We start from the raw sequence: 136,991 nt of genomic DNA on the forward strand, positions 1-136,991 counted from the left end.
TTCAAGATCGTGTGGTACTGACATAAGGACAGACATATAAACCAATGTACTAGAAGAGTCCAGAAACGAGTCCTGACATTTATGGTCAATTGATTTACAACACAGGTGTCCAGACAAGCCAGTGGAGGAAAGAACAGCCTTTCAACCAGTGGTTCTAGGATAACTAGATCTCCACGTGCAAAGAATAAAGTTAGACCCCCTACCTCAGACCATACACAAATTTAAGTCAAATGGATCACAGCCCAAAATATAAGAGTTAAAACTATAAAACTCAGAGGAAAACACAGTGGTAACTTCATAACAATGGATTTGGCAAGGGACTATTAGATATGACACCAAAAACACAAAGAAGAAAATAGATAAACTGTACTTCATCAAAATTAAAAACATTTAAAAAAAAAATTAAAAACATTTGGCGCTTCAAAGAACACTATCACGAAAGTGAAAGGACAACCTACAGAATGGGAAAAAATATTTCCTAATCATATGTCGATAAGGGATTTGTATCTACAATCTTCAATATACAAAAAATGTTTACAACTTACCACCGAAACAATCCAACTGAAATGGGCCAAGGATTTCTATAGACATTTCTGTAAAGAAGATACACAAATGGCCAATAAGCACATAAAAAATGCTCAACATCATTAGCCATTAGGGGAAATCCAAATCAAAAGCACAGTGAGATACCACACCACATCCAACAGAATGGCTATAATCTAAAAGATAGTTAATAACAAGTGTTGGCAAGAATTTGGAGAAACTGGAATCCTCATACACTGCTGATAGGAATGTCAAATGCTAAAGCTGCTACGGAAAACAGTTTGGCAGTTCCTTACCACAGAGTTAACACATGCCCAGCAAATCTACTCCTAGGTACACACCCAAGAGAAATGAAAACGTTACGTCTATACAAACACTGTTCATGAATGTTCATAGCACTATTAGTCATCATAGCCAAAAAAACGAAGCAACTGATAAATGTATAAATAAAACACAGTATATTCATACAATGGAATATCATTCACCCACATAAAGGAATAAAATACCCCCCCAGCAGGAAAAAAAAAAAAAAGTTTACGTAGGCACATCCCAAAAGTGTGTAAACAAAATAATCAAAAAGCATACTGGTGCTTAACATCAACAGTCAACAGGAAAATGCAAATTAAACCACAATAAGACACACTACACACCTACCAGAATGGCTAAAAAGAAAAAGACAAACAATACCAGTGTTAGCAAGGATTTAGAGCAACTGGCGCTTCCCTACACTTGTACTTTGGTACAACCACCTTGGATACGCATGCACATTCCATGTCTCAACACCCCCACTGCTAGGCATATACCCACAAAAACATGCACCTATGTTCACCAAAAGACACATATAAGAAGGTTCACATCACCTTATCTGAATACCCCAAAGCTTGAAACAACTCAAACGTCCATGCATAGTACAATGAATAATGAAACTGTGCTATATCCAGACAATGGAATATTATACAGTAATGAGAATGAACAAACTACCACAGTACACAGCAACGCAGATGAATCCTAGAGACAAAATGTTGATCAGAAGAAGGCAAACCTAAGTACACCCTGCATGATGTCCTTTATACAAAGTTCAGAATCAGGCAAAATGAATCAAGGTAACAGAAGTCGGAATAGCAGTGACCTTTGGGCAAGTGCACGGCGGACTGCAAGGGGCCAGGGGGGCTTCTGTGGTTCTGGTAATGTTCCCTGCTTGATCTAGGGTCTAGAAACATATATGACACTGGACACATAATATGTGCATGTTTCTGTAAGTATGTCATATATTAATACAATTTCCAAAAAAATAGTCTTCATGCTTTGGTTACATGTCTTATTGCTATTGAATCTGGTAAAGATATGGTGACAGATACTACAGAACCATAATGACAGATTCGAGCAGACCATTTCTACAAGAGAAGGAAACAGAAGGGCAGACTGAGCCAGAGGTGGGGGAACTCCTGACCATTCACTGGCCCATATGACAACTGACATTTTGTTTCACCCTAGTGTTCAAGGAGTTCACAGAACACAGGCAAACAGCAAGGATGAGGAAGTAACCAAGACTCTCTAAGCTTAAATGCCAGCCTTGGAATCTGATGGAGAGGAGAGGACCTAGACTCCAAGGAGAGAAATCATCTTAACAACCAGCTTAGCAAACCATTTTCAAACTACACAGGACAGAGAGCTCTCTGGCCTTTCTTAGGCTAGCATTTATTAGGAGGCTACTGGGTGTCAGTCCCTCTATCAGTAGTATCAAGAATCTATACCTCCTGCCCATATGAGTTGTACTTCATGTCACTAAACAGTTTTTCTTTGTATAAGTATTCCAGCTAACGAATAAAGATTTCCATTTTGCAACCCCTAATGAGTTAACGATTCTGAGCAATGAATATCGATGACTGTTAATATCACAAAGCAAGATTTACTGTGCCTAATAAAAAACTTAATACCAGTTATGACATATTCTTGCTAAAATTTTTTAAAAGACAAACCTATTATACATCTGATGGAGCCCCCAGCCCAGAGCTGTCTAACAGAAACATAATGTGAGCCACGTATGTAATTTTTAATTTTCTAGTAACCACATTTAAAACAGGAATTAGACGGACTTTCCTGGTGGTCCAGTGGTTACGACTCCACCTTCTTTTTTTTTTGCTGTACGTGGGCCTCTCACTGTTGTGGCCTCTCCCGTTGCGGAGCACAGGCTCCGGACGCGCAGGCCCAGCGGCCATGGCTCACAGGCCCAGCCGCTCCGCAGCATGTGGGATCCTCCCGGACCGGGGCACGAACCTGTGTCCCCTGCATCAGCAGGCGGACTCTCAACCACTGCGCCACCAGGGAAGCCCACGACTCCACCTTCTAACGCAGGGGGCACGCGTGTGGTCCCTACTTGGGAAACTATGATCCCACATGCCATGCCGTGTTGCAAAAAAAAAAAGAAAAATTAGAAGCACAAATTACTTTTAATAAATGTTATTTAACCTAATACATCCAAAATATATATTTCAACAATATTTTTTAAAGTATTAACATGATACTTCACATTCTCTCTTTCACACTAAGTCTTGCAAATTCTGCATGTATTCTGCACTTACAGCACATCTCAATTCACACTAACCACATCTGGACTGCTGAAGAGCCACATGTAGCGAGTGGATATCATACTGGAAAGCAGTAGCTCTAGATCTTAAATATGAATGGCAGGAAGTAGAGGACAAAGGAACATGTTAAACAACATGGTAAGAATGTCAGCAGCGAAATCAAGGTTATGGGAAACTTTGGGACACATAAACCATTAGCTTCAAAACTTAATTACAGGGACTTCCCTAGTGGCACAGTGGTTAAGAATCCACCTGCCAATGCAGGGGACACAGGTTCGAGCCCTGGTCCAGGAAAATCCCACATGCCGCGGAGCAACTGAGCCCTCGCACCACAACTACTGAGCCTGCGCTCTAGAGCCTGCGCACCACAACTACTGAAGCCCACGCACCTAGAGCCCGTGCTCTGCAACAAGAGAAACCACAGCAATGAGAAGCCCGCGCACTGCAACGAACAGTAGCCCCCGCTCGCCGCAACTAGAGAAAGCCTGCGCGCAGCAACGAAGATCAAACACAGCCAAAAAATTTATTAATTAAAAAAAATTAATTGCAGGACTTCCCTGGTGGTCCAGTGCGCAAGACTCAGCACTCCCAATGCAGGGGGCCCAGGTTCGATCCCTGGTCGGGGAACTAGATCCTGCATGCCGCAACTAAAAAGTCCACATGCCACAACGAAGATCCCTCGTGCCACAATTAAGACCTGGTGCAGCCAAATAAATAAATATTTTTTTAGAAAAAACTTAATTGCAAGAGAAAAATAAAGACATGGAAACCAATATACTGAGAATTAAGAGATACCTATCAAGGGCAATGAACAGACCATATTTTGAAATGAAATGAAAAACCTGAACAGTGGCTGAATATTTATTGACTGAAATACCGATATTAACTGAAATACAGATGAAATATATCGAAGAACTGCTTCAAGACATTTGAGGATGGATTGGGGAGTGGCCATGAGGAGACAACTGTTGACATCGGGGGACAGGAACACAGGGCTCATTCTACCACCACGTCTACTTCTGAGAAGGTATGAAAAAGTTCCACAATAAAAATTCTGAAATATCTACATATGCATCTGTCTGTATACGCTCAATCATTATAATACTGGTAGCCTGCCAAACGGAGAATTGAGTGGTTAGAGGACAAAGAGGCAGATGTTTCAGTTTATAATTTTATACTTTTTGAATTTTGAACCATGTAACTAACTCATCTACTCAAGATAAATTTAAACACATATGCCTTGACTCAATCCACCACAGGGCCCAAGCCTACTCAGTGGTCTCCCTGCTTCCATCATCTTTTTAAAATGTGAATCCTTAAAATAATCCCTCACTGACTGTCTATACTGCTCAGGAGACCATCAACTTGTTACCACAGCGACAAGGCCCTCAATGACCCGACCCCACCTGTCCAGCTTCAGCTCGTGCCCCTTCTGACCCATAATTCCACCGTGTACCAAAGGCTTCAGTGTCACAACCCATAACCAAGGAAGCTGCGACATCTATAAAACAAACACCACGTGGCTACTGAAAATGTTAAAAGACACAGAAGCACGTGAGATGATCCGTGAAAGAAGAGTGCAGACAGCACGCACTCACTGATTACAGCCGATTTTAAGTACGAACGTGCACACTCAGATCAGAAACAAACAGATGACAAATATTTGGCATTCTTAGGTTTCTAGGTTTCAATTTTCTACATTTTCTAAAATGCCTGATTTCTTTTTGAAATGTACAACTACACCTTGCACTTCCATTTCATGTCTTATCTCCTTTAGGACCTGGACTAACTTATTTTCCTCAAGCGGCCTTTCCCAACACAAGTCTGCCTGCAGCAATTAGCGCAACAGCACGGGCCTTTTCTTGTTTACTTTGAACTGATACCATCTCAGTTCCCGCTTGGTACTATTTGCTCTATCACACTCTTTAAATTTTGTGAAATCAGAGACCAATCTCATAAACTTGCATATCCTCTTACACAGTATCTAGAATAGCACCTCATAAAGAGAAGGGGCTCAACAGTGCTTATAGACCGCTCGGAAAGAGCATTTTAAATATACTCTCATCAGAACTTACAAACCTATTAAAAGTGGGATGCAGAAAGCAGTCCAAAAACTTTTCCAAAGTAAAATATCAACTGACAGTGATGTTACGGGGAAAGTGACTTCTGACTTCTTATCTAGAAAGACACCACTTCAAAGGAAACGCCACCTTTGAAGAGTTAAAGGAACCACTTCAGGGACTTCCCTGGTGGTCCACTGGTTAAGACTCCGCGCTCCCGATGCAGGGGGCCCAGGGGGCCCGGGTTCGATCCCTAGTCGGGGAACTAGATCCCACATGCCACAACTAAAAGAGCCCACATGCCGCAACGAAGATCCCACGTGCTACAACTGAGACCCGGTGCAGCCAAATAAATAAATAAATATTTAAAAAAAAAAAAAAAAAACTTCATCTTTTGTGTTTTAAAATCCAAAACCACTGAAGACTTTTTTGTTTTTGTTTTGTTTTAATAAATGAAAATACTAGAAGTTAAATAAAAGTGGGGCAGTAAGTGGGAGGACTTCTCAACTCTGGAACTCATGCCCTCTGTACCACGCTGCGGTGGCCAAAATAACTGGGCTCCAATCACCATTCCCTACGTGATTTGCTGAGCAAGCAATGTAAACTGAAACCCAACTGCCCACCTACCGTAACATAACGGCATCCATCAAACATGCTAAGTCCCATGAAATAGCAAATAACATAAAGTTCCTAAAGGGAAGAGCCCAAAATATGGTTCCCATAAGCTAAATTATCTTCAAAGACAAACTCAGTAAAATGTGGTCAAACATACAGAACCGTTTTGTGATATGGCAGTAAGCAGGGGCTCTGGCCCCCACTGCGGCACGGACCACGTGTCGGACCTCCAACAACTAAGCTACCCACAGATGTCCTTTGGGGCATCAGGGCTGAGGTACATTTACTGCCCTTGCTAACCTGTTATGACTCCAGAACCTTCCCTGGTTATGATCCAGAACCACATACTACATAGTAAGATCTGAGATGGGCAGCCCTTTCCACAGGATAGCTGTGCTTTTAGTGTGGGTGAAAATCTGCTTCTCAAGATTTATAGCAAATGCTTCTGATTTCTGGATGCAGAAAAGACTTTCCACCCCCTTCTCTTATCAAAAGATCAACAAAAGACAAGAACAGGAAAGAGAAACATGCACTCCACCTAGGAAACATTTCAAACCCCTACACAAAACATGAATAGGAAGACGGAGGCTGGAGGAAACCTTGATCACTCCACAGAGCAGAGGAAGGGGAAACCTAACAAGGTAGTCACTGCTGAGGATCAGGCTGACTGGCCCCACAGAACCATGGAAAGTCTCTAAAGCCGGAGGTGATGCCTGAAGCTGAAAAGGGATGTGGTGTAAAACTCCAAGTAAGGAATGTTGGACTCTCAGGTCCCCGGGCCCCTCCTGCACACTCAGACAAGCACTCTTCTATAGCCACAAGCTACCAGAATGTACCACACTTGGGGAGAGCAGCACGAAGAAAGACAGGAGCAGGCACCTCACTGAAAGCAAGGGAATTAGGCAAAGGCTACCCAGTGAACCCTGGGAACACCCTCTCCTTCCCCCTGCCCTTTAACCTAGCTCCAACATCCGTCCCACAAGACAGAGACTGAAGGCTCCCTTTCCAAGGAAACCGAACCAGAGAACAGTAACATTTGGAGGAGAGCCACTAAAAAAAAAAAAAAAAATTAGTCATGACCCTCCAGTGAAAGCAACAAGTAAACAAGCCCCCCAATACACTCAGCTTCCCATTTTTAGTACTTTATTCATAAAGATGAATAAACAGCCAAGGATCACCAGACATTGGAAGAAGGGTTTCCAGCACGAATGAAAGAGACCAAAAGATACAACAGCAAAGAGGAATGCACAGGAAACAGAAAAAGTGCAGGAAACAAAATTTAATTTTATTTTTTTAATCTTCTTAATGTTTTAAAAATTTTAACTGTAACTTTAAAAATTTAACCGAAATTAAGAGATACGCAAAGATACTGTATACATAAAACAAGAAAAAGAGGCATTAAAAAAGGAACAAAGAACAGTAAAGAACATGAAAATATGAAAGAAGTTAAAAATTCAGTAACAAACTGGAAAATTGTCAAACACACTCCCAAAAAGTAGAACAAAAAGATCAAGCCATGACGAGGAGAAAAGATTTTTAAAAATTAGAATATTAAGTACAGGAAGTCCAACATTCAAATAAAGGAACTGGGGGGCTTCCCTGGTGGCTCAGTCGTTAAGAATCCGCCTGCCAATGCAGGGGACACACGTTCAAGCCCTGGTCCAGGAAGATCCCACATGCCGCAGAGCAACTAAGCCCGTGCGCCACAACTACTGAGCCTGCACTCTAGAGCCCTCAAGCCACAGCTACTGAGCCCACGTGCCACAACTACTGAAGCCCGTGCGCCTAAAGCCTGTGCTCTGCAACAAGAGAAGCCACCCCGATGAGAAGCCCGCGCACCGCAACAAAGAGTAGCCCCTGCTCACCTCAATTAGAGAAAGCCCGCGCACAGCAATGAAGACCCAACGCAGCCAAAAAATAAATAAATAAATAAAATAAGTTTATTAAAAACAAAAACAAATAAAGGAATTGGAAAAAGAGAACACAGAGAAAATAGTAGAGAACAAACTATCTCAAATACATAATACAAAAACTCCCTATAAACAAAAGGACATCAATCCCCAGATTTCAGGGCTACTTAGTACCCCGTATGATAAATGAAAAAAGGCTACAGCTAAGGCCTATGAAAATTAGGAAAATCAAGGATGCAAGGATCCTAAAAGTTTGATGTGGGAATAATGCTTACTAAGGATTAAGAATCAAACTGGGGAATTCCCTGGCGGTCCAGTGGTTAGGACTCTGCACTCTCACTGCCGAGGGCCCGGGTTCAATTCCTGGTTGGGGAACTAAAATCCCACAAGCCGTGCGGTGTGGCCAAAAAAAAAAAAAAAAATCGAACTGGACTTCAACAGCAACAACAAATACTAGAAGATACTGGATCAATAACTTCAAAATTACTTGCAACCTGGAACGCCAAGCCCAGCCAAACTTATGCTTTAAGTGCGGTGGTAAAATAAAAACATTTTCAGACATGCAAGTTCAAAAAGTCTGCCTCCCAACAAAGTACTGGGAAGCTACTGGAGACTGAGTTCCACCACCATGAGTGAATGAACACACAGAGTGGAGCATTAGAGGCAGGGAAGGGGCCAGAATCTCCAGGATGGGAACGTGCACAGGCCCAGAAAACAAGCATCCCGTCTGGGCTGGGGTGCTGAGGAGCACTGTGGAACCAGCTGGTGAGCTGACAGGGCTGAGTGGTAAAAACTTAAATTGAGAAACATTTTACAGAATGAAAGGTGCGGGAACATTATTCCGAGGTTCAAGGGGAACCAGGCCAATGAAAAGTAAAGCAATTACTAACTCAAGGGAAGTAAAAAAGTCTGCCCAAGAAAAGAAATCCAATTGTGGTTTACCATCCAGCTCAGCACGGCACAAAAATGACCTGAACAGACTGACGAAGATTCTGATATAGATTTAACCACAACTGTGAGTTACCTACATGAGAGACAGAGGATGAGAGAACTGAAATCGTCATCTACCATTAGTGGAAGCCAACAGATAACGCCTAAGATTGGTCAATGAAGGCGTGACAACACAAGCGTGTTATTTAGAAACATGGGGCAAAGGCTAAGAGTGGCTGCGGCCTCTCCTGAAAAGCAGGAGAGGACGGCAGCTTCTTTACTGCCTTTTAGCACTATGTGACTTTCTAAACTCTGTGCATGTGCGTGCATTATATTAAGAAGCACAAAACAAGGTTAAAGGAAGAGACACGTAGTAGCCACCCTGCTAGAAAAGCACAGAATTTGCCTGGGAAGGCCCTCCCGCTGAAAGGTAACGTCTTGCTGGGTCAAAAGCCTTAGGTGACCCTGAACATACATTAAACCCCAGGAGCCCCCACTTACTAATCCACAAAACAGGGGATGCATTTCATTACCTCAGCAGTTCTTTTCAGTGTGAAAAAGTGGTGACCTCTTTCTAGGTCAAGGAAAAGAAGAAAAAGTAAATATACAGTCAGATAAATTTCAAGTGTCCACTTGCTGGTTTAATCATCTGGCAACTGGGAAACCCTGACCCAGGAACCATTTTGCCGATTTGGTGGCAACAGATGACCTCATGCCTACCCACTGTCCAGGAGGCCCCTCACCTAACGTGCACCTCCATAATAAACACTTAGGATCACGAATCTAAGCCCAGAGTTTTCATTAGCTTAAAGTGACCGCCACAGACACAGCTCAACAGTCTCTGGAGGCAGACCACCTGCATCCATCTTCTCCACCACAAGCTCCGTAACCCGGGGCCACACTGTGCCTGTTTTCCTTCTGTGCAAATGGGGATATAACAGTACCCACCTCAAAAGATCGCCGTCAGGCTTTAATGAGTGAATTCGCGCAGCTTAACGCAGCGCTGGACACAGGTAAGGGCTTAGTAAACAGAAGCTGTCATTGCTGTTGGCTCAGTCAAGCCCTCTATTCAAGGCTGCCTGTGGAATCAGAGACATCTGGGGCGATTTGTTCATCAATTATTAATTAAAAACCTACTATGTGCCAGACACCAAACAACTGCTAATCCTGTAACTGGCTAGGCCAAGTCATTCAATCGCTTCCAAGTCTTGTTTCCCGCATCTGCTAAATAGAAAATAACAGTACCTGCTGCACAGAGCAGAGAAAGCTAAAAGAGAAGACTTACCTAAAGGGCTTGCAGCGCCCGGGACCCGGAAGTTGCTCAATAAACGATATCATAATCACTACACATCTTCTCTCCTACAAGTGACTTGGGGTTATCTAATTCACCTTTTCTGTTTTTCTGAGCCTAATACACTCCTTGAGTGTTGAAGGTGCGAATAAACAGTCCTTGCGTTGAATTTAGGAACTTCCCTGCACCTTCCCAGTTTACCTACGTCCACAGCCCCCAAAACTGCAAGAGAAAATTAAAGAAATGTTAAAAGATTGTGCATTACCTGGATAAAAAGTATACTACGTCTACACACCAGGTTATTGCAAAAGGGCCTTAACACACACCTTAGCTTTCTGATCTTTAGAAGTCCCCGCAGTTATTACACATGGAGTAATTTCACAGAAAAACTGCTAGATCATCACTTTTTTCCAAACTGGTCCCTCGTGTCAGCCCGGAGAGCGCACTGTTTCTGCACTTCCCCGGGCACACCGCCTCCCGCCTGCTTTTCCCTTCTGCGGGAAGCTAGTGGCCCATCTCACAAGAGTTTGCTTTCTCTGCTGCTACAAGCAAGGGAAAAACTATCCTTGAGGACGAGCAAAGGGGAGGCCAGGAACAGTAACAAAAGCATGGGAACTTTTTACATCCAAAGCCCGCGTGAGCGGTTTGCCTGCAAATCAACCGAAGTCGTGCATTCCTGCTCCTGACAGCCACCGGGGCCGGCAGCATTGTCCGGGGAGAAGCGCGCCGGCCCGGCCAACTTTTCCTTCAAGACCGAGCCATCCTCTTCGGAACAAAGTGAAAGGTCAGCGGGCGCAAGAGCGGCGCCGGGAGCGCACAGCCTCGCCTCGCTCGCGCCGCCAACTTGGCCGGCTCGCCCCACTTTCCCTTTTGTCCTCCGCCCCTTCCGCGGGGCTCCCGGCCGCGGCCCGGGGGCGGGGGGCGGGGGGCGCCGGCGGGGCGGGCGTGCGGGCGGGGCGGGCGGCGGCTCTCCTCGCCCGCGCCCCCGCCTCGCCCGCGCCTCGCCGGCGCCTTCACCTCGCCCGCCAGCCCGCACAAAGCGCGCCCCGCGCAGCGCGGCCCGGACGCCCGGCCACCTCGGCCCGGCCTCGGCCTGAAGCGCGGCGGCGGCGGCGAGGAGGCGCCGGCCAGCCCGCCCCCCGCCCGCTCTCGCCCCCGCCCGCGCGCCCGCCCCGCCCGGCCCGCCGGCCCGCGCCCGCCCCCGCCCCCACGCCCGCGCCCGTGCCCGCGCCCGCCGCCGGCCCGCTCCTCACCTCAGCATCGGCGGCGGCCATGGCCCGGGCCCGCAGCGTGGCCCCGCCCCTCCCGCGCGCCATCGCCCCGCCCGCGCCTCGCGGCCCAGGGCGGGGCGGGGCCGGTCGCGCGCGTCTGCGCCTGCGCCCGCCCCCGCGCCTGCGCGCTGCAGCCCGAGAGCGGCGTCCGCGGCGCGGGCCTGCCCCGGCCGGAACCGGAGTGCGACGGCCGGCCGCGGGGGTGGAGCCGGGCGCAGCGGGTTTCCGGGGTCGGCGCGGCGCCGGGCGTCGTCCTCCCGTAGTCCTCCAGTTAGCACTATATTCTCTCACTCTGCGTAGGCACTGTAGCGGACCGGCCGGGGTGGGGAAGGACCCCTGACCTCTAACCCCGGACACACATCGATTCCGTCTGCCTTCACAGAAGGCGGACTTGGACTTGCGTCCTAGGGCGGTGCCCGGGTGGGGCTTGTTCCCGGTTGGGAGGGGTGCCCCGGTTGCGGCTGCATCCGGTTAGGGAGAATGGCCCAGCTCGGGGGCGGGGGTGCTTCGGTTATGAGGTGTGCCTGACGGGGGGCGATGTCCCGACTGAGAAAGCTGCCCTGAGGCGGGAGGGGGGATGTCCCTTTGGGGAGGGTTGCCTGCGTTGGCGGTGCTCCAGTTGGGGGAGGTGCCCCAGTTAGAGTGACTGCCCCAACGCTGGGGTGCTCGGCTGGGAGTATGTCCGGACTGTCGGGGAGGATGCCCTGATTAGGGAAGGTGCCCCGCTAGGAGGCTGTGCCCTGGCTGGGGACAGTGTCCTGGTTGGGAAGTGTGGGTGGGGTGGGGAATGTCCAAGGCGGAGGATTGTCCCTGTTGGGGGGGGGGGCGCTCTGGTTAGGGAAGATGCCAGGCTTGCCGGGGGTGGGGTGCTCCAGTTAGGAGGTGGCCCCAGTTGGGCAGCCTCTCGGGTCACCCCAACCTCCTGCAAGCCCCCCAGTTATGCACAGGGCGAGACCTTTCCTGCATATCAAGCAGCCTTCACTGAACAGCACCACGTAGACTGGCTTAGGCCACCCACTCCCCATAGCCAGACGTGTTTCTGCCATCCCCTGGGAGTTGAGAAAAGAAGCATAGACTGAAATTGGGGTTCTCTGGCCAGTCTTCACAACAGGAACTGGGGAGGCCCTGAGTCAAAGGGTAATCTGGGCCTCACTCCTGTGAGGGTTCAATCTCGTGGAACATGAGACTCCAGGAAAATTCCACTAAGTGCACTGACGGTGCACTCAGCTGCAGAGGAGGCAGTGGACGATCCTAAGTACCAAGGAAGCCTCCCCAGGTTTGGGGGGACAGCCTGAGTCAGCTCCTGACAGGCCGGGAACCCCAAGCTCTGTCTGGAGCCTCAGGACGGGAGGCTCAGGAGCGGTCCTTCTCCACAGCCTGCACAGCTCCACCAGCTTTCACCCGCACCTACTTCTCTGGCACCAGCCTTTCTCTCTCCACTCTTGCCTTGGGCCCTAGTCTGCCCCTACTCTGAAACACTTTTATCTCAGGTATCTGTGTGGCTCACTTCTTGACAATCCTTGGGTCTTAAATACCACCCCTTCAGGGAGATGGCCCCTTGCCCCTATTTAAAAACAATACTGCACCCCAAAACTTCCTTGCTTTCTTTTACTCCATAGCATTCCGTTGCCATGTTGCCTGTCTGCACCACTAGAATGTAAGTCCAAAAGGTAAGGGATTTTTGTTTTGTGTGCCCTAGTACCTAGAACAATGTTTGGCATGCAGGAGACAAAGTATTTGTTGAAGGAATAGATGAGTTAAGATGTGAAAAAAAGTCCTTCATTAGGCAAAGACCGACTGTAAATGAATGTGTCAGAAGTAGGCGATGTTCCCATTCTGCACCATCAGCCCGACCCACCCTATGCTGGTATCACCACCGACCAATGATGTTAGGTGCTCTTCTCGGCACATGATGTGTTACGTGTTGACTCAGTGACCATCAGGTCAGTCCTGGGAGGTGGACGTCGTTTTCATCCACATTCTGTAAGTAAGCAAACCAAAGCAGGGGAGTGCCTTCAAGGCCACACACTGTCGGGAGGCAGAGATGGGATTTGAAACAGGCAGAGTCTCAACTATGAGGCTACAGCTTCTAGTAGATGTTTCACAGGTTAGCCTGCTTGCGGCATGCTTTGTGTTTTTGTCCAATATTCATCCTCTCCTTGTCCCACAAATAGTAAAGTTTTAGGGTACAGGACTGCCTGTACAGTTCCAACTGTAAAGGGTGGCTAGTGGGATGTGTGCAAAAGTGATACAATTTACTTCTCAGCCTGTCCCCAAAAAAGTTGGAGGTTCAAGACCAGTAAGCTGGGTGATGGTGAAAATTGCAACAGCCATCCTCGACCCAGGGGTGGAAACCTCGACTTGACTTGAGAATTACCGCTATGCCACCTCTGGACTGTTAAATGTACAAGAAATAAACTTCTATCATGTGGGACAGGGCGCTCGACCCGTCTCCTCAGTCCTATGAGCTTATTATAGATTAAGGTAACTGACACACGTAGCCAGGGTCCCCCCTTCACCATACGGCAGAGCTGGAATTTGAACCCAGAGTCTTATCTTAACGCCTCCTCCGAGGTTTCCCAAAGCACGCCAGGATCCCGGCCCCGCAAGGCGTTTAAGGGCCCTCTGGAACGTCTGCAGAATGCCTCTTCGGGAAACGCTGCTCTCCCGTACCCTGACATGTTATTTGCTCCCGGGTTCCTTGTGTCCTAGACAACAGTCCTTTGAATTATAGACCTCGGGAGCGGGCTTGTGTGTTCGCACTTGGATGGGAATCGAGAAGCAGCATCCCTCAGAGCCAGACGTGGCAGTGGTGACGACAGGGGTAGGAGACTTGAGGCCAAGGGTAAAGGACTTGGGGAAGCCTGCTCCCTCACCCCGACCGGATTATCGTCTGGCACACGAAGTCTAAACTGCGTTGCCTGGAGTGGCGGGTGCCAGACGGCTAGCCCAAGGCGTGTGCTAACGAAATGGAACAGCGGTGGTCTTCTCCCCCTGTCACAAGGCCACTTAAGTTGATGCTGAGGCTCCAGACACGCAAGCCCGCCTCCGAAGGCAAATTCTGAAGCAGAACCGGGAGGCCAAGCGCCTGCCCCGGCCCTGATTAACCGCCACGGGCGGTTCCCAAAGCTGGTCCTGCTCCCTGCCCGGATCGCTCCCCCACCCACCTTCCGGCCCAAGACGCCCGGAAGGAGAAGGGACCCAGAGCGGAAGCGGGGGGGGGGGGGGCGGAAACGACGGCAAGGGGCGGGACCTAGGGGAGGGGCGCGTCCCGCGGGGAGGAGAGGGACCGATGAGGGGCGTGCCCCGCAGGGAGAGGCGGGGCTGAAAGGGGCGTGCTCCGCAGGGGGCGTGTCCTGCATGGATGGGCTAGGCTAAGACGGGGGTGTCCACGGGGAGAGGAGGGGGCGTGCCCTATAGGGAGGGGAGGGGCTGAGAAGCCCGGGGGCTTGGGCACACCCACAACAGCCACTACCCGAACACGTACACACACCCGGCAGAGGAGGGCGCCTCACAGGCCACTGTGCCCAGCCCTACAAATGAAGCTTTTTATTTACACCAAGTCTCTCTAGGCCCCAACCCCCGGGGCAGAGGCCGACTACAGGGGGGCTGCGGAGGCTGGTCGGGGCAGAGGCTGGTCCGGAGGCAGAGGCCGCAGGGAACGGCGGGCAGCGGCGGGTCCTGAGTGGGCCGGGCTAGGCCGGGAGCGAAGGCACGAGGCCCTGGGAGCCTAGTCCCAGGGCGTAGGTCCGCCCGTCCGGAGAAGGCGACATGGGGTCAGCTCCCTGGGGTCAGGCCAGGGTCCACACCGCCACAGCTCTGCTCATAGGATGGCGGGGCCTCTGCAGGGAGAGAGCCAGGTCTGCATGGGGCCCGTGGCTCCCCCTCCCTGCCAGGCCCCAGGCCCCCACTCACCATAGGGGTAGCCCCACGAGCTATACTCAGGGGGGAGGATCAAGGTACTGGTCGTGGGCACCGGCCCTCCAGAACCCTCTGCAAAGTAGGGCACGGTGGCACCTGTGGAGATGCACAAGGGAGGGGGCAATGGGTGGGGGGCAGGGCTACCATCCTGAGGATGGGGTTCAGGGGCGCCAGGCACAGAGCCGAGGGCTGCAGGCGGCTGCTGCTGCTGTGAGTGGCTCTTGGTGGAGAGGGAGACAGGGTCCGAGAAGAAGTGGGGGCCACCAGCCACAGCCTCCGCCTCCTCCTGGGGTGGCGCTGAGGGCACCACCAGGCCTTGGCCTGGCCGGGGGCTCAGTGGGACATGGTTCACAGCGATGTTGCCGATGAAGACCGGGAGGGTCACGATGGCTTCCGGCGTCTTCAGGGAGACCTGGGGAGGGTACGCGAGTGAGGAGCCAGGCCACCGGCCCCTCCTCCCACCCCACCCCTGTATCCCTGCCACCTGCAGGTAGTAGTCCACGTGGATGAGGCTGCAGCCCGGCAGGGCAGACTGGGGCAGGGCGGGCACCAGGATCTGCTCCTGCCACTGAGCCCGCCTCCAGGCCTTGACGCCGGCACCCTCCACCTCGGCGATGGTCCGCACGTCATAAATCCAGCGCTTGGCCTTGTAGGACACTTTCTGGGGAAGGGCCAGCCTGTGAGCCTGGGCAGGCCAGCCACCTTCCCCTCCTCTGCCCCACGGGGACAGGGCCCAGCAGGCGAGGGGACTCTGACCTGCAGCAGACTGGCCACCACAGGGCTGGTGTCCTTGCCCGACTGGTTCTCAATGTCAGCCTGCAGCCGCAGCACCTGCCCCACCACGTAGCCTCGGAGGTCGGTGCTGGCGGTGAGGACTACGCTGCCTGTCTTCACCAGCTTGTAGGAGAACTTCTTGGTGGTGGAGGCCACATTGGGTTGCTTGGGAGGAGAAGAGGGAGGCGGGTTGGCAAGTGTGGGCAGGCGGGATCCTCGGGGTCAGCTCGGGACAGAGAGGCCGCTGCTCTTCCAGGCCCTGGCCGCCTCACCTGTGCTGGGGACGGCGTCAGGCAAGGGTGGGCCCGGTGGGCCCACCCCACCCAGGAGGCCACTGCCCCAGGCTCACCTCGATGTCTGGGATGCTATTCAGGTTCAGGGGGCTCAAGATGTAGAACACGCGGCTGCACTGGTGATCCTTAGAAAAACGTGGTGTGTCGATGGTGGCCCGTACCTGGTGCACAATCTTCCCAAAAGGGCCCTCAAAGGACGTGGGAGCTGTGGCTGGAGAGAGAGCAGGGACTGGTACCCGGCTGCCCCCCACCCCACCTCCCACCCACCCTCGCCAACAGGCTGGGCTCTCACCAGGAAGCAGGAACTGGAAGGGGAAGCTGTGCTCTCCAGCAGGCAGGCTCCCTGCAGAGACAGAAGGGAGGTAGGGGAGAGGGGACAAGGTGGCCTCACAGGGCCCAGGACAGAAGCAGGCCCTGCAGCCAACCAGCTCACACTGCATCTGGCTGCTGGGCTCCCAGCCTCTGTCTCCAGCACCTCAGCAGCACAGGGCTGTGGCCTGGGCAAAGGATGGGGGATGAGAGCTTGGCTTGAACAGGAGAGGGGGCAGGGCTGTTCCGGGGGCCGGAGCCCATCCAAATCCAGGAGAAGCTGGCCCTCTTCAGCCACCCAGCCCCCATCAGGCGATGCCCTGTGCCTGCCAGGGAGAGAAATCCAGCAAGGTGCACAGTCCTGGGAGAGGGTGGGCTAGCACGGGGATGCCAGAGGCGGATGGGGAAGTCAGGTGGACAGACCCCACTCTCAGTGGGGTGAGGTGAGGGAAGGGTTCCCAGACTCACCCTTGTCGGCCAGGGACAGAGCGCTGTTGAAGTAGCCCTCCTCCACCACCCACGCTGTGTCATTGGCCTTGCTGGAGACCTTGCAGGACCCCGTGCAGGTCACCCGGATAGCTGCAAGGCGGGGACAGCATGAGCCCCAACCAGGCTGGCCTGGGCCCCTCCCTAGCCCCAGCACAGGGATTCAGGCAGGACTGGCAGCACCCAGGACCACCCAGCTAGGCCCTGGGAAGGCCAGCACATGGCCTGCTACCCTCCAGAGGACACCTCCTGTCCGTGCCACATCTTCAGCTGCTCTCAGCGAGCCAGGGTGGCAAAGCACAGAGTTCCACCTGTCGTGCCGTCCAGAACATGAAGGCCCTGACGGTCACCCAGATGACCCCTGGGCAAACCCCCACCCCCAGCCCCCACCCAACCAGACCTGTGAAAACCCAGCTCCCTACAGGGGATGCTTGGGAATCCTTAGGTGAACAGAGGCCTTTGGGGCAGCTGACCTCTGACCCCACCTTCCTGCTGCCTCTCAGGCAAGTCAGTCAGGCTGGGAGGCACCCCTTCAGGCTCCAGGAAGCTACCTATTAGCCCTCATGCTGCAGGAATGTGGTCAGACCCGCCTGAGCAGATAAGGAACCCAACAGTCTGGCACACCAGAGGGTGGGGACACCTTGGCTTCCTGGGCCAGTACTGCCCAGGAGCGCTGATTTCTGCATCGAGATGGCTTGGTCCTCCCCCCCACTCCCCAGGGGAAGCACGCACACCAGGAACCAGGCAGTAGGGTTGCTGCCGCCTTCCGTCCTGTGATCAGGAACTCAAATTCCTCCGTCCAGAGCCCACTGCGGTCAGAAGGCCATGGCTGGACCAGGCCCAGCCGAGGCCGGTCACCAGAGGGGACACCACGGCTGGAGACCCAAACAGGGCAGGGGGTGGGAGCTCAGTGACAGGTAGCCCTGTGGCTCCCTCCATTCCTTCCTCTCCCCGCAGGGCTGAGTCAAGGCCAAAGACTTTAGCCTGCCTGCCCAGCTGCCCGTCCTCCCCTGACCTGATGGATCGGTGAAGGGAAGGTAACTCGGAATCTGACACCCTCCTGACAGAGCCATCAGGCAGGAAGAATGCAGTGTCTCAAGTGCCCAGGGCCGGGGGCAGCCACACCAGGTCTGTCTGTGGTCTCCCCAGGCAGGCCCCACCTTGCTGATGCAGGCCTCCTGTTGGTCCCACAGTGCACTGGGCTGCCCTCCACAAACCCGTGACTCGGCCTCCGCCCCATCGGCACTGCCAGTGACCGGCCCTCAGCCTCCGTGCCAGCCCAGCCTCACCACCCGGACCTCGGCCCTAATTTCTAATCCACGCTCCACCCGTCACCCCGTTCTAGGGCCAGACCTGGAACTGTTCCCACCCTGGAGGTCTGGGACACCAGCAGTGCTCCTACAGACTAACACATCCCAAGAGAGGCACAGCGTGGAACGAGCAGAGAAGGGGAAGCCTGACTGTAAAGCAACTCGAAGACGTCCCGGTGGATTGCAGGCATCACACCGCTGCAAACATTCCTCGTGGAGAGGGTGCGACCCCCCTTGAATCCGGCTGTCCTGGGAATGCTGGGAACAACGGAGTGTGCTGGAAGGGGTGCAATGGTCCCCAGACTGGCCCAGTGACAGCTGAGCACTGTGAAGTAACCCCAGTGGATGGGACACGGAGCTGAAGAATCACCCTGCCAAGCTCTGCCCAAAATCCTAACCCACAACAGCACACGTTATAATAAAATGGTTGCTTTAAACAACTTAGTTTAGGCGTGATTTGTTTACTTAGAGGTGACTTTCACACAGCAGCAGATAACGGAATAGCTGTCTAACCTCACTAGAATTCACGGAAACTCATATGACTTACCATTTAACCCCTCAGATTGGCAAATATTAAACATTCTGATACGTGTTGTAGAGAAGGTAGAAAAACAGACACTTGCTTATAGCAATCAACCTGTCGGCTGATACGACGGAGGCCCTGGAGAAGCAGCAGGCAGATCTGCTGTAATCTTACACACGCGTTCCAGGGGTCCGGCAGATACCCTTAGAATCTCACCCTCTTCACCCTGTTCACCACTGCTCCTAACAGCAAACAATCTAGGCATAGCCTACGCGTCCAAAAGCAGGGCGGCTGAAACAGGCACACACTCAGCCAGGACCCGGCCACACAATTAAGGTGAACAAGCCAGGGTGGCACCTGGCCCCAGAAAAACAAACCGGCCCTTGGTTATCCCAGGCAGGCTGGAACTCTGTGAACTTCCCAACGACTGTGCCAGGGCCCCCTCTGCACACATTCTGTGAGGCCCCTTCGGGGACCCTGCCTGGATGAGCAGCCTCCAATCACCGACTGGAAACAAACTCCCATTCTTGTCCAATCTCTCCTCCGCAGGGGAATAATGGAGGCGCAGGGGGAACTGGAGCTTTGGGGCTGCTCCGGTTCTCTAAGGAGAATCATCATGTGGATCCTGTGCCAGAGTGGCTTCTGGAACTTTCCTCTCGAACCAGCACTCTCACCTCTCCAGCAGCCCTCCTCCTATGTACCACCTGCGGTCTGAACATGAAGACTTCTGCTTGCTCCCCCTCTGGTCCCAAGGGTCTGTCCCAGCCTCCATCAGCTCCCTCAAACCCGGGGCAGCCCAGCCTCTGCCACATCCTTTCACTGCAGCTCTGGCCTGCAAGCCACTTCCCTCTGTCCTGTTTCCAAATCTGTAACACGAGAGGAATGACAACGCCCACCTCCCCGGGTTGCTATGAAGACTGATGGACTGGTCCTTGGGAAATGGGATGGCATCTGGCCCGTGGTGAGAGCCCAGGGAGCCGGCAGAGCTGGGCGCTGGCTGCTACTGTTGTCTGGGCATCAACCTCCCTCGTCGCCCACCTCGAGAGCAGAACACAGGGCAGCCCCGCCTGACCCCCAGCCTCCGGCTGGGCTGGACCCACTCTCCAGCTCCTTCTCCAGCTTTATTCCACATCAGCTCCCAAGGGAGCCGGCGTCCCCAAGGCTGAGTGCAGACCATCACTGACACTCCTCAGTCAAGTGTTTAGAGGCCTGCTGCCCCCCACCCTCCATGTCCTACTGGGGGCCCCCCTATTGCATCAGTGGCTGGTAACAGGAGCTCAACAAGTGTCTTTTGAGGAAAAGGTAAAACAAGAACCATGGTCTTTCCTCTCTCACACCCCGGCAGGGCCGGAGGCCTACAGAGGCCCCAGCACCAGCATCTCCCCTACCCCTGGGGTCAGCCTGAAAATAATACCCTCTCTGGCACGAGGCTAGTCGTTGCTGGACTCTCCAGCCTGTGACCTGACCTGCTCCTCCCCGCCTCAGGGCTCTTACAGTCAGGGACTCCCTGAGGAAGAGGGCCTTACAGCCTCCTGGGGCCCAGCTGTCCATTTACCCACATCCTACCCACCACGTGGAGGCTGCGGGGCTCTAACCAGCCCAGGTTAGTCACACACAGCTCAGGCCACCCCTTCACTGTGGTCAACAACAGCCTGTTCGCCCTGGGCACCCAGCTACAGGGGGTGACAGGGCAGCGAGCCAGGAGGAGAGCTCTGCGTGGGGTCTCTATGGTGTCCGGCTGTCCTCCAGCCACGGCCCACCCCTCCTTCCTGTGCCCTGCCAGCTGCACTCACCTCTCACTTGTGCCCCAGAGCAGAGCTGCACTCTCCCCCCGGTGCCCCTGCCACAAGCACACCTACCCCCACCCAACCCCAAACTCCAACTGGGGAGACAGGAAAGAGGCGACACGTTACGGAGGTGGGCAGTGTCACCGGTCCGGGACGGAGGAGGCAGCTGCCCAGAGAGGACGGTGGCTCTGCATCCTCAGCGGGCACCCCAAGCGCGGAACGGTCAACCACACGGGGGCCTGGAAGGTCAAGGCCCAGAGGGAAGCCCGGCAGCTGTGGTTCTGGCCAAGCACTCCAAGGTAGAGAAGCGCCCCAGGACGGACACACCACACAACCTCACACTCGGGGTCAGGGGAGAGACCCCGCCCGGGCTGCGGTTCGCCCACGGCCCAGAGGGACCAGGTGTGATGTCCCCCGCAGGGCCCGGTTCACACCTCAGGCAGCAGACGAGGCCAGCGCCGGCAGGGAGCCCTAGCTAGGAGCGCCGCAGCAACCGGATCCCCGGTCTCAAAGTCCCAGATGTCTGCGCCAGCAGAGGGACCGGCCAGGAGGGCTCAGGTTCGGCTCCCAGATGCCCGCTACAGCGGGGGCCTACGGCACGCAGGGATTAGCAAGATCCTCCCAGCCCTTAGGGACTAGCCTCGGACTGGGTGTAAGCAGTGCCCTGCAGCCCCCCCGGGGACCCGCACACTCGGCGGGGCTGCCTGGGTGTATGGGAGAGAAAGCCCAGCGCGGGCTGGGCTCCAGGTGAGGGCCCAGCAGCTGCGGGGCGCAGCGGACCGGAGACCCGACAGGGAAGGTCAGAAGCGTCGCGGGTCCAGGTCAGAGTGGCCTTCGGCGAAGTAGACAGGCTCGAAGCCCGCGCCCCGAGTCTGGACGGCCCTTGGCGGAGAGGACAGGAAAGGCAGATGCGGAAGGACTGGGCCACCCGGGCCTCCCTGCTCCGCCCCGACCGCCGCCGGCCTCCCACCCCCGCGGTCCGCCGCCCGGCCGGCCGCCCCGCGGCGCTCCCCGCAGCCGGACGCGCGCCCCCGGCCTCGCGGGTCCCGGGCCTAGCGGCCACGCGCCGCTTAGGAGCCACGCACGGCACGCCGCAGGTGCGGCCCTTCCCGGACCCCGCGCCCACCTCGGAAGGGCAGCGGCGCCGCCAGGCGCACGCGCACGGCCCCCGCCAGCGGCTCCCCCGGGCTGTAGACGACGCGGCCGTGGCTCAGGCGGACCTCGAAGAGCTGCACCCGTCCCATGCCGCGGCCCTGCGGGGCGGCCGCGCGCTGCCGCCCCCGCCGCTGCCGCTGCCGCTGTCGCCGCGCGCCCAGCCCCGCCCTCGCTGCCCCGCCCCGGCCTCCCGCCCGCCCCCCGCCCCGCCCCCGCTCCCGCCTCGCCCGGCCCCCTGCTCCCCCCGCCCCCTCCCTCTCCCCTCTTGTCTCCACCCGTCCCCGCCCCCCTCGGCCCCCCAGCTCCCCAAGCTGGCTCCTGCCCGCCCCCCCCCAGCCCCGCCTCGGTCCGTCCCCCCAACCCGCCCTTCCCCGCCCCGGCCCGGCCCGCAGGGTGGAGCTCGAGCGCAGCCCGCGGGAACCCGGCGCACCTGCGCCCCCTGCTGCCTCACCTGTGGAGGGGGCGGGCCGGGCCGACGCCCCCTCTCAGGCTCCGCCCCGGGGTCTCCACCGTGCCGCGTCTCTACACTGAGGGAAGTCTCCAGGCTGGGCTTGTGTCGGGGCGGGGAGCGCTTGGCCTGCAGCAGCGGGAGGGAGAGGTGAGGGGCGGGGCTCGATACCCAGGGGCGGATTCGAGGGCAAATCCGAGAGCCTAGGAGAGGGAAAGCCGTGCTTGGCTTAGAGAAGGTGCTGGGCGCCTACTGGCAAGTTAAATATGGGGTTGCTTGAAGGAGGGCGTCAAGGTGAGGCCAGGTTTTTGTCCAGAACAGCTGGGCGAATGGGGTGGCATTTTTTTGATGGAGACGACCGGCCTAGATACAAGTTGTTTGGGGGGTGGGGAAGGGGAGAAATCGTGACCGGCAGAGTCAGAGGTGCCTGTTAGGCACCCAAGTGAACTGGCACTTCTAGGCATGAGTCTGCGGGAGACAGAGGACGAACGATTTGTGAGACCCTTGTTTGTAAATGTAACTCTATTCAGGACACTGATGACGTCAGAAGTGGGGGTGAAAGCCACAGAGACCTCGTCTAGCCCTCCAGCAAAAGGAGAGGGCCTTACAGGCTGAGGGGTCCACTGGGCCAGGCTGAGGAAAGGGAGCAGCCAGGGAGGCCCTGAGGGCCAGGGCTATGCAGCAGGCGCCAGGTCCACCTGGTTCACCCGGGATTCTGATGCCTCAGGAGGGAGGGTCTGACTGGCCAGCTTGACACTTTCCTGTCAGGACTGTGCAAACTCCCTGAACAAGGAGTTTGGGGTGCCCATGGGATGGGGGAGGATGGTGGGCAGCCCCCGAAAAACAAGTGTCCATGGCAGAAATCAAAAAGGAAGTGTTTGAGGACGCAGGGAGAGACGCTGTGTTGGCTGCTGCTGAGATGGAGGAGATGGGGGCAGAAAATGGGTGACCTTGCCCCAGGTCACACCTGTTTCCCACAATCGCACCCTATAGGGCTCTGCACATCCTTTCCTCTGACTCCCTCTCCCCTCTAGAAGCTGTGCTGGTGTGCCCTCATGTCCACCATCATCACCACCCTGACTTCGCTCTTCTCTGAACATTCCTTTCCTCATGCTCTCATGGAGCCCGGGCTTCCCCTGGAGGCTCTAAAGTGTAAATGTTTATTTTCGTACAACCCCTGTACCTCTGGGCCTGCAGATAGGGTGGATGCTCTCCTGACTCCTTATGACCACTTCCAGACCATTTTCCCCTTTGCCCTAATAGCTGCCAGCCTTAACTCTCATTTTCTCAGAATAATAATTCATTCTCCCCTCCACTCCTGCTGTTACCTTCAAAGCCGAGGCCCGCCCCCCTTATTCTTTGGGGATTTCAGCTCCTGACTCACTCACTATCATTCTCTCCAGTACCACTTGTGCAGGAATTCTGACTTCAGAATCCATATAGGTTTCCTTCCAACCTCAACCTCCTGGCCTCTGTCTTAACATGAACCCAGGATTTGTTTTAATCAGCTATGGTAAGGTGACAGACACAAAGCCAACTGCCTTGAAAGAAGAGTTTAGAACTTACAGTTTCCAAGTGGGGCACGCCATACCGTGCAGGGCCACACGGGGAAGCACCAGTGCCATCAGGAACAGGAGGGAGAGGAGAGCTCGGCCAGAGCCTTTACCATGTTTTCAGTGGGAAGGAGGCAGGGTACGCAAGTTTGAGCAAGTTTAGGACTGGATAGTTTGAATAATTTCAGTGGCCTCTAGTGGTCCAGTACCTGGCCCTGGATGATTTAGGCAGGAAAATACTGGCCTGGTGTGTTGGTGACAGGAGGTGGTTGGGGTGTGGGTTCTGGATCGGTTGGTTTGCATGTGAAAGGTGTGTTGGTGGGTGAGTTGTTTGCTGTCTCTAGGAATTAGCCAGCCTGGGAAGGGCAGTCTCTCCCCAGCCAGCAAGGCCCTCAAGATGTCAAAGCATCAAAGATCTAGAAAATAAAAAACATGATCAAAGCAGTGCTCATTGCCTTGACTCCTGTCCTCTGAGAACCCCCCCCAGCTGGCCTCAGCAGCCCCTCTTGTGGCTTTAGGTTTGTCTGAACAACGTCACCCAACAACTTCTCTCACCCCTTTCCACTCACGCTGTTACTCCCATCAGCAGGTGGGTTCCACCCCTCCCAGTGAATGGGGCGGCCCCTTGACTTGCTTGAACTGCCAGAGACAGAGATGCCATGCCAGTTTCAGGCTCTAAGAAGGGCTGGCAGCTTTTGTTTTCATTCCCTGACAGTCCTGAGCTGCCATGTGACAATATCTGGCTACTCCTCTGGAGAGATCACCTAGAGAGAAAGGGAAAGCCTGGACGTAAGAGTCTCAGACTTCTCGCCTCACTCACACATCCTGACTGCGGCTCCGTGAGGGACCCTGGCTGTTTCAGCTGTCTATTGTTGCATAACAAACCACCCAAATTTATTACTTACTCTGAAAACTAGGTTGCATTCAACTGGGAGGCTCTTCTACTCTGTGTGGTATCTACCTGGGTTAGAATGTCCAAGATGTCCTTTTTGCTGGTGTCTGGCACCTTGACTCGGGTGGCTGGGACAGCTGGGGGCTGCTCAAGTATCCCTTCCCTGAGGCCTCTCCACATGGTTTGCTTGGGGTTCTGCACAGCATGAGAGTCTCCAGGTAGTAAGACTGATTACCTGTGAGCAGGCCCCCAAGAGGGAGGAAGGTAAAGCTGCCAGTCCTCTGGCCTGGGCTTGGAAGTCCCAGAACTTTCTACCAGATTAAGTGCATCAAAATAGTCACAGGGGGCTTCCCTGGTGGCACAGTGGTTAAGAATCCGCCTGCTAAAAAAAAAAAAAAAAAAAAAAAAAAGAATCCGCCTGCCAATGCAGGGGACATGGGCTCGAGCCCTGGTCCGGGAAGATCCCACATGCCGCGGAGCAACTAAGCCCATGAGCCACAACTACTGAGCCTGCACTCTAGAGCCTGTGAGCTACAACTATTGAGACTGCGTGCCACAACAACTGAAGCCTGCACATCTAAAGCCTGAGCTCCGCAACAAGAGAAGCCACTGCAATGAGACGCCCGCACACTGCAACGAAGAGTAGCTCCCACTCGCCACAAGTAGAGAAAGCCTGCGCACAGCAATGAAGACCCAATGCAGCCAAAAATAAATTAAATAAATAAAATTAAAAACAAAAAACAAAAAACAGTCACAGGAGGGAGATTCCTGGCAGTCCAGTGGTTAGGACTCAGTGCTCTCACTGCCGTGGGCCAGGTTCAACCACTGGTCGGGGAACTAAGATCCCACAAGCTGCGAAGTGTGGCCAAAAAAACCCCCCCAAAACAGTCACAGGACCAGTGAGGATGCAGCATCACACCTGACAGGGAGGGAAGGAATTGATGGTGACAATTTGAGACAAACTACCCACCAGCCAATAGCAGAAAAGTCAACCAGCTGAGCCCAATCTCATCACGGAATAATTAGAAAATCAACACTGTTTTAAGACATTATTATGCAGCAGCACATACCTGGAACAGACACTGACACTTAAAAGTGAGATGCTGTCTCGGAAAATCTACAAACAACAAATGCTGGGGAGGGTGTGGAGAAAAGGGAACCCTCTTGCACTGTTGGTGGGAATGTAAATTGATACAGCCACTATGGAGAACAGTATGGAGGTTCCTTAAAAAACTAAAAATAGAACTACCATATGACCCAGCAATCCCACTACTGGGCATATACCCTGAGAAAACCATAATTCAAAAAGACACATGCACCCCAGTGTTCATTGCAGCACTGTTTACAATAGCCAGGTCATGGAAGCAACCTAAATGTCCGACGACAGACGAATGGATAAAGAAGATGTGGTACATATATACAATGGAATATTACCTCAGCCATAAAAAGGAATGAAATTGGGTCATTTGTAGAAGCGTGGATGGATCTAGAGACTGTCATACAGAGTGAAGTAAGTTAGAAAGAGAAAAACAAATATCGTATATTAACGCATAGATGTGGAACCTAGAAAAATGGTACAGATGAACTGGTTTGCAGGGTAGAAATAGTGACACAGATGTAGAGAACAAACGTATGGACACCAAGGGGGCAAAGTGGCGGGGGGTGGTGGTGGTGATGGGATGAACTGGGAGATTGGGATTGACATATATATGCTGATATGTATAAAATAGAGAACTCACGAGAACCCGCTGTATAAAAAATAAAATTCAAAAATTCAAAAAAAAAAAAAGTGAGATGCTGCCATCACAAAATTCTGAAATGTGGCCCTGACTCTGGAACCAGGCAGCAGGAGGACCTGGCAGGCAGTGAGGACATTGCTGGTGGAGGCCCGAGAAGGGCGGAGCCCAGGCAGGTATTGGTGGAAAAGTGGGACACCATTGCCTGTGGTAACGGGGAAGGCAGAAAATATATCTAAGGATCTGATTTTCCTGGCAGAAAGCGTAAAGGGCCAACTGGCTTCTTTCAGTCATTTATGTTAAAGTGAAATAAAGAAAAGAGAAATGAACTAAAGAAGTAATGTTCCATGTTCCAGCAGAAGTTGGAGGAAGTATTTCAAGCCAGGTCCTGCAGCTGGAAAATAAAAACTATTTCTCAGTCTCAGCCTTTCCAGGCAGCAAAGGTTCTCAAGGTAAGAAATGGCATCGTGGGGAAGATCAAATCCAGGACACTGCAGCAAAACATGACCTCAGGGTTAAAAGAAATCCAAGGGCATGGCATATGACCCCTTGTTAAGACCTCTGACGATTCCCAGGGGACGGGACCCTCATAGATGCTGTCAGCCATACAGAAGCGCCTCCAGGCGTCTTGAGGTCTTTGTGCCACAGCACGTGGCTCAGCGTCCACAGCAGAAAGGAGCCGCTCAAAGATATTTGCAGTGTAGCTTCTGTCTAATAAAATGTGTTATAATTTGATACCTAGAAAATCCACAAAGTTTTTTTTAGGGGTTGTATTTGCTTGAACTACAATATGGACAAAGTTCAAAATAAAAGAGGCCTCTGGGCTCTCAACTGTCTCAAGGCAAGAAGCAGGCTGAGGAAGCTACTCAGCAGCAAACAGGGCCCATTTCCCATGGAAAAGGGAGGATGACCGAGCATGCAGGGCCAAGAGGCAGAGGGAAAAGCCACTGGGAGCCATAAAAAAGGGCGGGTGGGTTAGGGAGCCACTGGCCGGGAGCAGACAAGCCCTTAAAGGTGCACTGTGACAGCTGTCTGCTGGATTTCAACATTGCTGTGCACCCGTGGCTGCAGGGGGCACACCCCCTTTTCCTTTTTGAACCGGGTGTCTATTCACTTATCCTGTGCTTTCCCTTGGAACGTTGGGTCTTGGGGGGCAGACACCTTGCCTCTGGCCTTGTTGCACATCATAAGCCAAGAGCCACGGTAAGGTGGTGGTTCTAGGCTCTTCCCGTGGGAGAAGCATGAATCATTAGGGGTCAGAGGGTGGACGGGTGGGGGGCAGGCTGTTCCACTGGCAGCCCCCACAACGCGCCACACTTTCAGGACTCATGCTCTTGTGCACACCCCTCCCACACGGACTCCAAGCTCACCTGCATGACTTGCTTTGGCCAGCGGGATACTAGCAGGTGTGATTCAATCAGAGGCCCACCGGGACCTGTCACTTACAGCAGAGCCTCCACATGCTAAGCAGTCCAGCTCTCCTGCCTGGATAATGGTACACCACACCCAGGGTCACATGGAAGAAAATGAGGTGCTCCAGGCAAATTCCCAGCTGAGTCCAACCAAAGGAGGTATCTGGCTGACACAGTGTGGAACAGAAGATGCCCAGTCAGTCACAGAATTGTGCAAAATAATAAGTTGATGTGGTTTTAAGCCATGAAGTTTGGGGGGGGGGGGGTTGTCACAGGTCAGCAGGTAACAGAGACACGATCACCCCTAGCACCTGCAGCCCCTTGCAGAAGTCTCTGAAGCACTTCCCGTCCTCGCTCACTGCCTCTATCCGCAATCCTTTGAACCCACCGGGACCTCCACCCTCGGATCTGCCCCCTCTGGTGTCCTCTCTTCTTTACTTGCTGAGCTCAGATGCCCCGGGCAAGCATCCCTGTCTTAGACAGCTCGCTCTCTCCCCCTCACCTCACCGCACTCGCCCAGCATAACCGCAGTCTTGGCTGAATCCAACACTTCTTTCTCCTTGCCTTCTTGGGAGCAGCCTAAATAGGCTGGAGAAAAACACACAGTCACATGGGCTGGTCCCCTTGACACTGCCGGGCCACCCTACTGTCTTTTCCTAGTTCCCTCCTGGTCCTCCTGGTCCTCTCTCCTTGGACCACACTCCCTTCTCACCTTCAGCTGATGGCCTCGTTCTCATCAGAAGAGAACCCCCCAGATTCCTACATCCACATCCACTCACCTCTCAGACTCCTCTTCAAGCTGTGGCTGAGCTGAACCAGCCAGGCTCCTGTCAGAGGGCAGCCCCTGCCCTCCCCTCTCAGGCGATTGCCTCACCTCTTTCTCCTCCATGGGCTCATTCCCACTGGTGGACAACATGCTGCTTCCTTTCCCACTATAAAACCAACACTTTCTCTGGACTTGCCTTTTCTTTCTCGCTTTGGCCGTTTCTCTGCTCCTTTTCAGCCAGAACACCCCAGAAGAGTTATCAGTCTCAAGGTTTCCAAGCCTTGCCTTCCACTCACCCTTAGCCCGTTCAGTTGGGCTTATTCCTCCATCACTTACTTGTCAAGGTGACCAGTGCCCTCGTGCTGTGTGCTCTATTGACTAATTCCCAGTGCCCACTGACCAGGACCTCTCAGCAGCATCAGACAAGGCTGATCCCTCCCACTCACCGTAGCACTGTCTTCACTTGGCTCCTGGCCCACTGCCCTCTCCTGGTTTCCCTCATACCTGACGTCCTCCTGCTGTTTACCAGCTCCTTCTCTTCTCAAATACTCACTTAGTATGAGAGTACCCAGGGCTCAATCTTTTCCCTCTCTTTTTCTCTATTTGCATTTCCTCCCATGGTGAGCTCATCCAGCTGTACGGCTTTAAATACGACAAATATGCTAATGAACGCCAAATCTGTACCCCAGGCTGGACACCTCCCTGAATGCCATATTCACATATTCAACTGCCTTATCACCTTAACGTGCAGCCTGAGGGAGAATTACATTTTTATTTTGCTAAGCTGCTGAGAATTGAGGGATATTTGTTACTGCAGCATAACCAGGGCTATCGTGACTGCTACAGAACACGGCCACCACAGGCGTCCCGACAGCATCGCTTCTTGGGTGGGTGCTTGCGTTAGCTCCCTAAACAGCCTGCCTGCTGCCACTCTTTCCGGCATTGTCTCCATCAGCCAGTGTGATGCACTGAATAGCTATTCCTCTGCTCCAATCCTCCAGTGGCTCACTTTTCTGAGTGTAAAAGTCAGAGTCCTCACGAGAGCCTACATGGTCCCCTTCCCGTCCTCCACGTCTCTGGCCTCGTCCCCTGTTGCTCTCATGCACTCCTTTGCTCACAGTGGCCACCTCCACTTTTCAGACGCACCAAATGTGTTCCCAGTTTATGGCCTTGGCACTGGCTCGTCTCTCTGCTGGAGATGCTCTTCCCCTAGAGCCCACATGGCTCACTCCTCCTCCTCCTCCCAGTTTGTTCAAATTACTTGACAATGAGGCCTACCCCGCCCACCACCTTTCCTGGATCCCCAACTCCCTAATGCTGATTGTTTCCCCACAGCACTGATCACTTTTTAACATGGCATATAACTCACACGTCACGGGCCTTTTCTGCCTCCCTCGCTAGAACAGGGGTTTGCAATTTGTTGGGTGCACCGGTGTAGAGTGGTTTCATCGGGCGCTGGGGGTGAGAGCCCGCTGGAGTGGTTGCCAGGAGACAGGTAAAGCCCCGCCAAAGTCCTCAGCCCTTGGAGTTCCTGTTCAGGAAGGACCTGGCGCAGGCTGTTCAGCGCCCCGGCTCGAAGCCCAGGGAAGGCTGGTGCAGCCCGAGGATGGGCTATAGCGGCGGTCCCAAACCTTTTTGGCACCAGGGACCAGTTTCGTGGAAGACAGTTTTTCCACAGACCGAGGGCGAGGGCGGGGGCGGATGGGGGGGCGCGTTCAGGCGGTAATGCGAGCGATAGGGAGCGGCTGATGAAGCTTCGCTCTCTCGCCCACTGCTCACCTCCTGCTGTGCACTCAGGCCGCGGACTGGTACCGGTCCACAGACTGGGGGTTGGGGACCCCTGGGCTACAGGGTCCTAATCCGGGCCCCTGTGTGGAGACGGCCAGGGAGGAGGAGGGCGGGCCTGTCGGCAGTGGACCCAGCCCCTACGCCACAGTGGCCCCTGGGCTCCGGGTCCCTGTCCCCACTCCGGCCTCCTGCCCGCTGTCCGAGGACGGGGTACGGTTTACTGGCAGCCGCAGCCAGTCCCGCAGGGACCCCGACCTGCAGAGCCCGGAAGGCCCGGGGCGCGGAGCCAGGCCGCCCTCCTCGAGGGGCGGGGGCCGGGTCAGGGTCGCGGGGGCGAGGGCGGAGGCCGGGTCGGTATCGGGGTAGGGGGTCGGGGCCGGGAGCCTGTAGGGTAGCCTCCCGCACAAAGCTTCCCGCGAAACTGACGTGCGCCGGGCGGCCGCGAAGGCACCGCCCCCGACCGCGCCCCTCCCCCGCGCTGGCCCAGCTCCTCAGCGCGCCTGCGCATCCGCTCTCCTGCCATTGGCTGCGTCGTGGCGGCGCGCGCCGGCCGGCGCACTGCGCGTCCCACCATTGGCCGGGCGGCGGCGCGCGGGGGTGTGTCGGCGTCGCGCTCCGCCCCTGGCCTCGCTCGCTGAGGTGCGCGCGGTGGCGGCGGCGGCGGCGCGTGGCAGGTCCGGCGGGCGCCAGGAGGCGGCGGCCCGACCCCGGCCCAGCCTCGTCCCGCCCGCCCGCCCGCCCGGCCCCGATCCTGACCCCGACTCATCCGACTGGCCCGCCCGGCTCGCCGTGGCCCCGCCCCGGCCCCGGCCCCTCCTGAGGGAGAGGCGCCGCCGGCCGAGCGCAGGCCCGGCCATGACCGACTTCAAATTGGGCATCGTGCGGCTCGGCCGGGTGGCCGGGAAGGTGAGCGGCGCGGGGCTGGGGCTAAGGTCGGGCCGGGGGACTGGGGCGCTGGGCCGGGGGCCGGGCCGGCGCTGGGAGTAGGCGGCCGGGGTGCGAGGCAGGGGGCCGGACCGGAGCTGGGGGTGGCGGGCGGGGTCTGGGAGTCGGAGTCGGGGGTGCGAGGCTGGGGGTCGGGGGCGCGGGGCTGGGGGCTGGATCGGGGGCCCGACCCGGGCCGGGGCACGGGCAAGGGCCGGGCAGTTTGCGGGCGGCGGGCCGGCGGCCTGGCTCCCGGGGCAGCCCTCCTCCGGTTGCGGCCCGGGGCTCCGACCATGCGCCGTGGCCGGGGAGCAGGGGGCTGTGGCTGCGCCTGAGGACGCAGGGAGCGCAGGCCCTTACGAGGCGGCGCGCTCGCTCCTCGCCGAGACCTGCGTGTGCGCGCCGCCAGTGCCTGCCGGTCCGTAGTGAGCTTCGGGCAGGGTTCGTGCTGCCAGCGGCAGCCCCGTCTGGCTGAGCCTCAGTGGGCCTCGCCAGAGCAGGGCCTCCCTCTGCTTCTCTCCCTTACCTGGCCCCGCCCTCCGCGTGTTCGAGGCTGGGGCTTCCTGGCACCTGTGGGCATTGAGGCTTGGCTGTTTCCAGGAGCCGGCCGGCCGTGCAGCTGCACCAGCCACGCACCTTACCCTGGATGGGAACCCTGTTCCCATCACCAGCGGCGGAAGCTTCTGGTGGGAGAGAGGAGCAGAGGCAGTCAGATAAAGGTAAAACCGATTCAGGTGCTAGAAAAAAGCTTTCCAAGCGAGAATGACACTGGTCCGTTTTGGGGACCGTTACCTGCCCTTCCTGCAAGGGGACATGACTTTCTAACTATGGAAGGGTGGGCTCCCCATCAGCTCTGAGGTCCCTTCTAACTCAGTGACTGATTGCACTAATGTCATCCCTTAAAACTTTTATTTGGAACATTTTAGACAGACAAAGAGGTAGGAAGAACGATTCAGTGAGCACCTGTGTGAGGACCGCCTGGCTTAATAAATAAAATAAATGTTAACTGAAACCTTCTGGATATTCTGCCTCAATCCCGGCCCCCTCCCTCTACTCCAGTGACGTCATACTCTTGGACTAGGTTTATCAGCACATTAAAATGCACAGCTTAGTACCTGTCCAGTCCTGTGGCACTTCTTTTGGTTCTTCGCGAGCAGATGGGAAGTGAAGCCTGATGCCGCGACTCTGCGCAGTCGTGAGTGGGGAAGGGCCAGGCTTTGGCACCTCTGCCTGCTTTCAGGACAGACGGCCCCTCGCCTGCTGACCTCGCTTAGTCTCAAGGGGCCGCTTCTGCTCATTATCGGTACCTCGTACTAATTCCAAATGTAACGTCTTGAAACGTTAATTTCCAGACCAAGTACACACTGATAGATGAGCAGGACATCCCGCTGGTGGAGGGCTACTCCTTTGAGGTAAGGACGCCGTTCCTTTGCTGGCATGCCCTTAGTCATGCCCAGGAGGGTCACAAGGGGTGGGTTTTCTTCCCTGTGATGTGAGGGCAAGACCTGGTACGCGAGCATCTCCAGCTGTCTGTCACTGCCCCGTGGAGCCCCCTACCGCCTCTGCGATGCTGGTCTTCCCCCACTTCCGCCTGGTTGCAGGCTCTTCCTGAAAGGGAGACAAATTGTGTCATGTTTGTGATTGAGTTCAGTTGTACAAGCTTCTGTGCCCTGGGAGACTCTCCAGGGCTGCCCCCCTTCTCTCGCCCTCCGCTGTTCCTACCTGATGAAGCTGTGCGGGCTCCAGTCCGCACCCGCCCACTCCTCCTCCCACGAGTCTGTGGACCCACTCTTACCTCAGATGTCACCCTTTTACACTTACTTGGTGTAGGGCTTATCTTTTTTTTACTGGGTGGGTTTTTTTTTTTTTAAGGGTAGGAAAATTTATTTCTCTGTGTCCACAGTGTTTTGCAAAGAGTGGCTCATGACCGTGTCTTGCCTCCACAAGAGGAGACTGCTTCTTGGTGCCACGTGTCTGGGAGACTCCGGAGACCCCCAGGGTCCCAGGAATAGGCCTGGGATTGTCCCTCTGGCTTGTTTTTTAGTTTGGAATGTTGTTGATAATCAGAGCCTTTTTAACAGAGCTTTTTCTTGTTTTTTCTCAGGCCCGGATGGAAGTAGACGCAGATGGAAATGGTGCTAAGATATTTGCATACGCCTTTGACAAGAACCGAGGAAGGGGGTCGGGAAGGCTCCTTCATGAGCTGCTGTGGTGGGTGTTCCAAGCTGCTTGTTTCCCCTGTCGGCTTTGCACAAGCCCTGAGGTGCACGGGGCTCATGGAGCCAGCAGACCCCTTGTTGACATGTGGTGCCTTCCCCAGGTCTCCCAGTTAATTCTGTGTCATTGTCACTATCCCGGAGGGGTGGCTGCTTTGCGACCTGTGGCACTGGCAGTGCAGCCAGAGTGTCTGCAGGCTGAGCGCCCTTTCTGCTCGGTGTGTTTGGGACACAGTCTCCTCTGGGGGTGGGTGGGGTCTGGCCCCTCCTCTGGGTTGGGGAAGGGCCTTCCCCTCTTCTGTGTGAACAGCGAGGTTCCAAAGTACTTGGGACCACGCAAGTGGGGTGTTCTCCAGGCTGTGTGTGAGATGGTTTCGGGTTCCCTCCTTGGCTCCCTGCAGCCTAGCTCTTAAATCCAGGGGCTGGGCTGTCCACGTGGCCTGTCCTGGTTGGGCCACAGACTGACATACTTGGGTTCCTCTCCGCAGCCTTGCTCCTGATGGGTCCTGTCGGTGTGACAAGGGACCAGTTCAGGGCACACGGCTGAGGCGTTCAGGAGGGTTGGGAGCCCATCTGGAGCACTGTCTGTTTCCTAGGGAGCGGCACAGGGGGGGCATCGCCCCTGGGTTTCAGGTGGTGCATCTCAACGCTGTCACTGTGGACAATCGCCTGGACAACCTGCAGCTGGTGCCATGGGGTTGGCGGCCCAGAGCCGAGGAGACCTCCAGCAAGCAGAGGTGGGTCTTCTTGGGGCCTGGTGATGTGACCGAGATGCCCCTGAGGGCGGCCCCTCCAAGCTCACTGCCAAGAGGGGCCCGCGTCTACTCTGTGCTCTGAGGCTTCTGTGGGTTTGGTGACCTTGGCCGTTTTCTCTCAGGGTGCGGGGGTCCTCTTTTTCTTCACTGGGGGAGGAGACCGTTTGGATGCTTATCTTTCTGGACTGGTCTTCTGAATTGGCTCTCGTGGGGAGAGGGGTTGTGTGGGCCGGTGCCCTGTAGGTGGGCAGGACGCCCTTGAGATGTAGGAGCCGTCTGCATCTCAGGGATGCCCCTGTGCACACAGATGGGTCTTGCTGTCATGCCCTTTTGTAAACAGTTTGTCTGGTCAGTGGTTTAAAGGAAGCAGGACAGTGTGGCTCGGGGGTTGGCCGCTCGGCCTCCACCTTTCCTTGGTCCTGAGGACTTGGGTGGAGGGGATGCTCCGAGGGCAGTTCCCGTGGCCCCAGGAACAAGCCCCTCTGTGACTTCATGGAGCCCTTAGAAGAGCTGGGGGACCAGCAGGATGGGAGCCAAAATGAGCCAGGGTGTCCCTGGCCACCTGTGCATCATTTAGGGGCTCCCTAGGGCTTCTGTGCATCTCCTCGGGCCCCTGGGCAGCTTTTCCTGACTTTGGCGGTGCTGGTGCTGACTTCCCCTACAAGCAGAAGTTGGTGAGGTCGGTGCAGGGGTGTCAGTGTTTCTTAGGATGGAGACTGGGTGGATCCTTTGCAGTGGTCACCACTGGGGTCTTGGTAGAGCCCCATGCACTGGAGGTAGTAAATGGCGGGATTGCCCGGCCAGCTGGGCTTGCTGGTGGGGGATGGTCCCCAGGTGTAAGAAGGCCACATCCAATCCGATGCTGCTGCAGCTCTGGAGGGGTGTCCGTAACTCTGTACGAGGGGAGGGGGTGGGTCTCCAGGCGTAAGGGGTCTCTACTCTGTTGTTAGAGGCTGATCCTAAGACCCCCCCTCCTGAGGGAGGCTGATCCTCTTGTGGTAGCTGGGTTAGGATTTTCATCTTGCTGGAGGTTATGTGAGTCTAGACTTCTGGTTGCAAGTGACAGAAACTAAGCCCAATTTGGCTGAAGCAAAGATAGGACCCTTAATGGCTCCCCTGCTGAGATGTGGAAAGCCACAAAGCCACTTCCAGGTCTCAGGAGCGGCTGCCAGGGCTGCACACCCGCTTTCCTCAGCAGTGTCTGGCGGCGTGGGGGAGTCAGCTTGTTTTGAGTCACTTCTGTCTCCGTGCTGGGGGCAGGAGGGTTCTTTCATCAACAGAAGGAAGCTTGTGTCATCAGGACAAGTGTAAGGGCGGCTGAGCGGAACACCAGCCTCCGTGGATTTCCCCCAAGTTGTCCAGCACTCACATGGGTTCAGGGCAGGCCTGGGGCTCACCCTCCCTGGCTCCATGCAGGTCTGCTGCTGCCCATTGCAGACACTGGAGGGACACTGCCCACCGTGTCATCCAGTGATGGGTCTGTCTTTCTGGGATCTCAGCATTTGTCCATCTGAGCACCACGTATTGTTGTGAGATGAGGCGATCACGGTTAAGAAGACCTGTTTGGAAAAGGGTCTGTTACACCAAAGGCTGCCCCACCGGTGGTCTTCCCCAGGCCATGGCCCAGCTGCCCCATTCTCCTTCAGACCACTCCCAGGAGGCCCAGGACCACCCCAGGGGCCTCTCCCTGCTGGTTGGCCCAGGAGCAGATGGGTTGGGGTTGGCCTTAGTTTGCCAGCCTGGGGTCGGCCCGCCAGCAGTCCTCCACCTGTCGGGGCAGAGCCAGCCCAAGGGTGGCCTGAACTCCCCGCTGGCCCGGCGTCACATATCCTTCAATCTCACTCAGTGGCCTCCGCATGGCGGCTCTTTGTAGTAATCACCCCATATGTGAGGCGGGCAGTTCGGCAGCACAGCTCCTGCCAGGCATGTACCTTCTGCTCTGCTTTCCTGGCGTCACTTCAGTGGGGCCACGAGGGCGGCCCAGCCGGGTGGAAGGTGCTCTTTGCAAAGGTGCATTTTCCTCCCTTTCTGCCTTCAGAAGCCGGCTGGGACTGAAACTCACCTCTGTCTTCTAGGACTTCATTGAAGGGCTCAGAAAGTAGCCAGTTTTCTCCCACATCCTGACTTTCACCCTTTCCTTCTTTAAAAAAATCTTTTTATTGTGGCAAAATACAGATAAGATTGACTGTTTTAACCATTTTTAAGTGCATGGTTCCGTAGCATTAAGCAAATTCAAATTGTCATGTATCATCACTACCATTGTTTCCAGAACTGTCTCATCTTCCCAAACCGAAGCTCTGTCCCCATTAAACACTAATTCCCCACCCATCTCCTCTGCCAGCCCCTGGTACCTACTGTTCTGTGAATTGACAAGTCCTTGGACCTTATCTGAGTGGATTAATATGGCATTTGTCTTTTTGTGTCTGGCTTATTTCACTTCGCCTCATTTATGTCTTTGAGGCTCATCCACGTCATAACGTGTCAAAATTTCCTTCGTTTTTAAGGTTCAGTAATACTCCATTGAGTGTGTGTGTGTGTGTGTGTGTGTGTGTGTGTGTATGGCACATTTGGTTTATCCATCATCCATCAGTGGGCACTTGGGTTGTCTCCACCCCTCGTCTGTCGTAAATGATGCTGCCGTGAACACAGTTGTACAAAGAGCTCTTCGAGTCCCTGCTTTTGATTCTTCAGAGTGTGTACCCAGAAGTGGGATCACAGGCTCATAGGATAATTCTGTTTACTTTCTGAGGAAGCTCCACACTGTTTTCCACAGCATCTGCGCCATTTTACCTTCCCCCCAGCAGTGCACGGAGGCCCCAGTGTCTCCATACCTTCACTAACACTTGTTTTCTGTTTGTGTGATAGTAGCCATCCCAAGAGTGTGAGGTGGTCTCATTGCGGTTTTGAGTTGCATTTTCCTGATGATCAGTGATGTTAAGCATCTTTTCATGTACTTTTTGGCCATTTGTATATATTCTTTGGAGAAACATCTATTCAGATGCTTTACCCATTTTTAAATTGGGTCGTTTGTTTTTTTGGTTGACTTGTAGAGTTCTTTATATATTCTGGGTACAAATCCCTTATCAGATATATGGTTTGCAAATATTTTCTCCCAGTCTATAGGTTGCCTTTTCATTCTATTGATTGTCTACTGATTGTCTCTTTTTTTTAAAGTTTTTATTTGTTTGTTTGTTTGTTTGTTTATTTAGGCTGCACTGGGTCTTCGTTGCTGTGCGCAGGCTTTCTCTAGTCGCGTTGAGCAGGGGCTACTCTTTATTGCTGTGCGCAGGCTTCTCACTGTGGTGGCTTCTCTTGTTGCAGAGCACGGGCTCTAGCTGTGTGGGCTTCAGTAGTTGCAGCATGTGGGCTCAGTAGTTGTGGCTCTCGGGCTCTAGAGCGCAGGCTCGGTAGTTGTGGCCCACGGGCTTAGTTGCTCCACAGCATGTGGGATCTTCCCGGACCAGGGCTCGAACCTGTGTCCCCTGCATTGGCAGGCGGATTCTTAACCACTGCACCACCAGGAAAGTCCCTGACTGTCTCTTTTGATGCACAAAATAATTGACTTTTCATGGAGTCCAATTTGCCTGTTTCTTCTCTTGTTACTGTGCCTTTGGTGTCATATCCAGGATTAATGCCAAATCCGATGTTGTGAAGCTTTTGTCCTATGTTTTCTCTGAGAGTTTTATTGTTTGGGGTCTTACATTTAGGTCCTTGATCCATTTTGAATTAATTTTTGTCTGTCACATTAGAAGAGGGTGACCCTTCCCTTTTTTTCTTTTTTTTTTTTTTTGCAAGTATAGTTGATTTACAGTACTGTGCCAGACACTTCCCTTTTTTATCCAAGTCCCTCCCGGCCCGGTCTCCAGAGAGGGTGGGTGGGTTGAAGGGGATGGTCCACCCATCTGTTTGCTCTCGAAGTGCGGGAGGTGCCTCCTTTGGAGGCCAGCCCCAGAGCGGGCTGCTCATTGCCTTGTGCTCACCCCACCGCCTATGCCTCTTGTGGGGCAGGTGCGGGCACTTACAAGCTTCTGGGCCCAACCAGCAAGAGAAGTGTTCGGGGGGTGTAGAGCAGCTCACAGCAATTGGGCAGGCAGGCCAACCAGGGGCAGATGTGGGCGCCTCTGGGGCCGCGAGCACGTGATCTCCGTGCCTGTCTTGTGTGCAGCCGTCCCAGGCGTTGAGGAGATTGACGAGCAAGGCAGACAAAGCCCTGCCCTGTGCCTTTTAGTGGGAAGATGAAACAGGCCACATACTGGATGTTACGGAGAGGTGAGCCCAGGCAGTGCGGTGGGCCAAACGACAGTCAAGCTGCAAAACTGGGGGCGGGGCAGCCTGAGAAGAGGAAGCAGCTGGTCCACCCTGGGGTTACTCATTGTCACCTCCATACCTTGACCCTTCCTGGCCAAGGCATCCTGAAGCGCCTGCTTCTCTTTAAGGGAGCAAAGCTTATACTGGCTGGCGATTCAGCAGCTGCCCACGGACCCCATAGAGGAGCAGTTCCCCGTCCTGAATGTGACCCGGTACTACAACGCCAACGGGGACGTGGTGGAGGAGGAGGAGACGTCCTGCACCTACTACGAGTGCCATTACCCGCCCTGCACCATGATCGAGAAGCAGGTGCGCGGCGGGGGAGCCCCGGGCCTCCCCTAGGACTGCCCTCTCGTGGCTTCTCCCCTGCGGTGGCTGTTCCTTTGTCACTGCCTGACCGGGGCCCAGACCCTCCGGCCTCGGTGCACGGGCGGCCAGGTCCTCGCAGGTCTGCCATGTGACCGGAGCGCCGCTCTTCTGTGTCCTTTCAGCTCCGGGAGTTCAACATCTGCGGGCGCTGCCAGGTGGCGCGCTACTGCGGCTCCCAGTGCCAGCAGAAGGACTGGCCGGCCCACAAGAAGCACTGTCGGGAGAAGAGGCGCCCCTTCCAGCACGAGCTTGAGCCGGAGCGATGACCGGGCGGTCACGGGGCTTCTCATCTCCCCGGGCTGCGGGCTCGGCGGGCGGCTGGACCGGGGCCACCAGAGGGGCTGTTCCTGCACCTGCACCTGCTCCGCCACCGGAGGCCCCCCCGCACCCCGTGGAGCAGAGACAGCTGGGAGGCCCCCCGGGACGCTTCTCATTATTTATATGTTAATATGTTTGTAAACTCATGTACAGTTTTTTTGGGGGGGAGGCAGCGGGAGGGTTAGAAAGTACAAATAGGGTCATTTGCTGTAACACTCACTTTCCGGGCGGCTGAGCCGAGGAGGGCGGCCCGCCTGGGTTGGGGCAAAGTAAAGGGTGGGACCGCCCGGCGTCCTGGCTGCTGTCTGCTCTCCGCCTCGGCCGGCATCCGTGGTGTGGGTACGGGTGCGAGGGCTGCCGTCCCCACCCCCAGGCTGCGTGGGAGCGTGAGGGAGACCCAGACCTGTCCCTGTCCTGCAGCAGGAGCTGCTGAGGGTGGTTAGTTGCTCAGCCCCCGTTTCGGCCCCTTTGAGCTCATGCAGTGGGTGCCTGGGAGCTTGGGGTGGGGCGGGGCGGGGCCGGGTGGGGGGGCTTCTCCCAGCAGGACTGCTGAGGTCCACCTGCAACTTGGAGCAGCCCGAGGGGTGAGAACTGCTTTCCTGTGCTCCTTCTGGGAGCTGCAGATCTCAGGGCTGGACAGCATCTTGTACACCTGGCCAAGCCGCCTGGGGGCCACAAGCTGGGTGGTGTGGCTGGGAACTTGCTGGTCTCCGGGGAGAGTGAAGGCTGACATCCGTGTGGGGTCATCCCTGGCCCCACGTTGGTCCTGCAGGCTCCTGCCACGCCCTCCTTCCTGCATTGTTTCTGCAATCTCCCAGGACACCCTGTGTGTACTCTGCTTCCCTGGCTGGGGCTAGCCCCTTTGTGGCCTCTGGTCTGTGAACTGAGCTGAGCTTTCCGTAGCTTCTTTTGCAGAAGTTGGAGGCCTCCTGGGCAGGGCGTCCTGGAGAACAGGACTGGGGAAATGGGTGATAGCAACATGCGGGGAGCAGGAGGGAAGGCTCAGTTCCAACCCCGAGGGAGGGGTTTTCTGCAGGTGAAGGGACTCCATGTGCCCACACGGGTTTTTGCTGAGAAGACCTTGCTACCGCGCAGGTCAGCTGTGGTGCCTCTTCCAGGCTGGGGTTTTTTGCTCCGGGTTCCCCCAGACCCCAGGTTGAGCACCAGTGGGGGCTCAGAAAGCTGTCAGAGAAGAGGCTGTGTGATCCTGAGAGACTGTCCTACCGACCACAGCTGGCCCGAGCCCTCGGGACGTTCCCAGGGCCAGGATAACTCCCAATTCAGAGGCCAGCTCTGGCCAGGCCCATGGGGGTGGGGAATCCGGTGTAGACCAGCGTGTTCAGGTTTGGGTAGTCTTCCAGGCATGGGGCCCTGAGTGTGCTCAGTCTGCTTTTAAAAACAGGCTCCTGGGATGAGGAGGCCCTGGGCTACAGGCTGTGTGTCTTGCCTGTGTCCTTTGGGGAGTGGCCAGGTTGGCCCTCCAGACTTTTTACGTTCCCTGACCAGGACTGTCTTGTGGTCAGCTATTCCTCGGAAAATTACATTAAAAGGGAAGTGTCAGAGTGTCGGCCGACCCATAAGATAACACGCTGGGTCCTGATTCCGGGTGCTTGCCGCTGTGGCTCATGGCTCATCTGGAATAGCCTTGACCTGGGGATGGCTGTCCAACATGGCTGCAGGAGCTGGTGCTGTAGCTGGTGGCTGTCCCCTCCTGATGGTGCTGTGTCTTGTGCTACTTGTTAGAGACTCTGAGTCTGGCCTAGAGCTAAGAGGGTGGTGGCCATGGGGGCCTAGGGTTTGCTCATATCAAGGCTCCTGGAGTGGATGCCCTCGTGAAGCTGCCCCAGGGTCCACACAGTGTTTTTATTCCCCTTTGCCTCCCTTGTTCTTTATTTGATACCCAGCCCCTGGTTTCTTTTCTCTTCTGAAGGCCCCGAACCTCTTGATTTTTGTAGCCACACATCTGAGAGCGTCTGAAAGTTCAACATTCATTCATGGTTAAAACGTGGGCCATGTTTCTTACCTGTTTGGAGCGAGGTGTAGGGGGCTGCTTGGCCTGACTGCCTTTTGTACCAGATCAAATCAAGATGTGTGGCTCAGCCATTTCAGGGTGTCCTGTTGCTTCCTGACCAACCTTTCCTGCTTCTCTCCTTCAGCTGCCATCTGAGCTGCTGACTGGTATCTGTATTTCTCGCGATAGAAACCACTTTAAAAACCACAGGCTAACTACCCAGGTAGCCACGTGGATTTGTCTTGTCCCATTTCCTGGAGCTGCCATAACAAATTATCTCAAGCTGGTGGCTGAAAACAATGTATGGTCTAGGTCCTAGAAGCCAGAATTCTCAAATCAAGGTGTGGGCAGGGCCATGCTCCCTCTCAAGGCTCTAGGGAAGGTTTGTTCCAGGCTCTCCCAGCTTCCAGCAGCCTCAGGTGGTCCTTGCCTCATAGAGACCTACCAGTCTTTACATTGTCTTTCGTTGGTGTCTAACAGACCACATCTCCCCTTCCAAAGGATGCCAGTCATATTGGATTAGGGCCACCCTAATGACCTCATTTTAACTGGATTACTTCTGTTACTAAAGACTCTGTTTCCAAAGGTCACATTCTGTGGTACTGGAGATAAGACTTCAACATATCTTTTTTGGGGACACAATTCAATCCATAACAGTATCAGACACTTGCCTTCCCCAAACCTGTTCTGTAGAGTTCACGGACTTTATGGAATGCTGTCCGGCACATACCTGGTTTACCAACTCAGATCGTGGCTGTGCTGGGTGTCCGCCCCTTCATCCTAAATCTAACTGGCGCAGAGACCCCTGCCCCTGGGGCTCAGACGCTGGCTCTTCTCCATGCCTTCTGTCCACCTTCCCGTCCACCACCCGTGCTCGGGGCCCTGTGGCCGACCCTGTCTCCTGCAGGCAGATGTGCGCCCACCAATGCGCCGCGCTTACTGCCCTATGGGCAGCTCCTTGGGGTGGACATGACCAGGGAGAGAGAGGGCAGCCCAGGCCCAGCCCTTTTGGGTCAGACCCTGGACTCTGCTCCCTGGACGCCCAGGCCCCTTGCACACCCCACCTCCATGCCCTGTTCTCCTCTGCGCCCCCTTAAGAGCCCAGCTCGCCCGTGACTCTGTGCTGGACGCTCGGCTGTCCCTTCCCAGGCCCGCGTCTCGCCGCCACGGCAGGGGGCGCGCCGTGGCACGTGGGGCCAGTCGAGGTCCGCCGGCCGGTACTGAGCGTGGGATCTCGGCCTCACGCCGGCGTCCACGGGGGCCGGAAGTCCCTCCCCGGAAGAAGCCATGGGGACGACGGCGGAAGTGGGAGAAGTACCGCCCCTTGGGCTGTGCACCTTTTTGGCGCCGCGGGCCCGGGCACCCTGCTGTCAGCCTGGCTTCCTCACTTAGCCGCCGCCCGCTGTCCGCCACCCCGGTCGCCGCCGCGTCCTTCTCCGAATGCTGGGAGGCCGGCAGTCGCGTCCGGCTGTTGCAGGCGGTGGACACGGAGCACACCGTGGACTCGGTGGAGTGGTGCCCGCTGGAGGGCTGCAGGCACTTGCTGGCGTGCGGCACCTACCAGCTGCGGAAGCCGGAGGACCAGCCCGCCGACCCGGAGAGCAAGGTGCGCGGGGCCATCGTGGCCTAGGGAGGTCTTCACCGTGGGTTTGCAGGTCTGCGATCTCAGGTGGCATTTCCCGAGCACCTAAAGCCTCAGACTCGAACTCCTCTCTCAAGAAGAGCGAGGAAAGGCTCTTGAGAGGCAGAGCCGACCACAGGCTTTGAGATCTCTGTGATCTGCTGCGGGGGAGGCTGAAAGGGAAAAGTCTTGTGTGGGGTCGTTCAGGAGGTGTGGATGCGACCTTGGCCTTGTGGCCAGAATGTAGGTTAGAGACAGGGCATCCTGAAAGCGGGATGTCGTCTCTCTGCAGGCGTCGTCAAGGTTATGGATGAAGTCTAGAGCAAAGAGAAAATGGGATTTCATAGGAGCTGTACGTAATCTCTTGAAGGCATCTAGCTATGCGGATCCAAACCAGGATACTTTTAAGAGTGAAAAATGGCACCGGAGCAACAGGCCTAAGCTAGGACTCTCCCAGGCAAACTGTCCTGTGGGGACCCTAACTGTAGCTCCTCCCTATTGGCCCATTTAGAAGGAGCATCCCATCCTGGGTCCAGCAGGGTTTATCCACCTACTCATTAATCACGTACAAGAAAAGAGACGTTTCTCCAGCTCGGAAAATCATCGGTGCTGCTTCCAGGCAGAGGTCCGGAGTCTTGGCAAACCTCTTCTTTCCCTCAGTCCCTTTTCCCATCCCTTGGGTTCCTCAGTATTTATTAAGGTAATCAGAGAACACATTTGCATTTTTTGTAGAGTGGACTGGATGTTGATGAGCCTCAAATTCGTTTGGGTCGCCTCTACCTGTATAGTTTCAGTGAGGACAGCTCTCCTTGCCCCCTGGTTGAGGTCCAAAGAAGAGATACTTCGGCGATCCTGGACATGAAATGGTACAACTTTGATAACCGTTCCCCTTGTTTGGAATTTGTCATGAGCACCTGATTGTTTGGTCAGAGGAGCCTGATGCCTGAGAGCATTCAGCAGGGCGGGGGAGTGTCTGAAGTTTGGGTTCGTTTCTCTACTGTGCTGTCCTCCCTGCCTGTTGGCGCTTGGAGGATGCTGTAGCCTCGGGGCTCGTTTCCTTTTTTCAGTTTCCAAGCCCTACAGGTACTGTCAGTCTGGGAAGTGAGGCTAGTTTTCTGCTTCCTAAGCTGAGTGATCTTGGAACGGAACTGTAGGCTCCAACCTGGTTTTAGAGCTGAAATAAATACATTTATTTATTTATGGCCATGCTGCGCAGCTTGTGGGATCTTAGTTCCCCGAACAGGGATCGAACCTGGGCCCTTGGCAGTGAAAGCGCACAGTTCTAACCACTGGATCGCCAGAGAATTCCCTGGAGCTGAAATGTAAACAATGAGTCTCTGGGGCGCATAGTGTTCTCCTGTACTCTGGCACATCCTGTGTTGTGACCGGCACGTGCGTTATCTCCTCAGGTGCCCCATTGCGGTGGCCGGCCATGCACTCTTGGGAGTGGCAGATGCTTCTGGGTCCATAGAGCTACTCCGCTTGGTGCGATCCGAGGTCAGTGACTGGGGCCAGGCTTAGTGGAGGGTGGAAGGAACCTGGATGGAGGGGGTTTGGGAGGGAGGCTGTGCTGATACAAACATTTTTCTAGGATAGTTTTCTGTTCAACAGTGAACTTTACCATAAAACATTCTAAGGTAGCACGTGGTCTATTTTGAGTTATTGGGTCCTGTATCTAACTCCAAGGGGAGGACACCTGTGTGTCAGCAGCAGAGGGGCTGTCAGTGGACCTGAAAGTCCTGTAAGGAAAGCCTGGGCCAGCATCCTGGGTTGATGATGTTGGGGCTAAGAAGAGCAGCGCATTTACTGGGTGAAAGTGGTGTTTCTCATGGATAATTTGGAGAGCACGTGATTCCTACATGTATTTTCCCAAGCATCTGACAGTGATCCTGTACTGTGCATTTGTAAAATGACCACATGTTGGGGGAGGGAGGGGACAGGGAAGGCGTATAGTGGGTTGAAGGAAACAGCCCACAAGACCGTTCCCTGTGTGGGGGGGAACCCACTCTAATGTAGGTGCTGCAAGTGGGATTGGAGCAGAGGTCCAGCTGGCCTCGGGTTCATGGCACCTGAGGGCTTGTACAGCAAGGTCCTTGCTTCAGGCCAGCTGAGAGCAGCAGCCCTGTCTTAGGAAAGAGGGAAGAAATATCTGAGGGGGATATCTAGAACCAGAGCTGGAGGCAGGAACGGGTAAACCCAAGAGAGGATACAGCTGCTGGAACCCTATTGATCGAGTTGAGCACCGTCTAGGTTGCTTAGATAGTAAAACTCAGACCTCAGAAAAGAGAAGCAGCATTTGAATGGCTAGCTGTGGCTTCTGAAAGAGAATCAGAGGAAAGTTCTCCTCGTCTCTGTCCCTGGAGGCCTGGGCAGTGGGGAACCCGCACCAGCGGTGCTCCCTGGAGCCTGCAGTAGTCTCCAGGAGGGCTTGGACAGCGACGAGTCTGAGAAGCAGAGACCTGCTTCCCCTGGGGTCACATGTGTGGGAAAGTCCTCCTTCAGGTGTGAGCGCTTCTGGAGGGCCTGGGCCGTCTGCAGTGTCCTCAGGTTCTTTTTTATTTTATTATTATTATTATTTTATTTTTTGGCTGCATTGGGTCTTCGTTGCTGCGAGCGTGCTTCTCATTGTGGCGGCTTGTCTTTGTTGCAGAGCGAGGGCTCTAGGTGCGCAGGCTCAGTAGTTGTGGCGCACGGGCTTAGTTGCTCCACAGCACATGGGATCTTCCCGGACCAGGGCTTGAACCTGTGTCCCTTGCATTGGCAGGTGGATTCTTAACCACTGTGCCACCAGGGACGTCCCTGTCCTCAGGTTCTGCTGTGAGTGAGTGACTGACACACTTTGTTCGCCGAGTGGATGAGGAAAGCAGGGCGTACCCGAGCCAGGGGAGTAGTCTTCTCAGGGTTCCGGGGCTGCTCCTCTGTGATGGCGTCCTTTTCTCTCCAGCAGAACTCTTACGCACTACAGCCGTTCTCCCGCTTTGCCCTGGAAAAGCAGTGTCTGGCCTTGTCCTTGGACTGGTCCGCTGGGAGAGCCGGAAGGTGAGGGCCAGCGGTGACAGGCCTGGGTCTTGCCTCTGAGGGTCCCTTCCTATTTTCATGCGAGAGAGAAGGAAAGCCACCTTGTGCTAGCCTCGACTGTGGCTCCCCAAGCCTGGGAGTATCACTGCCAATCTTCATCTAAAAAGAGTGTTTTCATCAGGAGAAGCGGACCCTGGTTTATTTTGACAAGCTACTGGTAGCTTTGGTCTCTGCCCAGGCAAGCCTCTTAAGAAGCATGTCCCCGTATCAGGTCCTGGAGAGCCTCTCTGTGACATGTCTTGGGGGCATAAAGGGCCACTGGTTGGGAGCCAGAAGAGGCGATGAGTTTGGGTCAGTGGATATATTTCAGCCAGATCTCCCCACTGCTTCCCTGTGTCTAGGGCCAGTGACCAGCCCTTGAAGATCATTAGCAGCGACTCCAACGGGCAGCTCCATCTCCTGCAGGCGTACCAGGCAGGGCCGGGAATGCAGGCTGTGGGCACGTGGCAGGCCCATCACTTTGAGGCCTGGGCTGCTGCTTTCGATTACTGGCAGACGGAAGTCGTGTATTCAGGTTGGTACTCCTCCGCTGGGCGCCCCTCTATGAAGATTTGCTGAGGAGGTACAGGCCAAGGGCGTGATTCTGGCCACGTTGGGATCTCAAAGACCTTTTCGGAGAGTCTGTTTTCTGGGGCAAAAGCTGTAGTTGGTGTTCACTTAGCTGCTCCTCGGAGACTGAAGTGCAGTTTGCTGCAGGCACTGCAGGGTCTTGGGTGGCAGTGCCCCCAGTGTTGGAGCAGCCCCCTTGGGAGCCGCCGCCCCCCTCCATTGCTCTGAGTGTTGGATGCTTCTGCTCACGCTCGGAAATCCAGTCGGAACTCCTTGCTTTCCACCTGGTACTTTGGGTCCAGTAGTGACTTGTCATGCATTTCAGGCTTGTCTGTTCCCTTTTGGAGTAGTTTATCTTCCTAGGGAAAGGGAAGCGTGAGAGAGAGAGGGTTGACTTTCTGGTATTGAGAGTGGTGTGTATGGAGTGGGATGCTGACGTGGGAACGAGGTAGTTCAGGTCAGCTCCTTTCACGCTCACGGCAGAGGAGGGCATGGGTCTCTGAGAGAAGACAGAAGAGGAGCTGCTGAATTTGCAGAGGCAAGAAACCATCTGCGCCCGTATCCCTTTCTGCGTCCAGTTGCTGGTAGTGTTCTGAGCTCCAGGGCGAGACGGGGAGGCCAGGGCTGCAGGGGTGTTCTGCTGGCCTGTCAGGATGCTGCACAATCTCACTGGGCCCCCAGAAGCTCCTGCTGAGGCCCTGAGGGACAGCTGTGGTGCCCAGTCCAGGAAGCACATCGGCCTCTTCTTGGCCTCTCAGCAGTGTTCACATGCCCGACCCCTCACTCCCCGCACATTCTTTTCCCTGGGTCATCAACGCCATGCCATCTGGACTTTCCCCTTCTTTCTCTGGCTTCTTTTCCGTCTGCTTTGTGGGCTCCTTTCCCTCTGCACCAAAGTGTTCACCATTCTCTGACCTCTGGATCTTCCTCTCGCTTCGCATTGCTGCTCTCCTGACTTCAGTTACTGTGTCTCTTCCACAAACAGTGTGTTTAACCAGACCTTGTGTCCTGAGCTTTTCTGCATTGTCTTGCCAGCACCGCAGCGCTCGTGCAGGGATGCTCCCAGCGCCTCACTCCGCGGGTCTCCAGCTGAGCCCCATGCTCCCTGTGTTGCCCTGTCACACACCTGCGCCTGCCTCATGTCCCGGCCCCAGGACAAGGTCTGCTCACCCAAATCACACATCTCTGTCCGCTCACTGCTCCCCTGAGTCTGTGTCTTGTTGGCTTTCTCTTCTTCTTTTTAAAAGTTAATCAATCAATTGATTAATTTTTTAGGCCACGCTGTGCAGCCTACGGGATCTTAATTCCCTGACCAGGGATCGAACCTGAGCCCGCTGCATTGGAAGCGTGGATTCTTAACCACTGGGCCGCCAGGGAAGTCCCGCTCATCCTGATTATGATTCTGTGTGCTTCTTTTCCCCTGAGAGAGGATCCTTTCTGGAGTTTTTGCTGTCACACCCTTGAACAGACTCAGGGAGAACGATAAAGATTTAATTTTTTGAGCTCTCATTTGTAGATTAGTTTTTCTACCTTGAGGCTTGGCTAATTCAGAGCAAGGGTGTAGTAGCACAGTGATTTAATAATTCAACACCAATTCATTCATCCAACAAACATCTATTGAGCACCTACTACGTGCCAAGCACTGTCCTAGGGGTTCGGGAGGCATCCGTGAGCAAGAGACAACAGTCCCCGCTTTCATTGCACTTTCGTCACTTGGGGGGAGATGGACAGTGAACACTAAGCATAATAGGCACTGTAGGTGACAAGTGCTTTGGAAAGAAGAAAGCTAGAACAGGCTGAAGGCATCAGGTGCTGCAAGCAGGTGCAGGTTGTCCCATTATAGAGCCTGGTGTGTTCAGAGTAGCGAGTGGCCAGTATGGCCAGAATAACATGAGTGAGTGGTAGAATAGAGAAGGCAAGATCAGGAGTCACAGAGACAGGGCACGGGGCCTTGCGGGCCACAGGGGGGCCTTGGGCTTTTGCTCGGAGTAGAACGAAGCCATTGTAGGATATTGAACAGAGGAATGACATTTCCCGACTTACATTTTAAAATTTAAGAGAATCTGGGACTTCCCTGGTTAAGAATCTGCCTGCCAATTCAGGGGACACAGGTTCGAGCCCTGGCCCGGGAAGATCCCACATGCTGCGGAGCAACTAAGCCCGTGCGCCACAACTACTGAGCCTGCATGCCACAACTACTGAGCCCGTGCACCTAGAGCCCATGCTCCGCAACAAGAGAGGTCACCACAATGAGAAGCCTGCGCACCGCAATGAAGAGTAGCCCCTGCTCACCGCAACTAGAGAAAGCCTGTGCACAGCAACGAAGACCCAATGCAGCCAAAAAATAATAATAATAATAATAATAATAATAATAAATAAATTTAAAAAAATTTAAGAGGATCCCTTCAGCTAGTATGTTGAGTATAGATTGCAAGGGGGTGAGGGTGTAGGCTGGAGACCTGCCATGCAGGTGAGGTGTGAGAATGACTCAGGCCAAGGTGGGAGCAGTGGAGAGCAGGAGAAGTGGGAAGACTGCCTTGTGTGAAGGTCGATCAATAGGATTTCCTGGTGGAGCAAATGTGGAGTGTGAGAGAAAGAGGAGAGACCAGTGTGTAAAGAAGCCACACCAGTTCTCTTCACAAACTTGCCACAGAATGGCAGCTTGTATTTGAGGCTCACACACAGGCTCAGTGCCTGGATGGACTGATTCTGCTGATCCACTTTGTCATAGATCACGTTCATCCCATATCCGTTTTGTCTGATATAGGGATCTGTAGTGTGCTCAGTAAGTACCTGAGCACAGTAAGTACCTAAGTGGGTGGGTGGATGGATGGTTTATGGATGGGTGGTGGATGGATGGTTTATGGATAGGTGGTGGATGGATGGGTGAATGGATGGTGGATGGATGGGTGAATGGATGGTGGATGGTGAATGGATGGTGGATGGGTGGGTGGGTGGTGGATGGGTGGGTGGATGGGTCGGTGGGTGGATGGTGGATGGTGAATGGATGGTGGATGGGTGGGTGGTGGATGGATGGTGAATGGATGGTGGATGGGTGGGTGGGTGGGTGGTAGATGAGGGATGGATGGAGTTTCAGGCAGACGTGGTTGTTTTTTTGCTCCTTTTTGTCCTCTCTGTAGGTCTTCCTCTTCAGTGTTTCTTCCCTTCCCTCGAGATACCATGACATTCTATCTTCATGTTGCTTTTCTTCAAAGACTGGTTGTGGGTCAGGGCACCAGCTCCCTTGTTCTTTCTATCCTTTCAGTTTCCCCCAAACAAGCACAGGGCTCTTTTACTGTAAGGTTACAAAGGGCATTTCTCTTTAAAACACATGGCGGTGTGTCCAAGGTTCCAGAACCTTACAAAGCCTCCCCCTCTGATGCCTCCTGCCCGCAGGTCTGTGCGGAGCACTTCGATGGGGCCGCTCTGGTTCCTGGCATCAGGAGCCCGAGGGGTTGGGTCTTGTGTGACCTGGTCCCTCTGCCCCCATAGAAGTCCGCCCTTTTCCTGCGGGTGTAGCCTCTGTCTTTCCCTTCTTCCCTGCAGGTGTCTAAAGACACGGTTACAGCACAGGGGTGACTGTTTCTGGGGCTCCCCTGCCTGTGACAGCCTGAAACCCAAGAAAAGCCACCCATGAGAATTTCCTCACAGACATAAACCCACTCCCTGAGAAACGGCCAGGTCCTGTTGTCAGTGCCCTTCCTCATCAGTGGGTGTTTCTGTTTCCATGCAGGTGGGGACGATGGCCTTCTGAAAGGCTGGGACACCAGGACCCCTGGCACATCCGTGTTCACAAGCAGGAGGTAAGTCACTGAGGGGCCAGTGCTCAGCGTGGGGGGCCAGCCCTTCCCGCCCCCGCCGCGGCCTTCCGCGGGAGAAGCAGCACTGCCGGGCGCTTGCTCAGGCTCATCCCTCGCTCTCAGACACTCCATGGGTGTGTGCAGCATCCAGAGTAGCCCCCACTGCGAGAACATCTTGGCCACGGGAAGGTGAGTCCCCTAGGGTCCGTGCACGTGGGTTCCTCCTGCACCGTCACTTCCTTTCCTCCTGTTGGCCATTGTGATGCTTGACTGGGCCAACTCTCCACCCAGAGTGCGGGCGTCGGGGTTTGGGAAAGGAACCGTGTCCTGGAGGGGAAGTGGGCTGGGTCTTCGGGAGGTGACCCCTGCTGCCCCGGGGCCTTGCTCTCCTGCATGCTCTCTGCGGTCGATGGGTTTTAGCTACGACGAGCACGTTCTTCTCTGGGACACTCGGAGCATGAAGCAGCCGTTGGCGGACGTGCCCGTGCAGGGCGGGGTGTGGAGGCTCAAGTGGCACCCTTTCCACACCCACCTGCTCCTGGCAGCGTGTATGCACGGTGGCTTTACGATCTTCAACTGCCAAAAGGCAATAGGTGAGTGGGGGGCCTGGGCGGGGGCTCCCAGTTTCCCGCCTCCTCGCTTCACCAGGCTCTTCTGCACGCTCCGCGCGTTCCCAGGGTCACCCCCTAGGCCTTGCCATGACTTGCACGTCTGCCGACTTCAGAATCTCGGTTTCAAGCATGCTGCTCTCCAGCCGTGGTTCTTCCCTGACCATCTCAATTATTTTGGTACCTTCTGCATTCAGCAGTCTGCTGGCCCTATTGGGACCTCTCCCCCAGAGGTGTGTTAACCACTGGTCGCTTTCGTAACCGTCCTTGTCCCACCTTTTGCCAAGTCCTCCTGCTTGCGGACGGCGCAGGCTCCGCGGCGTCGTGTTCCAAACATCGTTCAACTCTTCCCCTCGCTCCTTCCTTGTACTCTCTGGGCAGAATCCAGTGCTGGTAAACCCCGGTCTGCTTGTGCCTGAGCCACAGAACGTGGCTGGAGGGAAACAGCCACCTGCGTGATCTCACTTCAAGTTTATGCTATTGTGGGTCCCTTGCCAGGCAAACCTTGACCTTTCTTATCTTTTCGTATTTTGTGGTGGCTTCTCTTGTTGCGTAGCACAGGCTCTAGGCATGCAGGCTTCAGTAGTTGCAGCACACGGGCTCAGCATTTGTGGCACGTGGGCCCTAGGGTGCATGGGCTCAGTAGTTGTGCACCGGCTCAAGAGCACAGGCTCAGTAGTTGTGGCACATGGGCTTAGCTGCTCCACGGCATGTGGGATCTTCCCGGACCAGGGCTCGAACCCGTGTCCCCTGCGCTGGCAGACAGATTCCCAACCACTGCGCCACCAGGGAAGCCCTATTCCTGACCTTGATAGGGTCCCTGCTGGTTCCCATTTGGTTTGATGATATATAAGGACTAATGTGTGTGCTTAGTATTCATCAATCCATGTTTTCATGAGTATTTTTTTAAATCAGGAATTGTTGATTTTTTTGTCAAATGCTTTTATAATATCTATTGAACTGTATTATTTTTCTCCTTAGATATATTAATATGGTAAATTTTGTTTATGGGTTTCCTAATATGGAATATATTCCTGGAGTAAATCCCATTTGGTTATGGTTTTGTTTTGTTTTAGTTATCAAAAACTTTTTTTGAGGTATAGTTGATTTACAGTATTATGTTTTAGGTATACAATATACTGGTTAACAGTTTTTAAAGGTTATATTCTGTTTATAGTTATTATAAAATATTGATTATATTCCCTGTGCTGTGCAATATATCCTTTTCTTGTTTTTGTTTTTGGGTTTTTTTTTTGGCCACGGCATGTGGGATCTTAGTTCCTCAACCAGGGATTGAACCCATGCCCCCTGCAGTAGAAGCACAGAGTCCTACCCACTGGACTGCCGGGGAAGTCCCTGTACAATACATCCTTGTAGTGTATTTATTTTATACATAACAGTTTGTACCTTTTAATCCCCTACCTCTATCTTGCCCCTCCCCCCTCCCTCCCCTTACTGGTAACCACTAGTTTGTGCTCTACATCTGTTTCTTTTTTGTTATATTCACTAGTTGTTTTATAGCTTAGATTCTACATATAAGTGATATCATATAGTATTTGTCTTTCTTTGACCTATTTCACTAAGCATAATACCCTTCAGGTCCATCCATGTTGCAGATGGCAAAATTTCATCCTTTTTTATGGCTGAGTAATATTCCGCTGTATATATACATCACATCTTATTTATCCATTCATTTGTCAATGGACTCTTAGGTTGCTTCCATATCTTGGCAATTGTAAATAATGCTGCTCTGAACATTGGGGTGCATATATCTTTTTGAATTTTTTCATTTTCTTCAGATACATACCCAGCAGTGGAATTGCCAGAGCATACAGTAGTTAGTTCTATTTTCAGTTTTTTGAGGAACCTCCATACTGTTTTCCACAGTGGCTGCACCAATTTACATTCCTACCAACAGTGTAGGAGGGTTCCCTTTTCTCCACATCCTCACTAACATTTGTTATTTGTGGTCTTTTTGATGATGGCCATTCTGACAGGTGTGAGGTTATATCTCATTGTGGTTTTTATTTGCATTTCTCTGATGATTATGTTGAACGTCTTTTCATGTGCCTTTCGGCCATCTGTGTGTCTTTGGAAGGTATGTTATTTTTTTTTAGTGTGGTATTGGACTCTGGTAATACTTTATTTGGGACTTTCATTAATGTTCAAAGGAGACACAGACTTTCTTTTGTGCTATTTAGCAGCATTATGTTTGGTTCATGTGAGAATCAAAACCAAAAGTGTGAAAATTTTTCTTCATTTTCTCTTGAATAATTTATATGCCATTTGGATTATCTTTTCATTCAAGATTTGGTAAAAAAAAAATCTCATATGAGACTATCTGGGCCTGATATATTTTTCAATGATGGTTCTGTGTTAACTTTCTCTATATTTTTCTATGGAAGTTGGTTTGTTTATGCTTTATGTCTCTACTGGGGTCAATTTTGTTCTCTTTTTTCTTTCTTCTTTTTTTTTTTTTGGCCACGCCAGGCGGCATGCAGGATCTTCACGCCCCCTGCAGCGGAAGTGTGAACTCTTAACCACTGGACCACCAGGGAAGGCCTGGGGTCAATTTTGGTGAACTGTATTTTCCTAGACAGCTATTCATTTCATCTACATTTTGAAATTTATTTGCCCAAAGATGTGTAAAGTTACTTTGATTTAAAAAAAGAATTTCTTCTCTAATAGTTATTTCCCCTTTATCATGTTTTACTTTGTATACTTATGCAAGTATACAATATTTTTTATGTCTTTTTCCTTAATTAGGTTAGTTAGTAGCATGTATATTTTACTTCTTTTAAAGAAGCAGGGTTTTACTTTTTTATTATGGTCCTGTGGTTTCTGTTCTCCACCTCATCAACCTCTCCTTTTATCTTTGTTGTTTCTCTCCTTGTGCCTCCTTTGTTCTTTTTCTAGCATTTTGAGTTGGGAATACAATTCACTTATCTTTATTACTTTGCATTAAGTGTTTTTATGTCTGAATTTTTCTCTGATTTAAGCACATTGTTAGGTTCTGATATGTAGTAATTTCACTTTCATTTCTATGAAGAAATTCTATGACTTGAGTTTGTATTTCCCCTTTTACCCAAGTGTGGTTTAGTAGAAGGTTCTAAAATTTCTAGGTGGAAGCAATTTTTCGTATTTTGACCACATTATTTATTTTGTTTTATTGCGTTGTGATCAGAGTGTTGCTTGTACTGTTTCTACTTTATGGAACTTTGCGACTTCTTGTCGCCCAGCGTGGTTGTTCAGTTCACGCTACACCTGCGCCTGAGTAGCGGACGTGCTGTTACTGTGTGGTATTACTGTGTGGTAGGAAGGCTGCTGTGTCCACCTGGGCCACGAGCGGGTACTGCCACTGGTTGGATATATGGCTACAGTGCACCTTTATTGTCCCAGTGACCCTCACCTCCCGGTACCCCAGCGTGCACACCACGGAGCAGGAGGTCTCCTGGGAGCTTCCTTCGGTGGTGGTGCCGGGGCGCCTCTGTGCTCTCAGGGGAAGCTTGGCGTCCAGCTCCTCTCTGGAGCTGCCTCTGCTCAGGCAAAGCCCTGGGTTATGGAGGAGGATCTCCAGGGCCCTGGTTGTATCCTTGGTGTGTTTCCTGATTCCAGCTGCAGCCTTTCCACATCACTGCTCATTCTGGTCGTGATTCAGATTCTGATCACAATTCAGAGTGCAGTGGCATTGATCCCTGCACTTGGGAGGTGGCAGTGGCATCCAGGCTAACTGAAGACTGAATGGCCGGCCACTGGGCCTTCTGGCTGGTGACAGTTTTCTAAGCCCGCATCCCCAGCTCACTGGCCACTAGTTTTCTGAGGCTGCTCTTGCCAGCCTCGGCCTTGCCCTGGACCCTTGACCATCTCAGGTTTGGTGACACCTCATCATTTCTTTTTCTGGTCGCATATTACTTTCACACTTTCTCAGCCGTGTTCTGTCCAGAATAAGGCCGGGCCTTTGCCCGTCCTGCCCTGTGTCTTCAGAGTTGCCATAGCAACTCACCATAAGGAAAGCTGGTCACGCTTCAACTCTTCAGTGAGTTACTCCCTTTCCAAGCTCAAGTCCAAACTCTAATGCAGCACTCCGAGCTCTGCATCACAGGACCTTCTGACGTGTCGCCAGTTCCTGATGACACCTCAGCCACATCCACTCATGTGTGGTTCCTCACACACGCCAGGGTCTTTCCACCTCTGTGCTTCACACGTGCTGTTGGCTTTATTTCTCATACACCCCTCTCCCTCCATTTGGCTCACTCGTTTGTCCTTTGCTTTTAAGTCTTAACGAGGAGCTTCTGCCAGAGTCCTAAGGGTTCAGGTTCGGGTTAGGGTTAGGGTTAGCTCTGTAGGGTTAGGGTTAGGGTTTAGGGTTAGGGTTAGCTCTGTAGGGTTAGGGTACAGGTTAGGGTTAGGGTATGGGTTAGGGTTAGGGTTAGCTCTGTAGGGTTATGGCACAGGTTAGGGTTCGGGTACGGGTTAGGTTATGGGTTAGGGTTAGGGTATGAGTTAGGGTACACGTTAGGGTTAGCTCTGTAGGGTTATGGCACAGGTTAGGGTTAGGGTACAGGTTAGGGTTAGCTCTGTAGGGTTAGGGTACGGGTTAGCTCTGTAGTGCAGACTGACTCCTCTCTCAGGAACACAGAGTGCATTCCCTGCAGGACGATGGTCTGTGCTTCTCTGCTTGTCTGTCCGTGCCTTGATAGTCCTCTGCGTGACACACAGTGGTTGCTCTTGGCACATTGTCTCACTTCAAGGGTGGGTAGGGCCATCGGGTGGGGGTAATGAGATCAACCCTGGGTAAGTTTCCCGTGTCCTCCTGTCTCTCGCTCCAGAGGAGAATCAGGATGTGTTCCCAGTCACTCTGTCCTACACCTTGCCCAACTCGCTGGTGTATGGAGTCGACTGGTCCTGGCTGTACTTCCACCACTTGCCGCAGACCCATCCGTCATTCTGCTTGGGGTCCTCTCCTGGCAGCGACCCAGGAGCCAAAACAGCAGACCCAGCCTATACCCTGAAAGTTGCGGCCCAGTCGCCAGCACCCTGTTTTGAGCATCAAGCTGATGCTGATGGAGAGGGTGGTACCAAACACCAGAGTGGAGGCGGGCTGAAGACTCCTCTCCAGCCCTTTGCAGAGGACAAGAACGGCGGCCGGCTGCATGCCTCAGGGATCAAGATCTGTGACTGTGACCAGTATCTGGAGGCAGCTACCTTTGACGTCAGCCTTCTAGCCACTTGCTCCTTTTATGATCATGTTCTTCACCTCTGGAAGTGGGAGAACAGCTAAGCTAGGGAAGTTACTTGGTTTGACATCATAAAGACCATTTCTACCAATAAAACCAAGAGTATGTCTTTATCTTTTCTGAGAATGAAGTGTCCTCAGACCATCTCACTGAGATTCTGGCTGCATGCAGTTTTTCTGTATAGGGCTCAGTGCATCTTATGGAATCTCCAGGTAGGCAGTCAGAAAAGCTGTTGGCCTCTTAAATAAACCTTATCTGCTGGGGCCCTTCAAAATGGTGAATCTGTGGCAGCAGGGGGCAGGGTGTGGGTGGGGCATGGTTCCCAGCTCTGTCTTGTCAGTTTCCTGTTTCTGACTTTCAGTTCTTCATACTTATTTAAGCAACTATTTATAGTAACTAAAAGGAGTGGCTTTTTTTTTAAGCTACTTTAAAACACCATAAGTAGTTTTATATGAACATTAAAAAAGCTCATGTCGGGGCTTCCCTGGTGGCGCAGTGGTTGAGTCTGCCTGCCGATGCAGGGGACACGGGTTCGTGCCCCGGTCTGGGAAGATTCCCACATGCCGCAGAGTGGCTAGGCCCGTGAGCCATGGCCACTGAGCCTGCACGTCCGGAGCCTGTGCTGCTCCACAACGGGAGAGGCCACAACAGTGAGAGGCCCGTGTACCGCCAAAAAAAAAAAAAAAAAAAAAAAAAAAACCTCATTTCATGGCACCAGAAGTGCTTGTATAGCCTCCTGTGTAGATAAGCAAAAAGAAGTGTATACACGTTCTGAGTTGCTTTAGCACGTCATAAACTTGAAACACGTTGTCATATGCTGAATTAGTCATACTTCCTCACTATGGCTTCAGTAAACCAAGTAGCTTCCAAACCTGGACACGGTTTAACTCCAGAAACATAACTGGGTTTGTGACTGATCTGATTCCCATAGATCAGTTCCTCCTTGTCTCTCTGCAAGGAACAGATGTTGAAGTACAGGCCACTGGGGAATTTGTCAGCTCCTCAGCATCCACTAATAAATACAATAGATAGGTGTTCCAAGTCAGAAAACACAAACCTCTATCCTTTGCTTTCTTATTTTCTGATGGTACAACACTGTGTGCCAGTACAGGTCAGAACGTGTTAATGTTGAACCCTCCTCCAGAGTTTACTTTAGGATATTTCACTTAAGGGTCAGTTACATATGAAACAGAATTAGAATCTGAGGGATTATGCACCGAAACAGGAAAACACAAGGAGGAAGGAGACTATAGATTACTAGGGAAATACGATTTTGGCATCAACTTCCTGTGTGGTCTCATCCCAAGGGGGGCTGTCTCACCTGACTCCCCAAAATAAGCTGCTTTGGAACCCATAAATATTCTCATTGGTGGTTCCTTGGGGTGAATTTTGGGGGATGAATTAACCAGTGCTGTCATGCGGCTGGATCTGCCTTGTGAATTCTCTTTCTCCTGCAAGCTAAGCCACGTGTTCTTGCCTACTTCCCAGAACCTGTTGGCTGGGGTTCTGGTTTGGCTGGAACCTCAGAACTTCGCCTCGGTCACTACGCCCTAGCCTGTTACGTGGCACACTTTCCTTTTCAAAATGACCAGTTGCGCCGAACAACACTAGGGTAGCCAAGGTCTTTAATAGAAGCGAAACGAGGGCAACGCCTCCCCACCCGCCACCCGGGAACTAGGCTCGGCGAGGAGGATAGGTCGAAGTCCTCAGTCGCAGGCACACCCGGCCGCCGCCGCCTGCTCCTAGCGCGGGAAGTTCTTGGGGTACAGCTGGAAGAGCTTGCCTTCTTGCGTGGGCTCAAAGCCGTACTTCTCCAGGCGCTCAGGGTCGAAAGTCCCGGTCTTGAAGTCCTTCTCGATAGCAGGTGCCGCTGTCTCCAGAAAGAGCTGCTTGGCCGTCAGGGGAGAGTCTGTGCCCTCCGGGGCGCGGTAGTTCACGTACGGCTTGAGCTTGAAGCCGGCCAGATCGGGGACCACCAGCTCCGGGACCATTTCCTTGACCTGCACGAACTTGCCGTCGCGGCCGTGGAAGCCGATGCCCTTGGCGCCGCGGCTCTTGTAGAAGGTGCGCGGGCCCCGCTTGCTGGTCCACTTGCTCATTCGGTCGGCGCCCCGCACCAGGGCGCGAGCCGCCCCGCTCAGGAGGCCCATGCCGGGGCCCGAACGACGTGAACACTCTCCGACTCCCGCGCACAGCCACGCGACCCCCGGCACCGCAGCGCTCCGCTTCCGGCGCCCACTGCAACTTCCGACACCCCCTGGCCCCCGCGCCAGAGCAAGAGCAGCTCCGATTGGCTGCGACGCGTCCAATGTGCAGCCTTGGCCCTGTGGGGGGGCGGGACCTGTGGGGGCCTGGCCAATGCTCGGGGAGATCCCGCGTCCGGGCGGGGCGTCAGGAGCGCGGCCGTGGGGGGCGGAGCTTCGAGGCGCAGTGCCGGACGCCGTGAGTGCGGACGTTAGGGGCGGGGCTTCGGGAGGAGTGACGGGAGTGCCGGGTGTCGGGGGCGGGGCGTCAGGGTGGAGTGACGGGAGCGCGGGCGTCGGGAGCGCGGGCGTCGGGAGCGCGGGCGTCGGGAGCGCGGGATCCCGGTGAGTCGCCGCCGAGCGCCCCGAAGTGGCAGGCCTGGGGGTCCGGTTCTGTGAGCAGAGGTAGCCATCCCCTCCCCCATCCATCGCCGGGACGTACACTGCCCCACAGGGCTGTCGCCGGCGACGCACCTCAACCCAACTGCCCCCAACCCTTACGGCCCCCAACCCGACGCCTCCCAACCCTACTGCCCCCAACCCCGACTAACCTCAACCCAACGCCCCTCAACTCGACGCCCCCCAACCCGACTGCCCTCAACCCCGACTGCCCCCAACCCCGATGCCCCTGCAGCTGAACGCCCCCCAACCTGACTGCCCTCAACCCGACGGCCCCATAATCACTGCTCTCCAGCCCTGCGCCCTAACCTCCACGCCCCCCTAACCACCATCTTCCTAACCTCGATGCCCCCAACCGCGCCGCCCCCGGCCCCCCAGTTCTCCTGCGCTCTGTCTCCTTCCCTCCCGCCCCCTGCGCTGTGGAGCACGTGCAGCAGCTGAAGGAGGTTTGGTTGTGTGGCAGGTGCTGGGGGCTTGAGCTCTGTCGCCTGTAAGCCTGGGAGGCGTGAGGAGACCGCCCTGGTCAGGGCTGGGCCGCAGAGCTGGGGTCAAGGCGCTGCTGGTCCTTGAGGAGACATCTGAGAAGAAAGGGTTTCCCACGGGGCCGGCAGGGACCTTTGACCAGTGAGCAGATGCAGGTGACGCTGCACCTGCCTTCTGCTCCCTGACTTCTCCCGGTGGGATTTCGGAAGAGACAACCCTCTCTTACTGTTGCCCTTCCAAGGGACCTGGGAGCCACAGGGTGAAGGCCCTAGACGGGGCTCCTCCCTGCGGCACAGAGGCCAGGTGAGCAGGGCTGGTCCTCAAGTTCACTACACCCCAGACCAACACACCCACCTCCAGGGCTCAGCCACACTGCGGGGGAAATCCTGTGCACAGGCCACTAGGGAGGGTCTGGCTCACAGCCTGTAGTGGCCACACACCCCTCCCCAGGGTGCTGGAAATCCCTGCTGCACTAGGCCTTTGCCCAGCTGCCCACACTTGCCCTTGACTGGCTGGGAGAGGAGCCCGGGACTCGGCTGCAGTTCTAGGTTCCTGGGCAGCCACACGAGGGCTATTTACAAGAGAGGGAAGGGGCTCCGATTGCTTGTGAAAAGAGCTTCTCTCCATGGAGAACACAGTTTTTCATCAGGGTTTTCCTGTCAATAGAAACATAATTTAACGTGGACAGGAACCTGGGGAAGGGCTGGGAGGCACTGCTTTGCACGTGAGCATGAGGTGGTGGAACGTGTGCCCTCCTCGGAACCAGTCTCTCTTCTTTTGTTTCACTTTTAGCCATGGAGCAAGAGGGGGACGCCGGCCCAGAGGTGCAGAACCTGAGGATTCCAGTGAGGAATCAGCCTTAAAATTCCCAGTTATGGCCACTTCTGGACAAGGAGAAAGGGTCCTTTTAACATCTGCCCCGCAGCAACTCCTTGAAGCCTGCTGCATGTGTGGGTGGTGTGTGGGGCCTGTTTTCCCCTTGTCAGGGCTGAGGCACTCCCTCCTCTTCCCCAAGGTCACTCATAAGTTCCTGCTTCCCCTTAGGAAGTCTGCTTGCTTTGACTTAGGGCCTTTTACCCGTGGAACATATATAGCCACATTACAAGGGCCTTTATCTCTAAACCAGAAATTTAGATGCATTAAAACAACCGTGAAAAGCTGGAAAGTCTGAGATGCCTAACCACCAGAGACTGTATAAATAGGCCTGGGGCATCCCCGTGACCCTTCCTGTGGACAGCCTTGGCTGCCCCCCAGGGGGTGGCTGAGCTCGAAGAGACACACTTAGGAGGAGGGTGCTGCCTGGTGGATGTGGTCTTTAGCCAAGCACGCAGTCTGGGCCAGGAGGGCCTGGACGCCTCACTGTGAAGCAGAAGCTCCCACTGCTTCCATCTGCCTCCTGAGCTGAGTTCAAAGGGTTGAGTTTTCTGAATCACTTCCTTATTCTGGCTTGATGCAACATTCTGCTTTTGAAATGCTTTTCTGAGTGCATTGATTTCCTTGGGTTTTCTGGCATCGATGCTGTGTGTGATCCTGGCTCTGAAGGATCAGGCAAGCTGCTTTAGTCCTTGGCACTTGTGTAGAAACTTGAAAGGATTAACAAGTCCCCCCACCACTCCCCCAAACCCATCCTGTTCCTGGCTGCTTGGAAGGAGGTATGTGGGTACCAGGAGGAATGGAGTGTAGCTACTTGTTTGGCTGGTTTCTTCAGCTTTGGGGGGAATCTGCCAGCATCCTGTGTATGGGCGGCCCCAGCCGTCTGCCCGCTCACCATTCCACACTCACTGTTCTCTCTTTTTTTTAATCAATTTATTTATTTTTGGCTGCATTGGGTCTTCATTGCTGTGCCCGGGCTTTCTCTAGTTGCGGCGAGCAGGGGCTACTCTTCATTGCAGTGCGCGGGATTCTCATTGCGGAGGTTTCTCTTGTTGCGGAGCATGGGCTCTAGGCGTGCGGGCTTCAGTAGTTGTGGCACGTGGGCTCAGTAGTTGTGGCTCGCAGGCTTCAGTAGTTGTGGCACACAGGCTTAGTAGTTGTGGCTCATGGGCTCTAGAGCGCAGGCTCAGTAGCTGTGGTGCACGGGCTTAGTCGCTCTGCAGCATGTAGGATCTTCCCGGACCAGGGCTCAAACCCATGTCCCCTGCACTGGCAGGCGGATTCTTAACCACTGCACCACCAGGGAAGTCCCTCACTGTTCTGTCTTACCTTCCTTTCTCTCTCCCTGGGGTCTGGGCTTCTGAAGCCCCTTGTTAACTCCCTCCCTGGGAGCCCTTCTCTGCTGTGAGCTGGTATTTAATGTTCTCAAAATCCAGTTGGCTCCTTAGGGTTCCCCAGCACTGCTGCTGTGTGGGCTTCTGTCTGCCCCGAGGCCAGCAGCACGTGTTTCTGTTGGTGATGAGAGGGCACTGAGGTGGCCTTTGTACCCACTGTGGCCAGCCAGGCTTGCTCCTCTGGACTTGCATCCTGAGGAGCAGGAAAGCTGAGGATTTACGATTCAGATGCATTAATGATGCCTGGAGCATTTGTTGTCAACACAGCACAGCTGCTGGCCCTGCCCAGCCATGCTGGGGGTGGCCCTGCTCCAGAGCAGGTGGGCTCAGGGGACCTCAGCATCCTGGAAGGTCATTTCTTTCTGGAGGTCTCCAGGGCTGCTGACTTGTCCCTGACCCACAGCTCTGTTGTCACTCCCTGGGAAGCCAGGTCCGTGCCCATCCTGGCCCTTCCCGACTGCAGCCTTCCCCCCTAGGCGAGCTTCTACCTGGCCACCCTTCGGTCCTGGGGTCTGCAGCTGACGGAGCAGCGTTCCCAGTCCACCAGGTGACCACCTCACTGCCCCCGGCTAATGGGCGGGCCCTAGGATCAGTGGCCTATTGCACCCTTGGCTGCCCTGGGTCCTTTGTGTCCAGCCTGTGTCTGGGCTTGGGAGGGGCCTCATGGCGCCTTGCTGACAAGTGCTCTATCTGTGACCTCGCCCAGCTGATGGGTGTTGCAACTGGAATCCTCCTGGCCCTGGCCCTGGCCCTTATTGGCATGACCATCTTTTTTGTTGCGGAGCACAGGCTCCGGACGCACAGGCTCAGCAGCCACGGCTCACGGGCCCAGCCGCTCCGCGGCATGTGGGATCTTCCCGGACTGGGGCACAAACCTACATCCCCTGCATGGGCAGGCAGACTCTCAACCACTGTGCCACCAGGGAAGCCCGATGACCATCTTTTTTGTGTATAGAAGGGTTAACTGATTCCGTGATATCTTGCTTCAGACTTCAGCCCTCGGGGGGCCGGGAGGAGGGCTTGAAAGGGTGGGGGAGGCTCGGGTGTTTTGAGCTCCCGGGAGCAGCTCTCAAGCCCGCGGTGGCTTTTGTTGGAAACTGCTGGCCTGTCCACGAGGCTGAGCTCGTCGGATCCATGCAATTCGAGTCTGTTCTGAACTTTCGTGGCTCAGATTTCCAAGAAGAGTGAAGTCCTGCTTCCTCTGCAAGGGTCTGTCGCAGCCCTGGGACAAGGTGCTGTGTGACTGGGGGCAGGGCGGGGCCGGACGGGGGCAGGACAGCTCAGTGTGTACACGTGGCCGCCTCGCGGGTCCCAGCCGTACTCAGGCAGCCCCTTGGCTCCCTTTGCAGGACAAGTGCAGCCCACTCCTCAGTACAGGTTCCGGAAGAGAGACAAAGTGATGTTCCACGGTAGGAAGATCATGAGGAAGGTAGCTTGTGCTGCAGGCCCAGGCCTCCTCCCCCTCGGAGGGGTCGGCACCAGCCGGCCTGTGCCCGGGGGCCGTGCAGGGGCTCTGGGGCTCGGGGAGAGCATGGCTGGGCGGGAGCATCGGGGGAGGAGGCCCCGTCACACCATGAGGTGGACGCAAACTGGAAGGGAGGACAGGAGCCCCTCCCTGGAGTGTGGCGGGCAGAGGGTCCTGGCTCCGGTGCTGAGACTGCTGGTCCTCCCAGGATTTGGGGCCAGGCTCCACGAGGGGGAAACTGCAAGGCCTCACTTGCCAGTGTCAAGACCCACCTTGAGGATGAGTAGCCGGTCCAGCCTTTGCTGGCCGGGCCCCGCCTGCGCCCTCCTCCGCCTGAGGGCAGGAGGTCTCAGCAGACTGCCGGAGGCTGACTGGGCTTCAAATACATGCTTGAAGCGTTTGCTGATATTTAAAAATATCTTCTCTTTGTTACTTTTCTCGAGTTACACAATTGATTCGTGTTCTTCGTGGAAAAGCTTGAGCTGTCGATGGGGAGTCACGTGGGTGTCCTTACGTGGCTCTTCCTCCTCAGTGTCAGGCGCTGTGAGAGGGCCGGTCGGTTGGGGCTGCTCTGTCTGGCGGGCGGGCGCGCAGCGACAGTGAGCGGGCCCCCCGCAGTCTTGTGCAGGGCCGCGTGGAGTGACTTCCGGTAGGTCTCAAAGGCACTCACGCATGTGTGGTTGGGTGGGGGGCTGTCCACTGGTGATCCTGCTGAGGACTGGGCAGTGGCAAGCTGGACCTGGGCTAAGGACAGGAATGTGGTCCAGCGAGGCCGGGACACCTGGGAGGAAAGGAGGGGTTGTGGTGCCCGCCCACCGACCACCACAGCTGGCACCGTGGGGCAGATGCAGCTCGGGAGCTGGGGGACAGCAGGGGGCAGTGGCTGCCCGAGGAGGCTGGCCGGTGCCCGGCTAGGAGCCGGGCCCTCTGTGTTCCTCGGCACCTCTGTTTGGGGCAGTCCAGTGGGCCTCGACTGCGGGGGAGGGTGAAGAGCCTTCCAGACTGGGAGGACCGTGCAGGCACTCGGGTTGTCGTGTGTGCCAGCATGACAGGTGTGGGGTGGAGAGCGTCAGCCTCCTGTGGCAGGGTGATGCCACCACAACCTCTCTCTCCTGCTGATTACAACAAAAACTCTAGCAAAACGCAAGAATCTGAAAATGAAAGTGGGTAGACTGGGCTTCCCTGGTGGTGCAGTGGTTGAGAGTCCGCCTGCTGATGCAGGGGACACGGGTTCGTGCCCCGGTCCGGGAAGATCCCACATGCCGTGGAGCGGCTGGGCCCGTGAGCCATGGCCGCTGAGCCTGCGCGTCCATACCCTGTGCTCCGCAACAGGAGAGGCCACAACAGTGAGAGGCCCGCGTACCGCAAAAAAAAAAAAGTGGGTAGACTGTGGGTGGGAATTGAAACAGGAAAAGCAGCCCAGGAATGGTGAGTTCCCTGGGTTTCCTCTGCTGTCTCACTGCTTTGCCTCAGGGGCAAACCAGTCACGGACTTTCTCAATGTGGGAGAGAGTGTGGGTGGATCCTGCAAGTGTCAGTGCAGACGGAGAGCAGCACAGCACAGACCGTGAGAACGAGGCTAAGGTTCAGCCTCAGCCCAGGTCTCAGACTAAGCCCCGAGGGACACCTGTGCCAGCAGGAGCCAAGCATGCGAGGCATTGCCCCAAAATCAGAGACACTGGCACCCAGCCCCACGGAGGGTGGGTCAGGGGGAGTAAGACAGAACTTGTGGTCTGAACCCAGCCAGCTTGATAACCTGCTAAAAAATTCAACATTCCCCAGAAAATTGGAGCCTAAACCTAGCCACGTCAATAATAACATTGAATGTACCAATTAAATGGTGATCAGATTGGATGGAAATACCAACATCTAGCTATATGCTGACTTCATGAAACCCACTTTAAATATAAAGACTTAGGTAGATTAAAAATAAAAGAATGTGAAAAGCTATACCATGAAAACTCACAAGAAAACTGAAGGGCTACATTAATGTAGACAAAGTAGTCTTCCCACCACAGAGTGCTTCCAGGGGTGAGGAACAGAACTGGTCAAGAAGATACAACAATCCCAAATGTGTATCCTCCTAATGGCGGAATCTCAAAAGTGGAACAGAAACTTACAGAGGTGAAAGGAGAAACGGATCCGTACTTACAGTTGGTGACTTCACTTTTCTCTCAGTAATCGACAGAACAAGTAGACAGAAAGTCTGCAAAGATGTAGAAAAATCTAAACAACACCATCAACCACCTTGATTAAGTGAACATTTATTGAACACTGGTCCCAACAACAGCAAAACACATTCTTTTCACATGAACATGGGACACTCAGAAGACATACTATATTCTGGGCCATAGAACAAATGGTAATAAATTTCAAGGACTTGAAATCATACAGTGGAGATCATTTTGTAATGTATGGAAATATCAGATCACTGTGTTGTGCACCAGGATCTCACATCCTGTTGTAGGTCAGTTATACTTCAAAAACAAACAAACTCATAGAAAAAAAGATCAGATTTTTTATCAGAGGCCGGGGTGGGGAGGGGGCATGTCCTGCCAGGAAAGGCTGGATTCCTCCCAGCTCCAGGGCTCCCTGGGGGACCGAAAGGGATGGCCAGTTTGCACGATGGTTGTAAACCAGGAGCCAGACCTGCAGGTATCCAGCTGAATACACCAAAAAGACAGCGGGTTGTCCGGCGATATTGCTCTAACCAATGCACTTGCTCTTTAGTTTTATGTCATTGGGTCTCTACTTCCCCAGAGGCATTTAACCACTTGCAGCAAGAGGGGTTTGCTGCTGCAGACACCTCCTTGCTCAGCAAGTAGGTAATCGCAGTCTCGTGGTTATCCGAAACCACCTTGGCAGATGAGTTAAGCGACCATCGCTGAGCTGAAACTGTTGGCTCTGGAATCAGCTAACTTTCCCTAAGTTCTCTTGGAAACCCAAGAAAGTTCCCAGAGTCCTGGCCCAGATTCCAAAAGGAATAAAACAAATTACTGGATTCCAGTTAGCTCTATGTTCCAAAAGAACGTCACTGTTGCGCACTCCAGAAAACAACTGAGTACTCACCAAGGATGAAGCCTTGAACCAGAAAGGATGAAACCTTTCCCCTGAAAGGACAGAGCCGTTCCAGATCTCAAATAAAGTCAGAGAACTCAAAATGCAAAAAGAGCAGAGTTTGGAATCCAAGACGAGACTCAGGGAAGTGATGAGCATGACGGGCTCACAGTGTGGGTACCTCGCTCCATTCCCGGGCCCGTCATCTCTTGGGGTTCGCCTCCTTCAGATCCCACTTCTGACACCCTAGAAATATATCAACTTTAATAAATGGTAGCCAGTTATTATCAGCAAAAGCGAGTTTATTCAGGAAGAGCAGAGGAATTGCAATTCGGAATATGGAAACTATGGCAGACAAAAGCCAAATCCAGAGAACAAGGAGGGGGAACTTGCTTTCGTACGGAGAAGGGGGAGTTGGGAAGGGCTGTGATAACCAAAGTTTACATTGGGGGAGCTGGAGGGTCCAGTGGAGGCTTCCCATTGGCTGGGCCCCTGCTGTCTCTGATTGGCTGGGCTGTTGGGGGCGGAGGGAAGTTTCCTTCCTCCTGCCTGATGGTAAGTAGAGGCACCTTCCTGTCCAAGATGTAGGCGGAAATCTCTTCCTGTTTGGGGTAATTGACATGCATGGCAGGCATGAGACCTCCCCCTACAGGCCAGTCCCCACTCCAACTTTAGCTGAGGTTTTGGTAAGTAATTCCACAATACTTGGCAAGAGAAACAAAAACTCTGTTCATACAAAACCCTGTATGGAAATATTTACATTAGTTTTATTTATAATTGCCAATACTGGAAACACCCCAAATATCCTTCACCTGCTAGATGGATAAAGAAACTGTGATGCATCCATAAAATAGACTAGTTCTCATCAATAAACAGTACAAACTACTGGTACGTGAACAGCATGATGACCCTGAAGTGCGTAGTCTCAGTGGAAGGGCCCAAGCCTTGTGTGATTCCATTTATGTGGTACTTTGATGAAGGAAAACCATCAGTTTAGAAAAGAGCCGGTGGTTGCTGTAACTGGCAGTTGGGGGAGAGGAGGTGGCAGGACTCCGAGCTGCGAACCAGAAAGGGCCAAGGTCACTGCCTGGGGGTGATTCTGCGACTGAAAAAGTCATCTTTTCTCTCGAGCACCAGCCAGTTCCCAGAAGAGAGAAATCACATGCTGCCCACCGGGTCCTTGGCCGTGTGGAGCTCCGTCGGTAGCAGGGCAGGGCTCAGCAGGGGTTGCTGGGCGGGTGACCCTGGCTCCAAGTGGCCTTGCAGTAGGCCTAGGAGAGTGGGCTACTGAGCGCTGTGATGCTTGAGACCAGAGTGGGGGCTTGGAGAGCCAGGCTCCGAGGTCTCAGGACAGGCCAGAGCAGACCAACTGGGGCTGTCGTTACAGGGCCACACCGCACCGTACAAAACGGTGTCTGCCCGCGCTGCTGTCCCATCCACCATCCTCCGGCTTCCAGCTGTGGCTTTTCAAGGAGTTTTTGTGAAATATCCTGAAGCCCTGGTGAGGGTGGTGCAGGTGGGTCGCTTCTCTGCAGTGCTGTGGCCATCTCGGTGGAGGGTGCGGGGCCAGCACCCTGAGTGTCTCACCATCGGTTTACTGAGTCCTGTGGCCACGAGGACGTGTCCGCAATAGTGGAATCGACTTCACTGGCAGGACAGTGCTGGTGATGCGGGGTTCGGGGGTGATGCGGGGTTCGGGGTGGGTAGGAAGGAGGAAGACGGTTTTTAAAAAATTTTGTAATACATATTTTGCTGTAAAAATTAGTATTGATAACCTCAAAGGGGTCTTCAGATCTCCCACCATGCCCCCAAAGAGCTCTTTTTGTTATTATTAAAATTCTTGATTTGCAGTAATTTTACACTTACAGAAAACTTGTAAAAACAATGCAGAGTTTCCTTGTGCCCCTAGCACCGACACCTTGCGTGATGAGGGTGAGTTGTCTACACCAGGGGCTTTCCCGCCCGCGAGGCCAAGGCAGGCTCAGCAAGTGGAGACACAGTTGGCCTGTCTCTCTCCAGATCATCATGGTGCGGCTGCAGAGGGTCGCCTTCCTGCCTCTGCACAACTACCTGGGCCTGACCACGGAGCTCTTCAGCCCTGCGAGTGTTCTCGGCGCCCTAACCGTGGGTCCTCAGGACCCGGGGCTTTGAGAGGTGACGACGGAACAAGTTTTCTACCTCAAGGCGATGGCCAGCGCACGCACCAGTGTGGGGTGCTCCTGAGGCCTAGTGCTGAGCGCCTGTCCCATCAGTTAGGTCTCAGGGGCCTTTCTGGAGACGTGTGCCTGTTTGCCGGCCTCCTGGTCGTGCCTCTGCGGTTCCCTTCCAGGAGGGTCTGGGGTTTGGCCCGAATTAGCTTCTCTGATCCCGTTGCCCCATGAGCGCGCCTGCCCCTCACCGCTCCTCCCCTGACACGCGTCCAGCGGAGGCTGTCCCCCCAGCCCCTGCGGCCCTCCTGTGGGGCTTTTTTTTTTTTTTAACTGGTTCAGTTTTCTTACTGGTTATAGGTCCATTCAGATTTCCTGTTTCTTCATGGTTCAGTCATGGTAGGTTGAGCGTTTCTAGAAGTTTGTCCATTTCATCCAGATGATCCAGTTTGTTATATGCAACTGCTCACTGTACTCTCCTGTATTACTTTTTATTTCTGTAAAATAGCTAATGTCCCACTGTTATTTCTGCATTTAGTAATTTGAGTCTTTTCTCTTTTTTTCTTTATTCCTCTAGCTAAAGGTTTGCCAATTTTATTGATTCTTTCAAAGAACCAACTATTGGTTTCATTGATTTTCTCTGTTTTCCTATTCTCTATTTTATTTATCTCTGTTCCGATCTTTATTATTTCCTTATTTCTGCTAGCTCTGGGTTTAGTTTGAGATTCTTTTTCCGGTTACTTAAGGTACAAAGGCGCTTGTTGATCAGAGATCTTTCTTCTTCCTCAAACGAGGCATGTGTAGCTGTAAACTTCCCTCCTAGCTATGCTTTCGCTGTGTCCAGTACATCCGGGAATGTTGTTGTTTTTGTTTTCATTTCTCTCAAGATATTTTCTCATTTCTCTTGTGATTTCTTTGACCCATTGGTTGTTTATGCATGTGTTGTTTAATTTCCATATATTTTTGAATTTTCCAGTTTCATACCATTGTGATCAGAAAAGATACTTTGTGTAAATCCAATTTTTAAAAAAAATTTTATTGGAGCATAGTGCTTTACAATGTTGTGTTAGTTTCTACTGTACAGCAAAGTGAATCAGCTTTACATATACATATATCCCCTCTTTTTTGGATTTCCTTCCCATTTAGGTCACCACAGAACATTGAATGGAGTTCCCTGTGCTATACAGTAGGTTCTCATTAGTTATCTATTTTATTTTTTTTAAAGAAAGATTCCATTTTCTCTCATTTCTTTTTTTTTAAAATTAATTATATTTTAATTTGGTTGCGCCGGATGTTAGTTGTGGCAGGCGGGCTCCTTAGTTGTGGCCCGAGGGCTCCTTAGTTGTGGCGTACATGTGGGATCTAGTTTCCTGACCAGGGATTGAACCCAGGCCCCCTGCATTGGGCGCGCAGTCTTAACCACGGAGTCTAACCACTGCGCCATCAAGGAAGTCCCAGTTATCTATTTTATACACAGTATCAATAGTGAATATATATCAATCCCAAACTCCCAATTCATCCCACCCCCCACCCCCGCCTTGGTATCCATATGTTTGTTCTCTATATCTGTAAATCCAATCTTTTTTTTTGTCTTTATTGAATTTGTTACAATATTGCTTCTGTTTTATGGTTTTGGCTTTTTGGCCCCGAGACATGTGGGATCTCATCTCCCTGGCCAGGGATGGGACCCACATCCCCTGCATTGCAAGGAGAAGTCTTAACCACTGGACCACCAGTGAAGTCCCTGTAAATCCAGTCTTTAAAGTTCTTTAGGACTTATCTTGTGGCCTAACATATAGTCTGTCCTGGAGAAAGGGAAGAGTGTGTGTTCTGCAGCTGGGTGGGTGGCCTTTCCTCTTTGTGCATTTTGGTGAGTGTGCAGTGGTATCTTGTTTGGGCCTGAATTTGCATTTCCCAACAACTAAGAAGTTTGTTTGTTTACTGGCCATTGGGATACCTTCTTTTGCAAGTGCCTGTCAAGTTGCCCACCCTTTTTATTGGTTTTTTATCTTTTCCTTGTTGATGGGCAGTCTGGATACAGTCACTTTATTGGATGAAAGTGTTGCAGATATCTTTCCCTCTGTGGCTTGTTTTTTTTATTCTTTTAATGATACCTTTTGGCAAACATAAGTTGTTAATTCTAATATAGACCAATTTATTTATCAGTTTTTTCCTATATTGTTACTGCTTTTTGTGTTTTATTGAAGAAATTTCATCCTGCCCCAAAATCATGAAGAGGTTCTTCTAAAAACTTTATGGTTTTACCTTTCAAGTTTACAATTCATTGGAGATTGATTTTGGTGATGATATGAGGTAGAGTCAGGATTCATTTTTCTAGAGGATCTTCAGCTGCCCCAGAGCCCTCGCTGACCCAGAGCCCTCGCTGACCCAGAGCTCTCACTTAGAAGGACTGGACTCTGCCCTGCAGTGCTCTTTTGCTGAAAGTCAGGTGACCACATTTGTGAAGGGTGTTTTTAGAGTGAGGATCTGGGCCAGTGGTCCTTTTCTTCCACCTGTGAAGGTGTCAGTCCACTTCCTCTGGCTTCCAGAGTTTGGGAGAGAGGCTGTGTGACAGCCAGGCTGACAATGACTATCCAGGCCAGATCTGTCCTGGAGCAGCAGCCGTGCCCCACAGAGCCAACATATAAGTGCCTAGGCGTCACCCTGTGTCCACACACTGCCCTGGACCTGCCCATGACATGGGCCCTAAGCAGACCCTTCCAGGGACGGAATGGTCACCACATTCCTGACCAGCTGGGGCTGCAGCCCGCACCTTGAGAGCCCAGAGCAGCACCTCTGGGGGGCTCCACACTTTCCCAAGGGCCTCCTCAGAACCCTCCGAGTCCAGGCAGGCAGGCCCCGAGCAGGAGACGTGCCCTGAGGGCCAGATAGAGCCCAGCCTGGGGTCAGCTGAGGACCTCAGGGCTGCGGTCCTCTGTGTTCCTGCAGCCAGACATGGCCTGCCTGTCCCGCCTCGTGCTAGACGCCCAAGAGGTGGACGGGTGAGCTACTGCAGTGCCCAGGAATGCCCGCCCTCACAGGCACGTGAGGCATCAGCCCCGAGAGGACTCCCTCTCTCTGTCAGACCCATGCGGGGTGACCAACTAGAGCTTGAAGCTCTTCCCGGCTTGGCCCGACCTGGCCTGACCCCCAGAGCAGGACTGCAGCCCCCAGGGGGGTCAGCGCCCTTTGCCCTGAGCCCCCAGAGGAGTTGCTTCCCCGCATCAACGGGCTTCTGCCATTTGAGTCAGAGCTGCACAGACACACAGGTCAGTCCAGCAGCCACATCACAGGGCACCACCCTGTGAAATGCACCCTTATGCTTGTGCCTCCAAGAAAGCAGATGCTGCCAGTTAAACACAAGGCAGTGATTTCTTGTCTCTCGCCTTCTGATTACAAGCCTTCAGGGAAGCTCAGGTGTAAGCGCGGGTGTAAGAAGGAAGCCATGGGGAAGAGCCCGGCTTCTCCTGCAGCAGCAGGACTTCTGCATCCTCAGGGCGGTCCAGCAGCCTTCCTGACACTGAGGGCCGTTGGCCTCTCAGCTTTTGTCCCTGCCCCTGGCGGCCCTCTCACATATTCTGATGCTGGCCCTCCTGGCTGAGAGCAACTGTGTCTGTGTGGACAGCAGCTCTAAGATCCTGTAGATGGAGGAAGCACGCGGATCCCAGAGACACAAAATGTGAAAACGTGTGCATCTAGACACTGGTGAACTGCACCTGACTGGAACCCAGCCAGCCGGGCTGCCTTGGATTTGGGAAACTGTCTAATCTCGCACTTTACAGGCTTGTGCTTCCCTGCCCCCATGCATACACAGTCTCAGTGCTGCAGAGATTCAACCCCTTCATGTGTAGAGGAGGAGACTGAGGTTCAGAGAGGCCGCCCCTCCCTGTACTTGGTGCAGCCCTTCCACCGCCACACCTGCAGCCTCACCTGCCCAGAGGGTCTCCTTCAGGGCCACAGGCACTTCCTCATGAGTGGTGAAAGGCTTATTGCTTTCCACAAGAGCAAACTTCCAGGAGAAGGAAGGGCCTCGCTTGTCCTCCAGTGTGAGCTGCCAGCACAGTTTTCTGTATTTGGTGGTTGTGTTTTCAGGCCCTGCTGCTGACCAGCGCCAGCAAAAAACAGCGCCTTGGCTCTGCTGCTCTGGACAGGTACGCCGGCCTCCACGTCGGAACAGCCTGGCCGAGCTTGGCTTCCTGCTCTCAGTGGGTCCCAGCCCGGCCTTGAAATGCGCCCCGGCGTCTGCGCCCCTCTGTCTGTGCCTTCCAGTATCCACGAGTACCGGCTGTCCAGCTGGCTGGGGCAGCAGGAGGACATCCACCGGATTGTGCTCTGCCAGGCGGACAGCACGCTCACACCCTGGACCCAGCGCTGTATCCGGCAGGCCGACTGCATCCTTATCGTGGGCCTGGGTGAGAAAGAGCCCACGATGGGCGAGGTGAGCCGGCCTGCGGGAGTGGGGCAGTGGGCGGAGCCTCAGCAGGTGGGGTCCGTGGCCAGGGCTTGAGGGGAGGGGCCCAGCCGGCTGCTGGGTTGGGCCAGGCAGTGGGCGCGGTCAAAGGGCTGCAGGCTGGGCAGGTCTTGGCGGGAGGGGGGGCCCCACTCTCTCCTCAGGCCCCTTGTTTCTCTCTTTTCCTCTGAATGAAGTATTTCAACAACTCAGGAAGGGATGGATAATAAGAGCAGACACCCAGGTATTTGCTCTACACATTTTGGAAACATTTTGCCGTGTTTACCTGTGACGGTTGTTTTAGCAGGTACCCCGGGGCAGGCAGGTCCCCCGAAGTGGCCAGTGGCCACTTTACAAGGCAGAGCCTCTTGTAAAGTCAGAGCCTCTGTCCGTGTTTCACATTTTTACTATGTGTGTATATGGCACTGTTTTTTTTTTTATATATAAATAGTGTTCTAGTTTATACCATCTTGAAATTTCCTTTTTCCTCACCACTTACACTTTTGAATTTTATCCATATTGTTTCACTCGTCTTATGGCTGTTTAGTTTCTATTTGTGAACGCCCCACCATCTGTCTCTTCTCAGCCAACGGACTGTGAAGTTACTTCACTACACGCGTGTGCAGGGGTGTCTTCAGGGCACCACCTGGAATTGCTGCCGAGCGGCAGAGGCTGTGTGTCTTCAGGTTCGGAGAGCTGCCAGACTGCACTCCTGTTGTGCATGTGATGTGGGCGAGGTTTGGGGCTCCGTGCTCCCTGCTCTGCACTGTCAGTCCCCTGTGTTCCCAACTTCCTGGGTGTGAAGTGGAGTCTCGTCGTCCCTTCGCTTTGTGTTCCCCACCTCCTTCCTCTGCCCCGTCGTCTGTTCTCATTTCACGCTTCCACCCCGGTCCTGGGACAGCTACAAACTCGTCATCTCCGATGTGGGTTCCTGTTCTTACCAGGAGTGATGCTCCCTTGTGGGGGAGTGTTTGCAAAAGAAGGTTGCAGTGTGTGCGCCACTTCCCTTCCTGCAGGCCCCCGGAGCTCCCTTGTGCCCCCGCACCCAGCCCCGCACCCCCTGGGTCACAGCTCCACAGAGGAAGGGCCAAGCACACCACAGCCGGGTCGGTCTTCAGAACCAGGGTACCACCCGCCAAGGCCAAGACCTGTGTTGGGCTGGGGCGTGAGGCGTGGTCCCATCCAGCCTGGGACCTCTGTGGACAGCCCCGCGCTGGCCTTTGGCTCTGTCCTGCTCAAGCCTGCGGCCTCTGCTGGGCTGCCTGACGGGGGGCCCCGCTCTCCCTCAGCTGGAGCGGGTGCTGGGGACCGCGGCTGTGCATGCCCGCAAGCAGCTGGTCCTGCTGCACTGGGAGGACGGGCCTGCACCGGCCCGCACTGTGCAGCGGCTCAACACGCGGGGCTGGTGCTCCGGCCACCTGCACCTCTGCTGCCCTCGCCGCGTCCTCTCCAGGAGGAGCCTGCCCAAGCTGGTGAGGCCCAGGGCGGCTGGGGGCCCCGCTGACCTGCTTCGGGCCCTTTCCCTCTGCCTCTGCTGAGCCCGCTGGCTCTGACGAGGGCGCTTGTTCTCCACGAGCTCTCCCACTCCTGTGCACTCACATCTGCTTGAGCTTGGTCTTCAGATACCCGTGGCCACAGGGTGACATGCCCCCTGGATGGGGGAGCCCCTGCGGGGGGCCAGAACCCCAGAGCGATGGGCCTGAGGTTCCCACCTTCAGCTGAGGCCTCAGAGAGCCCGGTGGCCTCAGGTTGGCACTGCTTCCTCCTTTGGACAGAAAAGCACACAAATCCTGAGGCGCCTCCTCCTCAGGGGTCCCCAGCCCTGGCGGCTGGGCGCGGGCCGTGGTGGGTGCGCAGGGGCCGCCGGCTCGCCACAGCCCACCCAGCCCCGCAGCTTGGTGGAGGCACCCTGCCAGCGGCGTCTGTGCCCAGGTGTCCAAGCCCTGAGCGCCCTCCACCTCGGGGCTGGTGGGCTTCGGCTGGGCCCGTCGGTATGTGGCCCAGCTGCCGGCACTGCCCACCCCACCCCAAGAGCCCTCCCAGGTGAGCCCGGGCGCCGAGGTGACGACTGGGTCGGGATCAGACCCACCGGCCGTGTCCAGGAGGTGCTTTGGGTCAGGAGTTGGGGAGAAGAGCCAGGCCATGACGGGTGTGTGAACTCGGCCCGGCCCTCCGCGTCTGCCGGCCTCTCTCGCAGGTGGGGCTGCCCGAGCGGGTCTGCCAGAGGCCCCCGGACCGGCGCTCGGACTTCTCCCGCCTGGCGCGGGTGCTGACCGGCAACGCCGTCGCCTTGGTACCCGGGGGAGGGGGAGCGAGGTGAGTCCCGCCCCTTCCCACGGGCGACGCGGTACGTGTGCGCCTGCGCCGATATTCCCCGGGCTGGGCTGGTGCACGTGCCCGGCAGTGTTTCCCACGGGCAGGTGTCACCTCCCTCCACAGAGACAGTGGAAGAGAATGTATTCCTCGCTCCGATTGTCTCCTCTTCTGAAAACTCTGTTCTCATCCTTTGCCAGTCTTTCCGCTGGGCTGCGGGTGAGTTTCTTTCCATTTTAATGCACGCTTTATGGAACAGTGATCTGCGCTGCTCACGACCCTCGTGAAGCGGCCTTTAGTTTCTTGGGCTGGTGGGTTCCTTTAAGGACTTTTAACCCAAACCACTTGTCCCCCAAGTTGTCCTGACGCTTGCTGCCCTTCTCCTGACCTTGGTTAAAGAGAAAAATACACGTAGGGGCAGAAACGGAGGGCAGGTGTGTGGTGAGGGTGTGACAGGCCAAGGCCCCCGGGGTGAACCGGTCCACGCGAGGAGGGGCAAGGCAGCACCTCCTGCAGCATCTGTGCTGGACCCCCGGCCCTCTGAGGGCCAGGTCCCAGGGCCAGGGGTGCCCTGTGGGGTGGAGCCCCTCACACCCCTGGCCTCGGAGGACGTCAGGCCAGTCGCTGGGCTGGTGGGCTCGTGCCGCTTCCCCGGCACTGCAGCGAGGCTCCCTGAGTGCCAGGCCTGGGTGCCAGCCCTGCTTACCGTGCTGGCCACCCGTGCCCAAGGCCTGACGGAGGAGCCTGGCTCGCCACCTGCCTTGGCCCGAGGATGTCCCTTCCAGAGTGAGCTGGAATCACTGTGGGCGTGCGCCCTGCAGAGTCGGGGCTGTGCTCGCGCCCGGCCCCTCCACTCCTCGGCTAATTGTAGCTGGAGAGGGTCAGAGAAATGATGCACATGAGCCTCAAAACTGCTTGTCTGGCTGGATTCACGTTCCTTACTTCCCCACTATTGGAGACTCAGAGGCTCCAAGTTCTGTCCTGAGACCCTTACAGCCAGGAAAGTGGGGTGGGCACGGGAGGGCCTGCCCTTCTGGAGACCCCGCCTCCTCTCCCCCAGCCTCTTCACTGGCCTCCTGTGCCTTCCCAGCGCACGTTGTGGCCTCTCTCCGAGGGCTGCGCTGCAGGGGAGGGACCCCGCGGTCTGTAGGCAGCGGGCCGGGGTGGAGTGCCCTGCACGTGTTGACCCTGGCACCCTGAGTGCGGCCTGGCCTGGGTGGTGAAGTAATGAGTACTCTGCTCGTTTATTTTGGGTGATTTGGGGGCATCGTGTAGTGCCATGTTTTTACCTGAAAGCTGAGCCAGTGGGCCTAGAAAATCAGGTGATTTACCCAAAGTTGCCAGGATGGGGGAGCACTCAGGCTACTTTCTGCAGGGCTGGGACTGTGAGGTGCCCTGGAGCAGCTGGCCCAGACTTGGACCTGGTTTGCAGCAGCATGTTTAATGAAAATTTCTTTAAAGTAATAGTTTAAAAGCCACGTGGCCATTCTGTAAGGCCGTATGGTATTTGTATAACACACAGCAGTCCTCTGCCCAACCTGCCCCACCAACAAATCCAGAGATATCCCACAGACAATATCCCATAGACAGTCACTTCCAACTTTTCTTCAGCTGTTTCCTCATTTACGTTTCTTTTTTTTTTTATTGAAGCATAGTTGATTTACAATGTTGTATTGGTTTTAGGTGCACGGGAAAGTGATTCAGTTTTGTATATGTGTGTGTGTGTGTATGTGTATGTATATATATATATATAGTATACATATGTTGTTTTTCATATTTTTTCCCATTATGGATTATTACAGGGTATTGAATATAGTGCCCTGTGCTATGCAGTAGGACCCTGTTGTTTATCTGTTTTTTCATTTTTTTCAGTTTTAGATGATTAAGTTCCTAACCGCCCCCATATACGCGCAGGGTCAAAGTCTGTTTGTCTGTCTCTGTCGTGTATCCTCCGTCTGTCCTCCTCCTCAGCACAGGATCCCGCTGTGGTCCCCTCCCTAGGCAGCCATTGCTCACTGTTTGCCTTACAGCAAGGTGGGTCTGCTTTGGAGCCAAGCCTTATCCTCCTGTACATATGGCTGTGTCTCCCTCCTCAGAGCAATCATTGCGGCAGTTGCCGTTTGCTCAGCAGTCCACCCCAGATGCTGCTGGAGACGCAGCCCCGCTCAGTGTGCTCAGACCACCAAGCCATCTCTGCTGAGCTCACTCTGGAGCGGCCTCCTCTCAGCTCTGCTGGTCGCTCCCCAGTCATGCTGCTGGGATGCTGCCTTGGGGTTTCCCTTCACCGTGATCCTGGGAACTGCCTTTGTCTCTCTCCTGTGTCCAACTCCACTTCTGGATACCACGTCTTCCTCTTTCTTGATACATTCCTGATTTTGGTAGAGTTCATACTCTAGACATTTCCTTAAGAGAAGATGCATGGGAGGGAAAAGTTTCAACACCATGCTTAGCAGAAAGTATCTTCATTCTGCTCTGACACTTGCATGACAGTTTGGTTATGGAATTCTAGATGGAAATAATTTTCCCTGAGAATTTTAAGGTGTGGTTCCATCATCTTTTTAGCTTCCAGTATTGCTGTTCTGAAGTTCAGTGTCATGTTATTCACGAAGCCTGTTCCTTCTGGATCTTGTAGGAGACTCTCTTCACTCTCGTGTTTCTGGAAGTACTTGAGGATGTGCCTGGGTGTCGCTCTTTTCCCGCATTAGGCTGGGCAGAGTCCCGGTGGGCCCTTTCAAATTTGGAGATTCATCAACTTCAGCCCTGGGGGTGTTGGATGAGGCCCACAACCCCTGCTCCCTGCTGTCTCTTCTGGATCACAATACAGATGACCCCTCATCCTCTCATGCTCCTATCTTTTCTTTTCTCTCCCAAGTTTTCCACCTTTGTCTTTTTGTTCTACTTTCTGGGTGATTTTTCTCAAATGTATCTTCTAATTGATCTTTCTTTGCTAAGATGTTTCTAATGTCTGAGTGCTTTTTTCAGTTTTTTTTTGTTTGTTTGTTCTAGTAGTGCAGTTTGAATTTCTCTGAGAATAATAATGTTTGCTTGTTTAGTTTTCCGTTCCATTCTGTTCCGTGCTGGCCTGTGTCGGCTTGGTCCCGTGAACTCCATGTCTCTGAGGTTGTCTGTGTGCCCTGACTGCACCTGTGGCGTCCCCGCATGGGACCCTGTGGGCCCCAGGCTATGCTAGTCCTCCTCCTGTTGACAGACATTTGGGTTATTTTCTGGGTTTGTTTACTGTGCACAAAACGGCTACAAGCATTCTCGTACAGATCTTTCCTGTGGACATATGTGCTCTTCTCTTGGGCTAATACCTAGGAGTGGAATTACCTGTCCACGGGGTAGGTGAACAGTTTTACACCCCCACTGGCAGTTTTGAGAGTTCGGGCTGCCCACATGTCTGTCACCCTTGGTGTCATCCTGGGTGTGAGTTGTGGCCACGCCCCTGGTGGGAGGCCGGGCCTCACTGCGAGTCTCATCTGCATCCTGGACTCAGGCACCAGGTGCCTCTTGGTCATCAAGTTCCACATGCCTCTCTCACGTGGCTTGCCCTCTGCTATTTAGCTAGAGGAGTTATTTATATAGTCTGAATACAAGTCTTTTTTTTAACTTTCTTTTTTTAAATTAATTAATTTTATTTTTGGCTGCGTTGGGTCTTCGTTGCTGCGCGCGGGCTTTCTCTAGTTGCGGCGAGCAGGGAGGGGCTACTCTTCGTTGTGGTGCGTGGGCTTCTTATTGCGGCGGCTTCTCTTGTTGGAGAGCACAGGCTCTAGGTGCGTGGGCTTCAGTAGTTGTGGCACGCGGGCTCAGTAGTTGTGGTGCACGGGCTTAGTTGTTCCGCAGCATGTGGGATCTTCCCAGACCAGGACTCGAACTTGTGTCCCCTGCATTGGCAGGTGGATTCTTAACCACTGTGCCACCAGGGAAGTCCCTGAATACAAGTCTTTTGCCAGATATATTTATTACTAATATTGTCTTCAGTCTTTGACTTTTGTTTTTGTTGTAATGGCATGTAATGGCATTTTTTGATGAGCACGTTTTAACTCTGATGAAGTGTGATTTCCCAGTTTTTTACAGTTTTTTTTATTTCTGGTGCCCTGGGGGCTCTTGCCTAGGCTACATCTTCTCGAAGCTTGTACATCTGGGCCTGCAATCCACCCACAATTGTTTCCTGTGAGTGGCGGGGTGTGAGGTGAGGGTATTCCACATGGTTACCTAGTTGAAGACTTGCCCTCCCTGCTGAGCTGCTGCGGCGTCTGAGTCAAGCAGCAAACCCCTGCCCAGGTGTGAGCTGCACTGAGGCATGGTGCTGTCCTAGCCACCTCTGCGCTGTCTTTGTTACTCTAGCTTTATAGGAAATCATCAGGCAGTGCCATTCCTTCAAATTCTTTTTCTTGAAATTGTTTGGATTATCCTAGGTCCTCTGCATTTCTGTGTAAATTTTAGAGTCAGCTAAGTATTTTATGAGATTTTTGCTATTGTAAATGGTATATATATTTTTTTTTAATAAATTTATTTATATATTTATTTTTTTGGCTGTGTTGGGTCTTCATGGCTGGGTACTGGCTTTCTCTAGTTGCGGCGAGCAGGGGCCACTCTTCATTGCGGTGTGCGGGCTTTAATTGTAGTGGCCTCTTTTGTTGCGGAGCACGGGCTCTAGGCACGTGGGCTTCAGTTGTTGTGGCACGTGGGCTCAGTAGTTGTGGATCGTAGGCTCAGTAGTTGTGGCTTGCGGGCTCTAGAGTGCAGGCTCAGTAGTTGTGGCGCATGGGCTTAGTTGATCCGCGGCATGTGGGATCTTCCCGGACCAGGGCTCGAATCGGTATCCCTTGCATTGGCAGGTGGATTCTTAACCGCTGCGCCACCAGGAAAGCCCTAAATGGTATGTTTTAAATTTCATTTTAAATTGTTTGCTGCCAGTATGTAGAAATACAAATGATATTTGTAAATTGATGTCATGACTTACAACCTTGCTAAATTCACTTCTTCCAGTACCTTTTTTTTGTAGTTTTTTTGCATTTTATTCTTCTGAGAATAAAGACAGTATTTTCTCTTTCTGTCCAAAATACGTAAATGCCTTTGTTTCTTTTTCTTGCCTGTTGCACTGGTCAGAGCTTCCGGCACAGAGCTGAGCAGAGGTGGTGAGTGTTGGGGAAAGCATTCCCTTTAAGCGTTAAGTGCCATCTCTGCCATCTCGGCTCTTGGGTTTTGTAGATGCCCTTTATCAGACTGAGGAAGTTTCCTTCTATTCTTAGTTTGCCGAGTTTTTATCACGGGTGGTTGTTTTTATGGGTCTGTCGGGATTGTGTGATTCTGCTTCTTTATTCTGTTAATATGGTGAATCACACTGAGTGATTTTAAAGTAACATCAAACATCACCTTCTTGGGATTGACTCATTTGCCTGTGGCATGTGGCCCTGTTCCTGTTTCTGTGTCACCTGACCCCCTGGGTCTGAGCAAGGTGGGCCATGCTTGTCCTTTCTTGAAATGTAGGCAGGTTTGTTTGCTGCTTTCAAAACTGAATTGGAAGGTGCTGCTGCTTTCCCTGTTCTCTGGAAGGTTTCAGGTGGTTTGTGTTGTTTTTCCTTATATGTTTAGTACAGTTCACTAGTAAAACCATCTGGACATGAAATTTTGTGAGGATTTGAAAATTAAAGATTCAGTTGTTTTGATGGTTATTGGACTCTTCAGGTTTTCTACTTCTAGCGTCAGGTCTGGTAAGTTATGTTGGTCTAGGGATGTGTCCATTTTATCTGATTTTTCCTACTTAGGGCATGAAGCTCATACCAGCTTCTTACCTTTTTAATTGGAGCATCTGTACAGATGTTCCCTTCCTCCGTCCTGATACTGGTTATTGAGACCTCCTGTCTCCCTCCTCCTCCCTCTTTCTCTCCCTCTCCGTCTCTGTCTCTCTGTGTCTGTCTCTTTCTCCCTCCCCCCCCCACTCCCCGACGCTGTCCGCCTCTCTCTGTCCCCCGCTTTTTACTTTTATGGGTCAGTCTTACCAGTCTTACCTGAATTAGTCCTTTCAAAGCACCAGCTTTTACCTTTGAGGATCCTCTCTGTAATGTGTTTGTCTTCTGGTTCATTAATTTCTGCTCTTTATTATTTCTTTAATTTTACTCTCTTTGATTTAAACTGTTCTTTCTTTCCTAACTTACGGGCCAGCAGACATTGTCTGTGAAGGGCCAGATGGTAAGTCCGTGATCTCTGCAGCCAGCGCAGGGCAGGGGAGGTCAGCTCTGTGTGTGCTGACCCTTTGGGGGCAGCATGCCTTTTTGTTCTCAGCCTGGTCTAAAGTTTTTTCATCTTGGGTTTTCAACAATGTAGGAATTTTTTTTTAAATTTATGCTCAGCCTTTAGAATGCTCCTTGAACCCGAGGCTCAATGTCAATCATCCGTTCTAGAACTTGGGTGTTGCTTCTGTCCACTTCCACTGTGTGTCCCTCCTCCTGGCTACAGTCACACGCTCTCTTCTGCTCACACATGCTATTTCTGGTTGTGTGGTGGACATCACACACGAACAGTGGCCAGAATGGTTTCAGCCCGCGCTGCTTTCCGGCGGTGGCTCGTCCGGCCCTGGGGGCTACGCTGGGGGCCTCCACCTGCCTCCCCACCCGCCCGTCTGTTCAAAGCCTGTTGTTTCGGCTTCACAGCCTCCCAGACACCAGCGGGTGGAGGAGGCTGAGTGCTGGCTGCCTCTCGGGAGCATCCCACTCCCTCTCTGAGTTGGCATCTTTGCCCCTCTCTCCGTGGCATGTGCAGGACTCGGGCACTGAGGGGTGGGGTGGAACGGGACGGCCGTCCCTGGGGTCCTGGCGGCCCGGCGGCGCTGCCTGCCTGCTCCATCCTCCTGTTGGCATAGAGGCTGTGCCCAGGTGGGCATCATCGGGGCCCTGACGGAGTGTGGCATCCCGGTGGACACGGTCGGAGGGACGTCCGTCGGGGCCTTCACGGGCGCCCTGTGCTCTGAGGAGCGGAACTACAGCCAGATATGGATCCGGGCCAAGCAGTGGGCTGAGGTGAGGGGCCCTGCAGGGCCGGGGACGGCAGGAGGGCATCGAGACGGACGTGGCTCTGCGGGGCTCTGGCCTCAGAACGTGGCTTGTTGGGGCAGGGAGGGCACAGAGGAGCAGGGGCGTCAGTGTTGTGGGATGGGCTCCGGCTCATGCCTGGTCTTAAGTTGTAAAGGTGACTGAGGAGAGGTTAGTGCACCCACAGTTCCCCGCATTTCCACGCTCACCCCACAGGGCCATGGGGGCACCAGTGCCGGTAGGCAGGCAGGGGGCAAGGCCTAGGTCAGGGCCCTTATTGGGGTTTCTGTGGGAAGGGCAAGGCAGGGCAGGGCACACAGCTTAAGATCTGCCCGTTCGAATAATTCTGGTGGGTTTCTGGGCATAGTTGCCTGGCACCTGGCCCTGGGTGATTCAGGCTTGGGGTGTGGGTTAGACAGAGGTGGTCGGGTGTGGGCTCTGGAAGGGCTGGGTGAGCCCAGGTCTGTCTCTCTCCCCTAGTATGCGGGACCCCAAATGCCAGAGCATCAGGGACACAGAAAGTAAGAAATATACATTGTTGGTACAGTTGGCCCTGCAGTGAATGGACGCCAGGGGACAATCCAGGATCTGGGGACCCACCCGGGGCAGGTGGGCTGTGGCAAGGGATGGGGCGGGCTGCAGTCTGCCCTCTCAGGGCTCTGCTGGGTTTTTGTGGAGTGGAGTGGAGCCCTGGCTGAAACCAAGAGTGGCCTCAGAAGTGTTGGCATTCTCATTTTTAAAAGAAAAGATGGGCCTCCTCCGAGCAGAAGCTCTCCGAGCAGGCCATCTGCCCAACCCACACATCCCCAAGGCGCCCAGTCTCCCTGGGGGCTGCGGGCTGCTCGGCTCTGGTCACTAAGGACAGCCTCCGAGGGCAGTGGCCGCGGGGGACGGTGCTCTAGCCTCAGCAAGGGTCTGCATGCAGGTCGGGCAGAGCTCTCCCTTCCTCACCCCTGCTGGTCTGGTACAGGTGTGGGAACAGACAGGGAGCTTCGGGTGTCATGTCCTGCCACCCTGAGTTTGTGCTGGGCCAAGGGAGCCCACTGGGCAGCCACCCTGTGGGGCATGGGGGATGGACCCCCCCAGGCTGCTCTGTGGTCCCACCTGTTGGCACGTGGAGGGGGCACAGTGGGGTGGCTGTGGTGCTGGGCAAGGGCTTCCTCGGGAGTGAGGGCCTTGCTGCCTGCAGAGGACACCGGGGACGTCCCAGGCTGTCCTGGTTCCCTGTCCTCCAGGGGCACGTGTGTTCTTTCTGCTCGTCCACGAGTCTCAGTGGGAGCGGCTGGGGGCGCATGACTCACCCCCAGCTGGGGGCCCACCCCCACTGACAGCCCGTCCCAGCGTCTGCCCTCACAGAGGCAAGGAGCACCCTTTCTCTCCATCCCTGACCCCTGAGGAGTCAGGCATTCTTGGTCCTGTGTCCTGTGCTCGCAGGTCTCACTGGCCCCCATCCTCACTGGGGAAGGATGGGCCTCGGTCCTACCAGAGATCATGGGGCTTTGACAGCGAGGGCCCTTGGTAGGGCTGCTGCTTCCCAGGATCAGAGGGATGGAGCGTCTGCCACGGTGGAGTGTGAAGGCCAAGCCCGGGCCAGCCCGGAGGGGCAGTGGTGGACACTCAGCTGGCCCTGGTCCTGGATGGGCCTTGTCCCAGTGAGCCTTGGGCCATCCCCACTGAGCGGGCGGTGAGGGCCCAGCTGGCCAGGCCTGCCAGGGGTCAGCAGGCGTTCCCCTGGGACCTCCAGGCGCTGCCATTCAGGCCGCAGTGTTTGCTCCCCACGGGCTTCTGTTCGCAGAAAGCACACGTGTGTGCCCAGGTCCCTGTCCCTTCTCCTGACGCAGGCTCTTGGTGGTCCCTCGGGGTCTCCTGCTGCCGGTGCCTGGTGGGGAGGCAGGGGGGGAGCCCCTTCTCCTCTGCAGGGGCCTCACACGTGCCCCCGTGTGCCACCCCCCAGGATGTGATGTCGATGGTAAAGACCATGCTGGACCTGACCTACCCCATCCCCTCCGTGTTCTCGGGGGCTGGTTTCAACAGAAGCATCTGTAGCGTCTTCAAGGACAGGCAGATCGAGGTGCACCCCCTGGCAGGGACCACCTGGGGAGCCCCAGCAGAGCCCATGGCCTCAGCCTGCCTGGGTCTGGACGCCCTGGGCCCACAGGGTCGAGGGCTGGCAGCCGGGGGTGGTCCCTCTGAGTCCCGTTCCCCTCAGGACCTGTGGATCCCCTACTTCACCGTCACCGCGGACATCGCAGCCTCTGCCACGCGGGTCCACACAGACGGTGAGCACCTCCTCCCGGGGTGCAGGCTCCCTAGCGGGGGCAGAGTAGCTTCAGGGGAGGGGCGTTAAGGGGCCAGTTCCAGGCCTGGCCCAGGGAAGCCCCAGGATCTCCCAGAGGAGGCAAGAGGCTCGGGGAGATGTGAACAGAGATGACTCTGCTCTGGGCCCGAAGGCTGAAGGGTGCACAGGGAGAGGCAGAGATGGGACGGGGGCAGAGCGGCAGACTGAGGGCCCCCGTGGGTCACAGCTGCGCGTGGGTTGGAGCAGCATGCCGAGGGGAGAGCCCATCTGTGGGTGGGCGGCTGAGGCCCTCCTCCAGGCCAGAGTGTTTGGGGAGCCCCTTGAAATGTGTCTGCTTAGAAGTGAGTGGGGTGGCAGGGCTGGCAGAAGGTCACGGCAAGGGGAGATGTGGGGAGGCCCAGAGCAAGCCCGGCCCCTCGGGCTCCGTCCGAGGAGGAGGATGTCCAGGAAGGGTGTCATCTGCCCGGGCCTGGTGCTCTCCGCCGGAGGCCAGATGTGCAGGGCTCAGGACCCATGTCGGCGAGGCTCTGAGCCGAGGGTCCAGGGCAGGAACTCACCTTGGGTAGGGAAAGGCTCCTTTCCTCTCCCACGATCCCTCTGGACCTCCTCCCAGGCTCCCTGTGGAGGTACGTGCGTGCCAGCTTGTCCCTGTCGGGCTACACGCCCCCGCTCTGCGACCCCAAAGATGGACACCTGCTGATGGACGGGGGCTACATCAACAACCTCCCAGGTACTGTGGCGGATGGGGAGCGGCCGCCCGGCCCCGCCTCAGCCCCACGGCTCCTGCGCGCCGGGGGTTACAGACGTGCGCACGCTTGGCGCCGCACGCTCCCAGCAGATGGCTCCATTTGTCGGCTCAGCAGTGCTCAGAACCAGGCCAGGTAGAGGGCCACCGCAATTAGGGCCCGTCTGTGCCCACAGTCAGAACTAACAGCCTGCAGGTGTCGGGTCTGCTGAGGGCAAGGCCCCTCCTGGGACACACCTGTCACCTGTTGGACAGCTCTGTGCGCTTGGCCGACCCCCTCCACAGGCCCAGGTGTGAGGGTGGAGAGGAGACCCTCCCCACCCTCCAAACCCTCACCCCCATTCCCCCACTCTCGGCGCCTCTCAGGCAGGCTCTGCCCCCAGCCCTGGCTCCACCCCAGCTTCCCCCAGCTCTGACCCATCACCCCAGGGCCTCGCTGAGATCGTATCACGTATCAAGCCTGCCAAGGTGGCTGCAGTGGACGGTGAGTTGGACCCCGGGCCATATGCCCACACAGCTGAGGATGGTAGTGGCAATGTCCCCTCCTGACCCTTGACACTCTCAATAAGACGCCCTGACCACCAGGATCCCTCTAGCAGCCCCTGGACCCGGTGGGCTGCATATGGGGACCTGTGCCGGCCCCTGCCCCTGCTCTCAAGAGGATACCTGCGTGGCCCTACTCTCTGCCCAGATGAGTCTGACTACCAGACCGAGTACGAGGAGGTGCTGCTGGGCGGCCCCAAGGACTTCCAGAGTGCCCCAGCCGACCTGGGCTCCGACTCAGTGAGCTGCCCGGACACCCTGTGCTCCCCAGCTGAGCTGCCAGCTCCAAGGGCTCCAAAGCAGGCCAGCTGCTCCCTCCCTGCTGCCCTCCTGGCTTGCCCCCACCTTGACCTTGACCATGTGCGGTTTGCTTCCAGGAGGACGCGCCCTCGCTTCGGCATCGGCACTCCCGTCTGGCTTCCCCCGAACCATCCCAGGCCTCCTCATCCCCCCTGGCTCTCTGACCAAGATGGGTAGAGGTCTCTGCTCTGATGCACCCTGAAGCCAGCACCTCCTGTGGGTGGGTTTCAGAGAACCAGCTGGCGCAGCTCCTGCAGCTCTTCCCCAGACTGCCAGGGAGACCCTGCTGGGGCCCAGGGCCCTGCCGGCCAGTGTTGGAGTGTCTGGGGCCTCTCTGTGCTGGCCGCTCCTGGTGGGGCCCTGGGTCCTGGCATCCCCTGCACACACAGCAGTCCTGGGGGGCTGTGTCGGCCCCTGCGGGCCCCCTGAGGCCTCTGAGATGTCAGAGCCCCTGATGCTTCTGCTTAGCCTGTCAATAAAGGTAGATATGATTGTGTGGGACACCTGGTCCCTGTGCTGAGGTCCCCGGGGCCGGGGGCAGCACCAAGATGGGCAGCCCCACAGTCCTGAGGCTGCAGGGCGGAGTGGTCACCATGTGGGGACTCCAGGACCCCAAGCCAGGCAGGCAGGACACCCAAGGTCTGGGGTGCAGCTGGGATCCCCCCAAACCAAGGATGAGGCCCTCCCGAGCTCTCAGGCATTGTTTCCATTCTGTACACACAAGAGTCTTCCCTAAGACGATGCCCACACCTTACTTCTCAGATCATTAAATAGCGCCAGGGGGTCCTTTTGTACAAAAAAGGAGACCTGTCAGCTCTGTGACTTTGGAGTCCACGATCCCTGCAGGTCTCGGAGCAGGGCACGTGGGTCTGCGAGAGCAGGGAGACCCTTGACCGGAGGGCCTGGCACCCTGTGGTCAGGGTACCGCAGGCCTCAGTTTCCCAGCTCCAGAGGCAGCGCTGAGAGGGCGGAGAGACGGTTGGTGCCGCCCCCCGTCGCCCAACCCGGCCCCCTGGCCCCCCACCTCCCCACCTCCCCACCTACTGCCGGCGTGGTGGGCGGGGCTTCAGCCTAGTCCTCTCTGGGCCCCGCCCGGCTCAGACGTTACGGTGGGCGGAGCCTTCCTCGCCCAGCCGTGGCTGTGGACTGCCCGGCCCCAGCCCTGACGTAACGGGGGTGGCCCCGCCGAGCCCCGCCCCTTCCCTGACGTCGCGGTGGGCGGAGCACCACCCCCGGGCCTGGCAGTGCTGTTCGGTGCGGCGGGGCGCGCGGAGGGATCGGTGTGGCCATGCGAGTCCCGAACCCGAACCCGAGCCCGATCCCGATCTCCGGCGCGGCGCGGCTACCCAGACGGAAGCGACGGGCGCGGGGCGCGCTCTGAGGCCTGGGGATGCGCCGCCGCCTCGACCATGGGCGCCGTCGCCTCCCGGAGGAGGGCGCTGCGGAGCGAGGCCATGTCCTCGGTGGCGGCCAAAGTGCGGTGAGTGCGGCGGGCCGACCGCCGGGGCCAGCCGCCCCCGCCCCCGCCCTCGCCCCGCAGCGTGCTCGCAGCCTGCGCCCCGCCCCCACCTCCGTGCGGCTCCCTTCCCTGAGGCTGCGGTGGGCGAGCCGCACCTCACGACCCTCACACACACTGGGTGGCAGGGGCTGGATGGAAAGCAGACCTGGGCCCCGCCTGCAGGTCCGGCCAAGGTGCACCGACACCCAAGGGTCCCCGAACTGCGACCTGCCAGCCCTGGGCATTCTGAGGTGGGATGGGAGTGCTTGCTGGCGGTGACCCCTGAGCCCTTCCTTGCTGGCGCCGAGGGCCTGGGTGGGGTGGGGACGCCAGGGTGGGTGATGTGCACTGACGGCGCACCCCGCTGTCACCCCGCAGAGCAGCCCGAGCGTTTGGCGAGTACCTGTCCCAGAGTCACCCTGAGAATCGAAACGGTGCAGGTAAGGGCACGTGAGGCAGTGCCGGGACGGGGTCCACCCACAGCCCCCCAACCTAGGCGAGGGGATGCTGTCTCCTGTCCAGGTCAGGCCCAGCCCCTGCGCACTGTGGGGTGTGGGCAGGCAGCTAGTGCCCTGCTGGGCTGGCTTCCTCACGCCCCCTGCCCCGCCTGGCCCAGAGCGCCAGGAGGAGCTCCGAGTCACTCATCACCATGGCACCCACCCAGCTTGGGCCGTTGGCATGGCAACAGGCCTCCTGGCACCCCCAGGACTGGCACCACTGTCTCTGGGGGCCAGCTGGTGGGGGGGAGGGGAGAAGTTGGCACTGGGCACATGGGCGTGGTGGCAGGCTGGGAGGTGGCCTGCTTGTTTCTGGCCCCCACCCCCCATCACCCACAGGTAGCACAGCCTGTCGCCCACACGCACGTAAGAGGGGCTTGGGGCCATGATAGGCGTGAGACGTGAACCTCTAGGGGGAGTGCGCAGCTCAGAAATACCTCTTCTGAAGTCATCAGGGCCCACGGTTTGTTCAGTGGGCCAGGCACCCGCTGGGTATTCATTCCCTGCCTTCAGAACACCCGGAAACTGGGAGGGCAGGGCCAGCAGGCCGCAAGCTCACCTGGTGCCTCTCCCCCAGACCACCTGCTGGCTGACGCCTACTCTGGCCACGACGGGTCCCCCGAGATGCAGCCTGCCCCCCAGAACAAGCGCCGCCTCTCCCTCATCTCCAACGGCCGCTATGAGGGCAGCCTCCCGGAGGAGGCCGTCAGTGGGAAGCCTGCCGGCGAGGGCCCCCAGCCCCGTGTGTATACCATTTCCGGGGAGCCAGCCCTGCTGCCCGGCCCGGAGGCCGAGGCCATCGAGCTGGCTGTGGTGAAGGGGCGGCAGCAGCGAGAGCGGCACCCCCGCCACCATAGCCAGCCCCTGCGCACCAGCCCGGGCGGCAGTCGTGAGGACGTCAGCAGACCCTGCCAGAGCTGGGCGGGCAGCCGCCAGGGCTCCAGGGAATGTCCCGGATGTGCCCAGCTCACCCCGAGTCCTTCCCCTCAGGCCTTTGGGCTGGACCAACCGCCTCTGCCTGAGGCCACCAGCCGCCGCAAGAAGCTGGAGAGGATGTACAGCGTTGACCGCGTGTCTGGTGAGGGGGCTCACTGGGGGCCTGGGCAGCTTCAGGCAGGATGCTGGTGCTGGGGTCGGCCAGCAGCCAGCACTGTGAGGTTTGGGCAGAGCAGGGTGCTCAGGTCACGGCCTGCAGGTGGCGACCTGCCGCTACATCCCGTGCCCCACCTCAGGCCTCACGGTCGGCTTTGGCCTTGCCAGCACCAAATCATCGGAGGAGTGCTTCCCCGAGGAGGGGGCCTGGGAGGGTCTTAAGGGTTGAGCAGGTAGAAAACCTGGCTGAACGGAAAGATCAGGCTGCCTCCAGGGAGTCCTGGGGAACAGTCCCTTCCCTGGGGCCCACTTACCAAGGGAGGCGCGTGATTGCCTGGGGCCCAGCCAGCTAGTGGGGCCCTCCCCAGGATGGTCGATCTGTGCCGGTGGCTGCGGAGCCCCAGAGGCCTGTTGTCGGCAAGATGCCTCCCTGGGACATTCAAGTGGCCCCACGCCTCCTGGTTCTGAGGTTGTCATCTCCTGAGGGCAGAATTCTACCTAGGAGACCTGGTGTGTCCTCTCAGGGCACCTCTTGGGCCTCCAAATCAGCAACCCAGCTGGGCCTCAGGGCACAGGCCTGGGGTGTGGGCAGTTCACCTCCACGACCTCATGCTCCTCTGATGCACCCAGGCCAGGGGCTGGGACAGGGGTCAGGGAAGAGAATAGAGTGATCTTCACCCACTCTGTCTAGTGGCTATAGGGGCCCTGGGAAGGGGCAGTCTCCACGCCCGGTGAGGGCCTCCGCCTCGCCCTCCGAGAAGGGTCTGGGAGAGGGGAGGTCCAACCAAGTGGACGCCAGAGTGGGCCGCAGAGAAGGCCCTGGAGACCCCAAGGAGAGGCTGCAGCCTTTGTCCCTGCCCTTCCCCTCCTGCTTAAATGGAGACAAAGTCAGTCCTTTCTCTGGGCACCCTGGAGGCAGGCTGTGCTCTCAGAAGAACACTCGTCAGCTGTGTGTAGCAGAGGGAGAGCTAAGCAAAGACAAGCGTCACCAAGCCGCCGAGCTGTCGTGCCTTGAACAGCTGAGCGGACACCCGAGCCTGCTGGCCCTGCGCCGGCCTCCCGACCTGGGATGGGGCTGGGGAGCCCTGGTGCTTCTTCTCCACCGTCTGTGGCAGAAGCATCTCCTTCCCCGACAGGTGGGGGTAAAGACTTCAGGAACCCCTGAGCCAGCCTAGTCACTGCTCCTTTGGTCTCTTCCAGATGACGTCCCCATCCGTACCTGGTTCCCCAAGGAAAACCTCTTCAGTTTCCAGACAGCAACTACAACTATGCAAGCGTGAGTCATGTCTGATGTGTGCTGGGCCCAGGCCGGGCGCCCTCTTCCTGGTGCTCAGGAGTTACTGCCGGATCCTCTCCCGTCCTCTGAGCCCACCTGCGTGGCTGCTTCTGAGCAGCCCCGTGTGCCGTGTTCCGCCAGCTCTGCCTGAATGTGTCAGTCTGAAGGAAGGCAGGCCTGGCTGCTCTTAACGCCACTGCCCCTCCCCCGCCCCATCCCTTCCCCACTGCCCTGTCCCTCACAGTCCCTCCAGTCCGTCCATCCTGTCCTGCGGGGACCTGGGTGGGGGCTGCAGCTGATGCAGTCACCAGCAGAGATGGTTCGCTGCCCCGTGTCACCCAGCTCCGCCTTCAGGCAGGCCCCAAACAGCAGCCTACTTGTGTTTCATGCGCATTGTGAGTGATCACAACTTAGTCCCCTGGGGGGCATGCTCTTGACCTTCGCACAGCTGGGTGTTCTGTCAGGGCTTCCTTTCAGGGAGGGACTCTGCTGCAGTGTCCCCGATACCGAAGAAGCTGCCTCCTGCGTATGCTACCCTGGGGAGCGCACCACCACCCTTGGGCTGGATGGGGGCCGCTACCTTCGCTGCTGGACCCAGGGTCGGCAGGGCACAGTCAGGCCTCTGTGCAGCCTGACAAGGTCACAGCATCTGGTGGCCTAGGCCACGGTGACTTCCGCGTCTGCTGCCCTTTCAAGGGCTGGCCTGCGGCATAGCCGGCACCCTGCTGGTGCCTGGGTGCCTGTGAGGGACCCTCCAGGTCCATGACAAGAAAGGAACTAACTGAAGGGCGGTTGGGGGTCCGAGGGTCTCCGCTCACTGTGTCTTCTCTCTCACGCTGCCCCTTCCCGCCTCGACTGTAGCATCTCGTAAGTACCGTGTGGACCTCGAGCCTGAGGGCATGGCGGTTGTCCCTGGGGGACTCTCCCACCCCCAAGTAGGTTGGGGCAGGCCAGGGACCTGGGCCTTGACCATGAGGGCGTGCTGGGTCCCAGCGAGCGCCAAGGCTACAGCAGGGCCTGCGGAACTGGGCCGAGGACAGGGCGAGGCAGGCCAGGGCCTTCTGCCTGGCCCAGCGCCCTGGATGCCCCGCTGGGCCCTGAGCTCGAGCCTCTGTCCCCACGTCTCTGTCCCTCTTGCCTTCGGCCAAGGGCAGTGCTGACTCGTGGCGGTTTCCCAGGGTGTTCAGGGGCTACGCGGAGAGGAAGCGCCGGAAACGGGAGAATGATTCCGCGTCTGTAATCCAGAGGTAGGGCCTGCCAGCCACTCGCCACCAGGGTCCGTCTCTTGTCTGTCCTGGTCTAGCCTGGGCCCACCCAGCCCAGCAGACCTGATGGGGGAAGGGTGGTGGCGAACACTGGCCTGGCCCTGCTCTGGGGACGCGGCAGGCAGGAAAGGTCATGTGGCCTGAGCCCCTGGGCCTATGTTTTGGGGGTACAGTGACAGCTGAACTGCAGCCAGCTGGCCCCCTGTGCCTTTTTCTGGCCCTTGAAGCCCAGAGCAGTGGGGTCAGCAGCCAGGCTTACCCTCCCTAATCCCCACCCACCTCAGAGACGTGTCCAGGAAGCTTGTCTGGCCATCTTGCCAGTTGGGCCTTGGCAGGGCACAAAGTTTGGGGTGAAGGAGACCTGAGTCTGAGGTGGCCCAGGGACACAGCGGCAGGGGAGGGGGCATCTGCCAGCCCCAAACCCACCTCACGCTTGGGGACAGTTGTGCTGCCCTGGCCACCATGTGCAGGAAGCAGGAGCCCTTGACCACGGGGGGAGGGAGGCTCCCGGGGTTCAGAGTGCCTGGGCGCAAGGAGAGAAGGGAAGCGTGGGCAGCGAAGGTGGGAGACCCGAGTGCACAGGGTCGCCGAGGGCGCTGTCCTGGGAGGGGGTGGGGCTGCAGGAGGAGGCTGGCTTATCGTGCCTTTGTACTGGCAGCAAAGGGGGAGCCCGAGAGGAGTCTCAGGAGGAGAGGGACTGGGTGGGATTTGCCTGTGGGAGAGCTGGGGGCGCCGGGAGGGCATCCCTCACGGCAAGGGGCAGTGTTGGGACGGTGGCCAGCAAGCAGTGGGGAGGGGAGCGCGTGGGACGGGGCGCCACCCTCGCGGCCCTCACCAGCCCCCGGTGCTTCCGCCCCCAGGAACTTCCGCAAACACCTGCGCATGGTCGGCAGCCGGCGGGTGAAGGCCCAGAGTAAGGCCCGGGAGCGGCGCGGGCGGGCGGGGGCGCGCTGTTCTTGGCCGGCTGGGGCTTCGCGTGCTGCGCTCTGCGCCCCAAAGGCCCGCGTCCCCAGGCCCTGCTGCAGGGCCCCGCTGCATCCCCGCTGCACCCCCGCGGGCACCTTCCCACTCCCAGGCTCCGCCCCAGGACAGAGCCCCGCCCCTGCACTGAGACTCCGCCCATGTCCGCCCAGCACTGTCCTTGTCCGCTGTCGACCGGACGCACTCCCCACTCCCGCCCCTCCCGCCGCAGTGGCGTCTTCCACTCTCCGGACCCCTCACTGTCCCCACGTCCTCCCTAGCCAGCCCCTGTCCCTGTTCATTTCGTGCGGCTGCAGGCCCCGCCCCTAACGGGTTCTGCTTTCGCTGCAGCGTTCGCCGAGCGGCGCGAGCGGAGCTTCAGCCGGTCCTGGAGCGACCCCACCCCCATGAAAGCCGACACCTCCCACGACTCCCGAGACAGTAGGTGCCCGGCGGCGCAGGCCAGCACACCTCTCCCAGAGGCTCCCCTAGGCCCCCAGCCCTGCGCTCCCTGCGCCGGGGGAGCAGCTAGGCTTCTGCGCCTTTGCTGAACCTCGGTTTACCAGACTGAGGGGGGCCCTCCGGCACCTCCGATCTTCTGGGCAGGGGTAACTAAGGGCTGCGGCTCGCTGGCTGCCCTGGCCTGGTGCCGCCCTCATGCCCGAAGCCTGAGGAGCAGTGCCAGACTCCTCCTTGGCCCGGGCGCCAGGCACGCCTGGCTGGAGCTGACCCTTGCCCTCCGGCTCCCACTGGCCTTGCACCAGGGTCCACCGCCTTGCCAGTCAGGCTGGTGGCAGCTGCCAGTCTTGTCGGGCTGCTGGGGTCCTCAGCTTGGCTCTCACCCACCCTGGGTTTCTCCCTGACCTGGAGGACCCTCCGGGACGTGGCTTGCTGGCTCTGGCCTCCACCCATCTCTGGGGGTTGCAGCCGGGACAGGAGGCGCTGCAGATGATCCTCAGGCCCAGTGGCACATTCCGCCCTACAGGTAGTGATCTGCAGAGCTCACATTGCACCTTGGGCGAGGCCTTTGAGGACCTGGACTGGGAGACGGAGAGGGGCCTGGAGGCTGTAGCCTGTGACACTGAGGGCTTCGTGCCACCCAAGGTCATGGTGAGGCCCCACACAGCTGTTGCAGGCTGCTCAGCAGTGGGGAGGGGGGTCTCAAGGGGGCTCCTGCTGCCCACTGGCTCCGAGGCGGCCAGGGCGCTGAGTGGCCCCCCTGTTGTTCCCAGCTCATCTCCTCTAAAGTGCCCAAAGCTGAGTACATCCCCACCATCCTCCGCAGGGACGACCCCTCCATCATTCCCATTCTCTATGTGAGTGCCTGCCCAGCCCCCCTCGCGGTGTCGGGTGGGGGGTGCTGCCTGAGAAGGGCTCTGACGTGGGGCTGGCTTCCATCTGTCCCAGGACCACGAGCACGCCACCTTCGAGGACATTCTGGGTAAGTACTCCGCCCCCCTGCCCTCTGGTCTTGGGGCTGCTGGGGGCGGCACTCACACCTCTGCCTCCGCAGAGGAGATAGAGAAGAAGCTGAACGTCTACCACAAGGGGGCCAAAATCTGGAAGATGCTGATTTTCTGCCAGGTAGGGCTCAGCCCTTCCTGCCCGGGGGTGGGGGGTGGAGGGTGCCACCTCCCTGGGCATGCACGTCTGCATCTGCACGTGTTGGGGGCAGCGGTGGTTGGACACCTCCGGTGCGCGGCCCCGTCGGCTAACTGCAGCCTCTCACAGGGCGGCCCAGGACACCTGTACTTGCTCAAGAACAAGGTGGCCACCTTTGCCAAAGTGGAGAAAGAAGAGGACATGATCCAGTGAGCTGTGGGGGGGGGGGGGGGGCCTGGGAGGCTGGGGGGCTGAAGGCAGCATCTGCTGGGGCACTGTGTCCCCGCAGTGCCTCCTGTGATGCCCCCTCACACCTGGGGGTCGGGCTGGAGGCCACCTGTGACCATCCCTCCCCCGCCAGCTTCTGGAAACGGTTGAGCCGCTTGATGAGCAAAGTGAACCCGGAGCCGAACGTCATCCACGTCATGGGCTGCTACGTCCTGGGGAACCCCAACGGGGAGAAGGTATGGGGCCCAGAGCCCACACCAGGCTGCAGACCCCAGACCTGTGAAGGGTTGATAGAACCCCCATTTCTCTCCAGATTCCCTTTCCCTTCTCATTCTCCCAGGGAAACCCCCATGCCTGGGCCTAACCAGCTGGGGGGGTCCTGTTCCCCAACCTCCCATTCTCCTCATCCCTCTGTCTTCCCCTGCCCTGAGCTCATGGCCCACCCCCTCTTTTCAGCTGTTCCAGAACCTCAGGACCCTCATGACCCCTTACAGGGTCATCTTCGAGTCCCCCCTGGAGCTGTCAGCCCAAGGTGAGTTTGCCGGGCTGGTCCCCAGTTGTGGGGTGGGTTCTGGGGGGCGGTGGCCTGAGCCCCGGCCTCGCCCCTCCTGCCTCAGGGAAGCAGATGATCGAGACCTACTTTGACTTCCGGCTGTACCGCCTGTGGAAAAGCCGCCAGCACTCGAAGCTGCTGGACTTTGAGGATGTTCTTTGAGGGGCGGGTCCACCACCCGGCCGCTTCTTCGGACCAGCGACGGGGGCTGGGCCGCTGTGTGCTGCCCAGTACCGTGTGGGTCCTGGTCTTTACGGCCACTTCAGGGCACCCTCAGACGTCGCTCAGGTTCCCTCCCAGGGGTCTGGTCCTCAAGGCATCACGGGTCAAAAGAGGTCCCAGCCCCCGCGCCCGGGAGGAGCCACCGCGGCCGGTGGACGTTGACCGGGTCTAGGCCTCGCCTGGAGGCTGCAGCTCTGGGGCGGCTCCTGTGCAGGGTCATAGAAATAAGTGCAATTTTCTACCACCCCTGAGACGATTCAGAGGGAAGCAGCATTACTGGTTAACTAGTTAAGTGCTACGTTACTAGTAACGGCGTAGACCACCGGGCTCAGCGTGTGTTCAGGACCTTGTCTGCCCCAGCGCCCCAGCCCTGCCGTATCTGATCACCAGCACCAGGGCGGCCTGCCTGCCCGGCCTGGCTCCGTCCCTGGCCGAGTCCCTGATTGTCTGTGCTTGCACTGCTCTCGCCACCCCTGCTTACCTGGCCTCGGCCGTGCCGGCTCGGCAGGGGTGCCTGGGCAGCAGCTGGGGGGCACACCTTCCTTTCTCTCAGAGCGCGCGCTGGGTCGAGCCAGGCCCTGCCTGCTCCCCGGTCTCCCAGGCCCGCCCAGCTCCCTGCTGCTGTCCAGCTCAGCTCTTGGTGGCCGAGCTCTGAAGTCCTCTCCTAGTGCAGAGGCCTGGGCTCTTGGCGGGGCCTGCTGGGGCTGGGTCCTGGTGGGGGAGAACCCTGCTGCACCCCGCTTAGGGGCCTGGACCCTGCAGCCAGGGCCCGAGAGCTGGGCGGCCGGTGTGCTGTGGGCTCGAAGCCTGGCCCGCGGCCCAGTGGGTGAGCTCTCTTGTACATAGCTGGGGCTCGGGGGCTGGCCCCCCTTTGCAGAGCCTGGTCTGAGACACCTGGCTGTGCCCCCAGCCAAGGGGGGACGGGGGCTTGTGCCGGGCTCTGAAAAATGTACGACTTCCCTTAGAGTGACCATTAAATCTGACCCTCTGCTGCGGCCGCCGCGTGGGTCTCCTCTCTCAGCACCACCGTCCACTGCCTGCCTGGGCCCAGAAGGTTCTGGGCCCGCTGGTCTGAGGTTGTTGCTGTGGTGGCCGCCTGGACCGAGGGGGCTGGAGCCGCTAGGCCTGCCCTGCCAAGGGCACTCTGCGAGAGGTCTGGGGACGGGGCTCCCAGGGCTCCGGGGAAAAGAGCAGGTCCTTGACAGGGCTGCAGGGTGTGGTCCTGCAGGGGAGCCAGGTGAGGTCGGGAGGCGAGGGCAGAGACACCCTCCTCCTGTAGCCTCTGCCCCACTCCCGGGCACAGAGCGGAGGGCCATTCCTTCCCTCAGGCCATTCTCTGCATGTGGTCAGCAGTGTGGCCACAGTGGGAGGCTGGGAGGTGACCACAGGACCAGCCGGCCATCACTAGCCTTAGTCATCCCCAGATGTGCCCATTGCTGCCACCCTCCCCTCCAGTGGCCAAGGTGCTTTTGGGTCCAGCCAGGCTTGGCTACCCTGGTGGCTCCTATTCCAGTTGCCTGTGGGCAGATCAGCAGGTGCCAGATGGGTGCATCCAGGGCCACCAAGGGCTGAGGAGGGTGGGGGGCTGCCAGGGGATGGCATGGGTGAAGGCTGGGAGGCCTGGGGTTCTGGGGGCCTGGAGGCCGGCAGCCTGGCATCGGGGGCTGCTGCCAGGAGAATTCATGTCCGGAAGAAAGCCCACCCAGGCCACGAGGATAGCTCTCCAGCGTGACCCATCTGCCCTCACCGTGTGCTTCGAAGGCACGATTACCATGTGACCTGCAGGCCTGACCCCGGGACTGCCAGAAGCTTTGTCGCGTGCCCCTGCCCCTCCCCCAGACTCTGACGGGGGACCCTGTAGTCGAGGGACTGGGGCTGTGGAAGCAAGTGGGCTTGCCCCACAGTCTTTTGGGTCAGCCGCTGTGGGTAAGGGCTGGTGAGGTCCGCCCGCGGGAGGCTTGAGGTCTTGCATCTGGTTCACAAGGTTCCTTCCCTCATACCCCATAACCACCAACCAGCGTGATGGAGAAAAGACATGAAACCCAGTACAAATGAGGAAGGCATTTTGGGAAAAGGACAAAACCGAGGGGAGGGGTGGCAGACCCGGAGGCAGGCTGGGTGGGGGCGGGCCGGGGCAAGCTCAGGTCTCTGCGGCCTTCCCCGCACGCCCAGCCAGCTGGGAAACCGCGGCAGCAGCAAGCGAGGGCTGGGAGAGAAGTATTGGCAACTAGTGTGCGAGGAAAAGGGTTAAGGTCCTTAGCATGCAAGGAGTTTTTATGTATTGACAAGAAGGAGACAAAAGCCAGCAGAGAAGAGTGAGTAAAGGGCTGAACTGACAACTCACAGAGAAGAAAATCAAGTGGCCGATGAAAAGCCAGTGAAGGGAAAGAGGTGCTTGCTGCCTGTTTGGCAAAAATTTAAAGGGTATGAGTCACCCTGTGCTGGTGACTGTGTGGGGGGAGATCATGTGAATTGCCACAGCCTTATTGGAAAACAGTCTGGCAATAGCTCTTAAAATATAACTGGTAAACACTGAGCCAGCACCTCCCACTGGGGCCTTCTGCACGGACGTCCATGTCCCACAGTTCATGCCATTAATTGGGGCAAGGCCAGATCATGTGGACGGCTATCCTGGAAAAGGCAGATTGTTCAAAAGGCTTGTTGTTGAGGGAGAAGTATGGTTGGGCCTGCAAGAGGCCCGAATACTCTCTGTTTAAACTGACGAGGTCAAGCTCACATTGATGAGGTGTGTTCTGCTCACCCACGGTGACACACACGCCTGTATAATGTCTGATGTCCAGTCCTCACCTTCTGGTGACAGCGTGGACAGAGGTGGCCCCGGCCTGCCCTGTCTACCTGTGCTGCTCTCTCCAAGCCTTGCAGTGTGCATGCCCCAGCCTACGTGGCCAGGCTCACCCCCTCAACCCCAAACAGCCACCCCCCATTACCCCCTGCCCTGGATGTGTGCCCTAGAGGGGCAGACCCCACCATGGGGAGGACAGACTCAGGGCGTATCTGCCTTGTCTAGAACCTTCCATCACCATTAGGATGAAACTCAGATCCACTGTTTGCCCTACTATCCGGAAGGGACACGTTGTGCCTACAGCTCCTTTAGTAGGTCTGTGTGGGGGGAAGAGAGTCGCACTTGAATTCCCAGGGAGGGGTCTCCAGAGACCAGAATTAGGGAGATCGTCAAAGCCACTGTGGAGGCACCCTCCTGCTGGTCCCACCCCACGCAGCTGTCACCCAGACAGGGCCAGGGTCTTTCTGGGGACCCCAGGAAGGCAGTCGTGGACTAGACATGCTGTATTCATTGGGCATGGCTCAAGGGCCAGGAAGGGAGACCCTGGAGGGGGCTGGGAGCTAGGGACCTGGAAAGGTCAGGAAAACCACCTGCAAAGGTGTTTATGAGCCCCTGGACCTGCTCCCAGGCCTGTGTGGACCTGACCCAACCAGCACCCTCAACAGTGGGCCAGTCCATTCCCAGACCCACCACTGGGGGTGCAGCTAAAACCCCAGCATTCTCCATAGGATGGAGGCAAGACCCCAGTCTCACAGAGTGGTATTCAAAATACTAGAAACCAGAAGAACTATGGCACTTGAAGAACCATGAAGATCTTGCCCAGCAGGTACAAGCCACCACCAGCAGGTACCAAGGATGAGAAGACACAGGTGTTGAAATTATCTGACAAAGACTTGGTAGAGCTGTTGTAAAGATGCTCACATGAGCTGTTGATCTAAAATAATAAAACAACCAGTTATTTTACCAGCAACATGGGTTTATTCGGGAACAGTACAGAACTGGAATTCAGGACAAGCAGTCTAAGGTGAACCACAAGCAAGGGCAGAGAACAAGCGAGCAGAAACTCTTTTATAGAGGAGAAGGCGGAGTTGGGAGGGGCTGTTCTAAACAAAGTGTCCATTGGAGGAAACTGGGAGTTTGCAGTGTGGTGGCTTTTCATTGGCTGAACTGTGATGGTCTCTCATTGGCTGGGCTGTTGCTGGGCGGGGAGAAAATCTTCCTTTCTCCTGCTGGGTAGTAAGTAGTAACCTTCCGGTTGGGCCTGCAATTGAGGCTGCACGGTAGGGTGTGAGAGCTCCCCCTTCTGGCCTCCTGTTAAATAAGGTTTCTGTTTATTAATTTTCACATTTCTCCTCTTTGATCAAGATTTTTCTCTGAAAGCACTGCTTATCAAAAATCAGTTTTTTATGGATTCAGTGACTTTTTGTCCATCAATGCCAGGGAGGACCTTCCCTGGGTACCGTGTCCCTCGTGGAAGGGAGAGTGCACGGATTGGAAACCTCTTGAGGTCACATTCAAGTAACAGGGGTAGGAGGGAGATCTCTCAGGAATTTCCCATCTAAAGTCTGTGTCTTCGAACAGCGAATACAGCAAGGGAACGGTCAACACAAAGAAGTGAGCGCTTTGAGAAGGCACAGTGCAGGAGTAAGCATGAAGCCATAGCTGATAAAGTTTCCCCCAAATAGCAAAACTTCAAGGACTTTTGTTTATTAAAATTGAAGTATAGTTGACTGACAGTGTTGGGTTATTAAAGATATTCATTTGAAACTAAATGTTTGTCAATAGTACAGCCTGTAGGTTACAAATTTAGACCATGAATTTGGATAAGAATCCGGAGTCAGTTAATAGTCCAGATGAAATAGAGAGACTTGTGTGAATTTGAAACCTAACAGGCCTGGTTCTGACATCTGGTCAGATGTTGTCTTCTTCAATTCGGGGAAATCTTTACTTTCAGGTCCCCAGTCGGTGTGCAGCTTCATTCAGGCATGAGTCACCTGAATCCAGGGGTCTATTCCTTGGAGTTTGACAGCACAAGGGTGGGTTAGCAGTGCCTGATTCGGGCCTTTCCAGTGAGGGTGAAGGGGGTCCTTACTCAGGGGTCTTTTCCAACAAAGTCTCTGGGTTGCAGGTGTGATGCTCAAGCTCTTCATCTCGTGGGAGCGTGCTGTGAAAAGATCGCTCTTCCAGGGCATGATTATTTTCAACAGAAGCAATCAGGCCTCTATAATATTGAAGTATATCTCCCTTTACCAGCAGTGGATCAAAAGAGGCAGGTCTCAGGTGCATCCGAGGTCTGGTGACTGTCTCAGGGGTGAGAGTTGATGAGTTCCAAAGGGAGTGGTCTGAGATTTAGAAGGTTAAACGGCAATGCTTTTGGCCACGGTAGTTGGAGAGTGTAAGTTTTGCCAGTTGGGTTTTAATAATGCCCTAGTGCATTCGAGTAACCCTGTGGATTGGGGATGGTAAGACAGTGAGAGTGGAAAACCGGCCAAACAGTACAGACTAGTCGAAGTACCGGACCAGTAAAATGGGTTCCCCGGTCACTGTGAAGGACTCCCCAGAGAAGGGGATTAGGGATTACCCAGGGAAGGATAATCTTTTCTAACAAAATGTTAGCCTTGGAGGAAGCAGTGGCCTGTCTACAGGGGAAAACTTTGGTCCAGTGAGAAAATATACAGCTCATGACTAAACATGTGTGTATCCATGTGGTGGGGAAGCTGTATGAAATCCGTCTGCCGGACCTCCAGTGGTACGTGAGGCAGTTCAGTGTCTGGGAGCAGTGCAAACGGGTTTCCCTGGATCGTGTTTTGTTTCTCGTGGAGATGTTTTTGGCCCCACCGTGTGGCATGTGGGATCTTAGCTCCCCAACCAGGAATCGAACCCGCAGCCCCTGCATTGGAAACGTGGAGTCCTAACCACCAGACTGCCAGGGAAGTCCCTGCCTGGATTGTATTTGGACAGGTGAGACAGGTGGGACGAGCCAGGTGGACACTTTCTGCAGCCTTATGAATGTTTCCCCACCGATGTTGGTTCGTGAAGGCTCTCATTTTGTCAGTGGACCTGTGGTTTAGCGCGTGTCCAATGGTGAGGAGTGAGAACCTTAGAATTTCTGGTGGAGGCTGGATTGTTATTTGGCCCAAGCTAGAGTTCTTTTTATCAAACCAACAGTCACTAGATTTCGAATATTGTTTTTTCTTTTCTGGGGCCAACTGTTATGCATTTCTAGTCAATTTCTCCAGATTGTCATCTTGGGGAGCATGTCTTTGGACCATGACAGAAGTTTGGCCATTGGTTCCTTTGAGAGCAGTGGTTTTGGAGGAAATATCAGTGATGTGGCTTCCTTTAGCCTCTGGGGAGTTGAGTCTGGAATGCCCAGGGATCTTAATAACCGTCAGAGCGGCTGCGAGAGTATGGTATCTGTTAGATTTGGAAATGGGAGCCATTTTTAATCTTTCCCCATTAGAGGTAAGGAACCTCGTTGTTTCCATCAGCATCCCAAGGTCTTGGGCTGCCCCGAAGACATACTGACGGTGTAAATATGGTGATTTTGCCCTTGGCTGAAGCACAAGCCGAGTGAGAGCATATAGCTCAGCCTGTTGGCCCAAAGTAGCCAGAAAGTAAAGGTGCTGCCTTGGTGACTTCAGGGGGGGGATGTAACAGCACAGCCAGCACAGTGTTTACCATTGTCACCTTCAGCAGGAACCGTCAGTAAACCACGGGAAGTCCGCCCTGGTTAGAGGAGCCCCCTGTAAAGCGGCGTGGGGCATCAGCAGGTGCTCTGTCGGTGTGAGGCAGTCATGAGGCTGTCAGAGAGGCAGAGAGCAGAACAGCAGTGGCGAGGTTGCTACAACGGGGAGAGCTGTGTGAGGAGCTGTTAGCAGGGTTCCCTGGGAGGTGGGGTGACTAACTGGAAAGCGTTGAGTGTGTGAGAATTTGGGAGGGCTTCTACCGCGTGGGGTGCAAAGATGGTGAAAACTCTTTCTCTGGTGATGACTGTTTCTCTGGTGGCCTTGACTGGAAGGGCAGCGGCAGGAGTGGCTCTGAGACAAGGGGGTAGCCCCGTGCCACAAGTCCAGCTGTCGGCTGTAATACTCAGTGGGTCAATGACAGTCCCCGTGTTTTGGGGCACGTACTCCAAGGGCGTACGTAGGGACAAATGATCAGCGTCTCCCGAATCAGCTCCAGGACCATCAGAGACAAAGCAAAGCAAAGACAGTGAAGGGTCACTTAATTCACCTGGTTGGCTATTTTGACTGTTACTGTGAAATTCTAGAATTATTTCCCCTTTCGGGAGAAAGAAATCCCAGCATGATATTTTCTGAGCCGTCTCAGCCTAATAAATGAATAGGGGCGGAGAGACTAAGGAGGGAAGTGTGGGTATCTCTCAAGGGCCTAAACGAAAAGGAACAGGTTCAGAGACAGGACCCTCTTGAGGTTCATCAGAGACCCCCACTATTTGGATCACTTTCGTGCTCCGAGGCAGGGGCTGCTTTACCGCAGTTGAACTGAGAGTGTGGCTCTGGTGCCAGAAGAAATTCATTCCCAATCTGGAGAGTTGTTTTTCTGAGCTGATGAAGAGGAAGGGTTGGGAAGAACCCCCGTGGTTCCTTGGAGCCCCATCGTTGGGGGTGAGGAGGGCGTTGGAAAGGCTGGTTAGAGAGCTGAAGGCACTTGAAGCACTTATGATTGTGACAATTTTTTCCCAAAGTTCTGGCTTTTTGCGATAATAGCAGGACCTAGGAGGGTTGGGGTTTTGTTTAGGGACCTTCATTTGCTGGAGTTGAAATTAATCTTTTTTTTTTTTGGAAATTAATCTTTTAAGTGACTCATCTAGGGTGTGAGTGAGCTGATCTGCCAAATTAACTAAATCTGGAGTGGACATAGCCTCCCATTCCATCCTGGTCCTTTTAACTAAAAGGAAAGATCTTCATTCAGCCCATTAATAAACAGAGTTAAAGGCTCTACCCTAATGGACTCAGCATCTGAAGGAAGACCAGAATTTTTTTTTTTTAACTATCTGAAGTTGTAATAGTCATGAGGAGGTTCATCCGATTTTTGTGTGCAAAAAGCCTGAATTTTGTTCACAACAACAGGCTAAGGACAGGCTACTATAATTGCTTGGGGGAGTCCTCCAGCAGGTGTTCTCACCTCCTGCCAAAAGTTGGAGGATGTTTCTCTAAATCCCTTTCAGGATGTTCCCATCAGGCAAGTTTCATCCAATGTTTGGCTTGACCCCTGTCCACAAGCATATAGATCTGGGGAAACCAGGCTGGTATGTTTGGATAATGATGTTAAATTCTTCAGCAAACCTGTGGGGTTCCTCACTGACTTTAGGATACTCACTTAGGGCTCTCAATTTGGTCTTAGTCTAGGGAACGTAAACTTGGGGTTTGTTGGGATCCACAGAAGACTTAAGTTTAAAGGGGCTGGTCCTGAATTAATGGTTACCAGCGGGAAGGACGGGGGAGAAGGATAGATCGGGAGTTTGGGACTGACATGTCCACACGGCTCTATTTAAAATAGATAACCAACAAGGACCTACTGTAGAGCACAGGGAACTCTGCTCAATGTTCTATAACAACTTAAATGGGAAAAGAACTTGAAAATGAATAGATACATATATATGTATAACTGAATCACTTTGCTGTACACCTGAAACTAACACAACATTGTTAATCAACTATACTCCAATATAAAATAAAATTTTAAAGAATAAATAAAGAGGCAGATTCTAACAGGTTCAGAGAAGAAGTTGGGAGAGGTTTAGGGAAGCGCAGTGAGAGAATTAGAATGAGACAGCGGAGGGCAGAAGGAAAGAGGAAGATGAGGGGGCGGGGGGTGTAGGTGCTGAGCACAGGGGCTGCTTTGTCCAGAGACAGGGGATGGGGGCCAGGGGGAGAGTCCTCAGAAGCCATTTTTTCTTCAATTGTTTGTTTGCCTCAGTTAATTTAAAAATTATATTTTGCTAAGTGGCAATTTCAGAATCTTGATAATGTTTAGAAGCCTCAAAATACCAATCAAAATAGGAATCCCATTTAGTTTTGAAAATTTTTAGAGCCATGGCTGTCCAATTCATCCTTAAGAAAAGTAAGCTTGGAAAATTTTAAAGTTCCCCATAATGACCATCAGTGTTATAAATTACTTTGGGTTAAGTTGGTCCATTTAATTAGAAATGTGCATGAGAGGGAATTCTCTGGTAGTCCAGTGGTTAGGACTCTGTGCTCTCACTGCCAAGGGCCTGGGTTCAATCCCTGGTCAGGGAACTAAAATCCCACAAGCCACACATGGCACGGCCAAAAAAAAAACCCCAAAACCACAAACAGACAAAAAGAGAAATGTGCCTGAGGAAGGACCACAGTTTTTAAACATAAAACTGGCTGAAGGGGGTGGAGGGGGCACTGTCAAAACATTTAGATTGTTGGGATCCCTTTTCTTAGAGGTTTTTCTCTAGAGCAAAGGAAAAAAAATTTTAAACAGCACAGTTCCTATAGGAATAACCCAGTTCCAAAGGAATTGGACCAAAGGCTTAGCAGTGCAGTTTCAGTAGGAACAGCCTTATTTCAAGAGACAGGCCAAAGTGCCAAACAGGTACTCTCAGGAAGGACAAAGCCTTTAAAGAAAGGATGAAGTCCTCCAAAAAAAGCAGACCTCAAATACAGCCTGGAGAGCCTCAAAACACAAAAAGAGTGGGGTTTGAATCCTGGAGAAAACTTACCCTCAAACTCCAGGGTCAGCAAGAAAGTAGTGAGCTCAATAGGCTCTGCAAGCCCACACCTGTTTGCTCACTGCCTTGGAGTTACTAGGGGTCTTCTCTGGATCCCTCTTCTGACACCAAGTAATGTTGACCTAAATCAATGAAACCATCAGTTATATTACCAGCAAAAATGGTTTATTTGAGAACAGCAAAGAATTGCAATTCAAGGTACGCAATCTATGGTGTACCACAGGTAAGTTCGGAGAACAAAGGAGAGGAACCTTCTTTTATAGAGGAGAAGGAGGAGTTGGGAGGGGCTGTTCTAAACAAAGAGTCCATTGGAGGAAACTGGGAGTTGGAAGTATGGTGACTTCTCATTGGCTGAGCTGTGCTGGTGAAGTAAAGACAGTCTCAGGTGAAGGAAAACTAAGAGAATTAGTAGGCAGCAGACCTGCTCTAAAGGGACAATTAAGGGAGATTCTCCAGACAGAAATCAAATGATACCAGAAGGAAACTTGGAACACCAGGATTAAGGAAGAGCAACAGAAGTGATACATATCATAGACTATTCTCCTCTCAAGTTCTTTAAAATATGTTGGACAATGAAAGCAAAATTTACAGTATTGTCTAGGGGGGATTTCAATGTCAGTGTGATGTATAAGACAACTATAACGTGAAAGGTGGGGGGAAAAGAGACCAACGTGGTGTGAAGTGGTCTCCAACTGAAGTGGTAAATACTGATTACAAACAGACTGTAGAAAGTGATGTATGTATTTTGAATTCCCTAGAAAAACCAGTAAGATTTTATACAAAACAGATATAGTCAAAATCATAAGAGAAAAATTTTAATGGCATATGAAAAAGAAAGTTCAAATAACACAAAAGAAGGCAGGAAAGGGGAAAGGAGGAATGAAAAAAACACCAAAATAATAAAATGCTAGACCTAAATTCAAATTACCATTTTGAATTGAATTGCCAAATACCAATTGAATTGCCAAATTCAAATTATCCATATTACACTAGGTGTAAATGGATTTCTCTCATAGCCTAGGAAAGTGCAAGGGTTTTAGGAACTGAGAACCAGAGACAGATGAAGACCAAATATATATTTCTCATTATAAATCACAATATCTAAATCTGTTTACAAGAAACTTACTTCAAATATAATGATAAAGTAGATTAAAGTAAAAGGATAAAAGATGATATACCATGCAAATACTAATCAAAAGAAGACAGGAGTGAGTGGTTTTGTTAATATCACACAACGTAAACTTTAGAGCAAAGCGAATTACTGGGGATAAAGAGGGACATTGCATATTGAAAAAAGGGACAATTCTTCAAGAAGGCATAGCAATTCTAAAGGTAGGCACCTGAAAACAGAGCTTTAATAGAAAAAAATTTTTGAAGCAAAAATTGACAACTGAAAGTAGAAATAGACAAATCCACAGTTACAGTTGGAGTCAGCAGTACTTCTCTCTCAGTAACAGATAAAACTAGTAGAAGATCAGCAAGGCTATAAAATAAGTGAACAATACTATCAACCAACTGGACATAATGATATTTACAGCACACTCCACACAACAGCAACAGAATGTATATTCTTCTCAAGTGCACATGGAACATTCACCAAAATAAAGCATAGCTTGATTTAAAAAAACAAACCTTAGCAAATTTAAGATAATTGAAACATACAAAGCATGTCCTCTGACTATAATAGAATTAGAGTAGAAATCAATAAGAGAAAAATGTCAGGAAAATCTTTAATCACTTGGGAATTAAACACCACAATCCTAAATCCACGGATCAAAGAGGAAGTCTTAAGGGAAACTTAAAATATTTTGAACTGAATGAAATTAAAATACAGCATGTAAGAAAATTGAGAGATGCAGCTAAAGCAGTGCTTAGAGGGAAATTTATAGTACAAATGCTTACATTAGAAAAGAAGAAAGGTCTCAAGTCAATAATCTAAGTTTCCATCTCAAGAAATTAGAAAATGGTGAGCAATATAGACCCAAGTCATGCAGAAGAAGGGAAATAAATATAAGGGAAAAAATCAAAAGAATGTGGAAACTAAAAAACAATAGAAAAAAATTGTGAAAAAGCTGATTCTTTGGAATGATCAATAAAATTGATAAACCTCTAGCAACACTGGCAAAAAAAAAAAAAAAAAAAGTGCAGACACAAATTACCAGTATCAGGAACGAAAGAGGTCTGTCACTACAGACATCACAAAGGATAGGAAAGGAATGCTCTGAATAACTCTGTTGACATAAATTCAATAGCTGGAGTGACATGGACCAAGTCCTTAAAAGCCACAAGCTACCAAAACTCACTCAGCATGAACTAGATAGCTTGAATAGCCCTATCACTACTAAAGAAATTAAATCTATAGTTAAATATCTTCTGAAAAAGAAAGTCTCATAGTTTCACTGGCAAATTACACTAAACATTTAAAGAAGAAATACAAAGTCTACAAATCCCTTCCAGGAAATAAAAGGGGTAGGACAACTTCCCAATTCGTTTACCAGTCCAGCATCACCCCAGTACTGAAACCAGCACTAAAAAGAAAACAACAAACCCTTGTGAACATAGCTGCAAAAACCCTCAACAGATACAATTATTCTTATTCTCTGAAGTAGTTCTGTTCTATGAAGTCACTGCAAACTCCAAGTTAGCCAACACCGAACCACTGCTCCCCAGGGCAGATAGAGGCTCAGATTCCTGAAAGCACAAAAGCACCAAAAACATGGCACGAAACAGACCGTGAAAAGGACACTTGTTTACAGCAAGAGCTGAAACAAGAAGGCAGTGTCGCCTTGTTCAACCTCAGCTGAGGACGTGCACATCAAGTCTCTCAAACTTTTTGCTGCTCTGTTCATGTCCACAGATGACCACGGAAGCGCTACAAGTATTGATTTGGGGATTACAAAAAAATTTTGAGGTTAGTAAGCAAAATTGCGAATACAAAATCCACAAATAATGAGAACTGACTGTGTTAACAAATAAAATCCAGTGATATATAAAGAAAACAATGCACCACAACCAAGTGAAGTTTATCCTGAGAATGTATGGCTGGTTCAGTATTCAGGAAAATCAGTCAGTGTATATCACCACACTGAGTGTCCAAAGAAGAAAAATCACATTAACATATTAAAGGATGAAGACAAAGCACGTGACAAAATACAGCGCTCATTCGTGACGAAAACTCTAGCAAACTAGAAGGGAACTTCCGCACCCTGACAAAGGGCATCTGCATAACACCTACAACTAACACCGTGCTTCATGGTGGACGACAATTCAGGCTGGGAACAAGGCTCACGTGTGCAGTCATCACCCTACTTCATGCACCTGGGAGTCTTGGCCAGGGCAGTAGGTGAGAAAGAGGAAGAAGAGGCACACACGAGAGGAGGAGATGCAGCTGTCCTGTTTACAGACCACACGACTGTCTGCGTCAGAAACTCCAGGGAATCTACACAAACTCCTGGGGCTAATAGGTGGGCTTAGCACAGTGGTGGGTACAAGGTCAACCACAAAGACCAATTGCATCTACTTACCACCAAATGAACAATTGAAAACTGAATTTTTAAAAGTACCATTTACAATAGCTTCCCACAAAAATGAAATACGTAGGTATAAATCTAACAAAACATGTACTGGATCATTGTTCTGAACACTAGAAAAATGCTGACGAAAAGAATTTTAAGACCTAAACACTAACTAGAGAGAAGAGAAATTGTGTTCAGGGATTGGAAGACTCAAAATTGTAAAGATATCAATTCTCCACAAAGTGATTATATAATGCCAATAAAAGTTTCAGGAGAATTTTTTTGTACATAAAGAGGGGCTGACTATAAAATTTATATGGAAGGGCATAGGAACTAGAATAGCTAAAACAATTTTGAAAAAGAAGATTGAAGTTGGAGGACTCATACTGCACAATATTAAGGTTTACTACGTGGGGACTTTCCTGGCGGTACAGTGGTTAGGAATCCACCTGCCAATGCAGGAGACACAGGTTTGAGCCCTGGTCCGGGAAGATCCCACATGCCACAGAGCAACTAAGGCCGTTCTCCACAACTACTGAGCCTGCGCTCTAGAGCCCGGGCTCGGCAACAAGAGAAGCCACCGCAAAGAGAAGCCCACACACCACAATGAAGAGTGGCCCCCGCTCGCCGCAACTAGAGAAAGGCCGCACGCAGCAACGAAGACCCAACACAGCCAAAAATAAATAAGTAAATAAGTAAATTTATTTTTAAAAACCCACATCTTTAAAAAAAAAAAAAGACTTACTATGTGGCTGCATAATCAAGACAGAACTGGGGACAGAATTCCAATAGAATGTCCAGAAATGAGCCCTCACAAATATGGCCAGTTGTACAGAGGTGCAGAGGGGTCCACAGAGAAGGGATGGTCCTTTCTTTTTTTTTAAAATTAATTAATTAATTATGTATTTGGCTGCATTGGGTCTTCATTGCTGTGTACAGGCTTTTCTCTAGTTGTGGTGAGCAGGGGCTACTCTTCGTTGCAGTGCACGGGCTTCTCATTGTGGTGGCTTCTCTTGTTGCAGAGCGCGGGCTCTAGGCACACGGGCTTCAGTAGTGTGGCATGCGGGCTCAGTAGTTGTGGCTCGCAGGCTTAGTTGCTCCGAGGCATGTGGGATCCTCCCGGACCAGGGATCGAACCCGTGTCCCCTGCATTGGCAGGCAGATTCTTAACCACCAGGAAAGCCCCCGTCCTTTTTTTTTTTTTTTAATTTTATTGAAGTATAGTTGACTTACAATGTTGTGTTAATTTCTCCTGCACAGCAAAGTGACTCAGTTATTTATACACACACACACACACACACACACACACACACACACACACATATATATATTACCTTTCATATTCTTTTCCATTATGGTTTATCACAGGATATTGAATATAGTTCCTTGTGTTATGCAGTAGGACCTTGTTGTTTATCCATCCTGTATATAATAGTTTGCATCTGCTAACCCCAAACTCCCATTCCTTCCCTTCCCTACTCCCCCTCCCTCTTGGCAACCGCAAGTCTGTTCTCTATGTCTGTGAGTCAGTTTCTGTTTCATAGATAGGTTGGTTTGTATCATATTTTAGATTCCACATGTAAGTGATATCATACGGTATTTGTCTTTCTCTTTCTGACTTACTTCGCTCAGTATGATAATCTCTAGGTCCATCCATGTTGCTGCCAATGGCATTATTTCCTTCTTTTTTGATGGCTGAGTCATATTCCATTGTATATATGTACCACATCTTCTTTAGAAAGGATGGTCTTTTCAACACCCAGTGCTGGTGCCTCGGCCATCCACATGCAGAGGAGGTGGACTTGACCAAGCCACACATCTTACAAAGAATAATTCAAAATGGTTCATAGATCAAGGTACATCATGAAACTAAGAGACTTGAGGAGAAAGAACTCTTCATGACCAGGGGTTAGGCAAAAAGTTCTTAGTAACAACACAAAAAGACCATCCACAAAAAAACACACTGATAAATTTGACTTCATCAAGAATTTTAAAATTTGCTCTGTGAAATACACTGTTCAGATAAGATACGGACTGAGAGAAAATATTTGCAAACCTCACACAGGAGAAGGGGCTGCACCTAGAATATATAAAGAATTCTCCAAACTCAGCAGGAAGAAGTCAAACGATCCAACCAAAAGATGTGACACTTGACCAGAGAGGATACACGTGTGTAAAAAGCACGTGGGGAGACGCTCAGCATCCTCAGCCCTTGGTGCAAACTGAAGCCACAGTGAGGCTGGACTGTGCATCGGTCAGATCGGCTGAAATGAAAAGTTGTGATGCAGACACTGGAAGGACGCAGAGACCGGCTCTCTCACGCTGGAGAACATCTGCGCAGTTTTGCATCGAGTTAAACCCAACAGTCTGTCGCCGGGGTGGGAGCGAAAGCACAGGTCCAGCGAAGCCTCGTGCATGAACGTCCACGGCAGCTTTTCACAGTCGGAGAGCGGGAACCCCGATGCCTCCAGCACCGGGGGTTTAGCAAACAGTTCATCAGAGTAGCCAGTCTCCACGTGGGCACGGGGGAGACGCTGGGCCACAGGCCTCAAGCTGAGGGGAAGAAGCCAGGCTCAATTCATCTCTGAGACCCCCTCCCAAGGACAAAACCTCAGCGAGGAGAGCCAGTGGGGTGGGGGCGCTGGGGCCGGGCTGGGCGGTTCTTGTTGTGGTGGCTGGGGTCACACAAATAGACCCGTGTGCACAAAAAGGGGCAATTTCACCGCACGCCTGCAAACCTCCAAACCACTGGACTGGGGCTGACTCTCGCCCTCCTCGTGGGACCACAGCTGCCCTGACTCCGGGCCTTTGCTCTGGCCGAGCCCTCGGCCTTGGGCCCTTTCCAGTCACCTGACTCCGCTGACCTGCCCTTCCCCTGACCACTGGCACCTCCTCCCGCTGGGGAAGGGCGGGGTCTGAGGGCAAAGTCTGAGCAGCCTCCGGAGGGGACCACCCTGGGCGGGGCTGGTGACCTCAGGTGGGGGTAGGCAGCAGCGGCTCGTCACCTGCCTGACAGCAGACCCGGGCTCAGGGGAGCGGTGACCAGAGTCGGGTGGTGGGCAGAGGCGGGACGGCACCTGGCAGGTGCCTGAGAGACGACAGACAGGCCAGCTTCCACGTTTCTGCCACTGCTCATCCACCAGCCCAGGTGAGGGGCCATCTTGGTCTGGGGGTGCTGACCGGTCCTGAGGGCGTGCTCTGTGTGGAGTCTACCCAGCCTCTCTGCCCACCCACTGGGGGCTCGGGGTGCTACACGCCCTGGAGGGGGGTGTGAGGGGGGGTACCGGTGTCCCTGGCCCTGCCTGTAACTTGTCTGTCTCTGTGAGGTGGCCTGTGGCCAGGGTGCTTTTGGGGACACAGGCTGGGTCCCGTCCGGCCTGGCCTGATGGCGGCTCGAGCAGGTCACCCGTCCTCTGTGAGTCGTGCTCTTCCCTCCTTAAGATGGGGTCATGACGCAGACGGGCCGCCTGGAGCCCAGGGCCCTGCATTCGCCCTGAGAGGCGGACGCCTCCCGGGAACAGGCGCATTCCTGTGGGGATACTGATGCCGCACCAAGTCCATGAGCCTCAAAGCTCTGCAGACCTCAGACCATTTCCTTTGGACAGTGGTGGCAACTGGCCCGAGGCCCCTGGTGACCTCGTGCGCGTGGGCCCCCACTCAGGGACGTTTGGGGGCTGGAGAGGGCCCTGCAGAGGCCTCAGCCACTGAGCTGGTGCCGTGGCCCCGTGCAAACCACATTCCTCGGTCAGCCTGGGCCGGCTGTGAGGGACTGTCATGGGGCCAAGTGAAAAGTTTTAGATCAGAGAAGCCTGAGGTTGCGTTTTTAAACAGAAACCAGATGAATCTGTTCAGAACCCCTCGGCCTTCAGGTCCTTCAGTAGAGAAACCGTGCTTCCCGGGACCCGCTGACCTGCTTGGCAACAATTAGACGTCCAGGCAGTCGGTCACCTGTCCCCACCGAGTTCAGGCCTGACCTCAGGGTTCTTAGAAAACTGTCCTGGGAGAGGCCTGGGGTGAGGGCTGCAGGGAGGAGCCAGGTAGGTGGGAGAGGCGGGGCCCTGGGTTCCCGGAGTTTACTGTGGAGCTGGGGCTCCTTATCCTGTGGGGGACGGGAGGAGAGCTGGGGTCCTGGGAGGGTGTGGGCAGTGGGGCTGCCAGATCACACGGGGGTGGCTCCGCTGGGCCCCGGCGTGGCACTAGAAAGGGGGTCTCCGGGACCTCCCCATTGCTGTGTGTTGCAGCCTAGCCTGTCGCCAGACAGGGCATCCCGGTGCCCAGCCCCTGCCGGCCCCTGTGACGCTGTGACACCATGTGTAGCCCGGCTCTCCGGTGTGGTCTTTAGTCCTGCCCATCGACCCAGCCGGGGTGGGCTGTCTGAGCCCCGGGGAGGACCGAGGGGCTCTCCAGGGCAGCGGCACCTGCAGCCAGCAGAGTCTGGGTGCTCACTGCTGCCCACCCCACAGGTGCCAGTCCCGCCCCCATGGGGCTGACATGGAAGGAACGGGCCTTCACAGCCCTGCTGGGGGCTGCAGCGGTCTCAGGCCTCACCACGCTCATTCTCTTCCTGGTGGAGGCCACCAACGTCCTCCTGCCTGCAGACACCAAGGTGTGCCCCCAGACCCCACCCAGGGGAGGCTGGGCTGGGCCGTGACGGCCCCTACGCCCTCCTGACCCTGGTGTCACTCCCAGTTCGGGATCGTGTTCGACGCTGGGTCCTCCCACACATCACTCTTTGTGTATCAGTGGCTGGCAAACAAGGAGAATGACACAGGTGTGGTCAGCCAGGCCCTGGCCTGCCAGGCGAAAGGTCAGTGGGCAGTTCCATCAATGGTGGACGGGTGTTGGGAGCTGCCAGCCGCTGCCCGGCTGGGGTTTCCAGCTGGATGGAGGTTTGGGAAGTGGCACAGGCTGGAGCTGGGCAGTAGCAAATCAACCTAAAGGAAAGGGGCTCAGAGAGGTTCAGTGAGTTGCCCCAGGGGGCCCAGCTGGTCAGTGGGAGCTGGGCCAGGGCTCTGGATCTGTCCTGCCTGAGCCTGCAGAGATCCGAAGCAAACTCTTCCTGCTCCTGGGGCTCCAGACGTGGCATCCCTCCAACCTCTCCCCCGGACTTCACGTGGCCTCTCCCCTGTGTGTCTCAAATCTCCCTCTTCTGTCTCTTGTAAGGATGCCAGTTGTTGGTTTTAGGGCTCACCTGGGGAATCCAGGATGAGCTCATCTTAAGATCCCTAACTTAATGACATCTGCAAAGACCCTTTTTCCAGATACGGTCCCATTTGCAGGCTCCAAGGGTGAGGACGTGGACGCATCTTTGGGGGCTATTTTTCAACCTCCCACAGGCCCTTTCAGCCCAGCTTCCTTCGGGGCCTGGAGCCTTGTCCTGTGGTGGTGTGTTTCAGGGCCTGGCATCTCTTCCTACGCCTCTGACCCTGCACAGGCTGGCGAGAGCCTGCAGGGCTGCCTGGAGGAGGCGCTGGCACTGATCCCAAAGGCCAAGCATCAGCAAACGCCCATGTTCCTGGGGGCCACGGCTGGCATGAGGCTGCTCAGGTGTGGGGGCTGGTGTGGGCCCGCACACGTCCCTGGGGTGCAGTGTGAGAGCTGTGGTCCCTGCTCAGGCGGGAAGGAGGAGGGGTGGCTTCTGCCATCTCCAGCGTCCTTGTCCTCTCCGTGCAGCCAGAAGAACAGCTCTCAGGCGGAGGACGTCTTTGCAGCAGTCAGCCGGGTCCTGAGCCAGTCTCCCGTGGACTTCTGGGGTGCTGAGCTCCTGGCTGGGCAGGACGAAGGGGCCTTAGGTTGGGTCACCATCAACTATGTCCTGGGCCTGCTGGTGAAGGTGCCACAGACGGTCCCAGGGTGGAGGGGTGCTCGGGGGGGACATCGTGGCTGGCCCCAGGACTCAGTGCCCCCCGTCTGTGGCCAGTACTCTTTCTCCGGAGAATGGATCCGGCCTCTGGAGGGGACGTTGGTGGGTGCCCTGGACATGGGTGGGGCCTCCACCCAGATCACCTTTGTGCCTGGAGGCCCCATCCTGGACAACACCACCCAGGCCACCTTCCGCCTGTATGGCACAGAACACAGCGTCTACACCCACAGCTACCTCTGCTTCGGGCGCGATGAGATGCTGAACCGGCTCCTGGGCGGGCTGGTGCAGGTGGGCTGCTCTGCGGGAGGTGGGCGGGGCGCCCTTCCAGGCGGGTGCTCAGAGGTGCCCCCACCTTCCCCGCAGAGCAGCCCAGGCCTCCTGGTGCGTCACCCCTGCTACCACAGCGGCTACCGGGGCACGCTGGCCCTGGCCCCCCTGTACGGGTCGCCCTGCGTCCAGGCCGCAGCCCCCAGAGACCTCGGCCAGAACCTCACCGTGGAGGGGACGGGGAACCCCGGGGCCTGTGTCGCCGCCATCCGGGGTCTCTTCAACTTCTCCAGCTGCGACGGCCGAGGAGACTGCGCCTTCGACAGGGTCTACCAGCCCCCCGTGCGGGGCCAGTTCTACGTGAGCCCCCACGGCCTGCCCTCGGGGCCCAGCTTCCCCTCGGGGCCCCAGGTGGGGTGGGGTGGGGCGGGGCGGGGAGGAACCCGGCTCACCCTGGGTCCCCTGCCCGGGCACTTCGTCCTCCCACCCCAGGCCTTCTCCAGCTTCTACCACACCTTCCACTTCCTGAACCTCACCTCCAGGCCGTCGCTGGCCACGGCCAATGCCACCGTCTGGGAGTTCTGCCAGAGGCCCTGGAAGCTGGTGGGTGGATGCGGGCCGCCCGCCCCCCACCTGGGCCCCAGCTCCCTGGGCTGCAGACTCCACTGAGCAGGGACCCCGTCCCAGACAGTGTGGCCGGGGGGCTGGGGGGCTCCAGGCAGGAGACTCAGGGTCACGTCTCCAAGGGGGACCAGCCTTGGGGGCCCAGGAGGTGAGGCCTCATGGGGCTTCTGGCCTCCCGGGCCCCCAGGTGGAGGCGAGCTCGCCCGGGCAGGACCGCTGGCTGCGTGACTACTGTGCCTCAGGCCTGTACATCCTCACGCTTCTGCTCGAGGGCTACGGGTTCAGCCAGGAGACCTGGGGCGGCATCGAGTTCCGCAAGCAGGTGACGGCTCAGGGCGAGTGGGGGTTGGGGCCTCGGGCGCCGCCCGCAGCCTGAGCGGCGTGTGGCCCGCAGGCCGGTGGCACCGACGTGGGCTGGACGCTGGGCTACATGCTGAACCTGACCAGCCTGATCCCCGCTGAGGCGCCTGCCCCGTGGCGGGCACAGAGCTATGGCGTCTGGGTGGCCGGAGTCGTCTTTTTGGTGCTGACCCTCATGGCCATTCTCGGGGCCACTGCGGTGCAGCTCTGGCTCCGGGACTAGGCCGGCTGCCACCTGGTGCTGGAAGGCAGAGGCCTGAGCTGGCCAGAGCCTTCCTGAGCCCCGACCCCCAAGGCTTGCCCTGGGGGATCTGGCCCCATGGTCACATGGCCCCCTTTTGCCCTTGAGGTCATTCTGGCCACGGAGGCTGTGCCGTGGCCCCGACCATGGCCTTCAGGTCCCAGCGCCCCAGCGTGTTTCCCATGTTGCACGAGGGCTGGGCCATCGCGACCCCTGCAGCCCTCAGGGCTGTGTGACTGCAGACCTACGGGTTCAGGGCCAGGCCGAGCCTGGGACTGGGGGCGACTGCTGGAGGTAGAGGGGGCCCGGCTCTTTGGGAGGGGCCAGCAGCGGGCCCTGGGCTCTCCAGGAGCTGTCAGAGCCAGTGTCCAGGCCCTGCGGGCTTTTCCCAGAGTGGCCACCCTACACCCTTGGAAGCCTCAGTCAGGCCCCCTCAGTGGCCAAGCCCAGGAGATGGCCACACCTCGGTAGGGGCAGATCTCGCCTTTATTAAACCCTCCTCGCCACGGACTTCTTAGCGCCAAGCTCCTCATGTGCGCCGGACGGCCGGGACCACGAAGCACTTGGGGAAAATACCGATGCGGCCGTCACAGTGGCCCTCCAGCCACGCCTGGTCCACTGCAGGGGGCGTCAGGGCATCACCACATCTGCTCGCAGACACCGCGTCTGCCCCGGGGCCCCGGCAGGGCGATGAGGGGGCAGTGCCAGCTCTACCTTCGCACAGGACATCCACAGTGTCTCCCGGCTGCAGGGCCAGGTCCTCGGGCCCCTGGGCGGAGTAGCCGTGCCGGGCCACCACCTGGTAGAGGACAGGCCGGCCGCCCACTCCCTGTGGCAGCGGGGAGGGCTGTAGGGTAAGCTCAGCACGGAGAGAAGGGCTGGACGTCCCCGCCCCGGGCCGCCCCCCAGCCCGGCTCACCTGGCACTGTAGCCGCAGCTCCCCAGGGCCGGCAGCCGCGCCCCGCCAGGCCCTCTGCAGTGCCTCCTCCCCGGTGAGGGGCACCCAGCCCCTGCTGTCACTAGGGTCTTGGTAACTGCAAAGAGACGCCTCAGAGTGGGCAGCGCGGGCAGGGACTTTAGGGAGGGTGCTGACCTCTGACCTCAAAAGCCTCTCCCAGGGCCAGGACTAATAGGTGCCCAGCTTGGAGCCCTCCCACCCGGCTTTCCAGCTCACCTGAGCTGCCCAGTCTGGGCCTGGTGAGGGAGGGCCTGGCTCATCAGGGCCCGCAGGCTGGACAGGTCAGCTCCTCTTGGGGCCCTCAGGGCCAGGGTGAAGGTGCACTGCACTGTGAAGGTCACCAAGGACTCGGGGCCCCCTCCAGCCATACCCTGGGTCCAGGCAGAAAGGTGGTTGGTCTCCAAGGCCCCAGGTCTGTGTGCCCAGGACTGCCAGGGTGGGCTTCGGGCCAGGGGGCAGGGCAGGGGCTGAGAGGGTGGGAGGGGCCTGGGGCTCTGGACTTGTGAGGCTTCTTTAGCTGGGGTCCCTAGAGGCATTCGGAGGATGGGGTCTGGCCTTGGAGCCCCACATCCCTGGGGGGTGGAGGGTGACATGAGGGCCAGTGCCTCTTACCCCAGCGCCTGCAGGATCCTCAGAGGAGCCAGGGCCCGGCCCCCCATCCGCCAGCAGCCCTGCGGGGTGGGGAGGAGTCAGGGACTCCGGTGGCTACCGATCCCCAAAGGAGAACATGTTGGAGTAGAGGGCACCACGCGCCCACCGGGAGCCCCAAGGCCACCAGTTTCCTCCCTGGAGGACAAAGAGGCTGCTCCCGGCCCCGCCCAGATGCCTGCCTGGGGCTCCTTCCACAAAGCACCCTCCCACCACCAGCTGCTCAGGGGGCCTCACCTGGAGGACCCACTGGCCAGCTTGCTCCACGTGGGGCCTCTGCAAGGAAAGCCACAGGCTGGGGCTCTGCCGGGCCAGGGTGGGGCCCTGAGGGCGGAGGTAGCTTTCCCTGGGCCTGGAGCTCGTCGGGGGCGGTGCCCAGACACTGTCCAAGCAGAGGCAGTGGTGAGGGGCATGGCCTGCAAGACAGCCTGGCCAGGCAGGAAGCCACAAATCTAACGCCGTTGGAGGTGAATTTGGGGCATGAACCAGGTCCCTATAGGCCTGGAGACTACAGACAGGCCACCTTGCACTGTGGGCACCAATCAGTCTTCCCCTGGCCCACCAGGAGGTGGCAGCTCCAGCTGGGGTTCCCAGTGACCCTGGGGTCTGGGGACCGAAGCCAGGGACCTGCTGGACTTCACCCTGTGTTGGGACCCTAAGCAGTGGGTGTGCGGAGGGGCAGCAGAAACCCCAGAGGGCCCCAGTCCTGGCCACACCGACCAGCTGGCTCAGATCCCGATTTCAGGTGGGATCTGAAAGTTGGACCAAGTCTGTAAACTGAGTGTTTAGATTTTATCAGACTTGTCAGCTGTTTAAAGCAATTGGGAAGCTGCTGCCCATTGTCAGGAAGGCCAAGTGCTCCAACACCCAGTATGTGAACTTAGGGCCACGGGGTTTCATCAAGCACAGCTGTGATGGATGGCTTTCCAGGGCACCAATCTGTCCACCGAGTTAGCTGGACATCAGTGAAAGAGGAAGTGAAGTGACCGTCTTGTTTCAAACTGAGTCCTTTGATAAATTGAATGTGAAATTTAACCACCTTCTCTGTGCTGGGCGGCCTCCCGGCTCCTGGGGCTGGCTGCGTACCCCTCCTGGCACACCTGCCAGCACACCTGCCCAGGAGAATCCTGTGCCCCTCCCTTCCTTGGCCTCACCCAGTGCCTGGGGCATCTCGGGGAGTCCCATGTCCAAGGAGGAAGGCCGGGGGCCCCAGCTGAGGGGTGGGAGCCTCATGGCTATGACGCACGGGCTGCAGGTCCCTCCCGGGCCCAGGGCGAGGAGCAGACACCCAGGCTCCTGTCTATGCACATGTGAGCGGCAGTGTGTCCCTGACCCATGGCGTCCGGTCACTGTGGCTGGCTCCCGCCAAGTCCCTGGCCTGCCTGAGGAAGCCAAATCTCTATCCCCCAGCAGGTGATGAGGCCACCTGCCCTGCCCTGAGACCCTTGCAGGGCCCAGCTGCGGCTGGTCCTGAAGCTCAGCCTGGGGCGGGGGTCCTCCAAACACTATGGCCCCTGCCCGCCCTGCCCGGGTCACCCACCTGTTCATCATTGGTGACCAGTGTGCCGTGGTCAGCCTGCCCAGCCTGGCCAGAGCTGACCTCCATCTCCGCATCAAGGGGCGTCCTGGGGCCACAGCGGGTACCAGGTCTGGAGGGGCCTGTGTCACGGGCCCTGCAGGGAAGGGGGAGGGGTCCTCGTCCTCAGGCCTCACCCAGCCAGCACGGAGGTCGAGGTCCTCCGGGAAAGGTGGGCCTAGGAGAGCCCTGAGCTGGAAACAAGGAGCACCCCAGTCGGACCGCCGCCTGTGAGGCTGCATCTGGCGGGGCTGGCAGGGCTGCTCCCGTCGGCCTGCAGCCTAGCCTGCAACCCACCCCGGTGCCTCTGGTGCCCACCCCCAGGCCTGAGCAGAGCTTCAGTGAGGGGCAGGCAGGCCCCTTCCCCAGGAGCAGAACAGGTTCAGGACAAATGGGGGCACAGGGAGGGCTGAGCAAGGCGGGACCCCTTTCCCTGCACTGGGGCTCCAGCCAGTCCAGAAAGGGGACACAGCCACCCTGGCCCCTGGCCCAGAGTGGCCACACTGGGTCTGCAAAGGGGTTTTAGCCTCGGGCCGGAAGACAGGCCTCGCAGGGCCTCTGCCAACAGGGGAAGAAGAGTGGGGGGCCACGGCCCCTTCCTACCGTTCGGCAGCCCCAGGCCTGGCTTCACCACGTGCGTAGAGAGCCTGTGGGCACACAGTGACCCCCTCCTCAGGATGCAGACCCCACGGAGCATCGGGGGCTGGGGGGCAAGGCTGCACAGTTTTCACTGGCTCTCTCCCGGGATGGGACGCCCCCCCCATGTTTAGATCAGAAGGACGCTGAGAAGCCCGCGGGGAGGGTTTAAGGCGTCCCTAAGAGTAATGGGTCTGGAAGGCCCCAGCTGCAAAACGTCAGAGGAGAAGTCCGGTGGCTGGAAGGCTACCCACCCACCTGTGGCTGCTGAGGCCGGGCGTCCTCGTGCTGGCCGTCAGGGATGGCGGAGGCCACCACCTGGGGAGGGACAGCGAGGGGCCGGCCGAGTCAGGGGTGCCCAGCCCTCACTGTCCATTCTGAACCCCGAAGTCTCCCATCTGCCCGGGGGGCGCTGCCCAAGCCTGGCCCAAAGACGTTGGACCACGGTGGTGGGGGCAGAGAGGCGGGAAAAATATGTTTGAAGAAGGCAAACATCTGTGCTGATCATTTTAACTTATTTTTCATACAACCTTTAAAATATTCTTGTTTCTTAGAAGCAGTCATCTCCTGTGATGACAGGACTCCAAGTTGATGGATTAATGCAGCTCAGAGCCCCCTCCTCCACGCAGCCCTCCAGCAGAGACACACAGCACCTAGCCCTCGGGTGACCGGGGGGGGTGTCAGGCCTGGCTGAGGGCCACCAGCTGGAAACCAGAGTGACTCTTCCTCTGTGCACCGGGAGTCCTCACTGCCCCAGCTACCACCCGGCCTTCGGGGTGAGCTGCTCCCCACTGTCCTGTGATTTTGCTGGTGCTGCCCCGCCCTGACCCACGGTGGGCAGAGGTGGCCCAGGCCAGCCTGCCTCGCTCCTCCCCAGGGTCTTGCTCTCTGAGGCAGAGATGCAGGGAGGCCACAGAAACACAAAACCCAGGAGATGCTGAGGCCAGAAGAGCGAGTCGAGGGCGGAGGGAGGCACGGCTGGCACCGCCTTGGGGGTCCTCAGCAGCTGCTGGGGGGCTCCACTGCCAGGTTCCAAGACCCAGATCTGTGAGCCCCATTTAGAGACACTGCTGCCCACCCCGGGAGCCTTGTGTCCTCTGTCCACCCACCAAGGCCTTGATGACCCCGAGTGTCCCTGTGAACTCAGCCTGGAAGCTCGGGACACGGTGTGAGCTCAGCAGGGGCCTGGCTGCCCGCCGCTCTGCGGCCTGCTGGGTGCTGCTGGCCCCGGAGACCCTGGGGCCTGAGAAGCGAGAAGCTACCCCTCCCTTACCTTGGCCTTGCCCAGGAAATCCACGGGCTCCAGGTGTTCCAGGTGCCGCCTGTGCGGCCGGAAGACCTCACCCCTGGGGACCTGCCGAGGCTGCAGGGAGGCCTGTTTCTGGAGGGGGGTCCGGACAATGCAGACCTGAGCACTGGGCCAGGCCTGAGGCTGCAGGAGCCTCAAAGCAGAAGGGATGGCTTGGCCCTGTCACCTACTTCCCATAGCCCATGGGAAGCCCAGCCCACACCTGGGCACACAGGCCGCTCCTTCCAGAATTTTCTTCAGCTCATATAGTCAGTCTTGGGGGCGGGACAGATGTGAGCCCCAAACTGCAGGCTATGGGCCTGGCAAGCTGCCTGAGTCAGCTTAGGAGTCTGGCTCTGCTCCCCTTCCCCCTCACCTGCCCCCCACCTGCCCCCTCACCTGCCCCCCACCTTCCCCCTCACCTCCCCCCACCTGCACTTGGCCCAGGGCGATGTCCAGGTCATCGCGGGCCCCTTCCGGCCCCTTGGAGATGGCTTCCTCTAGGCTGTGGGTGGCCTCCGCCCAGAGCCCCAGCTGGCTCTGCACTGCAGCCACGTTGAAGAGTACCTGAGAGTGAGGCATGGGTGACGGCAGGCCCAGGACGCCCCCCAGCCCCACCACCTGGTCCCACACCTGGCCCTGCCCCTGGTCCAGCCACTGCGCTTCCCAGACACAGCTGCCCAGGGCTCTTCCTGGCGCCCAGCAGACGTGGAGCCCGCCTGGCTCTGCCCCTGGGCCGGCTCTGCCCGGCAGGCCTCATTCCCCAGACCCCCAGCCAGAGCGGATCAGCCCTCCCTGCTTTTCTGCTCTGAGTGTCAGGCGGACCTCCCATCGCTGGAAGCAGCCTCTCGGCCTTGGCAGCCCCGTCCTGCATTTGGCCTGACCCCCTCCTCCCCGTGCTGCCCTGCTTACTGAACCCCCAAGAGTCTGGGGTGCTGTCTGAGGAAGGCCTCTCTCCGTCCCGCCCCTCCCCGCGTGTGGAAGGACGTTTTGGGCTGGATGTGCTGGGAAACAGCAGCAAAGTCGCCAGTGCTCCCGGGAGCCGAGGGGGGAGGGTGGGGAGCGCTCAGCCACAGCAGCCTCTGTCCCCACAGGGACACCGCGCTCCCAGAGCTGCTGTCACGTGGCCTGCTGGGGTCACGGCCGGCCGACTCCCACAGTCCGCCTTGCACACAGTGCCCTGGGCCCGGGCCACCCCGGCGGGACGTCCCCCGCGGCTGGCTTACTGGGACACGGGTGGTTCCCAGGGGCTCCGAGGCAGCACGTTTCCGGGAGCGCTAGGAGCACGGGCGCTCCTCCTAATCCCCTCCATCAGTGCCCACCCCGCCCCAGGAGGCCAGGAACGGCGCCAAGCGAGAACCCCAGGGCAGGGATGCCGGGGGCCCACAGCCAGGCCTGCTTCGGCCCAGCCCCCCCCCCGCCCCGCCTGTCACCTCTCACCTCTGACCCTCCCCTGCGCCCCACGGTGGGATTTGGGGGCCCCTCTGGCCAGAGGGAGCACCTGAGTCAACACGGCCCCAGCTGTGACAGTGACAAGACAGCGGGACCCAGAGGATGGGGTCTTCAGGACGAGCGGCCTGGAAGGACCACCTGGGCCGCCTGCCCACAGACAGCACCCCCAGCACCCAGCTGCGTCCCGCTCTCCGCACGCCCACCTCCCAGGCCTGCAGCTTGAACCGCAGGCCCAGCTGGGTGTAGTCGATGGCGGCATTGTCCCTCAGTAGTGCCAGGGTCCGCTGGAAGTCGGACAGGGCCTCCCGGAACCTGTGGGCGGCAGGGGAGCCTGGCGTGGAGGCCCTCAGCGGCCAGAAGGCAGGGGGCGGAGCTTCGCCCAGCCCCACGCTGCCCCGGCTCCTGCTGCAGTGGTGGAGGCCGTGGTGGTCACCCAGGTCTCAACACGGGGTCCACACACAGACGGGCTGAGCAGCACGTGGGGCTCCAGCTCTGCCCTCTGGGCACCTCGCTCCCCTGCCCGCACCCCAGACCCTCTCCCAAACCTCGGTGTGCAGGGTGCCCTGGGCGTGTCCTGCCTGCTTCTCGGGCCCCACCCCATGGGCCTCCCCATGCAGAGTCCCGCTGGAAGCTCCCCAGCCCCCACCAGAATCCCCATCGCCCCCCCGGAAGGCTCCTGGGTCGATGAGGAGGTCTCCCCCAGAGCCCATCTGCCCCCAGTGGGACCTTCTTTGGGGGCCGGGCCTGTCCTGCAGCCCGGATCCCTTCTCTGGGAAGGGCCCGGCGCCGAGGGCTGGGTGGCTAGGGAGGACCCCCATCACCTCCATGTCCGGGGACACACCACTTCTCCAGCCCTGCCCTCGGTTTCCACGTGGGCAGAACGGGTATAATCGCGCTGTCCCGGCTACAGCAGGGATGCAGGAGCAAAGGAGGGGAAGCCGGCGCAAGCACTCTGTGATCCCCCGAACCCCGTAAAGAGCCAAGGGTCAAGGTGTGGCCCTGCCCTGCTTCTGCCACCACACGACCACAGCATCCTGTTCCTGGGCTCCCCTGGGGCCGCCCAGGAGGGGTGGGTAAGAGGAGGTGACCCGTGGGCAGAGAGAAACACAGGAAAGGGCTCTGCAGAGCCAAAGGGCCATCAGAGAAAGAACAGGGCACTTCTGTGCTCACCTCTCCAGCTGGAAGTTGGCCACTCCTCGCTGGAAGAAGGCAACAGCCATGCAGGCATCCTTGGTCACTGCCTGGTCAAATGCCTGGGGACAAAAATGCCCATGGAACACCCAGGTCTGTAACCCCGTCACTCCTGTGTCACAGATGCGGTCCAGGCGGATGCCCAGCAATGGATCAAGGAATCCTGTTGGCCCCCATCATGGCCACCTGCAGGAGAAGGTCTCCCGCGCCCACCCGGGGGGCCTCTGAGTCTGAGGCTGGGCGCACGCGTCACGGCCACAACCCCAAGCCGCCTGGGCTCCCGAGGTGCCTTGCGACGCACTCAGGGGCAGCTCGGTGGCAGCACAAACCAACTTGTTTACCATGAGGACAAGGAAACACTCCATCGCATTAATAATAGTTACTTTCGGGGGAGGGCGTTATGCAAGGTTTTTGTCTTTTTTAAATCCTAGTTTTGGTAGTTCGTACAAATTGACGCACTTCTCATCTATTAGAATCAGAAAGAGCAACAACACAAAAGTCTTAATATGTGTGTAAAACACAGCTCTTCCTGAAACTAGGCTCAGAAATGACATCATCTGTTCCTAAGGAGAACAGCAGCCACCAGTTAAACACAAGCAAGAGGAGGGCATACAGCAGCTATCAAGTTAAATACAGGCAACTGGATTGGTGTCATGGCCAACTGGGGGGCTTGTTGAACTGAGTTTGACCCGAGTTGTCCCCTCTCTCTGGTTAAATCACGGTTTAGAGGAAGTGGTGATTGGATTGGCCTCACACTGCTGATTCCATGGTGTCCAGTGATCACACCCCCCTTGTTGGATAACATTTTAACACTGACATTGCTGCTGAGATAACTGTAGATTCATACACAGATGTGAAGAATGACAGGGTAGGTCCCTTGAACACGTTTTCGGTAGCCGTCACTGATGGCCTGAACAACACGGGAACCTGGCTCTTTCTGAGGGGGATTCGGTGTGCTGCTGGCTTTTTGCTGTCACCCGTGGAACGTGCACCACTGTAATAAACCTGGGGGCTTGAAGGGCAGAGAGTGGCCTTGCTGGCCCCTCGGCGGAGGCATGTGTGTGTGTGCGCCCATGTGTACCCCCAGCTCTTGGTTCTGCTTTGGGGAGTGGGTGGGAGACAGGTGAGCACTCAAATCTGGGGTTTGGGCAGCAACCAGAGACCTTGTCTCCTGGCCATCACCGCAGAAGGCCCAGCCCAAACCCTACACCCTGGGTGCCCCTTCCCAGCCCCATCCAGCTTCGAGCCTGTTTACGGGTATGTTAGCACCTCGGCCAAGAGCACCTGAGCCAGTGTTCATCCCGGCCGTCCCCCAAAACTGCAGAGCCTGGCACATGGTCACCACACAGTGGAGGCAGTGCCAGAGCCCTGCACCCCCATCCCGGCCCTGACTCAGCTCCGCTGGGGTCCCCTGCCCACACAGGCCTCCCCTGCTTAGGTGTTCACTGAGGTGGACCTGGGGAGACATCCTCAGTGGCCATCAGGGAGGAAGGGCAGGGGTCCTGGGCTCACCCCTGCAGCTGGGACTTTATCCCACCCCTCACCGACTCCCCACCCAGGGCCAGAGAGCAGCGTCCCCCAGGGGGACGGGCCCCTGGCTCACCCGCAGCGCGGCCTCCGGGTCCCCGGCTAGCAGGTGCACGCAGCCCACGTTGAAGCTCATCCTGGCGGGCGGCTCCCGGACGCTCGAGAAGAGTCGCAGGGCGTAGTCCCAGTCCCCACGCGCCACGGCCTGCGCGCCCCGGTGCCAGTCGCGCACCAGGTCCCCGAGCGAGGGCATGACGACGTGAACACCAGCCCGGCCCCACGGCGGAAGTCGGAGATTCCTGGCCGAAGCGCGGCGGGCGCGGCCGGCGGCGTTGGGGGTCCCGTCACGGATCCGGTGGGGTGGCTGGGGGCCGAGGACCGCGGAGCAGGGGCCCCTGGATCCGGAGACCAGCGTGGGGCTGCGGGAGCCCTCCGAGGAGGACGGGAGGGTCGGGGACCGACACCGGCGCCAGGTACTCGGTGAGGGGCGGGGCGGGCCGGGGAGCGCCAGGTGCGCCAGGTGCGCCAGGCCTCCTGCGGCCCACGGCGCCCCCTGGCGGCAGAGCGGCCCCACCCAGTCAGCCCCGCCCCCGTACTGACCACGCCCCCAAACGGCGGCCTGGAGGCTCTCCCAAGCCGGCCCCGCCCCACCGGCCTGACCAAGACCCTAGCCTGCCTCCCGGCTCCTCCCCGGACCCAGCCCCGCCCCTCCGGACTAACCACGCCCCCAAACAGAGGCCCGGCTCCTCCCCTCGAGTCAGCCCCGCCCCTCTGGACTTCCGCCTGGAGGTCCGCCAGCTCGCGCTTCCCGGCCCGCCGCCCACAGCTCACCAGGCCTCGTCGGCCTGGGGTGCGCTGGGGAAAGCTGTCCGGGCCCGCTGCTGACTCCGTGGCCGCGGCCGGGCCAAGGTTCCGGGCGGACCCCGCCGACTCAGGTAAGCGACTCCGGGGCGCGGGCCGAGCGTGCGAGGGGCGGGGGCTGTGGAGCACGTCCTGGGCCGGGCACTGGCCACAATTGGTGCCCCTGGGGCCTCCCGCGCCCGCGGCCGGCGCTGGACATGGGCACAGCTGGGAGGGCTCCGGGGGTGGGTCACCCTGGCTGGGCACAGCCAGTCTAGGACCCCGGGTCGGAGCCGGAGAGGAGGCCCGAGGCTCACGTGAGGAAGCAAGTCGTGGTCCTCCCCAGCGACCCTCTGGGGACGTCCGTCAGGGCGTCCTTCCACCCAGGGAGACCCTTCCCCTCTCCGTCGTTCCCTCAGCCGGCAGGACTGGTCCAGCCCCCACCTCCCGTGGCTGGCGCTGCCCCTGTGTGGGCAGGTGGGCCCCACGTGGTGCGGCCCGGGAGACCCTGGACGCCAAGCATAGAGCCCCTGTGTACCCCGCCCCCCACAAGTCTCTGGTTGACCTTAAAGATAAAACAGCCAGTTATTTTATCAGCAAAATGGGTTTATTAAGGAACAGCAGAGAATTGCAACTCAGGACAAGAGGGCTACAGCGAAAACTATAGTCAAGACCAGCTAATAAAGGAGAGGAATGTTACTTGACAGAGAAAAAGGAGGAAGTTGGGAGGGGCCGCTTGCAAGGAGAGCCCATTGGAGGAAACGGGGTTCAGGGTGGCGACGCTTCCCATTGGCTGGGCTGCTGCCGGCGGGGAGAAAGCCTCCCTTTTCCTCTGGGTCGATGTGAGGTACGTGTCTGCCTGTTTGGGGTCTGCAGACACGAGGAGTGGTGGTGTGTGAGAGCTCCCCCTTCCAGCCTTCCCGACTCCATTTTAATGAGGTTCCCTTCATTCAGTTTCACACCGTGAACACCAGAAGGTCCCCCTTTCTCCTTCACAGAGAAAGTAGAAGCCTGTAGAGACGGTGCACCTGCAGATGGAGTGAGGTGGTGCCTGCCCACAGGGCCCTGGGGCTCCATCCCCAGGAGAGGCCGGGAGCCACTCCTTAAAGTCGGGGGACCCCTACAGGTGCCTGGACCTCTCCCTTCTCAGCACACGTCCCACGGACACTCCTATTTATGTCTTATTTGCTGCCATGATCTTAGCACCTGTGTTAGGTTTTTTCAGAGAGAGTGATGATTGTTTTTTAAGGAATTAGGTCACGTACTTGTGGGAGCTGGCAAGTCCAGAATTTTCAGCCCGGGGGTGGGGGGCGGGCGGTGACAGGCTGGAGACCCAGGGAAGAGTCTAGAGGCAGACATCCCTGTTCCTCAGGGGACCTCAGTCTTTCCTCTTAAGGCCCTCAACTGATTGGACAAGGCCCACCCACATCATGGAGAGTCTCTGCTTTACCAGTGTTGTTTTGTCTACTGATTTAAAGGTTAATTTCATCTGAAAAATACTTTCACAGCAACATGTGACTGTATTTGACCAAATATCTGGGCACCATGGCCTTGTCGTGTTGACACATAAAATTAACCGTCACAGCACCCAACCCTAGAAACACTCCTGTAGATGGGCTCTGCCCTTTTCCGTACTCAGGACAGCACCCTCCAGGGTCCAGGGGAGGCTTGTGTCTCGGGAGATGTCAGAGCCCAGAGCCCAGCGGTAACACAGACACCCAACTGCCTCTGACGCTGGACTCCTCCTTCCTCAGTTGGGCCTGTGACTCTGCTCAGTTATGGCTGAGTCTCCTCCCTGTGTGGCCCTGGGCCAGCTCCCTGTACCTTACCTGTGCAGGCTTCCTTACCTGAGGACCAGGGACGATGAGGACGACCCAGCAGGGCTGCTGTGAGAAGGGCCTGCCATGACGCTTGAGAAGTGCTCAAAAGGTGTCCTGGGCCGCTGTGCCCCCGAGGACCCTGCTTCCTCACCAGTGTGGGCTCTGAGGTTCCCAAACTGCTGGCCTGGAGGTGGGCAGGGCCCGCACCGCACACGTGCTCCCTCCTCCCCGAATTCCCGTGTGGACGCTCCCTTCCTCTGACCAGACCTCCCACCCCCCAGCCTCCCCACAGCCCTGCCCGGTCCGGCCTCAGGATTCCCGCCTCCCTCGCAGCCCCAGAGGGTCCCTGAGCTCAGCTGCCCCCTCCCACCGGCCCACCTGGGGCTCTCCGTCGCTGCAGCCCTCACCCCCACCCTGTCCGTCCTTGCAGCTCACGCCCTCCACCTGACGAGCCCCGCCCACCGGGGCCTCTGGTCCCCGGTCCCTTCGTCCGGGCTGAAGGAGCTTGGCCTCGCCGACTGGTCTCTGTCCCCCTTGACCGTGAGCCTCAGGGGGGTCACACGGGCCCCGTGCGGGCACTTGCTCCGCCCTCGGCCCAGCTCCTTCCTCATCATCTCCTCGGGCCCCACCTCTGCCCCATCCTGCCTCCCAGCCCAGGACCCGGCCCCCTGGCCCCCTGGCTCCCGGAGGAAAAGCGGCAGCTGGAAGGGGGTCCGCGCCTCCTCCCTGGGAACGCGCTGCTCCCGCGGGGCCCACCTGGGCCGGGCGCTGCCCCCTATTCATCCCCACGTGTCTCCCTGGGGTGCTCCCTCTAGGTATCACTTCCCCCCTCGAAACAGATGTTTGTCTTCGCATCTTGAACAAAACACTCCCCTCCTGTGCCCACACCATTTCTTTGTTCCCCTTTGCAGCAAGACTCTTTGAAAGGATTGCCAGTACTCAGCGTCTCTGTTACCTTCGCTGGGTGCTTTTTAGAAACTACGGTATGATTCACGTATCATAAAGTTCATTTTTAAAGTGTACGATTCAGTGTTTTTGTCACATTGACAGAGTTGTGCAGCCATCACCACTAACTCATCCCCCGCTGCAGTCAACTCCCTGTCACGCCTCCCCCAGCCCCGGGCAACCGGTGGTCCAGACTCTGTGCATTCGCCTCTTTTGGACAGTTCATATAAGTGGAATCATAAAGCGTGTAGATTTGTGTCTGGCTTCTCTCCCTCAGCATCGTGGTTTTGAGGATCATCCACGTTGTAGCGTGTGTCAGTTCTTCATTCCTTTTAAGGCTGAATTACATGCTGTTGTGTGGATGGACCGGTTTTGTTGATCCACTGACGGGCATTTGCGTTGCTTCCACTGTTTGGCTCTTGTGAATCACACTTGTGTGCACGTGTTTGTGTGGCCGTGTGTTTTCCATTCTCTTGGGAGCCGGGTCAGGTGGTCACTGTGTGTAGCTTTTTGACTGTTTTCCCATCGTGCTTTTTACTCTTAATCCTGCTCCAGGCAGCCTTCCCACCAGGGTTCCACCCAAGCACTTGTCAGGGTTTCTGGTGGCTTCCTTGGGGCTCGTCCGCCCGGGACACGCCTTCTCCGGGTCTCCTGTGCTCCACCCCCAGCCCGCCGCCTCTTCCACCTCCTCTGGCTCTGTCCTGGGGCCCTGCCTCTGTGCACTCACCACCCGGGGTCCCGTTGTTTGAATCACTCTCCGGGTGTCCTCTGTGCCCACTACTCTTCACCTTTTCTATGTCCATAATAAAAAGATGACACAGTACCGTCCCTGTGCCCGCCAGTGTACACGGATTACTGTTGCAGCTCTGTTCCTAATAGCCCCAAACTGGAAACAGCCTAGATGCCCTTCAGGGGGCGCTGGTCCAACAGACTGTGCGTCCACACTGAGGGAGCCCACTCAGCAAAAAGGATGAGCCTTGGGCACACACAGCAGCTTGTGTGCATCTCAAGGGAGTGTGCCGAGTGAACACAGACCCCGAAAGGCCAGACTGTGTGGTTCCGTCTATGCAACTTGCTTGGAATGACAGAGGATGTGAATGGAGATCAGATGGGCGACCTGGGGCGGCTGTGACGGGGCAGCAGGAGGGCCCCACGGCGCTGGGGCGTTCTGGTTTGCGACTGAAGCAACACAAGGGCCTGGTTGTGATTTGGGGTATGTGTGTATGGGTATATGGGACATCTATTGTTATTTCTTACAAGTATATGTATAGCTACAGTTATCACAAAATAAAATGTTTAATTTTTAAAAATCCTTAAGAAGATTTCAGTTACAAGTTTTTTATTTTACAGATAGCCTGAAAATTGGAGTGATTAAATGACCTCTAAGGTTCTTCCAGCTCTAAAATTCAATACTTTAGAGGTTGTTTAGAAAAACTTCCTTGTATCTGAGCTAAAATCTATTCCCCAGGGGACCTCCCCCCGTGGTCCAGTGGTAAAGAATCCGCCTTCCAATACAGGGGACACGGGTTCGAGCCCTGGTGGGGAACTAAGATCCCACGTGCTGCGGAGCAACTAAGCCCGTGTGCCACAACTACTGAGCTTGTGCAGCCGCAACTACAGAGTCCACGGACCACAACTAGAGAGAGAAAACCCGCACGCCACAACTAGAGAGAAGCCTGCGCGCCACAAGGAAGACCCCACGCGGCCAAAAATATAAATAAATAAACTCTATTCCCCAGTAGCTGCAGAGGTGCCTGGAGCAGCTGTGGCCCAGAGAGCCCCAAGCCAGCCTTGGCCAGGACGTTGTTCGGCCGCTGCTGCCTGTGAGAACTTCCCAGGCTCCTCCTCCGTGGGGGCGGGGCTGCTGAGATTGGTAGGATCCTGTGATTCGTAAATCAGTAGAGGCCGGCACAGGGGCCGTGACCTTAGTGAGGACAAGACTCAGTGGCCAGCTTGGCGCTGGAACTTACTTCCAGAAGAGTTCAGTAACTGGTTGGTTCTGGAGCACAGATGTCAATCAAATGGGCAGGAATTGGGTACTTGGGAATTGATTTTCGCCCAGCACAAAGAATTTTTGTTTTCTTTTTAAACAATGGGCACTTCCAAGAAAAAACAAAGTGCCACATAAGATTTTTCTCTCAGGAAATAAAAACAGGCTCAGATGTGATAGGGGCACTTGGTGTCCGAGGCCAGCCGTGTGGGTCTGGGTCCCCCCAGGCTGTGTCCATCGCACAAGGCCACGGAGAGCCTCCCAACTCAGAGCTCGGTGACCACGCTTCTCCCCGGGGCTCAGCTGGGGCATTGGGTGGGTCATCAGACCCACCGCTTCAGGTGTTTACAGGCTGCCAAGGTGAACACATTCGTCGAGGACCCTGCCCCTGCCCCGCCAAGAGTCCCCGCCCCGCCAAGAGGTCTTAAAGAAGAAAAGCACGAATGACAAGGAAGGGCGGCATTCAGACAAGAGCCGGGGCCCCTCCAGCCGGGGCAGCCCACGCTCCAGGGAAGCCACGCACACAGCAAGTGGCTCCAGGTGAATCTCCTTGGAGGGTCAGAGTCGAAAGGAGAATGTAAAACAGGAGACTTTCAGTTCTGTCCTGTAGGATCCCATGGTGAAGGGCTGCATCCTCCAGGGGGCTGGCTGGCTGGGTGCATGGGACCTGGAAGCAGCTGGGCACCCATCTCTGCTTTTGCGCACGGAGACCCCCTGCAATTTCAGACCAGAGACTGTGCTGCTGCTTGTCCCTGAGCTAATGTCCACTCACAGCACCCCACACGGCCACCAGCGTCCTGCCCCGGGATGGCTACCCTGCGGGCCAGGGCCTGTCCCTGAGCGAGGAGAAGCCAGAACGCTAGAAACTTCGAGCAAACCGACAGCAATGAGCCTGTAATACAGAACCAGAGCTTGTGAAGGAGAGCTCGTCGCGTGGAATGATCGCTGGAGCCAGTGAGCGCTGCGGCTCCCAAATTCCAGGGGTGAAGGGCCGGTCCGGGGGGGCTTCCACCTCCCAAGGAAGGAGGGCCAGTCGGAGGGAAGAGGGACGTCTGGGCTATCACGACAAAAAGGCAGGTCCAGGAAGCCTGCATTTAACCAGAAGGCATTCGTCTGCAGTGGGGAAGGAAACTGTGCCCCCAAAGTCAAAACCAAGAAACAAAAGGAAGTAGAGGGAGTTAATAAAGAGAAAAGCTTAGAAGGAAACCATGCCATTTGCAGCAACATGGATGGACCTAGAGATGATCACGCAAAGTGAAGTAAGTCAGGCAGGAAGACAAATATCATATGGTCTCACTTATATGTGGAATCTGAAGGATGCAAATGAACTTATTTACAAAACAGAAACAGACGCACAGACACAGAAAACAAACTTGTGTTTACCAAAAGGGAAGGATGGGGTGAAGGATAAATTAGGGGTTTTGGATTAACATATACACACTACTATATTTAAAATAGATAACCAACAAGGCCCTACTGCATAGCACAGGGAACTATATTCAATATCTTATAATAACCTGTAATAGAAAAGAATCTGAAAAAATATATATATAACTCAAAAAAAAAGGAGAAAGCTTAATTAAATAATTAAATCAGGAGGTACAAAACCAAAAACCAGTTATTTGTGTTTTCGTTTTTGTTTCTTTTTTTTTTTGGCCACACCGAGCGGCTTGTGGGATCTTAGTTCCCTGACCAGGGATCCATCCCAGGCCCTTGGCAGTGAAAACAACGAGTCCTAACCACTGGACCACCAGGGAATTCCCCAAAATCTAGTTCTTTGAAAAGACCAATGAAATAAACTTTTGATGAGACTAATTAAGGGAAAACAAAAGAGAAGTAAAAACTTGCTGAACATTCATGAAAGGCGAGAACCACACACGTAAGCAAGATTTACACCGAACGCCCTGATGTTATGGTAATAAATGTGAAAACCTCCTCAAGAAATCGAGGTCTCCTATCAGAACGGGCCTGGGGGAAGCAGGAGACTGGAGCAGGCAATGAGCAGAGAGCAGATGGGCTCAGAAGTTCCCGCCGTCCGGGACGTGGGCCCCCGGGCTCCCCACCAGTCCTGACTGCAGCCCCAGGACCCTGAGTCAGGACCACTGGCCGCTGCTTGAGACAGCAGATGTGTCTGGTGGTCACGGACAGCCAGCGACACAAGCGGCCGGCTCTGCAGCTCAGACCCCCGGGCATCCGGGCGGGCAGGTGGCTGGCATCCCCTGTAAAGCTAAGATTCCATCGTAGTTTATTTTAACTTTTAAGAATAACATCTGTGGTTTGATTTCTTTTTTTTCATGAATACAAAGCGGAGTGTGTTCACTGTATAACATTTAGAAAACACAAAAAGTAAAAGAGAAAACCCAGAGGACTGGCGGGTGCCCCCCGTGCCAAGTGGGTTGAGGCCCACGGGCCTTTGTTCCGACATGGCCGCTTTGGTGACACACAGCTTCGTGACACACTGGAAGGATTTGTCCCCGTGACATTAAATATTTAATGTAAAATGTGGTTTTTAAGTAGCCATTCGTCATTCCTCCGATTTCTACCTCGTTTTTGGTTGTCAGGAGGCCCTCAGTCAGAGCCGGCAGGGAGCAGGAAAGCCCACCCGAATGGCGGTGAACCCTGACCTCTACCCCTTGCCCCCACTGCAGCCTGGCACCTGGTGAGAAAGGGTCCCGAAGAGCCTTCTGGCCGAGATTCCCAGGGCTGGTTCCTTTGTGCTGCAGGAGAAACTCGACTCAGTGTGACACCATCGCAGTGACCCTTGGTGTTTAAAGTTGGCGACCTTAATTTTTAAAGAAAGGAACAATCGTTAAGTCAAATCAGTAAGTTAAAAATCACGCCTCTGGCATGGAGGGACGAAGAGATCGACCAGTGTTGGCAAGGACTCGGGGGTGGGGGGTAGTTTCCCGAGGCAGCTGCCCTGGAAGAGGCCGCGGGTTCCCCGAGAGTTAAACGCCAGCCGCCTCCGGCCCGGTGCTCACTGCCCACAGACGTGCCCGCGGCCGGGTCCACCCCGTGGCACGTTACCCAGCTGAGATGCCGCAGTGTGGATGAACCTCGAAAACATCGTGCTGAGTGGAAGGAGCCAGACAAAGGACGTGTATTACGGCTCCGTGTGCACAGAGCGTCCTGAACAGGCAAAGCCACAGGGATAGGAGCCGGGTCATGGGTGCAGGAGGTCGGAGGGCCAGGGTGGGTGACTGCTGGCGGGCACAGGCGATCTTTTGGGGTGATGACAGGCTCTGGATTAGGGGTGATGGTTAGACGTGCCTGAATATACTAGAAACACTGAATTGTATATTTTAAAAGGGTCAATTCCATGGTATGTGAATTACACCTCAATAAAGCTTTAAAAAAATCACTGAGATGTACGCACAAAAGTTTACTTCAGTTTGAATGGCTTTCAAGTTCGCGCTGTTATTTAACTGAAGCGGCCTGAGTGACCACATCTGCAGGGCCCAGGCTTTGCACCCGCATGTCTCTGGGGATCCTGGGTGGCTCTGCATTTGGGATTGGGGGCAGCAGGGTATGTCTCCCCGTAGCTGTTGTGGGGAGTGGCAGCTGGGGGTCCGGTGTTCCCTCGTCCTGCCCCGAGGGCCTGGGATTGCAGTGGAGAGGCATCCGGCCGCCTGCAGGGCCGCTCTCCTATGTGGTCAGCTGCTTTTCTCAGTCAAGACCAGTGTGTCCAGCAGAAATACGTGAGCCACACGTGTGGTTTTAAATTTTCTATAAAAAGAAAGGCAAAATTAACTTTAGTGATATATTTTATTTAACCCTGGCATACGCAACATGTTACTATTCCGACACGTACTGGATACACAGAAGTCAGTACTGAGACCATTTCGGCTGTCACCCCGTGTGCGTTCTGCGCTTACAGAAGGTGGGGAAATGGGGCCGGGAGGCCGCCCTTATCACCCTCCACCACCCCACCTGCCCCACGATGGAGGGCAGAGGGAATACCTGGGGGGACACGCAGCCAGCGCTCCCATAGTTGTGGAAAACGACACAGAAAAATGACAAAGGAAGCATGATCTGGCGCCCAAACCAGAATGCTGTGCTGACCTCTCTAGAGGTCGCTCCGTCACTCCCCGTGGTGCAGAGAGAATGCATCGTGTTCTGTGCTCTCCTGAGCCAGGTGGACAGATGGACAGATGTTGGACGGGAGGCACGGGCGGGCCTGGGCCAACAGTGTGGTTCTTTGTGGGGTCCTCCAGCTCTCCTTTCGCGGCTGTTTGAAGGGCAGCTTCGGGTCCGGACAGTGGGCGTGAGCAGCACGTGCGGGACAAGCGCGCACACAGGGCACTCCTCCCTGCGGAGCGCCCGGGCTGGGGCCTCGGTGGGACCGCTGCGGCCACACGCCCTGGGGCAGCACCGCCAGCAGAAGGGCCCAGAGACCAGCTCGGGGTGCCGCACTCCCTTCCCTGGTGCGGACTCGGCAGCTGGGAGGACGGTGCGCCCCCCGGCCAGCCAAAGAGGGTGTGCGGTGGGGATGGGTCTCTGGTTAGAGACCCCAGCCTCCTGGAGGGGCAGGCCCCCCGGGGTCGGGTCAGACTTGGGGTGGGAGGTTAGAGACCCCAGCCTCCTGGAGGGGCAGGCCCCCCGGGGTCGGGTCAGACTTGGGGTGGGAGGTGGGAAGGAGCGTCTGGGGTTAGGTCCCGGCAAGGCGCGGGGTGCCTGTGCACAGGGGCCGGATTACCTGCCCCACTCGAGGTCTGTTAAAATGACAGTAAAGACATTAGAAAAGCCAACGAGCTTGAGGGCAGAGAGGAGGGAGGAGGGGCCTTGCAGGCTGGGAAAGCAGAGCCCGCCGCTGAGGGCTGGCCGAGCCTGGCTGCAGAGCCGGGGAGGCTCCAGGCTGGAAACAGGGCCTTGGGGAGGTCTTGCGTGGGTGGGGACTGAGACCCCAGGTGGGGAAGGAAGGATTCCTTCCCGACAGACAGACGGACTGGTCTTCCAGGCCCCTGTTACCCACAGTGAGGCTCTTCCCAGGTGCCCCCCGCCCCAGGTTACCAAGCAGCCGTTCAGGGCCTCCTCTCCAGTGTAAGCAGCAGCCCCCAGACTCCGGAGGAAAACGGGACTGTGAACTGGGGGGAGGGCACTGATAGCGACCAACGAAACGAGTGGGAGCCACCAGGTCCTCGGGGGGAAAGAACTCTTGGCTATTATTAAAATTCTGATAGTGGAAATGAATAATTAATGAAAGGGTTGCAAAATAAAGTTCAGGAAATCTCCCCCAGAGGCAGAGAAGAGGAAAGATAAGAAAATTAGAGGTTCTTACAGGAAGCCTAGCATCCAAGTCAGAGGAATTCCAGGAGGAGAGAAGGGACAGCGGGAGGCCAGGACATAACCCAGGGGAACATGAGGATGTTTCCCAGGACGGAAGGACGTGAGCACGCCCAGTGGATCCTGCCCCACCCTGGATGCTGTCAGGGGAAGGTCCCCCAGGAAGAGAAGAGCAGTGTCCTACCTACGGTCGGGCATCAGGTGGCTCAGGGCTCTCAGCACTGGCGTCAGGAGCTGGAAGGACCGTCACCGTCACATCCCTGGGGACGGCCTCTCACCTACAGCCCGTGCACGGCCAGCCTTCCAGCCGAGGCTTAGTGCCCAGCGAAGACGTTTCCAGACAACCAAAGACCGGTTAAATGTCCCTCCCTTGCAGTTCTTCTCACGAAGCTCGTGGAGAATGTATTTCTCTAGAACCAGGAGGAAAACTGAGAAAGATGAAGGCTTAGAAATCAGGAAATGCCGGATGCACCAGGAGAAAAGATGGGGAGGGAGTCCTAGGGCAGCAGCTGTGCCGCCGGGCTAGAGAGCGGCCATCCAGATTGAGACAGGAGGGCAGAGGCTTGAGGAGGGATGGCTCTGGGAACAAGTGACAGACTTCCAGGCTTGTCTGAACATCCTGGGGAGGTGTTATGATGCTGTCAGAGTCCTGTTAATGATGGCCTTGCAGGAAATCCAGCAGGGAAGAAGTCGTGTTATTTTTTCTTTAATCTTTCCCCCCGTTCTTTAGATAGGATAGTGTCTGTTGATCTGTCTTCAGATTCACTGACTCTGTAATCTGCCATCTCCAATCTGCGGTCAAGCCCAATCAGTGGATTTTGCATTTCAGTTATTATACTTTTTATTGGATAACTGCCATTTAGTTCTCTTATGTAGTTTCATGTAATTTCCACTTGAACCTCTCTGTTTACTCATTTAAGACCATATTTCCCTTTAACTTTTTGAACATGTTTTTCACGCATTCTTTGAACAGTTACAATGGTTGTGTTAAAGTCTTTGCTAAATTCAACCTCTGAGCTGCCTTGGAGTTGCTTTCCATTATGTGCTTTTCTGTATTTTTCTCCCCTTGAGTGTGGGTCATATTTTCCTCTTATTTTCAGGCCTTGTGATTTTTATATTATGTACTGAACGTGGTAAATGTTACATTGTAGAGACTCTGGATTGTTACCTTCCACTGAAAAATGTTGAACTTTGTTCTAGTAAACAGTTATTTTCTAGCTGATTACCTTGAACTGGGGGGGCATGGCTTGACATTTTGTTAGGGTGGATCTTTATCTTGGTGGAACTCAACGTACAAAGTGTTCTATGGATTTTTTTATTTCTTTTTTTTTTTTTGGCTGCATTGGGT

At 55.6% G+C, this 136,991-nt stretch overlaps 9 protein-coding genes across 29 annotated transcripts in view; 5 read left to right on the forward strand and 4 right to left on the reverse strand.

The window, feature by feature from the left end:
* Window positions 1–11,226, reverse strand: part of EHMT1 (euchromatic histone lysine methyltransferase 1) — a gene marked incomplete at both ends in the record, with an annotated part of 142,504 nt that extends 131,278 nt beyond the window's left edge. For 4 of the 7 annotated variants that reach the window (XM_079705667.1, XM_079705665.1, XM_079705666.1 and 1 more), the window contains one exon: window positions 11,191–11,211. In XM_079705667.1, the coding sequence (XP_079561793.1) occupies window positions 11,191–11,211 (21 nt within the window). Of the gene's footprint in view, window positions 1–11,190 lie in introns of all 7 variants that reach the window. The other 3 variants (XM_079705663.1, XM_079705662.1, XM_079705661.1) reach the window with 1 other exon arrangement.
* A 3,516-nt stretch (window positions 11,227–14,742) lies between these two features.
* ARRDC1 (arrestin domain containing 1) lies at window positions 14,743–21,855 on the reverse strand (the record flags this gene model as incomplete). Of its 3 annotated transcripts, none has more annotated exons than XM_079706918.1 (8): window positions 14,743–15,050; window positions 15,124–15,541; window positions 15,614–15,787; window positions 15,886–16,068; window positions 16,253–16,407; window positions 16,489–16,539; window positions 16,974–17,084; window positions 21,738–21,855. In XM_079706918.1, the coding sequence occupies 8 exons, from the start codon at window positions 21,853–21,855 to the stop codon at window positions 14,986–14,988; spliced, it is 1,275 nt and encodes a 424-aa protein (XP_079563044.1). In that variant the 3' UTR covers window positions 14,743–14,985. The 3 variants fall into 3 exon arrangements, with proteins under 3 accessions (XP_079563044.1, XP_079563043.1, XP_079563042.1); XM_079706917.1 differs by having other exon boundaries at window positions 15,614–15,790; XM_079706916.1 differs by having other exon boundaries at window positions 14,743–15,541; window positions 15,614–15,790.
* A 9,271-nt stretch (window positions 21,856–31,126) lies between these two features.
* On the forward strand, window positions 31,127–39,393 carry ZMYND19 (zinc finger MYND-type containing 19). Its single transcript, XM_079706823.1, is given in 8 exon segments — window positions 31,127–31,267; window positions 31,886–31,975; window positions 31,978–32,004; window positions 32,638–32,697; window positions 33,390–33,496; window positions 34,098–34,238; window positions 38,693–38,873; window positions 39,056–39,393. Coding segments are annotated over 8 exon segments (801 nt in total). The 5' UTR covers window positions 31,127–31,216; the 3' UTR covers window positions 39,200–39,393.
* Window positions 39,394–43,644: 4,251 nt separating this feature from the next.
* On the forward strand, window positions 43,645–56,281 carry DPH7 (diphthamide biosynthesis 7). Of its 2 annotated transcripts, XM_079706026.1 has the most exons (8): window positions 43,645–43,749; window positions 44,293–44,380; window positions 45,831–45,922; window positions 46,303–46,475; window positions 50,244–50,313; window positions 50,434–50,499; window positions 50,731–50,903; window positions 55,748–56,281. In XM_079706026.1, exons 1-8 carry the CDS (start codon window positions 43,742–43,744, stop codon window positions 56,197–56,199), a joined length of 1,122 nt encoding a protein of 373 aa, XP_079562152.1. In that variant the 5' UTR covers window positions 43,645–43,741; the 3' UTR covers window positions 56,200–56,281. The 2 variants fall into 2 exon arrangements, with proteins under 2 accessions (XP_079562152.1, XP_079562153.1); XM_079706027.1 differs by lacking the exon at window positions 50,434–50,499.
* Window positions 56,282–57,763: 1,482 nt separating this feature from the next.
* On the reverse strand, window positions 57,764–58,415 carry MRPL41 (mitochondrial ribosomal protein L41). The gene has a single exon (XM_079707074.1). The coding sequence runs from the start codon at window positions 58,303–58,305 to the stop codon at window positions 57,898–57,900; it is 408 nt and encodes a 135-aa protein (XP_079563200.1). The 5' UTR covers window positions 58,306–58,415; the 3' UTR covers window positions 57,764–57,897.
* Window positions 58,416–60,074: 1,659 nt separating this feature from the next.
* Window positions 60,075–86,076, forward strand: PNPLA7 (patatin like domain 7, lysophospholipase; the record flags this gene model as incomplete). The annotated part of the gene is given in 23 exon segments (XM_079705862.1): window positions 60,075–60,125; window positions 62,024–62,090; window positions 62,093–62,094; window positions 62,254–62,322; window positions 62,719–62,779; window positions 62,897–62,976; window positions 67,456–67,584; window positions 68,088–68,192; window positions 71,165–71,217; window positions 71,370–71,484; window positions 71,758–71,826; window positions 72,308–72,366; window positions 72,485–72,653; window positions 73,955–74,137; window positions 74,863–74,981; window positions 81,844–82,000; window positions 83,967–84,083; window positions 84,222–84,291; window positions 84,925–85,192; window positions 85,440–85,540; window positions 85,748–85,839; window positions 85,977–86,057; window positions 86,059–86,076. Coding segments are annotated over 23 exon segments (2,235 nt in total).
* Window positions 86,077–87,308: 1,232 nt separating this feature from the next.
* Window positions 87,309–96,081, forward strand: NSMF (NMDA receptor synaptonuclear signaling and neuronal migration factor; the record flags this gene model as incomplete). 11 transcript variants are annotated; one of them, XM_079706595.1, is made up of 15 exons in its annotated part: window positions 87,309–87,379; window positions 87,776–87,837; window positions 88,472–88,980; window positions 90,162–90,262; window positions 91,441–91,509; window positions 92,388–92,440; window positions 92,839–92,928; window positions 93,473–93,597; window positions 93,720–93,803; window positions 93,895–93,928; window positions 94,001–94,071; window positions 94,219–94,298; window positions 94,451–94,553; window positions 94,774–94,849; window positions 94,935–96,081. In XM_079706595.1, 15 exons carry the CDS (start codon window positions 87,309–87,311, stop codon window positions 95,030–95,032), a joined length of 1,626 nt encoding a protein of 541 aa, XP_079562721.1. In that variant the 3' UTR covers window positions 95,033–96,081. The 11 variants fall into 11 exon arrangements, with proteins under 11 accessions (XP_079562721.1, XP_079562724.1, XP_079562725.1 ...); XM_079706598.1 differs by having other exon boundaries at window positions 88,472–88,972; window positions 90,187–90,262; window positions 91,417–91,509; XM_079706599.1 differs by having other exon boundaries at window positions 88,472–88,972; window positions 90,187–90,262.
* A 16,533-nt stretch (window positions 96,082–112,614) lies between these two features.
* ENTPD8 (ectonucleoside triphosphate diphosphohydrolase 8) lies at window positions 112,615–115,471 on the forward strand (the record flags this gene model as incomplete). 2 transcript variants are annotated; one of them, XM_079706347.1, is made up of 9 exons in its annotated part: window positions 112,615–112,740; window positions 112,824–112,941; window positions 113,531–113,681; window positions 113,808–113,967; window positions 114,055–114,285; window positions 114,361–114,624; window positions 114,757–114,867; window positions 115,076–115,210; window positions 115,283–115,471. In XM_079706347.1, 9 exons carry the CDS (start codon window positions 112,615–112,617, stop codon window positions 115,469–115,471), a joined length of 1,485 nt encoding a protein of 494 aa, XP_079562473.1. The 2 variants fall into 2 exon arrangements, with proteins under 2 accessions (XP_079562473.1, XP_079562474.1); XM_079706348.1 differs by lacking the exon at window positions 114,757–114,867.
* Window positions 115,472–115,970: 499 nt separating this feature from the next.
* NOXA1 (NADPH oxidase activator 1) lies at window positions 115,971–125,018 on the reverse strand (the record flags this gene model as incomplete). The annotated part of the gene is made up of 13 exons (XM_079706633.1): window positions 115,971–116,107; window positions 116,204–116,318; window positions 116,409–116,523; window positions 116,664–116,818; window positions 117,333–117,371; window positions 118,636–118,768; window positions 119,275–119,318; window positions 119,566–119,625; window positions 120,581–120,688; window positions 121,028–121,162; window positions 122,251–122,359; window positions 123,218–123,300; window positions 124,842–125,018. The coding sequence occupies 13 exons, from the start codon at window positions 125,016–125,018 to the stop codon at window positions 116,019–116,021; spliced, it is 1,362 nt and encodes a 453-aa protein (XP_079562759.1). The 3' UTR covers window positions 115,971–116,018.
* Window positions 125,019–136,991: the final 11,973 nt, after the last annotated feature.

The sequence above is a fragment of the Hyperoodon ampullatus genome (genome assembly GCF_949752795.1).
Source record: "Hyperoodon ampullatus genome assembly, chromosome: 6".
NCBI classification, from domain to species: Eukaryota; Metazoa; Chordata; class Mammalia; order Artiodactyla; family Ziphiidae; genus Hyperoodon; species Hyperoodon ampullatus.

Bases quoted from the DNA above. Each gene is read 5' to 3' on its own strand.
- DPH7 (XM_079706026.1), top strand. The intron at 45,923-46,302 runs GTGAGGGCCAGC...CCCTGTGTCTAG, and splicing joins TCCGCTGGGAGAGCCGGAAG to GGCCAGTGACCAGCCCTTGA. The intron at 50,314-50,433 runs GTAAGTCACTGA...CCTCGCTCTCAG, and splicing joins TCCGTGTTCACAAGCAGGAG to ACACTCCATGGGTGTGTGCA.
- MRPL41 (XM_079707074.1), bottom strand. From the start codon at position 58,305: ATGGGCCTCCTGAGCGGGGCGGCTCGCGCCCTGGTGCGGGGCGCCGAC.